General features: G+C 44.4%; 1 protein-coding gene across 1 annotated transcript; it reads left to right on the top strand.

Moving 5' to 3' along the window:
- Positions 1-56,629: 56,629 nt before the first annotated feature.
- Positions 56,630-121,791, top strand: ACTN2 (actinin alpha 2). The gene is made up of 21 exons (XM_026504029.4): positions 56,630-56,946; positions 81,896-82,010; positions 82,923-83,042; positions 83,817-83,903; positions 88,264-88,351; positions 89,994-90,072; positions 92,991-93,072; positions 97,048-97,133; positions 98,501-98,593; positions 100,371-100,601; positions 103,061-103,208; positions 104,751-104,901; positions 107,573-107,681; positions 109,472-109,612; positions 111,111-111,293; positions 113,469-113,603; positions 114,421-114,600; positions 115,207-115,353; positions 117,291-117,356; positions 118,147-118,305; positions 119,728-121,791. Exons 1-21 carry the CDS (start codon positions 56,821-56,823, stop codon positions 119,884-119,886), a joined length of 2,685 nt encoding a protein of 894 aa, XP_026359814.1. The 5' UTR covers positions 56,630-56,820; the 3' UTR covers positions 119,887-121,791.
- Positions 121,792-122,200: the final 409 nt, after the last annotated feature.

Genomic DNA, 122,200 nt, shown 5'->3' with positions numbered 1-122,200 from the left:
ATACATTTTAATAAAATTGGAATCAAAGTCTATATATTGTCCTATAACTTGCTTTTTCCATCAAACGGTATATCCTGGACACTCTTTCCAACTGTAGCCTCATATTTCCTGGTACTGAGATAACCCAATTTATTTAACAATTCCCATTATGATGGACATTTAGACTGACTCCGATTTTTAACCATCTAATATTCCTGCAACAAGCACGTTGGTGTATATATTCCCATATATATGTATTAGGTTTCCTTAGGATAGCTTCCTAAACTATTCCCAAACTTTAGGAATGCCCATAACTATTGGTTTGATCCTTTTCTCAATTAATAAATGAAGGGAAACATCTGAAAGTAATTCAGGATAAGCATTAAAAATATTATGTTTAAAAGAATATTTAATTATGTCAGAAAATGTCCCAACTATGTTAAATAAAAAGAGGTACAACAAATGTGTAACTCGAATTATTCCCATTCAGTCAACATACATATTTTATGTGCAATCACATATGCATAGAATAAGATCTTGAAAAAACGTATGCGAACATTAACATTTGCTCTGAATGATGAGCCTCTGATTTCCGTTTCTCCTTTATACCTCCTTGTGCTCTCTCGTTTCGTCCAAAGAATGTTTTCTTTTGACAACAGAAAAAAAAAATTTGTAAAGATTTGGAAGCCAATATAACCTGAAACAGTACATACTGAACATCTTTACCTGGGAATAATAGTCAATTCTAGGCATTCCTCGAAGAGAGCAATGAAACCTCAGATTAATGTGTGAGTACACTTACTGGTGGAGAAGTCAAATCGGATTTTGACTTTTTTGAAGAAAAAATGAACTTTGATAAAGAGAGAAAGGAGACCAAAGAGACAGAAAAGAGAGAAAGGAGGGAAGTAGGCTGGCCACTGGTCTGCCGGATTGGATCTCAGATTTTGGATACAGCAGGCACCAAGCCAAGGGATTTCCAAGCAGGGACTTGATGGGAGAAGGTAGATAGAGATAATCACTTTTAACATTTATATACACATACATGCATATATTTAAAAGGAATCATTTTTGAAATATCTACTGTTTTGTGAGCTGTTTTTCCCACCCCCTGGAATATTTTTCCATGCTAAAATCTCTGTTAATAGCTACATAATTTGAGAGTACTATAATTTATGTGTGTCCTAATGTATTTAAGTACTTTCCAAACATTTAGGCTGTGGGAAATATTCCATGTGTTAAAAATAAAAACCATATGCAGGAAGGGATTCTGGGTATGTGCCCCCCAAGGGAGGCTCATCTGTGACTTTACTATCCCTGCCTCACCTGGACCCGAGGGTTGTGGCAACCATGAGGAGAACTAGAACCTTTCCCCTATGCGAGGTTTAGCTGTGTTTGGGTGTCAGGTAAGAGCGAGGAGGTGAAAAGCATCAGGAAACTCCCGTGTGAAGCGTGAAAGAGAGGCTCCTGGTAGACCACGTACCACCAAAACGTACGCTCCCTCCTATGGTAGGTTGACTCTGAAAGCATGAGTGTGTCAGTGTTCCTGGCCCCAACATGTCACAAAAAAACTTAGAGCAGACTGACTCCACAGCGGCCCCACAGCCCCTGTACCAGAATTTGTGCCCTTATCCAAATCTCCTCCTTTTGATGTGAGTGAGGCCTGGGACTGGAGTCTGAGCCATGGAACATGGCAAAGGTGAAACCTGTGTGTGGCTACATTCATGCAATTGTAACAAGAGTCTTTTTTTTTTCTAATAATATTTTTTTATTGTATTATGTTAGTCACCATACAGTACATCCCTGGTTTTTGACGTAAAGTTCCATGATTCATTATTTGTGTATAACACCCAGTGTACCATGTAATACATGCCCTCCTTACTACCCATCACCAGCCTATCCCAATCCCCCAACCCCTCCCCTCTGAAGCCCTCAGTTTGTTTCTCAGAGTCCATAGTCTCTCATGCTTCATTCCCCTTTCTGATTACCCCCCTTTCTTTATCCCTTTTTTCTCCTACCGATCTTGCTAGTTCTTATGTTCCATAGATGAGAGAAATCATATGATAATTGTCTTTCTCTGCTTGACTTATTTCACTTAGCATTATCTCCTCCAGTGCCGTCCATGTTGCAGCAAATGTTGAGAATTCATTCTTTTTGATGGCTGAGTAATATTCCATTGTATATATGGACCACATCTTCTTAATCCAGTCATCTGTTGAAGGGCATCGCGGCTCCTTCCATGATTTACCTATTGTGGATAATGCTGCTATGAACATTGGGATGCATATGGCCCTTCTCTTCACTACATCTGTCTCTTTGGGGTAAATACACAGAAGTGCAATTGCTGGATCATAGGGTAGCTCAATTTTTAACTCTTTAAGGGACCTCCACACTGTTTTCCAGAGTGGCTGTACCAACTTGCATTCCCACCAACAATGTAGGAGGGATCCCCTTTCTCCACATCCTCTCCAACAATTGTTGCTTCTTGCCTTGTCAATTTTTGCCATTCTAACTGGCGTAAGGTGGTATCTCAGTGTGCTTTTGATTTGAATTTCCCTGATGGCTAATGATGTTGAACATTTTTTCATGTGTCTGTTAGCCATTTGTATGTCTTCATTGGAAAAGTGTCTGTTCATATCTTCTGCCCATTTTATGATTCGTTTATTTGTTTCTCGTGTATTGAGTTTGAGAAGTTCTTTGTAGATCTTGGATACCAGTCCTTTATCTGTAGTATCATTTGCAATTATATTCTCCCATTCTGTGGGCTGCCTCAGTTTTTTTGACTGTTTCCTCGGATGTGCAGAAGCTTTTTATCTTGATGAAGTCCCACAAGTTCATTTTATCTTTTGTTTCTCTTGCCTTTGGAGATGTATCATGAAAAAGGTTGCTGTGGCCAATGTCGTAAAGGTTGCTGCCTATGCTCTCCTCTAGGATGTTGATGGATTCCTGTCTCACATCGAGGTCTTTCATCCATTTGGAGTTTATCTTTGTGTATGGTGTGAGAGAGTGGTCAAGTTTCATTCTTTTGCATGTAGCTGTCCAATTTTCCCAGCACCATTTATTGAAGAGACTGTCTTTTTCCCACTGAATGTCTTTTCCTGCTTTACCAAAGATTAGTTGCTCAAAGAGCCGAGGGTCCATTTGTGGGTTCTCTATTCTGTTGCATTGGTCTATGTGTCTGTTTTTGTGCCAGTACCATGCTGTCTTTGTGATCACAGCTTTGTAGTACAACTTGAAATCTGGCATTGTGATGCCCCCAGCTTTGTTTTTCCCTTTTCAACACTTCCTTGGCGATTCAGGGCCTCTTCTGGTTCCACACAAATTTAAGGGCTGTTTGCACCCACAAACTACTAGAAGTTATAGAGCAATTCAGTAATGTGGCGGGATACAAAATCAATGCTCAGAAATCAGTTGCATTTCTATACATGAACAATGAGACTGAAGAAAGAGAAATTAGGGAATCCATCCCATTTACAGTCGCACCAAAAATCATACGTTATCTTGGAATTAACTTAACCAGAGACGTAAAGGATCTATATTCTAGAAACTACAAATCACTCTTGAAAGACATTGAAGAAGACACAAAAAGATGGAAAAATATTCCATGCTCATGGATCGGAAGAATTAACATAGTTAAAATGTCCATGCTACCCAGAGCAATCTACACTTTCAATGCTATTCCGATCAAAATACCAATGCCATTTTTCAAAGAACTGTAACATCAGTCTTGACAGAAGACTCTTTCTTGCTGGCTTTGAGGAAACAAGTGATTCGGGGGCAGACCCAGATGGCAAGGAACTGAGAGCAGCTGGCAGCCAACAGCTAGAATGAAACAGAGGCCCTCAGTCCAACAGCCCAGCAAGAACTGAGTGTTGCCAACAACCTGATGAGCTTGGATGCAGATCCTTCCCCAGTTGAGTTTTAGATGAGTGCCCACCCACCACCCCAGCTGACACCTTAATTGCAGGTTTATAAGATGCTGGAGTAGATGAGCCAGGCTAGCTGTGCCTGGACTCCCGACCCATGGAAAGTGTGAGGTACTTAACGTGTGTTGGTTTGAACCACTAAGTTTGCAGTAATCTTGGTACCTATCAACGAATACTAATACAAAGCTCAATGATGCCCTGAGTCTTCAGTGACCCTGAGCCTCTGAAAATAAGAAGAAAGTGAGAACAGAAAGACTGTGTGATCTGACACTGTTCACCTGCCTGTTTCACGTTGCCAACCCACTGGAATAAAGACGGCTCAACTTTTATTACATGAGGGATAGCTAACAACTTGGGCAATTCAACATCAAATCAGAGTTCTAATGAGCCGACAAAGAAAAATACATCTTATTTAAGAAGTACTAGCCAGGGGCACCGGGTGGCTCAGTCAGTTAAGCGTCTGCCTCTTGGTTTTGGCTCAGGTCATAATCTTAGGGTGCTGGGATTGAGCCCCATGTCGGGCTCCACACTCGGCATGGAGTCTGTTTAAGGCTGTCTCTCCCTCTCCCTCTACCCCTTCCTCCCCACTCGCGTACTCTCTCTCTCAATGGAAGAAAGAAAGAAAGAAAGAAAGAAAGAAAGAAAGAAAGAAAGAAAGAAAGGCTAACCAAAAAGAGGAGTACGTAAGTCAGAACTAACACAACATGTCTAGCAAAATGGAGTTGCTGAAGATGACAGACAACATCATGAATTTTAAAAAATCATAATAAAGAAGTCTCACTTTTAGTACTTAGTAGTTGGGATGGACTAATTTTTTTACAGATTAAATTTATAAAATCTTCACAAAATATGAAAAACAGTAACTTAAAGTACTAGAGAATGACCCCAAAGCAGACAAACACTGGAGAGAAGTTGACTCTTGAATGATGAGCTGTGTACCAGTAAGATCTCTCAGTATGATCTCAGCCTTTTTTCTCATTTTTTAATTCCCTGCTAGAAGTCAGCCAGGCTCTGCTGAACCTCTGTGTCTTGGTTTGTCAACGGTCTCCCATGTCCTGGCCTTTCCCTGAATCTTCTTGTCTCTGTGGACTCAGGATCTCAGTGCTCTCCACTCCCCACCAGCAAAGCCCCTGGTCCTTCAGTATGGCCCCCAGCCCTTCCCTTCCCATAGCTGTTCTTTCTTTTCCCTCAGGGCTGCGTTACGCTGTTCCTAACAACTCTCAAATTACAACCATCCGCATTATCTACACACATAGTGAACGTGGCATAGAGCATCACTATCCCAAATTAGTATAGCCTTATGTCATATTGTAGGTCAATGACCTATAAAGCCTACTCATCTTATACCTATTTGACCTCTTTCTCCAGCTATTCACTGTTTTTCTTACACAAAACTATGCTTCGACCTCAGGATCTTTGCACTGGCTGTTTCATCCGTCGTAAATGGCCTTCCCCCCAGGTAAACTTGGCTCTCTTTCTTTTTCTGATCTTTGCTCAAATGTCACCTTTTCGGTAAGCCCTTACCTAGAAATCTTGTCTAAAACGATCAACCCACTACCACTGTCATGACACTCCTTCCTCCCTTTCCTTAGCGTTAATTATATAACATGCTAGATGTCTTACTTAGCTTGCTTGCTACCCATTTCTCCATCTAAAACGTAAGTGCCATGTGTGTATGGATTGGTGTCTGGATTTTTTTTTTTCGTTTGTTTTTTCTGTAGTGTTTGGAACAGTGATTGACACATATTAAGCACTCAATAATTACTTGTTGAATTTCTCAATTTGGCTTAAGAGTTTCATTTTCTCATAGTATAATTTCTCTCACAGATTAGGGGCCTGGCACTAAATTGCAGAGGTATCTTGGGTGACCCATAACCACGGTTTTAATGTTCTAGCTCCCTTTGGCTAGAAATGGTACTTGATCCTTGGTGACTAAGACAGAAGGAAATAGAATACCCAGGACTCCCAATGCACAGAGTCATGGGTTCTAAAGTTCATGTTTAAGTCAATTGTTTGGACATCCTGAACTCTTCTTCAGAACATGATTGGGCACAGCTAGTTAACTGCAGGGAGTCTGAGAAGACTGGGAAGTGCCAGAACTTGGAACCAGATCTGACCACTGGGATGGAGCACACTCTGGAAGGACAGGAACAGGTGCACTGAACTCTGAGGGTATTCAGTGTGGCCAACAGGAGACATTGTCCCGAAGGCAAGGGCACAGGCAGCAGGTAGCATTAGAAAAGGGCCCAGAGGAATATTGTGACCCCATTGGGAAGTAGAGTTTAGCAACTGGCCATTTACGAGTAGTGATACTTAAAAAACAAGTTTAGCGAAAGACACAATTAAGGCCATGCAAAAGCAAGCCAAAGAATAGAGAAAATATTTGCAATATGTCTAGGAACTGAATATTTAAGGAACTGTTTCAATCGGAAAAGAAAGACAACCCAATAGAAAAATGGGCAAAAGACATTAATAATCACTTCAAAAAAGACAACATCTGAATGTCTAATAAACATATAAATACATTCCCAGCCTCAATTACATTAAGGCCGCGATGAGATTTTACTACACACAACCAGGAGGGCTAACACTGAAAGGACTGGCCATACCAGGTGTTGGTAATGTTGCGGAACAATGGAAATTCTCTTACACTACTGGTGGAAGTGAAAATTGGTACAAATGCTTCGTAAAATTGTTGTTTCATAATTGCAGTCCTCTCGGGTATGAGCTCAACAGCTACATCTTGTCCAAGAATGTTGGCAGCAGCATTATTTGTGATAGTTACTCTAGAAACAATCCAGATGTTGATCAACTGAGGAAGGGGCACATACATTGTGGAGTAGGCACGCCAGGACCACCGTTAAGAAACAAAAATAAAGGGGTGCTTGGGTGGCACAGTTAGCTGAGTGCCCGACTCTTGGTTTTGGCTCATGTCATGATCTCAGAGTGGGGAGATCGAGCCCCGCATCGGGCCCCATGCTCAGTGCAGAGTCTGCTTGAGATTCTCCCTCTGCCTCTGCCCTTCCTGCTCGTGCTCTCTCTCTCTCTCTCAAATAAATCTTGAAAAAAGAAAAAAAGAAATGAAAACAAACCACTGTTACACACAATATGACTGATTCCCTTATGCATGTCAAGCAGCAAGAAGCCAGATAAAAAGAATAAATATAATTCTATCTACGTAAAGTTCAAAAATAGTCAAAATTAATCTATAATAAAGGAAATAATAGTAATAGTTATCTTTGTGGAGCAGAGATAGTAACTGGGAGGGGCCCTGAGGGTTTCTGGGGTAGTGGTAATGTTCTATTTTCTGGTTTGGGTAGTAAGTGCTTTTTGTAAAATAAAGTCTTCAAGCTATACACTATACTTTTCTCTATGTATGATATATTTCAATAGAATATGTATTTAATTTTTTTAAAGAAAGAAAACACAGAGCCATCACTAGGAAACACCTTGGCACGTAGCAGGGCCCAACTCTGTGCAGGCGGTGAGGGATTAGAACCTCATTTGGATGAGGGGAACTGACGAGAGTTACAGCGCCACAACCCAGGAAGAGAGAAGCAGAGCTTTGGAATTATGCAGACAGCTTTTTTTTTTAAAGATTTATTTATTTATTTATTTGAGACAGAGAGACAGAAAGTGCAGGGAGGTCGGGGGAGAAGGAGAGGGAGAATCTCAAGCAGACTCTGAGCTCAGTGCAGAGTTCAACATGGCGCTCGATCTCAAGACCCTGAGATCATGACCTGAGCCAAAATCAGGAGTCAGACACTTAACCAAGTGTGTCACCCAGGTGCCCCTATGCAGACAGCTCTTAACCCAAACCAACCTAGGCTCCAGTGCTTGCCATGCCATTTACCACCTTGGGCCACCTAACTAACCCTTCTGGATCTCAGTTTCTTCATTTGCAAATCAGAAATAATGCAAATCTCTCAAGGTTTGCTTGGTCCTGAGAATGGGTTTAATACATGTTAGCTATTCATTATAATTGTTATTTTTACCTCAACAGGAACAAGAAAGAGATTTAGTTACCATACCTGTGACAGAGTTCAAGCTTTCAGTATTAGGAACAATGTAGAAACCCATGAATGCAAACCAGGGGTCAAAGTCAGAGCTGAACGTGCATCTAAAGGGACTCAGAGGGGTCCCTGAGTCCACACCAGAGATGCTCCGAATTCTGCAAGACCTCAGGGGAGGGAACAGGAGGGATCCAGAGAGCAGGCTGGGCCTGAGAGGGGATTTTTCCTATAAATATGGCTACTAACAATTTCTTCCATCCATGCATGCTCTTCTCACCTGTTTTTCTTCTCCTTGAATCAGTGTCAGTTCTGGGACTTGCTTTGACCAATAGAGTCAAAAAGCAGTGATGTTGTGCCTGGCAGTTTGCACTCAGCTTTTTTGAAACCCAGCAGCCATATGGTGAAGCAGTCCAGACTATTCTGCTGAAAAGAGAGGCCATGTGGAGAGGCCTTGAGGGATGACATGCCACATACAGAGAGAGGCCACGTGAAGGAGAATGGTCAGCCCAAGGCCCCGGACATATGAAAGAAGTCTTCCCTCCAGGAAAATGAGGCCACCAGCTGAATGCAGACACACAAATGAGATTTGCCCAACAACTTGGAAAGCAGAAGAATTGCTCATTCAAGCCAAAGAATGGTGAGAAATGATAAATAATTGTTGCTTTAAATCATTAGGTTTGGGGCTGTTTTGTTATGTATCAATAGGTAACTGACACAGAAATGGGTACCTGAAAATGGGGTGCTGCTACAACAAAAAACCTAACATGCGTGCTGTTGGCTATGGGGTCAGGCAGGTGGGGACCACAGGGGTGGTCAGGAGGCCACAATGGAGGCTGGAAGAGCAATGAAGTAACCACCATGGAAGTTGGAGAAAGGGCAGTGTGCACTACAGAGGCTCAGAATGTACTAAGCTAAATGTATTGTCAAACGCGCCAAAGAAATTTTCCAGTTTAATGTGGAAAGTGCCAACTGACTTATTTTTAACTGTCGGTGATAAAGAAAGGAAAGAGAGAGATGAGCTAAAGGAGGAATGGTTCGGTTTCAAGTACAAGTTAGGAGATATATTTCTTATCCAGGAATTGATGAGTTAGGAGGTGAAAATATTTCTTATTTTCAGCATGTCCAGGTGAACAAAAGATTCTTTTTTATTTAAAAAAATTCTTTGTTTGTTTAAAGAGAGAGTGCAAGCAGAGGGAGGGGAAGAGAGAGAGGGAGAGAATCTTCAAGCAGACTCCCCTCTGAGCACGGAGACCCACACAGGGCCCAATCTCATGATCCTGAGATCATAACCTGAGTTGAAATCAAGAGTCAGAAGCTCAACTGACCCAGGCACCTCCAAAGGATTCTTAAAGTAAGAACAGTCTTAGGTCAAAGATCAAATCCAGGGTACTGCTAGTTAAACATGGCCCTAGAATCAAGATAAAGAAAGGAGCCTCTACAAGACCCTTTGTTAATGTCTCATCAAGCTATAAGGCGATGCCCTCCTAGATCTTTTTGCTGAGGCTTCTGAGAACCTTAAGAACATTGCTCCACAACACCCTGACTTGTAGCCCAAAATGGAGAGGAGATTGTCTTGGAGAGAATTGTGAATGTGGTTTTTGTTTAATGAAATGGATTGTAATTTGATAAACAAAAGCCCACAAAGAGTTAGACCAGTTTAGACTGAAGGTGACAGAGACAGTTCAAAATGGAATGAGACTTTGGAGCTCCATTTTCTTTGGATGTGAAGAGGGCTGAAAGCAGAATCAGCATAAACATACTCAATCTCTGTGACACAGAGGACAGAGTCAAGAGTTCAGAGGATGGAACCAAGAACAATGGAAAATACTGGATCAGGAAGCCACATCCAGACAGCAGAATGGGGCCATAAATAAGGACCTTCTTGTGCCTTCTCAGTCCTGTACTGAAGTCAAGGGAGCTGATGATACGTGCTTGGCTAGATTTCATAATTGCTATAGACCAGTGACTTCTGTGGATCAGAGATAGCAACCATCTCTGTTTCACTATTAGATATTAAATGTAGGGGAGGTAGATAACGTATATAATTCATGGATATCTAAAGCAAGAGGAGTCACACCTGAAGGACCTCTTCTGCATCCAGACCTGAAGCAAACCACAAGGTAGTGGACTTAAGCCTTGTACTGTAATTGGATGAGACTTTGAAGAGTATCAGGGGGAAGTGAATAGTTGTGGCCAGATGGAGGACTGTGATGGATGAGTCCTGAAGATTTGTGCCAACAATTTCCCCCATCCATGTATACCACTCATCCCATCAAGAAGTAGAATCTAATCACCTTCCTTTTAATATAGGCAGATGTCGTGGAAGTGACATTCTCGGACTTCTGGTCACAGAAGGCATTGTAGGTTCTGCTTTCACCCTCTTGGGATCAAGTTGCTAAGGAGGTGATCAGTATAGACTACTAAATCATGAGAAACCACATGGAAAGTGAAAGGCCCAGCTTGTCCCCGGCCATCCCAGCTGCTGTGGCTGAGGCGTATGGTCCCTAACATATAATTGGGGAAACCATCTTTGTTCTAGTCCCAGGCAAGCCCTCAGCTGAGTGCAGCTGCATTCATGACCTCAGCCAACACCTCATGGAGTAGAGTCAAGTTGTCCCCACCAAGTCTTGCCCAAATTGCAAAATCATGAGCAAATAAATGGTGGTAGTCGTTGCAAAACACGAAGTTTTAGGATGGTTTTTATTCAGCAAGAGACAACTGAAATACCTAGCCCTAGCCAGCACACAGAAGGTCATGAAGTTTCACATTCCTTATCCCAGTGCACAAAGTCCTAAAAGATCTGTTTCCCCGCCTACTATTCTCACTTTTTCTGGTGTTACTCCCTGCGTTGGCTAGCTTGGGCTGCCATAACCAATAGCATTGGCTGAGCAGCTTAAGCAACAGAAGTTTGTTCTCTCACAGATCTGAAGTCCAAGATCAAGGTTCCAGCAGGGTTCAGTTTCTGGTGAGAACTCTCCTTCTGGGTTGCAGATGGCCGCGTGCTCACTGTGTCTTCATACTGCAGAGAGACAAAACACACAAGCTCCTGCATGTCTCTTCTTATAAGGGCACTGACCCCATCGTGAGGGCCCCAATTTCACAACCTCATATAAACCTAATTCCCTCCCAAAGGCCCCATCTCTAAATAATAGCACATTGAGAGTTAGGGCTTCCACAGATGAATTTGAGGGGGGGAACCTAATTCGGTCCATAACACTCCCTTTTCTCCAGTAACGCTAACTTCAGCTTCTGGAACATGACACACTCGTTCTTACCTGGGGCTGTGTAATTTCTGTTCCCTGTCCGGAATGTTCCCAGATGTTCACTGTTGCTTTCCTATCATTCAGTTTTTAAGCAAAAGTTGCTCATATTTCCTCAGAATGGCTTTCTCTGGCCCCTCAGTGTAACGTACGCCCCCTGGACACTCTATCTCATTCCCCTGTAGTATTTCATTCACAGAATTGAAGACTCTCTGAAACGATTGTCTTCAATTTATCTCTTTACTTGCTTATTTGCCCATCTGCCACCATGGGATATCCATGACTATAGGCACCTTGTCTATCACTTGTATGGCTATGGCTCTGTTGCCTAGAGTTGTTTCCAGAATATGGTAGGTGTAAAATTTTTTGTTCAATGAATAATCTGCAATACACCTACGTTGCAGAACTGATAAATGATATAGCATACTTTTGACTGTTCATCAAATACAGCACTTTATCACACCCTAGTTTGTTGGACATCAAAGATGGTTCGGATATGTTCTTTGGCCTTCCAAAAAATTCCTTGGGATGCACATTGTGCATGGAGGAAGATAAGGCATCAACAAACCTTTATTACAATGGGACAAATGCTCTCATAGAAGCATGTAGGAGAAGAATGGAAATTCTGGTTAGGGAGCAATAATTCTGTCTGGAGGGAAAGAGAGAAGCAGATCATGGAGACCAACAGAGAACATTTTAGTTGCTAGCAAATGCGTAAGAGGTGAGAGGAGAAGAACGAGTATCAAATGGATAAGAGGGGAGGGCAACCACTCCATACAAGGGAAAGAACATGAGCGAAGTTAGAAGTGGTGTGGTAGCTGGAACGCAGGGGTACAGGAAGAAGGGAAGCTAGATACAGTCGGGGGAAGAAGGGTGCTAGGTTATAAATGGCACAGGATCGTAATGGGATTTACGGCTTATCTTACAGGCATTGTGGAAATAGAGCAAATCCCACTGTGAGAGGGCCCTAAAGTTGGACATCAAGAACTTATGTCTCTACAGCAAGCTGGGATGGGCAGTACATGACAGGGAGACGGATTCTAGACTGTTCTATCCCAGTGACTTCTGAGGTTCAGGGTCAAGCCCTGACAGGCTCCCCCAGGAGTGGCATTGGCCTTTAGTGGAAAGAATGTCTCCCACGGGTGTGACCAAGAGAGTATAAATTAGAGAAAAGTTTGCTAGTCATTTGCTTTTTAAAAAAACATTAAAAGCTTAGAGGACATATTTCAAATTTGCTTTTAAGCCTTTTCTCCAAACTTCTAGAAAAGTTCTGTTTCTGTGCATTATTTTTCTAAAACAGCATGATAAAGATTTTGGATTGCACACTCCCCTTCTCCACCACCATCTCATTCCATTATTTTTAGAAGTAACTGTTTGAATTTAATTTTAATGAAATCAGTTTAATAATTAAAACCTTATACAGGAATAACATTAGCTAAAAGTAACCCTTGTAGGTATTTTAAAAGATTTAAAATATGAAAATGATTTGGTTATGAAACACCAGTGTTTTTTCATAGAGTTGAAACATTGAAGTACTTTCTGCCTTGGAGAAATCTCATACTTGACTATGTTCTCAGCAAAATTCAGAGGTCTTGTTCTCACTTTATTGGTAGAGTCAACAGCCAAGAAAATCCCTTCGTGTATCTGTTGACTCAGTGAATTTTCCATATTTGTGTATTCTCCCTCCTCAGATCCAGGATGAATTGGGGGGAATGGTGTGGAAAGCCAACCATTTAGCTACAAAGAATCACAAATGTGTAAACAGTGAGTTACAGCGTCTTCCTCTTGGTCCTGTCTGTAGAATTTGCTGTGGAATAGGAGGGGATTGTATACTTACCTTATAGACTCATCTGTTGAGACATTATCTATTCGGGGCACCGGGTGGCTCAGGTCGGTTAAGCATCTGCCTTTGGCTCAGGTATTGGTCTCAGGGTCCTGGGATTGAGTCCCGCATTGGGCTCCCTGCTCACTGGGGACTCTGCTTCTTCCTCTGCCCCCTCCCCCCACTCGTGCACAGTCTCTCAAATAATTAAATAAAATCTTTTAAAAAAAGACATCATTCATTCAACTATATGAGGAGCTATAAATAAGTTTATAAATAGGGTTTATTAATTTTTTTGAGCATTATGTTTCACTGTTTTGTTATACCAGCAACTAATACCTATTAAAAAGTAGGTTCTAGACCCTTGCCCTGGCTTCCAGAATTCTGGGCGTGGGGTGGAACTTCTGGAAGCATGTTCCTATGCGTCCTCCATAAAAATCACCCTACTCCATAGCAGCATTATCTACAATAGCCAAATTATGGAAACAGCCCAAATGTCCATTGATAGATCAATGGATAAAGAAGATGTGGTACATATACAATGGACGATTACTCAGCCATCAAAAAGAATGAGATCTTTCCATTTGTGACAAAATGGATGAAACTAAAAGGTATTATGCTAAGTGAAATAAGTCAGACAGAAAAAGACAAATACCATATGATTTCACTCATATGTAGAATTTAAGAAAGAAAACAAACAAGCAAAGGGGGGAAGAAAGAGAGACAGAGGCAAACCAAGAAATAGACTCTTAACTATAGAGAACACACTGATGGTTACCAGAGGGGAGGTGGGTGGGGGGATGGGGGAAATAGATGTTGGGGATCAAGGAGTGCACCTGTCATGATGAGCACTGGGTGATGTATGGAAGTGTTGAATCACTATATTGTACACCTGATTCTAATATTACTTTATATGTTAACTAACTGGAATTTAAGAAAAACTTAAAAAAATCATCCTACTCACATGTATATGATTTATTCATATATATATATATATATATATATCCTACTTACTAGAAGGTACTGGGGCCACTACTCTGAGACATTCAGCTGGAGAAATCTATATTTAAATATGTACAAGTAGAATAAATCTTTATGTGTGTGTTCTCTCCTGCTTGCTTGCAATCCTCTTTAGGGCAGGTTCCATGTCTGTCTATCCTTGGGTAATTGTCTGATTTTAACACAGTGCCTCGACCATAGGTATTAGGTATTTTTTGACCGGTATATGGTCTGTCGAACCAAGATGTTAAAAAGAACCACAAGACAGATGTGTTTGGACGTATTTCGCTAAAACATCCTCACCCTCTAAGTGCATACACTCTATTCTCTTCCAGAGCACGTTTCCCACATGGAATATTGATGGAGTTTGCAAGCTTGATTTTATTTTCTCATAACAAGTAGGCTCGCTAGACTGGACGCTTCCAGTTGGGAATAGCATACGACTCCAGAACGTTCTCTGTCCATGATGCTGTCATAAGCACCTAACCCCCCGAGTGTTTAGCTCGTGTAGTCCTGGCCGTGAATGTCAGCTGAGGTTACAAGATCACCCAGGCGTCCCGCGTCATCACTTTCCATTCCATCCAGCTTCTGGAGGCTCATTTTAGCTGTGAGGGTCACGCGGGATGGCATGTCTGTGTCACTGGTAGAGACACCGGGACCGTTTTGCCCCTCCTGTCTAGGGCGCCCCCACTCCAAAACCGAGTGTCACGTGCTGTGTGTGTGAGTTAGAAGAGGGTCCACGCAGAGCGCCTTGCCTGCAGCCAATGTTTCAAAAAGAAGGGGTGAGCAAGGCGGGTTCTCAGCGTTTGGCAGCAAATTTGGCCACAGTATCCACGCAGCTGTAACCCACATCTCATTTTCCCCAGAGTAAGTGGCCGCAGACTAAAAGTTCCCACTCCCGCGGTCTCACCCAGACCGGTGTCCCATCGGTGGTGGCAGGGATTGTAAGTAATCCATTTCTCCACACAGGAACATCTCTTCAGGACAGTTGCTTTCATGTTATTGCCCTTCAGTCCCAGACCCGTAAACGTAAAGAGGGAAATACAGAAATAGAATCAGAGGGACAAAGAAAGAAACCACTGGAACAAAATACTTTGTAAGCGCTACATGGACTCTGTGGAATTTCCTTTCTTAATAATCCCCGGGATCATCGAAAATAGGTCCCGGCTGCCCGTTGTGGCCCCGAGAAGTCCCAGGCCATGTGCCCCTTCTGACTTGAACACCAGGCTGGGCAGGTGGGGGTGCTCAGGGCAGGGGTCGGTCTAAAGCAGCTGCACAAAGGCTTTGTGAGCTGAGGTCTGCCAGTGCTCCCGAGGCTGGCTGCCAGGTTTCTGCAGTGTTAGAATAGTAAACAGTTGTTTCTCAGAAACAGAGATAGGGTTATCCACAACTTCGCCTGCTAAATTTAAATTTAATAAAGCTCTTTCCTAACAGGCTAGGTCAGTGATTTCCAACCAGGCTGGGGGAGGGGGAGGAGAGATCTGGCTCCACAGGGCGGGGGAAAGACCCAGCATGTGCACTTCGCAAAAGCTCCCCAGGGTGATTCTGCATCCCATCTGTAAAGACGGATGCCTCTTCAGAACTCCACCAGCACGCCTCAGGATGCCGACGGAGGGCCTCTCCAGCTTCTTCTGCTATTTGCCCACAGTGGTCCTGACATTTCAGAATTAACCTCTGAAGCACTTTGGGAAGATCGCATCGGGAAATATCTGATGGCCTCCTTCCCAGTGCTGCCCTGTGAACTTTCACACAGTTACAAGGAAATAGCTAGAGGATGAATGGTATAATGAGAATGAGGTGATACAATTAAATGTTGACAACAGTTGACTGGGAGTCTTAGGTTTGAGTCTTGGAGCTGCCGAAGATTTCGAGTGTGCATTTGGATGTCATCAACCATGCCTTCCGTGATCCCCGTAAAACAGGGCTAGCTGCAGAGACAGACATCAAGGGAGCCTGGAGCAAAAAGGCTGAAGGGAGAAGTAGATGCATCCTTCCACCGTCCATCATTCCACTCACTGCCGCCTCTTTCCTGAGCTGTGAGCTCAGGGATCCTTCCTTCTTGCAGATACTCCTGGAAAGAGGAGAAGCACAGACTCTGTTTGGGCCATGACTGAAAAGACTCTATGACCTTTGAAATGCAAATGCATATAATGAGCCTGTGTTTTCAAAACTGCTGGTAGTTTTCTGTTTGGTAAGAATTATAAGAAGAATTACGTGGAACTGGGGAGAATATTTCTTAGTTCTGAAACTAACACTTGAATTGGCCATTTAGTTATACAAATAGAAGACAAAGCTCAAAATTGGAAATGGGGACCAAGGCAGATACTCTTTGTTGGCTAACTCGAGGCTTCCCAATTAATAATGATCATGTCTATAACACAACTAATGAATCATCGAGCCTTACATCGGAAACCGGGGATGTACTGTATGGTCACTAACATAATATAATAAAAAATCATTAAAAAAAATAATGATCATGTCTGCACTGAACTGGTTCTCAACGTGACTCTGAAATCCTTTCCGGGGTCTGTAAGGTCAAAACCCGTTTTATAATAATCCTGGGGCAGTGTTTGCCTGTGGCACATTCATCTTCTTGCAAGGGTACATTCAAGTTTTCCCGGAACTATATGATGTGAGATAAAGAACCAGATTGTGGGAGCTGAGAAGAAAATCCATCTGTCTTCTATTAAGATACACAACAAAGAGATGGACAAAAATACAAAGCGATGCCGCTATACCCACTATTTTTTTTGGAACTAGTTACGTCTCATAAAAATATATTCTTTGTGTTTAATCTATATTCATATGCAGTGGGTTTGTTATTGTTATTTTTTTACAATTTTTACTTATTTTTTAAAAAGATTTATTTATTTATTTGAGAGATAAAGTGAGCTAGAGAGAGAGAGAGAGAGCGCGCGCGCGCGCACAAGCAGGGGAGGGGCAGTGGCAGAGGGAGGAGCAGGCTCCCTGCTGAGCAGGAGCAGGGAGACCTATGGGACTCCATCCAAGGAGCCTGAGATCATGACCTGAGCTGAAGGCAGATGCTCAACCGACTGAGCCACCCAGGCGCCCTGTTATTGTTATTTTAAAATGAATTAAGAAATACTCTTAAAATTTCTCAATTTCAATACCTAATGTGGCAAATATTAATAGATCCAAGCCAGATAAAGAAATGTTCTTCTTGATTCCTCAATTTTTAAGAGAGCATAAAGGGGTCTTGAGCCCAGAAAGCATGAGAACCCCTGCCTTACCGTGCATGGGAGCACATGGAAATGAACAGAGGATGGACTTGGGGCCAGAAAGCACCAGCCTGAGGCTCCGTCCGGCTGCCCTGACAGGCCACTATTTCTACACAGTAACTTGTGCCTTGGCACCCGTGCAAGGGAGCTCTGGAACCCGATAGCTGTTCCCAATCCCCATCCCCTTGTCTGCCTCCCACTCCAGAAACCAGGGAAAACAAGCAAACAAGCAAGCAGATACTTGCTTTCCTGGTCTCCTTTATAACCAGAAGGGTCCATGCGTCTTAGTTCTCCCCAGTGAGACATAAAAAGAAGTGGGTGGGAGTTGTTTCGGAGAAAGCATTTGCTTCCTTGCGAAAAGGTACTGGTGGGAGAGAAGGCTATGCTGGCATCAGCCCACCCTCTCCCCCTTGCCTTGAATGCCTGGGGCTGAGGCAGCCATATTGCACCTCTGAGGGGCCGAGCACGTGGCCTTCTTGGGGGGTGCAGTGGGAAAACCAGCTTAGACAGCATCATTGAGCAGCTTCCCTATCACTTTTGTCACCTTGGGCAACTAAATGCTATTTGCCTAAGTTCCTGTTAGCATGACTTTCTGTTCAATCCAAAAGCATGTCTAATGGCTATGGTTACCCAAGCTCGGAACGTACGTGGCAGGTGAAGTACGCTGCTGCAGGCTTTGCTTGCTTGAGAAAAATGTTTTATTCCCTTTTTTCCTTGCATTACTTAGAGATTACCCTGTGCCTAAAAACAGCAGCAGCAGCAACAACAACACACGGAGAGCAAATACGTACTACGGAGGAGAGTGTGTGTTGTGTTCGAGAGTTGCTGACGGGTCAGCTGGTAGGCAGGAGCTGGGGGAGCTGTCCCCCAACTCCGGCAAGAGCAGCCTCTTTTGGGATCAAGAGACAGACTGTGGGGCAGAGCAAAGGGGAGGCTCGAGGGCCATTTTCCCCTTCCCCAGGCCCCCCCTTCCCCCAGCACCTGGAAGTGGTGACCTTCCCACACAAGGCTACCTGGAGAACCAGAGCTCCTGGACCAGCGGCTCCAGGCAATCGTTCCGATCGTCCTCTCTGCTGCTTTTGCTGGGACTCGTGACTCTGGTTCCAAACGCTTAGCACTTTGTCTCCGATTCGGACTTCTCTGGATTGGTGTTCATCTCCATTTTCAACCCCTGACAGCGTGTGGAATTCAGGGTTCCTTCTGCCTCCGCCCTCCTTCCCCTTCATCTCCCGTTCAGTGTAGACAGAACTCTCTCGCTCTCAGTCCTGGCCCCTGGGAACCTTACAGCTCCTCTGGGATCCAGCCCCCTGCGAAGGGGAGGAGCAGGGGATACGGCCACTTCCAGTGAACTGAGACAATCATCCTGAAGGAATTCCGTGCGAGAGAACAATGTCTGAACACAGAGCCCCTAATCCTGTGCTTACTCTTGTCCTGAGTCCTAGTCTTTGGTGGGTGTCTTAGGGTAGAACCGATGCTGAGGAACCAACCTGCCTCATCTTCCTTCTTGTCCCACTCGCATTCCTCAGGCTGCACACTTCCTTTTGTGCCTTATTTTTGCCTTAAGAAGGACTTAACATTTCACCGGTATAAAATACGTGTGTGTGTGTGTGTGTGTGTGTATGAGAGAGAGAGAGAGTGTGAAGAGGAAGGCAGGAATGTGTGTGGGGTGGGAGGGAGATGTGATACATTCAGTGACTTTCCCCAGACCCCGTTCCTCAAGTGTGGAGAGTCTCCCCATTGTCAGACGCCACCTTGGGGCCCAGGACAGACACACTGCACGGGGCGTGAGGAGGGACACAGAAGACGTGATAGAGTGTAGGGAGCTCTTTCCGAATCCACACTCATCCTCTCTGTCTCCTCTTTCAAACAGTCTCTAATTGCCTGGTTCTCTCTTTCAGATACAACTGGCATAATAGGAACTCACCACATTCCCCGTGTTTTCTGAAAAACGTAGTCTCTGGCTTTTATTCCTAGACGTAGCTGCGTGCTGAGCAGTCAGGTTGGGACCCCTTCGCAGACCAGGGGAATACAGACAATGAGACTGTGGACTTGCTATTATTAAGTCCTCCATCTCTCTCTTTCACGGCTTTTCGTGGAGGGTGACTCTTGCTCCCTGCATGAGACCCTCAAGGAGGGGCAGAAGGTATGCCTATCCCGTCCATGCAGACTGTTTCAAATACCGTATCTTTGCCAATTCCAGCGACGCATCTGAGGGAAGACAGCCGCCCCTTGGTGCCTTTACCCTCCCTTCACCCAGGTGGCTGACCCGTTCAGTGTGCACGCTTGGTTCCCTTTCCCAGTATGCATCCTGGGCACAAGGTGGATCTGGGTTCGAAGTGTGGAAGAGAAGGATTCTGACTGGTTTACATGGGAATCTAACATGGAATGATGGCCCAACCACAGAGCTTTGCCATCTCTTTCTCACCACCAGCTTCTTCGTGTGGTCATCTGTCGAAATCCCTGGGACCCCGGATCCTTAGTGGGGGCCTGTGTCTCAAGGCCGGCTAGGTCGTGACAACACAGCATCAAGGAAGGCCATTCACTTCAGGGCACCACGAGCTGACCTGCTGATGACGACTTTTCCTGGCTTATGGCTGCAAAGAATCCCAAGGAAGAGGATCTCTTTTCTAAATTACACAAAAAGTCTCCCTGTATACGAACCATAGGGTCCTGGGGACAAGCCCTCCAGAGGAAAAGAAGGCTCCACTGAATTTCACAACACTCTGGCACCCGTGTTCCAGTCTGGCAGGGCCTTTCTGAATCCAAATCGGAGATTTATCTTGACCCAAGGTACAACTGTCTTTTGCGTGTAATTTGGTATTGGAGAAAGGAAATATTACAGAAAGAAAGAAGACCTTCTTATTGTCAGTGCACCCAATTTAGCGGCCTCGTGGTGTATTTCTTTTCTGGAAATATCTTATCTCTCCAACTAAATTTCAGCCTGATGGGGAGGAAATTACATTTTTGGCCTGTCTGGATCTCCAACACTGAGCACAGTCTCTGTGAGTAAGGCATGTCCAATCGATAGGGGATTGTCCCCAGCACAGCGATGTACAGCCTCCCCCTCCACTTCCCGACGTGTCCACGTTTGAACAACAAATTTTCTGGTCGCCCCATGAAAAAGAACCATGGATGCGAACGATGGTAGAGAAGTTTTCTCCATGCTGCACATTATCTGGCTACTTTTTTTCATGCTCCCTTCCTTTAGCAAATGTTGCAGCCAGATTTTTTTTATGTTTGTTTATGAAAACAACGAAACCCACACATTAGTGGTTCTTTCACATAAAAATATAGAATGCAATTTTTGTTTCAACTACAGCAGTATGTTAGGACGAGATCATCATCTCCTGAAAAGCTGTATGCAAAATATCTTTCTTCTCCTTCTGGCTCCTCAGCTCCCAGAGGCAAGGACAGAGTCTGGTTGGCACAGAGATGACACGGAACAGTTACAACATTCTTCCGGTAGCCTCAGCTAAGCCTTTGGGCCTGAATGGAAGAGCAGTTTAAAATCAGCAGGTGACACAATGAGATAGCAATTTGGTTACCTGATATTCTAACCATCATTATAATGAGTTGCATAAGGAAGACATGTTTTCAGGTATCAATTATCATTGGTATCAAAGAGATTAAGAAACTAAAATTTTACTTACCCCCTAAGAACCAATGAAGATGTGATCCCCCAAATCCATGTGATTTTAGGACTTAGATTCTTGTTTCGATTCTTTTGAAGATAGCAGGTACAACCTTGGTTTGACTTGAACATGGCTAACTTCCTCTGCCTCCCATCTGACAGCAAACGTTCATTTTCCAGCTTTCCCAACACATTAAACCTTTCTCTGGGAGAACTGGAAGGCAGAATTTGCTTTTATTCTCTCAGGAGCTGAACACAAGCCAAACCTTTGGTTTTCTCTAATACTCTGTCCAACGGTGGCAACAGGCAATGGGCACAATTCGTAAGAATTCTCCCTTTGGGAGGGATGTGGGCCATCTTCTCTCCTGTGTGTAGAGACCTGTCTTTGAGATTAGAAGCTGTTATCACCTAAAAACCTTTAATGGAAGAAAAGCGCTGACTTGGAGGAGACAAAACTGTTACAGGACAGGATGATTCAGAATTGACCCTTGTGGCCAGATTTCCCTTTCTGGAGTCTGTTCATCTTTGACACAAGTGATGCTGTTAGTGGTCAGTGCACCTAGACGCCTTCTGAAAAGCATGAAATTTCAGAGGTGAGTGGTGTGTTCAACTATCCTTCTGCTATAGAATAGAAGCCAGCTCGTGGATGGAACCTAAGTAATATCTTGTTGGCTTGGGTGATCCATCTTACCCAAGTACAGGCGTACTGATACAGTTTTTAATCCTCTTATGACTTGGTTTGATTGAATTTTGATTCTGGCTTCTATTTTTGGTCCCTTCCTCTGGAAAGCGTCTTATCTTCTCCACAAATATCACGTAGAACTTACCTCCTGAAGTGGTTCTCAGTCTCTGCTCCTGCCAAAACCCTGTTGCTCCACATGCTGAATTTAGGTGTCATGCTGGAAAATTCAGAGAAGAGTCACTGCTTTTTAACTTTCAGAAAATGGTAATTTAGCGGATAGAATTTTCTCAACTTTAGTTTTTTAGAATTTTCTTTAAACCGAAGAACTCGGTGGGGCACCTGGCTGGGTCAGCATGCAACTCTCGATCTCAGAGTTGTGGGTTCGCTCCCCACTCTGGGTGTGGAGGTTGCTTAAAAATAAAATCTTAAGAGAAAAAAACCAACTTAAGAACTTGGATCGACCAAAACCAAAACAAATAAAAATTTAGCAAATAGAGAAAAACAAGAAACTATGCTAAGATAAGTTTTCCGCTTGCCTTTGTTATGTTCACGTTGTTATAATTTTATATTGTACCTGTTAAATAAAATGATCTTTCCTTTTATTCAAATTGCCTTGGTTTTGATAAAGGAACTGAATATAACAGCAGGTATTAAAGCTTAGCACAGTGCAGTGCTCAGTAAATGCGTGTTGAATGTTTGATTAATGGGTGAATACATCATGGTCTTCTCAGAGAGCATAGCATTCTGCAAAAGAGTATCCTGCCTCCTGGAGAAGTTGGCAAATCACCAACCAACCAGGAGAGATGAAGAAAAGCTAGACAATTTCTGCCTTTCCAAGAACTGATGATCTTTGGCAGGTATGGCGGGTAAAGTACAGCAGGAACACGGATCTCTGTACTACCATACAGAGAAGAGCGTCAAGAGAGGTGTTTCTCAACGGCAGGAGGAATAATTATATCTGATTGGTGATGATCAGGACAGACTCCATGTGGTTCCAGCACTTCATCTGAGCTCTGACGGACAAACCGGATGTTGGCGAGCGCGGGTGAGCTGTGTGCAGCCAATCGCAGGAGCAAGAACAACAAGTAGAAAAGCATCGGACCTGACCCAGCAAATCTTGAGTTCTGTTTGGTGTGTGTGAGTTGCAGCCAACTGTGGCTCTTCTGTGTGAAAAGTACTACAGCGCAAAGCGTTGTGGTTAATTAGGCAAACGATGGCAACGCAGGACGGTTTGGAATGAAGTGATGTGGTGCTGCTCTTTGGGAAGGTCAGTCTGGGTGGCACTGTTTGTTCTGCACAGGAAGTAGGTAGGATCCCACAGTCATCCTGAGAGGAGGTAATGATTTTTTTTTTAAGATTTTATTTTCGAGAAAGAGAGACAGAGAACACCTGCAAACGACAGAGAGGGGAGTGGAGAGAGCATGAGTAGGGGGAGGGAGAGGGGGAAGGGGAAGGGCAGAGGGAGAAGCAGACTCCTCACTGAGCAGGGACCTGGAGTCGGGACTCGATCCCAGGACTCCAGGATCATGAACTGAGCCAAAGGCAGACACTTAACTGACTGAGGCACTCAGGCATCCCCGCGGAAGTAATGATTAACAGTGATTCTATGTTCTTTTGAGTCCTTATTCCACAGCCATACACAGGTCAACATGCAATAAATATTAATCCTTGACAATGAGCTGTTGATGCCACCTGCAAGGAGAAAGTAGTTAAAGGTACATCTGTTGAAATCCCTGGGACCCCGGATCCTTAGTGGGGGCCGGTGTCTAAAGGCCAGCTAGGTCATGGCAGCACGGCTCCAAGGAGGGCCATTGACTTCAGGGCACCACGAGCTGACCTGCCGATGACTACTTTTCCTGGCTTATGGTTGTGAAATATCCCCAGGAAGAGGATCTCTTTTCTAATTACACAAAAAGTCTCCCTGTATATGAACCATGGGGTCCTGGGGACAAGTCCTACAGAGGAAAAGAACTAGTTGGTATTTTTAGAGTGTCTTCTCCATGTTAGGTGAAGGCTAACTAGTCCCTTCATTTCTAGTCTGCTAACATCTCATCTCTCCAGTCACCCCTCACTACAACTAGTATCTCAGCACTGGCTGAATCACTCGCTTCTTGGTAGGTGTGTTCACATGTCCCTTGGCTACCACTTTGAGACAAGAATCTGTCTCAGACAGTCTGATAAAATCTCAGTGTAGGCCATGGCTCTTCCTGTTTCCCCTTCTTTTTGTGTTCTTGATGAAACATGTCCAGTTTGTGTGTTTTTATTAGTTAGATGCCAGTTATCCTAGGGAAGCAAAATAAACGGAGTTTTGGCTTTATACTTCCCTACACTGCTGACGTGCACAGCTACAGGACTATATAAAACCCAAATACTATTACCAGCTCTGACCAAAAGGAACGCAAGTCAAGAAGTATGCCAGTGTGGGAAATCCCATCCTAAAAAAAGAAGTGGGTGTCTTCATTTTGCTTCCCTAGCTCTGACTCTGCTAACAGTTGGCTTGGTTGTATAGTTGGTTTCACTTGGGTGAGCTTTTAGTTTAGGCCCCTAAAGGATTTCTCCTCTTATCAGTGAGATCATGTGGCAGCCCAGTCTGAGAGACAGGCTGGGTCGACAGTGCTCTGCATGCTGTGATTCAAAGGGTGAAGTCCTCTATTCTCAAAAAAAATGTATATTTACATATTTTAATAATATGTAGTATTATATTATAACAATATTTAATAATTTTGCTTTCTCTCTGGAGGTGTTCTTCTGCACACAGACATTCCTGCTAGAGGCTGTGAGTGCCTTTATGCCTGGGGGACTGAGGAAAACCCAGCTTACTGGGTGTGCAGAGAAGAAGGAGCAAAAGAACAGAAGCCTAAGAGAAGAAGGATGACACTGGACCTCACCTTGACCAGTTTTGCATGAGCCCGAGGGCTTGCCTGCTAGCCTCTGCTAGGTGGGTTAGCAGACTGGCAAAATACCTGTAACTAAAAGAACAATTTCTATTTATTTATTTACTTATTTATTTGAGAGAGAGAGAGAGAGAGAGCAGTCTCGTGCATGAACAGGGGGAGGGGCAGAGGGAGAGGCAGAAGTAGACTCCCCACAGAGCAGGGAGCCCAACACAAGGCTCTGTTCCAGGGCCCTGAGATCATGAATTGAGCCGAAGGCAGATGCTTAACCAACTGAACCACCCAGGCGCCCCTAAAAGAACAATTTCTAAATAAGCTTGTTTCATTGGGTGTAGAAACAGCTTAAAAGTTCTTGGTAGTGACTTTCCAAAATGACTTTTGTTCATTCAACCAAAGTTTGTTTGTAAAACCCAAACTGTGAACGCAACCAGCTACAGAATTTATGGGACCCAATGCAAAATGAGAATGCAGAGCCTCTTGTTCAAAAATGTAGAATTTCAAGTGGGTGGTGACAGCAGGACGTTAAGCAAGCATGAGACCCTTCCGAGGGGAGGCAGGAGGCTGGGGGGACTGCACAGATGCCCACGAAGCAGCCCAGACTACCCGTAAGCTTTATTCACCAACCCTCCTTTGGCCAGAGTTTTCTCAACTTCCACCAGCTAGCAGTTCTCAAGCGTGAGGTTCCCTGGAGAGCAGCATCAGCAAATTCTGGGAATTTGTTAGCAATGCCTAATCTGGGGCTCCTATCTGTGTTTCAGCAGACGCTCCGGGTGATTCCGTCTCTTGCACAAGTTTGAGAACCACTGCCGTGTTTTGGGTCGCGATGACTGAAATGACGGATTTTGGAACGGACCCCATGGTGGGTCCATTGGTCCTGGTCATGTGGCTAACCATCTCACGGTATGAGGAAATCAAGGGCAGGGTGAAGGGGAAAAGTTCACCTGTTCGTCCGCGGAGTAATTTATAGAGCACCAAGTGGTCTATTTCATTAATTACTCATAGTCATCTTCCCAGTAAAGCCAGCTCATATCCCAATTTTAAAGATGAGGAAATCGAAATGCCAAAAGTGTTCAATGAGTCGACAAGTGGAGCTGGGATCAAAACCCAGAGCTCTTAAATCCCCTATCCGTGGCCTTTTACTTGGCCTTCGGGTAATACGATCCAGCTGACAGGTGAGCTAAGCTGCTCTCCACCCTCCCATGGCATCAGAAACCAGCGCGAACCAGCACAGTGTGATCGGCCCAGGAAACGTGCAGTTCAAAGTGGTTCGTTCTGGTGTAATGACAAAGATGGAGGGAGGGCTGTGTTATCTTTCAGAAGCTGATATTTATGAGACCCAGTGTACGGACTCGTGGATCTCAGCACCACCACTGACGGAGGCTCGGAGGCTCATGGTTTACTGTCCTTGTCTAAGCGGCCAGCCCGAGAGCGGGATGCCACCAAAGTCCCCCGCACTCGAAGGTTCTTTGGGAGACCCGGACCACGCTCTTCTGTATAGTCAGTTCTGCCCCTTGCATTCCTGTCATTAAGTCACTTTCAAAGCCTTGGCCCCAGCTTATCATTTTTTCCATTCTTAAGCCAAGGCTATTTGTAGTTTCCCCACCTGTCACCATGTGTGTTAGGCTGCAAAGGGCAAGGGCAGCTTCATTAATAGCATGGTACCAGCTCGAGCTCACTTAGAGCACCATGCTTTCTCTGAATGTTCCATTTGAGGGACCGTTCTGAATCCTCACAGCTTTTCAGCTGTGTACTTTCACTTGGGTTGGGTAATACATCATGAGTTAGATATATACTAAGTTAGTTTCTTTGAGGACCTGACTTATTTGCCAGTTGTAGATGAGGAATCTTACTAATTGCATTATATGCTCATGATTAAAGAAGTCACTGCATGAGTCCAAACAATACAGATGTTATAAAAGGATTATTGTAGGAAAAACATCTATGGAAAGGGATGAGGAAAACATGTGGAATAGAAAGTAAGAGGAAAACCTAATTTTCAGAGTGTACTTTAGAGTGTAAAATGGAGAATAGTCAGCAATGCAATAATTAAAATGGGAACCTGTGGAAAGTAGTAGTAATAATAATAATAATAATAATAATAAAACAGATAGCATCATAGACCTAAATGTACAATGCAAATGTGTGATATTGCTAGAAGATAGCAAGAGAAAATCTACATGACCTTGGGTCTGGTGATAAGTTTTTAAATACAACACCAAAAGTCAATCTGTGAAAAAAAAAAGATAAATAAGACCTCATTCAAGTCAAAAAAATTTCTGAGAATGAAAGGACAAGCTGGGAGAAAATGTTTGCAAAAGATATATCTGAGAAAAGACTTCTATCCGAAGTGTACAAAGAACTCTTAAAACTCAACAATAAGAAAAGCAATTTAAAAATGAGCAAAATATCTGAACAGACACCTCAAGAAAGTAGGTACACATGGCAAATAAGCAGGTAAAAAGATGTTTTATGTCCTATGTCATTAGGGAATTGCAAATTAAAATAATAATGAGATACCGCTGCCTATCTGTTAACATGGCTAAAATCCAAAGCACTGACAATGCCAAATGCTGACAAAGATCTGGAATGGGAACTCTCATTCGTTTTTGGTGGGAAGGCAAAATGGCGCAGGCACTTTGGAAGGCTACAAAACTAAACACACTCTTACCATATGACCCAACAGCGGTGTTTGGTATTTACCCAAATGATTTAAAAACTTAGGTCCACATGAAAACTTACTTATGAATATTGTTGGCTGTTTTATTCATATTTGCCCAAACCTGGAAGCAAGTCAGATGTCCTTTGGTTGGCTAGTGGATAAAGAAATGGTGGTACATCCAGGTGGTGGAATGTTATTTAGGGATGAAAAGCAAAGAGCTGTCAAGTCATGAAAAGACATGGAGAAATCTTAAATGCATATTGCTTAGTGAACGAAGCCACTGTGAAAAGGCAGCTTACTGTACGACTCTGAGTATATGGCATTCTGGAAAAGGCAAAAAGATTGAGACAGCATAGAGATCAGTGCCTGGCAGGTGTTTGTGGAGAGAGAGGGACAAATAGGTGGAACACGGGGCATTTTTAGGACAGTGAAAGTATTTAGCATGATACTGTAATGATGACTACATGTCATCATCCACTCGTCAAAACCCATGGAATATACAATACCAATTGTGAACCCTAATGTAAATTATGGATTTTACTTAATAATCATGTATTAATATTGGTGCATCAATTGTAACAAATGAACCACACTAATGCAAGGTGTTTATAATAGGGGTATCTGGGAGAAGATGTTTGGAAATTATATATCCAATAAAGGGTTAATATCCAAAATATATATGAAGAACTGGTATAACTCAATATCCAAAACACAAATAACCCAGTTAAAAAATAGGCAGAAGACATGACCAGACATTTCTTTAAAGAAGACCTACAGATGGCCAACAGACACATGACGGGATGCTCAACATCACTGATCGTCAGGGAAATGCAAATCAAAACCTCAATGAGACATCACTCACACCTGTCAGAGGGCTAATACCCACAACACAAGAAACAGCAAGTGTTAGTGAGGATGTGGATAAGGGAGAACCCTCGTGTTATACGCAACTGGTGAATCACTGAACTCCACCTCTGGAACGAATAATACACTCTATGTTGATTAATTGACTTTAAATTAAAAAATCAAATTAAAAAAAAATAAAGGATTACAGTAATAAAAAAAAAAAAAGAGAAAGAGGAACCCTTGTGCACTGTTGGTGGGAATGCAAACTGGTGCTGCCACTCTGGAAAATAGTATGGAGGGTCCGCAAAAACTTAAAAATAGAGGTACTTTACAATCCAATAATCACACTACTGGGTATTTACCCAAACAATACAAAAACACTAACTCAAAGGGATACATGCACCTCTATGTTTATGGCAGCATTATTTACAAAATAGCTAAGTTATGGAAGCAGCCCCGGTATCCACTGATAGATGCATGGATAAAGATGTGGCGCGCGCGCGCACACACACACACACACACACACACACACACACACTGGACTATTACTCAGCCATAAAGAGAATGGAATCTTGCCATTTGCAACAACATGGATGGAGCTAGAGAGAATTATGCTCAGTGAAATAAGTCAGTCAGAGAAAGACAAATACCGTATGATTTCACTCATATGTGGAATTAAACAAAACACAGGAGCAAAGGAAAAAAAGAGAGGGGGGACACACAAACCAAGAAACAGACTCTTTACTACAGAGAACACACTGATGGTCACCAGAGGGCGGTGGGTGGGGGGAAGGGGGATATAGATGTTGGGGATTAAAGAGTATACTTAGCATACTGAAAACATAAGATAAAGTGATAAAAACAAACGAACGAATAATAGGGGTAACTGTTAGGGGCTTAGGTGAGGGAATAGAGGGGAACACTCTGTACTTTCAGCCCAAATTTTCTGTAAACCTAGAAGTCCACAAAAATAAGTCTATTACTTAAAAAATTATATAAACTTACAGTAGAATAAAGGAGTAACAAAGAATAAAGGATCCTACCTCCACATTTCTTGTGATGTGGAATATGCATTTTCCTTATTGTTCAAACAACTTCTAGTCAAATTTCCTATTACTTGCAGCGAGAGTGTCCTGACATTAAACTGTTCTTCTGTTTGTTTTTGGTGGTGGTGGTTTTTAGAACCACAGCCTTGCCTCCCTCTGTATCACTTTTACACATGCGTTGTCAGTGAAGAGGTGAAAACACTGTACCCTTTTTATAAAGAGAGCACAGATGCACATACAATCTATAAACAGATACACAGGGGCTTCTGGGTGGTTCAGTCGGCTGAGCGTCGGACTCTTGATTTTGTTTCGAGTCATGATCTCAGGGTTGTGAGATCGAGGCCCGTGTCATCAGGGCTCCGTGCTCAGCAGGCAGTTTGCTTGAGATTCTCCCTCTCCTTCTCCATCTGCCCCTCCCCCTGCTTGCCCGTGAGCACTCGCAAATAAAATAAATAAAATAAACAGATATACACATTATCTCTGGTATTTCAATGTCAACGGAAGAGAAAAGACTAAAAAGGGCTCTGGATGGGGGTTAATAATGAAAAACTGGTTCAGAAACACTGCTTTCATATAAAAGATGTGAAATTTAGATAACAGCATGATGTACTAAAGAGAATATTTGATTTGTGTCAAAAGACCAGCTACATGACCTTGGTTTAAAGTCACCCAACCCTGCTTAGCAGAGAGTAGGGGGATGAGGGGCTGGGTGAGATCGGCGAAGGGCATTAAGAGTACACTTATGATGAGCACTGACTAATGCATAGAATTGTTGACTCGTTATCATGTGCACCAAAAACTAATGTAATGCTGTGCAATAATTATACTGAAATTCAAAAATGAAGAAAAAATTAAAATAAATAAAGTCACCAAAATCCCTTGGCTACATTTTCTTTGTCCCTAAAATTCGGGGATTATACTGTTGATCTCTACAGGTGTATTCAGGTTCTAATGGTCTGAAATTTTGTTTTTTATTTTACAAATATGAGATTTTCTAACATTAGAACACAGTGCTATTGAGAGCAATCACAGGACCAATAACTCCATTTAACTCGATAGTGAGGGAAACAATATAAAAATAGAATAATGTTGCCCACAAGGGAAGTGACAGATATTGGCCTTTAGGAGCTCTTCAAGACCATGCCCTAGAAAACTTCACTTGATTTATCCTGCCCATGGAGATAAAGTTCTGAGAGCTAATGCAACTGGTCCCAGAGGTGATTCATGTGTGACAGGGCATTTTTAGCAAATTTGGTTGGCTTTTCCCAGGGTATATGACAACTCAACTCTGTCCCCACCTCCATCCCCCTCCTCCACCCACCCACCCACCCCCACACACACATAATAGACACAATCGTGCACACATCAGTTTGCCTCAACTAATATGCAACCAGACATTGTGTTTTGTAATGGAGGTGGACAAAAGAGGCTGTGGTTGGGGAGGGAGCATGAAAGAAAGAGGACAGAAAGAATGGATGGGCTGTTTATAAACTCAGGCTGGTGAAGGCGTTTTGAGCGGGAGTGTGAAGCCCAGAAGTTGAAAGAACTCTTCAAGAACAGAGACTCTAGGTTCGAGCAGAGCCCATCTCCTGTCTTCCGCACAGGCTCTGACAATACCCTGACGTCCCAAGTCCTGGTAGCACTGGGGCTCGAGGGTTGGTGCCCTACTATTGGGCAATCACCGAAAACAGCTTCCCGGGCCCTTCCATAGACAAGTGGCAAGGAAGGCCGGGCCTGGCACCGCGGGGAAGGGAACAAATTGCTTTGTGAGCACATGAGGATTACTCCCTAAAATTTTCTAGAAATGACTGTGGGACCCTTCCAGGGGGCCTAAGATGCTGTTGTTATGCACCTGCTGCTGCTGAGCCAGTCAATGTATGGTTAAGAACAACATCCCATTTAATCAGGTTTAATGGGTAGAGAGCTTCCGTTTGGGAGGATGAAAGAATTCTGGAGCTGGATAGTGGTGACAGTTATATAGCTGTGCAAATATACATAATGTCATCGAACTGCACACTCAAAAATGGTGAAAATGGTAAATTTTACTTTAAGTTTACAGGCAATAAGAAAAATCCTGCAGAAATGCTCATGGCTTGTCATCTTGTGCTACCGCAGTCTTCTTTGTAAATAAAATTAATAAAGCAGAGGTCTGGGGAAGGGAATTGGATGAATACTTCTGGGACTTTCTCATCTGTAAGCATGCTCTCCAATTTCCCCTAAGCTCTCCGATACCGAGCTTCCATAATGCTACGACTTCATTCCACAGGGATATTTGCAAAGTAGGAAGGTTGGATGGCTCATGTTTCCCATTTTATCATTTTGAGTCAGGCTCAGCTGTAATTGTGTCTCTGTGATCTGGAAGCAGCCCTCTAGGAAAGGAAGCTCAAATATGAAAGAGTGTGTTTGTTTCTGGTTCCATTTTTATTATTTCTGCCCTTCCTGGGCAACATTTTTTTTAAACGATTTTCTTTATTCATTTGTTTGAGAGAGAGAAAGAGCTCGAGTGAGGAGGGGGCAGAAGGGGAGGGAGAGGAAGAGGGACAGAATCCCAAGCAGACTCCACGCTGAGCAGAGCCCACTGTGGGGCTCAATCTCATGACCCTGAGATCATGACCCAAGTTGAAACCAAGAGTCAGACATGTAACTGCCTGAGGCACCAGGCACCTTTGGGCAGAACTTCTGGGCCCTCTTGCACCCCCCACCCTTCCTCTTACTCTGGGCTGATGTCCTTGCTTCCTTTACTTCACTGGAGACTCCAAGAGCCAACAGATGTGAGTGCCTCCACCTCCAGGGACCAAGCCCAGAAGCCAACCTGCATCTGTGCACGCCTTCTCCCTGGTCCCTCCTCCTTAGTGGACCCCTGTCCCCTCCATGTGTGCTTGGGCACCCCCCGCCACCCCCCAGAGACCCTGCCGCCTGTTTCCCATTCCTCCTTGGAATCATTGCTCTTCTCTTCCCCCCTGCATTCTTTCCGTCAACATTCAAATTTGCTTTAATGTGTTCCATTTTTCTACTTCCCTCCCTTTTTTTCTTACCTCTTTATGGATAAAGTATATTTTCCATCAATCCAATTTTTCCCCTTTACAACCCTGGAAGTTATACATTGTTTTTCTACTTTTTATGGTAACTACATGCAAATTACAACATGACATAGAAGTTAACAGCTCCTCGGGGCGCCTGGGTGGCTCAGTGGGTTAAGCGTTGGAGTCTTGATTTCAGCTTAGGTCATGATCTCATGGTCGTGAGATCGAGCCCAGGACGGGCTCTGCATTCTGTGGGGAATCTGATTGCCCCTCTCCCTTTGCTTCTCCCCTGCCCAGCTCACCCTCTCTCTCTCAAATAAATAAACAAAAATAAGTTAACAGCTTCTAGAGTTATACAACATCCTTATCTTCCTCCTGGAGGATGCAAGGAACTTAGTCCCTGCGGTACCGAGCTCCTGTTTCTGACTCGTGCACTATTGTTGTCATGCCTCTAGGTTCCATCTTGACTTTTTTTATTGTGGTAAAATAAACATGACATAAAATGTACCATTTGACCATTTTTAAGTGTACAGTTCAGTGGCATTCGGTACTTTCATATCACTGTGTAGCTATCACCACCATCCGTCTCTGGGGTCTTTCGATCTTGCAAAGTTAAACTCTGTACCCAGTAAACACTCACTCCTCATTGCCTTCTCCCCCCAGCCCCTGGCCACCACCATTCTATTTTCCGTCTCTGTGAATTTGACTAATCTAGGTACTTCATATAAATGGAATCATACAGTATTTGTTCTTTGTCTCTGGCTTATTATACCTTCCATAACATCCTCAAGTGAACTATGTTGTAGTATGTGTCAGAATTGCTTCCCATTTTAAGGATGAATGATATTCCTTCCTTTTTAAGGATTAATACAATTCCATAATATATATTTATATTATGGAATTTTGCTTATCCATTCATCCTTGGATGGACCTCTTGGCTATTGTGAATAATACTGCTATAAACATAGGTATAATGAGTATCTCTTTGAGTCTCTGCTTTCAATTATTTTGGGTATATACCAAATCATATGGTAATTTTACATTGCTTGATAATACAGTAATTCCATATTTAATTTTTGAAGACCCACCATACTGTTTGCCACAGCAGCTGCACCATTTTATATTTCCATCAACAGTGCCTGGGGGTTCCAATTTCTCCACATTCTTGCCAACACTTGTTATCTTCTGTGTGCGGTTTGTTTGGTTTTGGGTTTTGGGTTTTTTTGTTTGTTTTTGCTTTGCTTTTGTTTCTGTTTTTGTTTTTGTTTCTGTTTTGTATAGTAGCCATCCTAATAGGTAAAGGGTGGCAGATTTGGTTTGCTTTCAGTCAACATGACATTTCCACATTCAAATTTTGTAAAATGTCAATGATGGGACAACGTGGTTGATACTGAAGTCCCCATTTCTCTCTGGAATTTTTCCAGAAACAGGGCTGTGTGTTCACGCAAGTAGTCCAAGTGCTCTGGCACTGATTTCTCTTGTGACGTTGGGGCTTTATACGATCAAGTGACTTTGGGGTTATAAAGGGAAAATGAAATAGTGTTCCAGGTACTTCTGTGCTTTTTTTAGGGCAGAGGTTGGCAAATGTTTTCTGTGAAAGGCTGGATAGTAAATATTTTTAGGTTTTGTTGGCTACGTATGGTCTCTGTTGCAACTACTCAACTTACTGTACTTAATATAATTATTATTATTATACTTTGTACAGATATTCCATTGTACGTATATTATATCTTGATTTTTTAACCATCAAGACACTACTATTTTTGTTTTGTAGTGTTTTTCTTTTGAATTCTCTTTTGCCCTGTCTATATGCAGTAGGGGGAAGAGGCAGAGGAAGAGGGAGAATCTTAAGCCCCAATACGGGGCTCAATCTCACGACCTTGAGATTTTGACAAGAGTTGGACACTTAACCGACTGAGCCTCCCAGGCACCCCTCATAATTTTTTTTAGAGATTACCTACATATTTGCTACGTTTTGGGGTGTGCTCTCTTGTTTCTCAAGAGTTGCCTTTCCTTTAGTCTGACATACATTCTTTAGACTATCCTTCAGTGAGGGTCTAATGATAATAAATTCTCTCAGAATTTTGCTTTCCCTAAAATGTCCTCAATTTACTTTAGTTGTTTAAAGCCAGTTTTGTTGAATATGATTTATGTTGATGGTAATTTTCTTATAATGCTATAAAGTGTTGTGGGTTCAACTCTTTACCACCCTTTTCTCCTGTCTTCTGTTGCTGCTGTTAAGAAGTCATTGTGAGCCTAATTGTTGACTGTTTGTGGTAGTCTGTCTGAGTTTTCTAATTGACTTCTCTTAAGATCTCTTTCTCTTTGTGATCTAGGATTTAACCACATGTCTACATATGAATTTCATTTCTTTTATCCTGCGGATATCTGTGGAGTACGATCTTTCATCAGTTGGGACAAGCTTATGTAATTATTTCTTTGAATATTGCCTCTTTCCCATTCTCTATTTTGTCCTACAAATCCTACTGGTAATACTTAGACTGCCTCACACTCTCTTCCATATTTTTAAAATTTTCTTTCATATTTTCTGGCTCTTTCTCTTTGTGCTACATTCCAATTTTTTTTTCATGTCGATCTCTGGTGATTTATTTTCTTTTAAGAATATCTATATTAGTTTTCTCTTTCTTCCATAGCAAAATGTCACAATTTAGTGGCTTTGAACAATACAATTTATTATTTCACCAATCAGTGGGTGAGAAATTCATTGAGCTTGGCAGTTTTTCTCTGCCCACCTCTCGCAAGACTGAAATCAGGGTGTCAGCTGGACTGTGTTCCTTTCTGGAGACTCTAGGGGAGATTCTGTTTCCAGCTTATTCACATTATGGGTAGAACTGAGCTCCCTATGGCTATAGGACTGAGGTTCCCACTTTCTTGCTGGCTGGTAATTAAGGATTGTTCTCAGCTTCTAGAAACTCCCCTCAGTTCTTGGTTCATGGGCCCTTTCCTCTGTCTTCAAAGCCAAGAACAGTGGGTCAAGTCTCTCTGACACTCTTAATGTCTCCCTTGCCTCTCTCCTGCTACAGTTAACTGGTGGGGATTTTTTGACACCAGTGTTTAAGGTGTGTGATCCTGTGGACAGTGTTTGGGTTTATTTCCACCAGGTGGCTGTGGACACTAGTCATTGATGACCATTTTTTGGTTTTGTTTTATTTAAAAACTTTATTGAAGCACAATTAACATAAACATGTACGCAACATGTGATAAATTTGCATATGCATATACCTGTAAAACTATCACCACAATTAAGAAAATGAATTTATCTATCACCTCCAAAAGTTTTCTGGTGCTCCTTCATAATACCTCATCAATATCTGCCCTTCTCCATCCCCCAGACAAACACTGATCTGCTCTCTGTAACCATATGCATTTTCTAGAACTTTATATAGATGGAATCATGCAGCATGTACTCTTTATTGCCTGGCTGCTTTCACTTTGCATAATTATTTTGAGATTCAGCCATACTGCTTTGGGCAGATCATGTGTTCGTCCCTTTTTTTACTGAAAAACATTCTTTTGTATGTATATTAGTTTCCTGGGACTTCTTTAAAGCCAGTTAGTGGCTTTAAACAACAGAAATTTGTTCTCTCTACAGTTCTGGAGGCTAGAAGACTGAAATCCAGCGAAACAACCCTTGCCAGGCTCTCGGGGAGAAATTGTCTGTTGCCTTTCCAGCTCCCGTGGCTGTCTACATTGCTTTCCTTGTTGACTACATCACTGCAGTCTGCCTGTGTGGTCACATGGGCTGCTTGTCTTCTGGTTGCCTTCTCTGCATGTCTCTCTTATTAGGTCACTTATGATGGTATTTAAGGCTCATCTCAATAATCCAGGATTATCTCTTCACTGCAGGATCCTTAGCTTAATCCTATATATAAAGATCCTTTTTCCCAAGTAAGGTAAAAGTTAATCCAGGCAACAGGATGTCTTTGGGGGGCAATTTTTCACTATAGATATACCACAATTACTTTATCCATTCACCTATCGACAGACATTTATTATTAGTTTATTTTCAGTTTTTGGCTATTACAACTATGGAACTTCATGCATAAATCTTTGTATGGACATATGCTTTCATATCTCTTGGGCAGATATCTAAGAGTGGATTGATTGGAACATATGGTAGGCATATATTTAACTTTTTTAGAAACTGTCAAACCATTTTCTATCAGCAGTGTCTGAGTTCCAGTTTTTCTGCATCCTGTCCAATACTCGATATATTAAGACATTTTTCATTTTAGCTGTTCAGATAGGTATGTGCTGTTATCTCATTGTGCTTTTTGTGTGCATTTCCCTGATAACTCTTGAGGTTGTGCATCTTTTTCTGTGCTTATTTGCCATCCCTGTATTTTCACTGATGAAGTGTCTTTCAAATATATTGCCCACTTTTCAGTTGGATTGGCCGTTTTCTTATCATTGAGTTTTGGGACATCTTTACATATTCTAGATATAGTTATTGCACTAAATACGACTTGCAAATATTTTCCCTCAGACTGCAGTTGTCTTTTTATTCCCTTAACAGTGTCTTTTGAAAGACAGAATTTCCTATTTTTGTGAAACACAATTTATCCACTGTTTTTCCTTTTGTGGGCAATGCTTTTGGTATTATATCTAAGAAAACTTTGTCTAACCAAAGGGCAGATTATCTTCTGGGTCTTCTTTCAGAGCCTCTACAGTTCTGTGTTTTACATTTAGGTCTATGATCCACTTTGAGTTAATTTTTGTGTGTGATGTAAGGTATAGTTCCAAGTTTATTTTTTCATATTGCTTATTTTTTAAACTTTCCTTTGGTTATTTTTATATGATTATTTGATTGTTACAGCACCATTTTTTGAAAAGGCTGTCCTTTCTCCATTGCATACCTTTGCAACTTTGTCAAAAATCAGTTGCTCATATATATGTGGGTCTATTTTTGGAAGTTTCTACCCTGTCCCATTGATCTATTTGTCTATCATTATGTCAATACTACATTGTTTTGTTTACTGTAGCCTTATAAAAATTCTTGAAATTAGGTCGTGCTCTCCAACTTTTTTCTTCTTCAAATTTATTTTGGCCACTATAGATTCTTTACATTTTTATGAAACTTTTGAAACGAGTTTTTCAACTTTTACAAAAAACCTGTTATGATTTTGACCAGGATTGCAATGAATCTATAAATCAGTTTAGGGAGAAAGTACATCTTAACAATATTGAATTTTCTGACCTGTGAGCACAGTATATCAATCCTTTTATTTAGGTCTTTTTAAATAAACTTATAATTTTCAGTTTATAGATCTTACATATCTTTTGTCAGATTTATCCCTTAGTTCATAGTTTTGATGCTTTCTTTAATGCCATTATTTTTAAATTACATTTTCTAATTGTTCACTAATGGTATATAGAAATATAATAGATTTTTGTACATCAGTCTTGTATCCTGCAACTTATAAAATCCATTGGTGGAATTTATCAGTTAAGCCATCTGGGTCTGGAATTTTCTTTGTGGAAAATTACAATTTCAATTTCTTCAATCAGGTTATTTAAGACACCTACTTTTTATTGAGTGAGTTTTAGCAAATTACATCTTTCAAGGAATCCATCCATTTTTACCTAAGTTGATGGTGGGGGAGGCACAGTTGTTCATAATATTTCTTTATTATTGTGAGATAATATGAAATATATGTATTGATCTCTCCCTCTGGTTCCTGGCACAGAGCTCCTGAAACCCTTGCAATTTCCTAAGTGGTAAGAACACTAGAAGCATAGCTTGTTCTAATATTTGTCTTTAACCCCATTCCTGACACAGGCCTTTTAAAACCCTTATAAATTCCTAAGTGATAAGAGCACTAGGAGCATCCTTTGTTCTAATGAGGCAACTCTGGGTGGGCCCCTGGGTGGGGGCTGGTCACCAGAAAGACCAAGCCATGATTAGAATCTTATAATTTCATCCTCACCCTCCATCCTCCAGAGAGAGAAAGGAGATTAAGATTGGCGTTAATAATTAATCCTGCGTCCAAGAGGAAGGCTCCAGAAAATCCCAGTAGTACAGGGTTTGGAAAGCTTCTAGATTACTAAGTATATCCACACTGGGAGGGTGATGCACCCCAACTCCATGGGTTAGAAGCTCCTGTGCTTGGGACCCTCCCAGATCCCCCATATATGTAACGCTTCGTCTGGCTTTTCATCTGTATCCTTTTTATATCCTTTAATAAATTGGTAAACCTAAGTGTTTCCCTGAGCCACGCTAGCAAATTAATCAAACCCAGAGAGGGGGTCATTGAAACCTCCAATCTATAGTTGGTTGGTCAGAAGCACGGGTGATAACCTGGGCTTGTGACTGGCATCTGAAGCGTGTGTGTGGGATGCGGGCAGTCTTGTGGGACTGAGACCTTAGTCTGTGGGATCTGATACTATCTCCAGGAGGATAGTGTCAGCGTGCAGTTCAGTTGGAGGACACCCAGTTGGTTTTGGAGACTTCCTTATTGTTAAGGAAAACTGCCACATAATTGGTGACCAGAAGTGTCAAAAGTGCAGTGCTTTGTGTCAGAGGTAAGGAAGCACACAGGAAAGAAAGACGCAAAAGCAAAGATCTGGATTTTTCTTTATACAGAAGGAGGAAAACTTTTTTTAAAATTTCTTTTTGAGTATTTTTCTTATATTTGCAGAATCTGGTATTTGAGACTCAGAAAACAGATGTGAAAATGGTGATACTCTGGTTACTTTATTGTTGTGAGTAATAAAATACTTAATCTCTGACCCAGTGGTCTCTTGTCTTCTGCCGGCATCCATGAAACTGAAACAGGCTGGATTATTAACTTGCAAATAGGGTAAAAATCGGAGATCCTTTAGTTCCTGACATCCATCCCTTACTTTTAACCTTTTTGTGATTTCTCATTTAAAGTGAATTTCCTCCATCTTAACAAAAGGAAAAGGCAACCTATGCATGGGAGAAAATATTTTTAAATCATGAAACTGATAAGGGATTAATATCCAAAGTATATAAAGAATTTATACAACTCAAAAGCCAAGAAAACTTTTTTTTAATTAAAAAATGAGCAGAGGAAAGACATTTCCCCCCCAAATATACAGATGGTCAACATGGAAAGGTGCTCAACATCACTTTTTATCAGAGAAATGCAAATTAAAAACCACAGCAAGATATCACCTCACACCGGTCAGAATGGCCAGTATCAGAAAGACAAGAAATAACAAGTATTGGCAAGAATATGGAGAAAAGGGAACACTCGTGCACTCTTGGTAGGAATGTAAACTGGTGCAGCCACTATGGAAAACAGTATGAGGATCCTCAAAAAATTTTAAGTAGAACTACCATATGATCCAGTAATTCATTTGCTGATCATATGGCCCTTTGGAGTTCAACTTTTCAAGGAAGAGTCTTGCATTTGACTTTCTCTACTGAGTATGTCCTAGCCTTTTGTGTTCTGTGCTTCGTGCCCTGCATGACTGTGAAATCCCACTTTTTTCTTCTTTTTTTAGCAAAAGCCCTTAGGAAGAAATTTGCCTTTAGATATTAGAACTACTTCTCATAGCTCTTACTTTCAGTTAGTTTTGCCTTCTGGACATGTCTTACCTTACTGCCAATTCATCAATGTGTATACAAAGATGTTTTTAAATATTTCATCCAGCCTACTAATTAATTTATTTTATTGAACTTCTTTCAATCTCCAGCCCTCATTAGGCAAATTTTGATATTTCCCAGAGGGGAGAATGAGGTGGATGGAAGGGGCCTTCCCATTGCCTCATAAGCTTCACTATGCAGGTAGTTACCTCTCTCTATAAACTAAACCCATCCTAGCAACTTCTCAAAAGTACTTTGTTCTATTCTCAGTGGTGCCTTCTCTATGAGGCTAAACATTCATAAAGGTTTTTTTCTGCGTATATTATGTCATTTGTTCTTTGTAATACTCCAATACTCCTGGTAAAGTGTGCAAGGCAGGGATTATTCACATTTTACAGCTAGGGAAGCCGAAGCCTGGAGGATAATGTGTCCAGCATCACACAAGGGATACGTGATAATGCTGGCCTTGCCTCCAGATTCTCAAGCCCTGGTAATGTGAGATGTGAGTGTGTTCCTTACAGGAAGAAATTTGTATACACCCCCAGTTTATTTATTTTTAGTTTAAACACATTCACTGGTTGCTATAATTAAAGGGTTAATGATCAATACTATAGCACAGAATGTTCACACACAGTGCTTTTCAAACTGTATTGTGCACACACACCAGTGGTGGGTCCTGTGAAACGCAGATTCTGATTTGTGAGGTCCCGTCTGCTTGGGGTTGGGGCTGAGGCTCTCCAGCGTAAGATGTCCCCAGGGGAGATGTGGCTGCTGCTTAACAAAGGACAGTCCACTCTCTGAGTAGCGGGTTCAGCAATGTTTGCAAAAGAATAAGAAGTGAAGTGGTGTGAGGGACAGGAGTGGTTGAAAATGTCCTGGACTAGCGGCCAGGTAACATTGCCTGTGATCTTAAAAGAGGCAGTTGTCTGGGTGCCTGGGTCATTCAGTCGGTGAAGCATCGCCTTCGGCTCAGGTCAAGATCCTCGGGATACTGGGATTGAGCCCCATGTCGGGTTCCCTGCTCAGAGGGGAGTCTGCTTCTCTTTCTGTCCCTCCCCCTGCTTGTGCTCTCTCTCTCTCTTTTTTCAAATAAATACATAAAATCTTTAAAATAAAATGAAATACAAAAACCAATAAAACCAACCAACTAGCAGAAGAGCACGTGCAGGATGCTAGAGCTTGAAATGACCATGGAGACTTTTTAACCCAGCTTCTTCATTTTCTGTGTGTATTGAAACCTGGCTCAGAGAAGAGACGAAAGTTGCATGAGGTCTTACAGCAGAACCGGAACCTGGATCCGTGGGATGTAATACGAGCTCTCTTCTGCCCTGGCCCCCTGCCTCTCCAGACAGCAGTGCTGTTTAGAGCAGGGGCAGGCCCCTTCATCTCTCCGCCTCAGTATCCTTCTCTGTGAAGTGCCAGAGCTGGACATGATCTCTAGATTCCACTATTGCTGATACTCTCCAGCTTCTATCTCCTTTATTTCCCATATCGGAAGAGAAGGAAAAGTGGGTCCCCCTTCTACAGAACTTGAGGCCAAAGGCACGTAAGCCAAGCACAAAGTGGTTGGCTTCAAGTGGGAATGTACTCATCCTGCTCTTAGAAGTGAGTTTCTGATTCTAAGACCCGTCAAGTGAGAAGATTGTATTGCCTCTAGCCTCCTAACACTGTCTATTTTCAGCTGAGTTGCCTTAAGGACTACGTTACAGGGGGGAATTGGAACTTGGCTTACTTTCTGTGACTGAGGAAACAACAAAAACTCATCACCCTATCCCTTATTCTAGCCCAATCTCCCAGGAGGAAACTTTAATAGCTCCTCAGTTGTGGTCTTTCTGTATCTCCTCCGCTGCTCACTTTTTATTTTGTTCAGACTCTCGGGGGCCGTTATGAGGGACTGAGAAAGAGACACAGTTTAATGGGTCTTTAAAAAGATGCATTTGAAGATTTCTTTTTGTTAAAGGAGGTAAAAATTCCTAGGGATTTTATGATTTTTCAAGAAAGCAAGCATTTTTGTATGAATACTCAGAAAGAAGAATACTCAGCATCACATGCACAATAAAGAAAAAGACAAAAGAAGAGGAAAATTTCAGGCTTTCTGCCAAAGAGAACAACTAACCTTTTGGTATATTCAGTAAATCCATACATCCTGATGAAATAAACTAACAATAGCTATTCTGAATCTCCACTAGTGAAAGTTGGTCCAATGCATGGAATCTCCCCCGGGAAACACGCTGCAGCGGGACATTATCCATGGGCCATCCATGCCAGCGCTGATGCTTCCCAAATCCTTCCTCACCGGATCTCTCTTCTGTGCTCCAGATCACAACTCTTGGACGTGACCAAATGACTTCACCATGCTCCCCCCTCCTTCTCCGTGCCCGCTACTGCTCTTCGTCTGTCATCTCAAGGACCAAGTCAGGGACTAGGAGGAAGCCCCCATTCCTCTCCCTTCCTCTGCCTCCATCTAATCTATGAAAATATCTTCTTCTACTTGCCAAATGTGTCCCAGAGCCATCCCAATTGCCATTGTCCTAGCTCCCTCCGTATCCTTTGCTGCTGGGATGATCTTTCTAACATGGTGATCCAATGATGAGCCCCTGAGTACATTGTCTGGTGGCTTCTTCTGACTGAGAGAACAAGTCTGCACTGTCCAGCGTGGTATACAAGGCTCCTCCCCAGGTTTGCACCAGCCTGTGGGCCTGTGTGTCCCACCCTGCGACCTCACGTTGGACTCTCGTGCGCGGGGCTCTCTGATGGGCCTCTCTACCTCTGTAAGTATTGTTCCTTCTTCCTAACGCCAACCTCAGCTTCCATGCCTGGGAAACTCCTGCCCATCTGTCACATCTCAGGTCAAACCCCACCTCTGAAAAGTCGGCCTTGTCTCACCCAAGCAGACTGGAGTCCTGTCTTCCTGTACACGAGCATGTTTGTACACATTTCCATTACAACTTCTAATTGTCGTACTGTGTGAGCCTCTCCCCTTTAGTCTGTGAGCTCCTTGTAAGACAGCAATCTGCTTTCTTCTTAGTATCACAAGCACCTACTATGGTCCTTGGTACTTAGAACATGTGCAAAAGTATTTGCTGAGTAAAGACATGATCTTTTTGACCTGCCCTGTCCAAATTGTCTGGCTAGGGTAGAGCCGATTCAGAGATAATTCTAGAAATTCCTCTCTTATTATATTGGGGTGTTCTTAAATTGGAGTGGCCCAGGGAGGTGAGTCGTTCAAAAACAAGAGTTGAACCTACTTTCCCCAAGCACACGTTTGGCAAATTCTTTGGCCTGGGGTTTCCTTACACTCTCTTGGGGAGGATCACTAGACTAAATTCAAGAATTGCATCAGAGGCTATTTGACCAGCCTGGATCAGGATCAACCAGCTAAAATGAGATAGACTGAGAGAAGACTTTGAGAGAAGCAGTATAACACAGTGGCTAAGAAGTTTGAAATCAGGCATAGGTTTGAATCCTAACTGCAGCATTTACTACTTGTGGGCTGATTTACTCTGACTTGACAATCATTCTTTTTAATGGTCTACTATGTGCCAGAGTCTATTCTAGATTCTGGGAATAATGAGATCTCATTTTTGTGACACACTTTGCACATGCTTAGTACATGCCTACATCTACACCCTGCATGCCCTTGACACGTGGTAGATGTTATTGTTACAATCCCATACTAGTTCTGACATCTAAAATTCAGGCACTGACACCCTGAGGGACTCAAAACATGTCAATATGGCATTTTAATGTGGTATGAATGAGTTTTTAAGGAATTATTCCAGCCACCACCCAAGTTCCATCAAAATTACAAAACATGCAAGAGTCTCGACCTACCTCTCTTACTTCCTCCTTGTTCTCTTCTAGGACTGTGCTCTGCCCTTCATCTAACATCCTACACCCCACCCACTGAGTGTTCTCATTAACCAGAAGTTCAAATGACATCAGATTACCTAGAACCTAAATTCAAGTTCACCAAGTCCGCCTTGAACATTGCCTGGATAAAATAACTGGTGCAAACGGATGCCTGCAAATCGTCCAGCAACCCTGTATGTCGCTCAACCTCTCAACCCCCACCAGTGTTCGAGAATGCTCTCCTGGGGCTAGGATGGATTGAATGGATCCTGAAGGGCAAGTCTGGCAGTGAGAGGGCCTTTTCCAGAGAGATTTGAATTTGCCAAAATGGACAATAGGGAGAGTGGAGTCAGATGGAAGGGAGGGAGTTCAAAGGCATTACCCAAACAAGGGCAATGGACTGAGGAAGATTACTAAGAGATGGAGGAACAGTCCAGGGTGTGGGGGAGCCATGGACTTGAGACGAGAGCCTGGTGCACTGAGTGAACGGAAGGGGACCTCCAGGAACGCCCGAGACAGGGCTGCCACCACCCAGGTGCATTCTGGGCTGTGATGTGAAGGTAACCTGCAGAAACAACATCTACAACCTAAATGAAGAGTCTATCCATCTAAATGGCTCTCCAGTCAGTGGAGTATTTGGTACATACATTTTTGAGCAGGTGGACTTCCAATATTCCTTGCCTTCTGAAATTTCAGGAGGACACATATCCTTCCTCTCTCTACCCTCCCCACATACACGCAAAGACTGATGGTCAAGAGGTTAAATAGACATTTTTGAGACAGTACTGCCTTTAGGAAGAATGATCTGCATGAAAGATATAGAAAGATATGCAAGATCCAATGTTACGGTCTTAACAAAAAAGAAGTTGCATACCAGTTAATATAGTTTAAAAAATAATACTCGTGTGAATATGCATACAAAACTCTGAAAGGATCCACAAGGATCTGTCAACACCAATTGTCTGTAGGGTTAGGGAAAAGCATCACATTTATACATGTACTTTTATTAAAAAAAAAAAACAAATTGAAATATCCCAAAGGCTTGTCAAATAGCTGTATCCGCACACCACCCACCTGTCCTTGTTCACTTCCTTGAGGGACTCCGAACCCCAGGCAACTCAAGAAAACTGTAAACATCATCAACAGAAAAAGAGGATGTGGGTTGGTGCACGAACAAATGTTGGAAATGCCAAGGTTTCCTGTTTTCTTAAGTCTGTTCTCAACAATAACAATAATTGGAATGGATTTTTTATCTCTTGCAATTTTACCCACGCCGCTTTCGGGTTCTGTGAAAAAGACCTAGGTGTCTTAACTGACGGCAAGTTCAATAGAAACCAGCTGTAGGCGGACAAAGCATCAAATGCAGAGTTAAGCGGGACTAATGGATGTGATGTTCAGTTCTTGGTGATGTATTGTTCTCTGAGCTGCTGAGAGCACAGCTGGAGCAATAAAAGCTATCATTTATTATAAATGTAACATGTACTCGTTGTAAAAAAACAAATAGTACGAAACTATGAGAAATAAATAGTTGAAGTGCCGGCAACTCTCCACCCTACTACCTGTTCCCCGTGGTTCTCTGATAGGAACGGTTTGGAGTGTTTTCTTCTCAACGCAAAACATTTTATAGACATATGTAATTTTCTTCCACAAAAGAAATCACTTTTGAAAATTGCTTTTCGTTTCTAAATCACAGACATCAAAATTTAGAGGTGTTCCTTCATCAGCTGCCTCCACGGGGACATTTGTCCATGTCTTTAGGGTTGATCCACAAAAACACTATTTCTGGGTCAAAGGGTACATTAACAATTTTTGATAAGTAGTAACAAATCCTTTCCAAAATAGGTGGCACGGAATTCACACTTTAGAACCTAACACGCATACACACACATACAGGCAGGGGTGTGTTCAGAAGAAGTAATATGATATAGCTGTTGAATGCATGGGTTTTGTAATAATCCGCTTCATGTTTGAGCTGTATGACCTTGGACATGTTATACAACCTCTTCAAATCTCACACTCTTCATTCTTAAAAATGGGAATCATAGCTCCTCCCTCCTGGGTAAATGTGTAGATTTAAAAGAGATGGTTTATGTAACAACGTTGCCACAGAGTTTATCATATAAAGAGCCCTTAGTAGATACTATTAATCTGGAAAAATCTGGAAAACAAGGATCATGAGATGATAGAAACAAATTTTCTGCATCTTGCTGATTGCCTTAAAATATTTGAAAGTTGATTGTGTGGAATCAGATTAGATGTCTTCTCTGGAGCTCCAGAAGACAGATGGAGCTACTAATGGGTAGAGGCTACCTCACTTTTTCCAAAAATAAGATGAGGTGGGCCTTACTTAAGAAAAAAGAACACAAAATTATGAACTTAATATTTGGTACAAAGTTTTCAAAAGGGTCATACAAAGAAAGATCTCTGAAATGTACGATTCAGTGACTCTACCTCCAAATACTTTTGAAGTACTATGTCCTTTAGGACTAGAAATTATCTTTGGGTCATCCGAGCCATCCCACAGGTCTAAAAAACATTTTTTATGGTGTTCTTCAGCTGATTTCTATAGTGGTTGGAAGTTGGACTAGCTAACACCTAATAGATCTGAAACTCCTCAGTTTCCATGAATCTAAAAGTTATTAACACATATCAGAATGGCCTCAATATATGTATTCAAAAAAGAAAGAATAAGTAATTCACAATGTTAGTTATTATCTTATACAATCAATACAAAATCAATTTAAAGGGTGCCTGGGTGGCTCAGTCAGTTGAGTGTCTCACTCTTGGTTTTGGCTCAGATCATGATCTCAGGGTCCTGGGATTGAGCCCCGTGTAGAGCTCCATGCTCAGCAGGGAGTCTTCTTGGGATTCTCTCTCTCTCCTTTACCCTCTCCTGCTCCAGTTCCTGCTCTCTCTTTTTCCGTAAAAAAAAAAAATCTTAAAAAAATAAATTTAAGTTTCTTTGGGGAGCAAGGATTGTGTGATTACAGTGCAGCAGGAAATTGGAAAGGGGGTTGGGAGGGCCCAAGAAAAGATGATACGAGGGCTTGAATATTAATCCAGTGGAAGGAGGAAGCCAGCAGGGAAGCAAATAGCCAAGGTTGGACTATCCTTGGCAGGTTATTTGGGTTCTTATGCATGTCAAGGACATTCTGGAGATAAGGAGAGAGACTGACTCTTGAGCCATGGATTTTTCATTAGCCTGAGGTGAGAGAATGGCTGGGCGAGGGTTCAGGCAGTTGACCTCAAAGAAGGCCTGACAAGGAGCTGGTGAGAATGGAGCCATGCCCTCTAACTGGGGCTCTGTCACTAATTAGTTGACTTCAAACAGGTCCCCTAATCACCTAGTAGTGGTTAACAACAGTCCTGGGTTCAACTTCTGGTTTTATCAACTATTAGTCATACCATCTTGGGCAAATCACTTAATTTCTCTAAGCCACAGCTTTCTCCTGTGTGAACGGGGTGATTATACTTGCTTCAGACATAAGGTTTTTGTGAGATTTTAATTAGGTACCACTCAAAACATTCTCCATAGTTCCTGGCACAAAGCAATTAAAAGTGTCGACTCTATTTTTTAGTTTTTTAAAAATTATAGACACCTACCAGATACTACTATCTTTTTTTTTTTACATCAGGTGTAATTGGTATTCCAAATTGTATAAGACTTCTAGGAGTATATAATCCAGTGAAATTATATATAGTTATTTATGATTCAAGGCAGTATTTGTTACCTACATATCTCATGGTTATTTAAAATGCAGAGGTGAGTCATTTTGGGCTGCAATTAGCAAGTGTTGTTTTAGAGGAGAAGACATCCTATTTTATTTTTTTTTTTAAAGATTTTGTTAATTTGAGAGAGAGAGAGAGAGAAAGAGTATGAGCAGGGGGAGGGGCAGAGGGAGAAGCAGACTCCCTGCTGAGCAGGGAGCCCGATGCGGGGCTCTATCGAGAACCCCTGAGATCATGACCTGAGCTGAAGGCAGATGTTTAACTGACCGAGCCACGCAGGGGCCCCTCGAGCAAAAAGGCATGTTGGATGGGCCTCCAAACACAGGCAGAATTTTAATATCAGAACTTGTGAGATATTGAAAGAACTACCATCAGCAGATGCTAAACCAGTACCAGACTGTTGAGACAACAGAGAAATACACAGTCAATTTTGAAAACAGCTTTATTGAGATACAATTAGCATTAGATAAACTATGCATATTTAAAATGTACAATCTGATAAGTTTCGATATATACGTACACCCATGACACTATCATCGCAGTCTAGGTGATGAACGTCAAACACGCATGAAGTTTTCTTAAGCCCCTTGGTAATTCTCCCTTCCCACCCTAACTTGCATTTTCTAGAAGTTTATACAAAGGTGCAAAGGCTCTTTTATAAGCACTTTTATGTCTGCTTTTTTACATTCAGCATAATTATTTTGAGAGAGTTCTTTCTTTTTATTGCTGAATAGAATCCTATTTAGGAATTTACCGCAATTGTTTATCCATTTTCCATGGATGCACATTGGGGCTATTTTCGGTTTTGGGCTGCTGCAAATAAAGCTGCCATGAACATTTGTGTCCAAGTGTTGGTATGGACTCATGCTTTCTTTGCTCTTGAATAAAACACCTTGAGTGGAATGGCTGAGTCATATGTAGGCATATGTTTAACTTTTTAAGAAATTGCCAAACTGTTTTCGAAAGTGATTGTAACATTTGTTATTCCCACCAACAGTGTTTGAGAATTCAAATTTCTCCATATCCCTGCCAACACTTGACATGTTCAGACTTCTTAATTTTAGATAGTTTTATAGGTGGGTCGTGGTGTCTCATCATGGTTTTAATTTGCATCTTTCTAATGACCACTGATGTTGGGCATCCTTCCCTGCCCTTTTGCCATTAGTCTATCCTATTTGATGAATTATCTGTTCAAGGCTTTTGTCCATCTTTCCACTGAATTGCTCTCACTTTCTTACTGTGGCAGAGAGTTTTTAACATACTTTTGGATATAAGTTTGTGGTTGGATATATGATTTGTGAAAGCTTTTACTCTTTTTTCCACACTACTGAGTTGAATTTGCTAATATTTTGTTGAGGAGTTTTGCATCTGTGTTAATTAGGGAAATTGGTATGTAATTTTCTTTCTCTTTTTCTTTTTTCTTTTTTTGCTTTGTTTTGTTTTGTTTTGTTTTGCCTGGATTTGGTAGTAAGGTAATGCTGGCTTCATAAGATGAACTGAGAAATGTTCCTTCCTCTTCCATTTTCTGGAAGAGATTGTGTAAGATTGGAGTTATTTCTTTTTTAAATTTTGTTAGAATTTTCCAATAAAGCCAGCTGGGCCTGGAGATTTTTTTTAAAAGATTTTTATTTATTTAATTGACAGAGAGAGACAGCCAGCGAGAGAGGGAACACAAGCAGGGGGAGTGGGAGAGGAAGAAGCAGGCTCATAGCGGAGGAGCCTGATGTGGGGCTCGATCCCATAACGCTGGGATCACGCCCTGAGCCAAAGGCAGACGCTCAACGACTGCACCACCCAGGCGCCCCTGGGCCTGGATATTTTTGAATACAATTTATTTTTGCACATCAATCTTGTATCCTGCAACACTGATTAATTCAGTTATTGGTCTAGTAGCTTTTTTGAAAAACCCACTGAATTTTCTACATAGATGATTATTGGGAATAAACAGTTTTACTTCTTTTCCGATCTGGATGACTTTGTTGTTTCTCGACTGAGTGCCCTGGCTAGAATTACTAGTGCAATGTTGGATAGAAGTTGTGATGGCAGGCATAACTGTTTTGTCGTTTTTTATTTTAGGGGGGAAAGCATTCAATTTTTTAACAGTAAGTATGATGCTAGCTATGGTTGTTTTGCTTTTTTGTTTTTGGTTTTAGATGCCCTTTAATGGGTTGAGGAGGCTCCTTTATAATTCATTTTGCTTAGAATTTTATTGGTAATGGATGTTGGACTTTGTCAAATGATTTTTCATATCTATTGAGGTTTCTCTTTTTGAGTCTAAGATGGTAAATTAAATCGATCAATTTTTGAATTAAAAATAGAAATACCAGGGGCACCTGGGTGGCTCAGTGGGTTAAGCGTCTGCTTTCAGCTCAGGTCATGATCTCAGGGTCCTGGGCTCAAGCCCCATATCAGGCTCCCTGCTCAGTGAGAGGTCTGCTTCTCCCTCTCCCTCTGCCTCTCCCCACCACTCCTGTGCTCTCTCTCTCTCTTTCAAATAAACAAACAAAGTCTTTAAAAAAGATAAATAGCATACAATCCAGCAATTCCACCTTTGGATATTTATCTGAAGAAAACGAAAACACTGATTTAAAAAGACATACGCACCCCTGTGTTCATTGCAACACTGTTGACAATAGTCAAGATATGGAAGCCACCTAAGTGTCCATTGATAGATGAATGGATATAGAAGATGTATATATATATACATATGTATATATATATATATATATATTTAGTTGTATATGTATAAAGGATATATATAATGGATATTACACAACCACAGAAAGGATGCAATCTTGCCAATCATGACAACATGGATGGACCTAGTGGGTATTAGGTGAAATGAAATAAGTCAGACAGAGAAAGACAAATACCATATGATTTTACTTACATGTGGAATCTAAAATCAAAACAAAATAGAGACAAGAGTCAAAAATATAGAAAACAAACTGGTGGTTGCCAGAACAGAATGGGGTGGGGTATAGGTGAAATAGGTAAAGGGAATTAAGAGGCACAAACTTCAGTTTTCTTTTTTTAAATGTCTTTCATTTATTTATTATTTATTTATTCATTTATTTATTTTAAAGATTTATCTATTTGAGAGAGAGAGAGAGCAAGTGGGAGGAGGAGCAGAAGGAGAGGGAGAGAATCCCAAGCAGACTCTTCCCTGAGCACAGAGCTGGATATGGGGCTCAATCGCATGACCCTGAGATCATGACCTGAGCTGAAACCAAGAGTTGGACGCTCAACTGATTGAGCCGCCCAGGTGCCCCAATTTTTTTTTTTAATTTTATTTATTTATTTGACAGAGCGAGAGAGAGATAGCCAGCGAGAGAGGGAACACAAGCAGGGGGAGTGGGAGAGGAAGAAGCACTCTCCGAGTGGAGCAGGGAGCCGGATGCAGGGATCAATCCCAGGGACCTGGGATCACGCCCTGAACCGAAGGCAGACACTTAACGACTGAGCCACCCAGGCGTTCCCCCAATTTTTTAAAAAGTAGACTCTATATCAATGTGGGGCCTGAACTCATGACCCCAACATCAAGGATTGCATGCTCCACTGACTGAGCTAGACAGGTGCCCCCAAACTTCAGTTTTAAAATAAATAAGTCAAAGGATATAAAGGATAGTATAGGCAACATAGTCAATAATATTGCAATGACTTCGTATGTTGACACATGGACAACTACGCTTACCGCGATGATCATTTCGTAATGTATATAAATGTTGAATCACAATGTTGTACACCTGAAACTAATATAGTATGTTGACTACGATTAAAAAATTAATAAATCGGGGCGCCTGGGTGGCTCAGCCATTAAGCATCTGCCTTCGGCTCAGGTCATGATCCCAGCTTTCTGGGACTGAGTCTCCCTGCTCAGTGGGAAGCCTGCTGCTTCCTCTCCCACTCCCCCTGCTTGTGTTCCTCTCTTGCTGCCTCTCTCTCTGCCAAATAAATAAATAAAATCTTTAAAAAAAAAAAGAGGAAAGAAAGAAAAAGAAAAAAATTAATAAATAAAAATTGATAAATTTGAATAATGAAGCCAATCCTGAATTTCCTGGAATAAATTCTACTTGATTACCATGGGTCCAATTTGCTAAATTTTTTTGAGAAGTTTTGCATTATTTTCATGAGAGATATTGATCTGTAGCTTTCTTGTAACGTTTTTATCTATCTTCGATACCAGACTAATACTGGTCTTACAGCACAAGTTGGAAAGAAGTCCTTTCTCTTCGATTTCCTCGTTGTGTATAACTGGTATTCTTTCTTAAATGTTTGATAAAATTTACCATGGAAGGCGAGTTGGCCCTAGGAGATTTTATATGTGTTGGGGGTGGGGTGGGGTGGGAGAAGTTTTAAACTACCAACTGAGTTTCTTTAATAGATATGGAGCTATTCAGAATTTTTGTGCCTTCTTGACTGAGCTTTGGTAGTTTGTGTCATTAAAGGAATTTGTTGACTTCCTCTAAGCTGTTGAATTTACTGGCATATGCTTGTTAATAATATTCACCTATTATTCCTTTAATATCTCTAGAATCTATAATGAGGTCGTCTCTCATTCTTGATATAGATCACTTGTGTTTTGTTTTTTTTTTTACAGTGAGTGTGGCTTTAAATGTATCAATTTTATTGATCCCCTTAAAGAGAGTTTTGGTGTAGGTTTACTGATTTTATTGATTTTCCTCTACTTGGTTTCTATTTTACATATTTCTCGATTTCTCCTTTGATCTTTAGTATTTCTTTCTTTTGCATACTTTGGATTTACTCTGTTTTTTCTCTAGTTTTTTTAAGGTGGAAGCTTGAGGTCATTAATGTAAGATCATTCTTTTTTAACATAGGCACTTAATACTATAAAATTTCCCTTAAGTACTGATTCAGTGTCGCCCCGCAACTTCTGATCTATTGTGTTTTCATTTCCATTCAGTTAAAAAAAAATACTTGCTAATTTCTCCTTTTAATTTCTCCTTTGATTATGGGGTTATCTAGATGTTATTGAATTTCCAAATATCTGGGGATTTTCTAGACATCGTTTGGTTACTGATTTCTAATTTAATTCTATTGTGGCCTGAAAGCATACTTTGTAAGATTTGTATCCTTTTAACTTTATTGAGAGTTCTTTTATGGCCCTGACTATGATCTGCCTTGCTGCCCCTGTGGTTTTCTATAATCGCCTAGTTTCACGGGGATGCAAAGGGCCCATCATGGAAGCCTGCTCACACAGTGGGTTTCATTAGAAGACAGGAACACTGAACTTGGGGACTTATAATTTTAATAGCAAGCAGCAGCAACACTGCTCTTTGTTTAGCTCCTCTGTCAAGGTTGCTCATTGCAGATACAATCTTGAGCAATGGCCCAGGTAAATTGCTGCCAGGGTCTTGCAATTTTGGGCATATCAGCAAGAACACATAGGCATCCTCCGAACCCATGGTGAATCACCCCTCCAATGACGTCACTGAGGCTCTTTTCATTCTTTTGGATTACTTTTTTCTGCCTGTGTTTTGGAGAGTTTCTATTTCCATGCTTTCAAATTCACTAATCTTTTCTTCTGCAATGTCTAATCTGCACTTAATCCCATGCAGTGTATTCTTCCTTCCAGATATGGTAGTTTTAATCTCCAAAACTTTCATTCAGGTCTTTAAAAAATATCTTCCATGTTTCTATTTAACTTTCTGAATCTACAGGACACAGGTGTAATAACTGTTTTAATGTCCCTTATCTGGTAACCAACTTCTCTGTCAACCCGGGGTCAGTTTTGATCGCTTATTATTCTCATTATCATGGGTTATGTTTTTCTGCCTGTTTCATGTGTAGGAATCTTTTTTTTTTAAATAAGATTTTATTTATTTATTTATTTGATGGAGAGGGAGAGAGAGAGAGCAGGAGCATGGGGAGTGGGAGGCAGAGGCAGAGGGAGAAGCAGGCTCCCGGCTGAGAATGGAGCCCGACAGGGGTCTCAGTCTCAGGACCCTGAGATCATGACCTGAGCAGAAGGCAGCTGCCCAGCTGACTGAGCCACCCAGGTGCCCCTGTGTGAGGATCTTTAATCGCCTGCTAGATTATATGGTTTTTACATTGTTGGGTGCTGGATATTTTTGTATTCCTATAAATCTTCTTGAGCCTTTGTTCTGTGACGTAGTTCCGTTTCCTGGAAACAGGTCACCTGGAAACAAGTTACTTGGAAACATTTTTATCCTTTTGGGTCCTGCTTTTGTGACTCTCTGATTGTTTTATGATTTACGAGGTTGGGTTAGAGCCATACTCATCCTAGGAGTAACCCAGGAATAATTAATTCCACGCTGCTGACCTTCCTACTCTACCCAGTACTCTGTGGACTATGAGTTTTTTGCGGTCCTGTGGTTGGTGCAGACACACACCTGGCCCTGCGTGCCTGCTGGGTGCCGTTCCCCTACTCCTTTCAGAGAGCTGTCTCCCTGGACTTGGGTGGTTTCCTCACAGTCATGCTCTGCTCCAAGCTCTGACAAATACTCAGTGGGACACTGAAGGTCTCCAGAGTTCACTCTCTGCAGTGCTCCCCCCTCTTAAACCCGTTCTGTGAATACCAGCTGTACTTCTGCCCAGACTGAGACTCAACTCCTCAGCTCTGGGGGTCCCCTAGACCCTACCTCAATGTTCTGGCCTACAAGCTCTCTTAAGGCTATAACTGAGGCCATTTGCAGACTCTCCTCATTCATTTCCCATCTCTTCGGATTCCTGTACTTCATTGTCTGATGTCCAGTGTCTTGAAAACAATTGTTTCATATCTTTTGTCTTTTTTTTTTTTTTTTTCGGAAGAGGTGATCCCAGTCCTCATTTACTCCATCTGAGCCAGAAGTAGAAGCCTTCTTATTAATATCTTGACTTAAGCTATTATTTCTTCAAATATTTTTTTCTGTCCTCCCACTTCAGGAACTCCAATTACACAGATAGTAGGCGGCTTCAAGTTTTCCCACACTTCACTGATTTTCTACTTATTTTTTAAAAGGCTTTTCCTCTTTGGGTTTCATATTGGATTATTTCTATTGCTATGTTTTCAAGTTCATCCATCTTTTCTTAGGCAATGTTTACCCCATAATTAAACCCATTCAGTAATTTTTATTTTTTAATTTTTAATTTTTTTCCCATTTGGTGTATTTTTAAGCTCAGGTATTATATTTTACATCCTTAGATATTCAATTTAGATCTTTTTTTAAAAAAATATCTTCCACATCTCTACTTAACATGTTAAATTTTTCCTCTAGCTACTTGACTATATGGAATACAGTGATAATTACTTTAATGTTCTTTCCTACTCGTGTGTCAATTCTGGGTCAGTTTTGAGTGATCTCCTCATTATGGATCTTTCCTGCTTCTTTGCGTAACTGGTAATCTTTGATAGGTGCCAGAAATTGCAAATTTTACTTTGGTTTAAGTGTTGAATGTTTTTGTATTCCTATAGACATTTTTTAAAAAGATTTATTTATTTGAGAGAGAGAGTGGGAGGAGGGGCAGAGGGAGAGAAAGAATCCCAAGCAGATACCCTGCTGAGCAGGGAGCCAGTTGTGGGGCTCGATCTCATCATCCTGAGATCATGACCTGAGCCAAAATTAAGAGTCAGACACTTAACCCACTGAGCCACCCAGGCGCCCCTCCTATAGATGTTTTTGAGTATTGTTCTGGACATGGTTAAATGACTTGGAAACAAACCATTTGGTCCTTTTGGATCTTTCTTTCCAGCTTTTTCAGGTAGATCCAGCAAAAGATGTAATTGAATGATATAATTCAGTTTAGGGGTAATGTCCCTGCACTTCTGAATTCTCCATCTGACGCTCCATGAATTATGAGGTTTTCCACACTGGCTAATGGAAACAGGAGCTATTCTAGGCCTGGAGGGGTTCCAAGGACCATTCCTTCTAGTTCTTTTGGGTGCTTCTTTCCTAGGCTGCAGGTACTTTTCTCCCATGCATTCGTCGATGGGGCAATGAATGACTGGGGCAATCTCAGTGCTCATGTTGTTTATTTCTTTCCACCATCATCCTTTGCCTGATGACCAATGTCTCGAAAATTTTTGTTTCGTATATATTCGTTCCCCAGATTTCGGTTATTTCAGGAAGGAAGGTAAATCTAGTTCCTTTTATGTTACTTCTTCTGCAACCTGAAGTCCCCACAGTTAATTTTGAAGACTGAGATTCACAGTTTTGATCATTGTTGATACAGTTTCTAATAGTTAAGGTAGTGATAAACTTCTTCAGAGAGTATAATTTTAATACAAAATATAAACTTAAAATCTTAAATTTAATCCAGGCAAATGAGCTCAATCACTATTTCCAGAGGGCTTATTCCTTCAACAAATACTCGAGCACCTACTATGTAGTAGACAGCCTTCTAGTTACTGGGGGTTACAGCTATGAACAAGACGAAATCCCTGCTTTCGTGGAGTTCATGTTCTAGTATGTTTTTCAAAATGTGAATGTAGCATATATGCTAATTTGTCAACGTCTTTTTGCAAAAAGCTCAAAACAATAAAACTAAGTGATGTGAAAATTCTAAGGAACAATGATAAATCCAGGCATAGTTTCAGCTTGAAACACGTCAACAAATTGAAAGCTCTTGAACCGTGAAAGTTGCATAGCATCTGTAGGCAACTTTTATTCAGTTTGGACTCAAACTTCAGAAGGCATGCGCTCTTGTCTATCAGTTTGCCTCTGGATGCCCGGTGACTAACAGTGTATGGATTACAGTACGTGTTTAATAAACAATGTGATGAAAAGATTTCACCCCACTGGTCCTTAAGGACCAGGCTTCGGTTCCTTCCAGGCGTAACTGACAGGGAGCCGCTGAGCAGAGCCACGGGGATGAAAATGCTTCTGTACAACACGGTCTGGCGGGATGGACGTGTGACATGAGGCCGGCTGCCTGTCCACCATTGTCGGCTCTTTTAAATTTATGACCGGCAGCTGAGAGCTGACACTTCCCGCCTTTGCTTTGGTTCCTGACATTTTAATATGGCTGATCCAAGTCTGTTGCCTTGATTTCCCCAGGTGAGGGAGGGGAGAAGAAGAAGGGATTCTGTAGCTTTTAAACTTTACTTTCCAGGGGTGTAGGTGCATGACAGTTCTGGAAATATGTGGAAAACGCGAATATGCAAACGATACGCGTTGGAGGTGGAGGCCTCCCCTGGCCCGCGCACACCGGTTCCCCCCACCCCCGTAACCGCCCCAGGCGCCGGCAAGCCGAGGCCACGGCGAGCCAGAGGGGCAAGTGGGCGGCGTGGGCGGGTGTAAGCGGGCTCAGCTCGCGACCAGAGAGGTTTGCTGCGGCGGCGCGAGTGGGGACTCCCACAGCCGCCCGGCGCCCCGGCCCGCCCGCACGTGCTCGCCGCGGCTGGGGCGGGGGCGCGCGGAGGGCGGGGCGGGGGCGCGGCCCGGCGGCCACGTGACCGGCGGCGCGGGTATTAAGCGGCGCGGCAGCCGCTCGCAGCCCGAGCTGGTGCTTCGCCCGCGACCCAGCGTCTAGGCGTGCCGCCCCGAGAGGAGCCGCGCGAAGGTCACCCCGCGCCCGCCAGTCCGCCGCTGCGCCTCCGCCGAGCTCCGCGAGCCCCGCCGCGTCTCCGCCCGCCGGTCCGTCTGTCCGAGCCCCTCGCGCCCCGCCGCAGCCCCGGCCCCCCGAGCGCCATGAACCAGATAGAGCCCGGCGTGCAGTACAACTACGTCTACGAGGATGACGAGTACATGATCCAGGAGGAGGAGTGGGACCGCGACCTGCTCCTCGACCCGGCCTGGGAGAAGCAGCAGAGGAAGGTCAGCAAGGGTCCGTGCCCGCCGTCTGCGGGCTCGGCCCGGTGTCTGTGTGTCCCGGCCCGCCCGCGGGCGGGCCGAGAGCGCGCGGTGGAGGTGTTGTGCTGTCCTGTGTCCGCGTAGCCCGGGTGCCCCGGTGGGAAGGAGAGCACGTCCGGGGACAGGCACGCAACCGGGCGTCCAGTGTGTGCGCGCGCGCGAGGGTGCGTGTGTGCGCGCGTGGAAGTCACGTAAGAGCCACAGAACGACAGATGTGGAAAGAGGACCAGTGCTCCGTGCGTGTGTTTCTGCTCTAATCAACCTTAGAGCAGAGTGTGGGAGAGTCTCAGGGCCGCCCCTGACCCCCTGAGTCTGTGACCTTGGCCACAGGAGCTAGACTTGACTTGCCCACCGTGCTCATTTGCCCCTAGCCTGTGTCTCCCCAAATGAAAGACGTCAGGTGAACATCAGTGCCGTTCGGATTTCCACAGGGCTGCCCAAAGGGGAACTGCAGATCACTTCTTAAATGTTGGAGCTCCTAAGGGAACCCCACTCTCTGTTCACCACACTCTGTGTGAACACCAGACACTCACAAATAAAGTAATAATTATTTCACACTCTATTTATGGTTCCTTGAGGTAAGCACCCAGGGACGAGGGAGTCCGCCAGCTCCGAAAGCTCCCTGCCCTTCTTGGTTGGCACTGTCTGGGGGCCCAGTGGAACATTCCACTATTTCACGGTTTCTTCTTGATCCCCTTGGCTAGAACAAGTGGGGAATGCTCCCCAGGAGGCTAAATCCCACCTCCTGTTTGACCGGGCAGAGTCAGACATGCCAACACAGACCTGCTAACCCAACTTTATGATGACAGTGGCAGGACAAAAGCAAAATGCCCTACACGTTCCCCCCTCTTTTTCTGGGGGTGGGGCAAAGTAGATTTCCCTGCTAAGGCCCACTTTTAAGTGGCTAACCTCTGTTGACCATAATGCGTGCGTGGCAAGTGCTCTGTGTGGCTGCCCCTGTGAGCAAGTGTGCTGTGCGACGTGGTAAATTAGTGTGTGACTGTGAGCAACACATGCATCCCATCCTTCTCTCCCAATGAACAGCGTTAGCTGGGAGGGTCTCTCCCTAGTTGGGTAATTCTCCAGTCACGGCGCATTATTTTCGTATTGGGATTTCTTTTTTGTTGTCTACTCTCTGTGGTCAAATACCATTTACTATTATTATTTTAAAACCCTAATTTGGCTACATTTCCCTCTCCGCCTTCCTTTCCTAAGACTTCCACCATCCTCACCTTCTTGAAACAAGAGAATGGAAGTGATAAATAGAAGTTGAGTCCATAAAGAAAAACAACATTTCAAGCCTTCTACAGTTTTTTAAATGACGTTGTGAGAGAAACACATGGCCTGAGAATTATTAATGTGTCATCTGGACTCGCATTATCAGTCAGCAAGAAGTTAAAAAGTGACTCTAACTTGATTCAGCATGAGTGTTTTTCTTTAAAAGGTTTTCCCACAGTTTTGATTATTACATTGTCCACTTTTTTTTTAAACTCCTAAGTCTTAGTTTCAAAGGTTGCCTTTTTTTCTTAGGAGAAACAGTAAAATAGCTAAGAGATTGGACAGGTAGTCTGCTCATCATTTCTAGGATAATAGTCTAATCACAATGGTTCCTGTTGTTTTTGTTTTTTCTTACAATACAATAGCAGGATGGAGCTAATGCAGTTTCCAAAAGCCACAATGACATACATCTCCTGTCTTATCTTTTTAACGTATTCACAGTATTTTTGGATAGAATTGCATCATTGTAATTTTTTTTTTTTTTAGTTTTGGAATCCCTGTGTGAATATATTATTGTAATAGTATAGCACTTGACATGTATTATTAAAAAGTGCATATACTTCCCAATCCCAGTTCAAAAGAGTGGTAGAAAGCTTAAAGTGAGAATTTATTTTTCTCCCCCTTTGGATAGATGGAGTGTTGTAGATGCTTGGGGGAAAAAACCCACTGCATTAGATCTGATCTAGATCCGAACAGATCTGGAAGATACTCTATGTCTGCTTTTGGTATAGAACTTACTCAAGTCAATAAAATCATATTGAACTGTGAGTTCAGGGTAAGAGCCATGGCCTCTATTTATGTCCTATGAGACAAACTGTTGGAACAGGACAAGGATAAAATACCATTGTTTCTATTGTGGGCTACCTTCTCCACACTCCATTTCAGTGATATGCTGGGTATGAGATCTGTCAACAGATGCTGGTAACACATGATGACGTCTGTAGCGTTTTAATGGATGTGGTGCCTAATTATATCCACAGTTCAGAGAGTCTCATAGGCTGGGGTAATCCTTGCTCTCTGGTGTGGAATTCCTTGCTACAGAAAGACTTAGTGGAAGTATAGTGCTTTTTTTTTCTTTGATGATGATTTTTAAAATTTTGGTAAAATACATGTAACAAAAGATTTACCATCTTAACCATTTTTAGGTGTGCAGTTCATTGGCGTTAAGTACATGCACGTTGCTGTGTTATGCAAACAATCTCCAGAACTCTTTTCATCTTGCACAACTAAACTCTGTATACCCATTAAAGAGTAACTTTATATTCTCCCCTCTCCCCAGGCCCTGGCAACCACCATGCTACTTTCTGTCTCTGTGAATTTGACTCCTCTAGGGACTTCATATAAGTGAAATCCTACAGTATTTGTCCTTTTGTGTCTGGCTTACTTCACTTAGCATAATGTTTTCAAGGTCCATCCATGTATAGCCTGGGTCCGAATTCCCTTCCGTTTTAAGGCTGAGTGATACTCCACCGTGTGTACGTACCACATTTTGTTTATCTCTTTATCCGTACATGGACACTTGGGTTGCTTTTGTCTATTATGAATAATGTTGGTGTAAGTATGGGTGTACAAATACCTTTTCATGACCCTGCTTTCAATTTTTTTGATTTCATACTCAGAAATGAAATTTCTGAGTCATCTGGTAACTCCAGTTTTCAGTTTCTTGAGGAAGTGTAGTGCTTTTTCCAAAAGGAGGCAATTCAGAAGACATTGAACTTAGCATAAGTATGTACAGGTGTTTCAAAGTGCTCCCCTTGTCTTTCAGAGGTGTTTAGTCAACAGGGGTAGGGATATTTATGTTCATGTAAATTAGGCTGTCTTCAGTGGACTTTTGAAACTTCTAGAACTTTGGTATTTAGAAGCAAGCTCCTCTTGGAACCGAGGAAACATTCAAGCTTCAGTTCAGCTGAAGCCTAATCAGGAGGTGACTTGTCGGAACAGCAATGCTGAGTATGTGAGCTATCTCTGTGGGCACGGGGCGCTGTCCTTCCCTGCTCTGGGAGGCTAGCACAGGCCTTTTAAGGAAATGACTGTGTGTTTTGAGACATAAAGGGTCCTTACATCCTTAATTTGTATATGGCTAGATGATCGATACACTTTTTTACCCGTTGTTGGGAGAATAAGAGAGTGGTTCGTTTAGTCCCCATTTGGAGTTCTCACTGGTTTTAACCATTCCTGGAGAAAGTCAAGTTCTGCCTAGCCATCATTGGGATGGACCGATTCACCATTCACCTCAGAGTACCTCCCGTTCATCCTGTCACCCAGGCTAAACTGTCGCCGAGTGGGGTCAGGCAGCGTGCAAGGGCATGTGTGGGAGCAGCTGCCCATAGGTCCAGGTCAAACAGAGAGCCGGGGAGCCTGAGGGTCGCCCCTTCCCGTGTTCTGTGGACAGCAGCTGCTGATGAAGGGTGCAGAGTGAAGTCTCTTCTCCCCTGCGCCATGACATCTGTCATTGTGTGAGTTTTCTCTGGGAGAAAAAGCACTACGTGTTTCCACAAGGTGAATAGTTTTGGAAGAGCGCGTGAACTTGTTCAGATTCGTGAAACCCAGAGGAATCTCAGCACTCCCTGGTACTCTCTAACCATGGTCGAGTCACTAAAGCTTCGAGGGTCCGTTTATGTAGAAAGGAAAGACAGTGGTACCTTTCTCACCGCATCTAACCATGGTCGAGTCACTAAAGCTTCGAGGGTCCGTTTATGTAGAAAGGAAAGACAGTGGTACCTTTCTCACCGCATCGTGTTTTCCAGGATCAAATGGTTAAACTCATTTATTTGGGAGGGCTCCATACACTCTAAATGTTCAGATGTTATCCTTGTGCAGCAACTATTTTTATTAGCTGGGGAAATAGTAGTCATCTCCACACCTGGACCGGGGAGGGATGATGGAGCACGAGTTTGTTCCTTAGTGACTTTGCTGTGTTGTTTCGTGTGTGTGGTAACATATACATCACGTAAAATTTTCCATTCTAACCATTCTTAGGCGTACGATTCAGTGACACTAATATATTCACAATATCGTGCGATCACCACCATCCTTCTTCTCAACTTTTCCATTGCCTCAAACTGAAACTCCGTGTCCGTTCAAACACTAACTTCCCATCATCCTGAGGTCCTTGTAAAGAGAGGATTTGCACACTTGAACACTTAGAATAATACATGGCTTAATATTAAGTGCCAGGTGCTTGTTGTGTAAAGAACAGAAGTTATAAGTCAAATTGGGAAAGCTATCGAGGGTGAGAACAATGAGGAAGTAGCTTGTGAGCTAGTAGAACTCAGGCCAGACCTTAATGTGAGTAGAGAGGAGAGGAAAGTTGTATTCCTGGCTGGAAAAATGGAGTGAAGAGACTGTTGTGTTTCGGGGGGAGGGTGATAAGTGGGATGTCACTATAATAAGTGTTTATGTCACCCTTTAGTGCTGTGAAAGCACCCTCACCCCCTTTCTTTCTCAGGCCCCCCTCACCACTGTCTGATAAAGGGCTGAGGGGACAAGCTCAGAGAGGGAGAGTCTAAAGGGAGGAAGTAGCCAAGGTGGCCGGGCTAGGACGCCCAGCTCTGTGTTCTTGGAGATGTCTGCTGCTTGTGATGCGCTTGAGGGAGCATGAGGAGGGGAGAGGCTGCGCTGAAGCGCATGGTGCAGATTGGGATGCAGAGAGAAGGGAGAGCAGCCAGGTTTAGGGGATGGGGGTGAGGGTGGAGCCCTGCAGGTGTTGGAGCTCCAGAGGGCCGTGCTGAAAGAAGCAGACTGCAGAACGAATTGGATGCCTGGGACCTGAGGCTGGGAGACCCGGGCAGGAGCCCAAGATAGGACCCACTGGGCAGAGTGGTGAGGATTAGAACCAGGGGCTGGTAGGCGCAATGGTGAGGAAGGCATCAATTTGAGAGTGGTCAGGAGGGATTGTAAAAGTATTAGATGGCCCCGTGCTGTTCCACGGCAGGCTGCTGAATCAGTCCAGTTAAGTGGACGTGATCCTACCGTGAGAGCTCCTGGACTAGAAACTCAAGACGGTGGGGTTGACGAGAAAGGAGCAAAGTGATGAGGAGAGTCTCTTTACCCGCGGGGAGAGAGAAAGTGATGCATTTATGGGATATGTCATCCAGCGCAGGGGGGCGCGCTCCAGGGCGGAGGGGAGGGCGGTGTGTCCCTGTGGCCACTGCTGGAAGGGAGGGCTGGAGCTCCAAGGAGGCTTCAATGTCCAGGGAAGGATGTTGGTGGGTAGGTGTGGAAAGGCAGAATCTGGTAGGAGCCCGAAGCAACCTCTGCCCCCGTAGGGACTATTGTTCTCAATGCACTTGGTTTGCTGTAGATGATCACAGATGCACGGGTCCTGTCGTGAGCCAGAAAAGTCACTCTTTGTCTTCGGACCCTCCCCAAGGCGCTGGGAGAGGTCTTGGAGCGTGCCTCCCCCTTCAGCCAAGTTCACCGCAGAACAAACTTGAACTCCAAAGAAGATTCTCCAAGAGTGTGGGAGGACGAATCCAAGTCTTAGCAGGGAAGCATAGTTAACGCGGCTTCAGAACGCTGTGAGCACGCGCTGCAGTCAGTTGCTGCAGGGAGACACCTACGGAAAAGGCGCAGGACCCGCGTGGGAGGGGGAGCCGCCGTGATGAGCAGAGGAGTTGGTAAGGAATACGTTGGAGGACAGTCAGAATTGTACCGCTGTTTCCCTGGGAACGGTACTAATTCTTCCAGAAAGAACAGAAAGCAAAGATTAGGGGGAACGTTTGCTAACTGCCGTGCTAGACAAATTCCAAAGGCAGGAGAATCTTGAGTGCAAGGAATTGGTCTTTCTAACAGAGTCTGAGGAACACTTTTTATACAAACAAGGTATCTGAGCACAGGCAGGCATGCGGGGGGCACACACACCCCTCCTCCTCCGCACAGTTTTCCATGCCAGAAACCACAAGGTGTTTTGAGCAGCAACCCTACTGAAGAGCAAGATATAAATGGGGCACAGGCATGGTCATTCATTCTTTTATTCGTTTGACATTTATTATGGGCCTACTAGGGGCCGGGGGTAGAGAATGGATTTGACACCACCTTAAGCCTTAAGGAGCATATAGCCTGGTTCAAGAGACAGGAATGTCAGTGCAAAGCTTGGAGGAGGGCCCCTCAATTCCACTAGGCTGGCGAAGGAAAGGAGAGGGTATTTCCAAAATGCTCCTCCCGCGTGGTTTGCTGTCTCGGTAGATGGAAACATCTTCCTCCCTGGCACCCAAGTAGGATCTTGGGAGTTATCCTTGGTGCCTCCCTCTGTCCCAACTCTGGTGGAGCCCACTGCTAAAGTCCTCTGGACCCTGCCCCTTCCTCCCGTTATGTGCTTTAAGGTCTTCAGAGTTTCCGTGTTTCCTGCCTGGATTAGGATGGTGGCCTCCTGCTTTGTCCCCCTTCTGTGGTTCATGCTTCTCTTCAGGCTTTCCTCCGTGATGCAGGCAGGAGTGATCTTTATGGCACACAAGGCTGGTCATGGTATTTCCTGCTTAAAGGCCCTCTGTGGTTCTTTATTGCCTTCAGAAGAGAGTTCAAGCTCCTGCAGTGGTCTGTGAGGCCAGGTCTGAGCTAGCCTCTGTTTGCTATTCCATTTTCCCCCCAACAGGTTCAAGGTCCAACCCACAGAGTGGCCCTCACCATGTTTGACTCACCTCTTTGCCTTATACCCAGCCTCGACCTCCTCCGTCCATTCTGGAGTCTCTCCTCCAGGAGCCTTCTAGAACATAGGTCACCTGGTGCTGTCATGGTCCCTCTTCGAGGACTAGGAGCAGACGCTCTTCTCTGTTCCCTGGGCCCAGCATTGAGCCTAGACTCTACTCATTTGTGGAATGACAATATTATGAGTCCTGTTTCTGAAAAGCATTTAGTACAATTAAAAATTTTAAAGGTAATAATTAGGAAACTTTTTTTTTTTTTTACAGTCTTTGTAACTCCTTGAGCTACATAAGTATAAACTCCAATTCATGCTTGTTCTGTAGTGGTTTTCCAAAAATGTTTTCTTGAAGTGTTTTTCTCAAGTCCTCAAAATGAATGGAGTTATCTGACTTAATTGTTATTCTAAAAGTGAGCCTTCAAAGACAAGCTGCTTAATTTAAAAAAAAATTGGAATTTTGAGATTTTTGGAATTAAAAATTCATACATGCAGATTTATTTAAATTATAATATGTCAGCATATTAATGAACAAAATTTCTGGTCACCTAAGTTTGATTTGAAATGACTGTTTTTTTCCCAGATTAAAAATCTTTAACTGCTTAATAAAGAAAAATTATATTAATGATTCACAGAAGTATAAATTTAAATTGTGATTTTTCAGTGTGGAGTTCCCTTAAAAAGTTAGAAATTGAGCTACCCTGTGACCCAGCCATTGCACTACTGGGTATTTACCCCAAAGATACAAAGGTAGTGAAGACAAGGGCCATATGCACCCCAGTGTTCATAGCAGCACTGTCCGCAATAGCTAAATTGTGGAAGGAGCCGAGATGCCCTTCAACAGATGACTGGATTAAGAAGATGTGGTCCATATATACAATGAAATATTACTCAGCCATCAGAAAGAATGATTTCACAACATTTGCAGCAACATGGACGGCACTGGAGGAGATAATGCTAAGTGAAATAAGTCAAGCAGAGAAAGACAACTATCATATGGTTTCACTCATTTATGGAACATAAGAAATAGCAGGAAGATCGCTAGGAGAAGGAAGGGAAGAATGAAGGGGGGGTAATCAGAAGGGGGAATGAACCATGAGAGACTGTGAACTCTGGGAAACAAACTGAGGGCTTCAGAGGGGAGGGGGTGGGAGAATGGGATAGGCTGGTGATGGGTAGTAAGGAGGGCACGTGTTGCATGGTGCACTGGGTGTTATACGCAAACAATGAATCATGGAACACGACATCAAAAACTAATGATGTAGTGTATGGTGACTAACGTGACATAATAAAAATTATTATTAAATGTGTGGTTTTTGTATACAAAATATGGCAAAACAGTTTTTTTTTTTTTTTGGAAAACATGCTGCACTTCACAGTAGTAGAATTAAAAATAAAGAATAGACATGGGTAATTTGGAAAGTGTGTGTGTTCCTGGAAAGGAGTCAACCTGAGTGCCAAGTCCAAGACTAAGAAGTTAGCATGACTCTGAGTTGTCTTGCTTTGTTTTTGCAAGGAGGTAAAGGTGTTAGTTATAATCCCTACGAATAATTATACATTGAAAATAGATTCTTAGTAGTAGTATCTGTGACAACCTTTTCACTAAAAGACATGCAATCTTGGGGGAAAAAACTCTCCTTTTTTAGTGATTGTGAGGACCAAATGGACAAGTAGGTGAACATGAGGTTGTTTGGGGGAAATGAGAACTGTATTTAGTATGAACCTGTGATTGAGTCTTAGGTAGACAGTTATATTGAGATTGGCAAATCAAGAAGTCCCATCTTTTAGAGTCGTAAGGAAGGAGTCTTTATTTCATGATAGTCAAATAGGATGTGAAAATAATAATCATTTAGAAGTTAGGTAATGTCCGTGGTCTTTATTAGAATTTTGAGGAGTTTTATATTACATTGAACCATGTGAAACTCTCGACATTGGCCATTTTTATCTCCAAAAATTGTGGTTTCTTACGTTCAACCCAATAAAACTATGCTATTCTATGTCCCACTATGTTTGAGATCCTTGACCAATACCAGTGAGAGAGCCAAACCATACAACTGAATTCTGATCATTGCTAGCCTTATCTGTAACGCCTTTGGTGTTCATTTAGGAAAGGAAGGGGGTCGTTGGGTTTTGTACTAGTTAAAAATGTGAGGTTTGGATTGAGGGCTTGATATGCAATGGAAATACCAAGAAGAAAGGTCGAGCTGGAGGTTCAGGCATAGAAGCTGTCTGCTCCTACGCAGTTGAAACTATGGGGAGGGGAGCGTGGAAGAAGGTCTAACAGGACAGGACTTCTCAGGAAGCAGTGGTATTACCTGCGCACGGATGCATTGCTTCTCTGTGTGAAGATGTGCGTGCCTCAGGCAACTTGGGAGCACCCGATGTGTTGAGATGTCTTTGATTTTCTTCCTGCAGAAATCTCACCTTGGAATTCCACTGGAGCTTTGCCAGTCTGAATCTCGCATTTGAAGTGGTGTAGCTGCTGGAAGAGAAACCCAGGGATTTGGCTCCGGGGAATGGGCTATCTCTCAGCCGATGCGATAAGTCATGCTTTCAAAGGCAGTGAAAAGCTGCGAGAAATTATTTATGGTGGTGTGCTCAGGTCTGGGGCATAAAACCCTTCTGCAGTTGAAATGGCCAGTGATAGACTTTTTTGAGGAAGACAATATGGAAAATTCGTAAGGGTTACTGAGAACAGAATTTGTTTCATTGTACCCTAAGTGTAGAATTTAATTCCAAGATAGGTTTCCTTTTTTTCCCTATTTTATTTATAAAATTAAGGAAATGAAACAAATTATTGCCCTCATTTAGATGTTTTGTTTTAAGGTTTTTAGAAAAAATGATTGGTATTTTGGGTGTTGGAGAGCATCAGTCATGGAAATGATAGAAGACATACACAGAATTGTAATCAGTCGAGAGATTCCCACAGAGGGTAATATTTTTCTGTTTTGAGACAAACACATTTTTGAGGGGAGGCAAGGGTGAGAGTGAGCTTGGGCTGTGATGTGGGGGAGAGAGACATTAGTTGGAAAAATGCAAACCATGCGTTTTATATCTTGCAAACTATAATTTCTGTTCTGTTATTGGAATTTTATTAAACAGGAGGTGGCTGATTATTTTATTGCATATTTTGATCTCTTTTGTTAAATTCTAAAACAGAAGGATACTTAAAAAACTTCGGTATAACACCAAAACGAAAAAAATTCCAACAGGACAGTAAAAGTGATATTTTACTAAGTGAATTTTTGCTAGCGGATTAAGAAAAAGAGGGGGAGGGGGTTTGGCATGTTATTCTTAGCATCCCAAACTATTCACTGTGATGGGGCAGAGCAGCTATTTATTGAGAATTACCAGGCACTGTTTTAAGCATAGATGCTGTTTTATTCACTCTTCACAACAAGTCTTGAGAGCTGAGTAGTATTATCCTCCCTTTTTAGCCGGGGAGGTTAAGGAATTTGTCTCGTTGAGGGCGGGGAAGGGTAGCTGGCACAGAATTCTACACTACAAAGATGGGGCTCTCTCTCAAGGGGAACTTCATAAATGTGGGGGGCTCATATTCTATTGCGTCCTCTGGCCCACAAGTGGCAGAGCTGAATTTTGGAGCCATGTTCCTTAACCCTGAAGGCCGTGCTTTTCACTACTAAACATTTTCTGGTTTTAGTCGTTGTTTTCTGCTCAGACTTAGAACCTACAACTCGGAGCAGAAGCGCAGGATTCAGTGTTCCTAATTTCTCACTTACCCTCACCAGCTGCCTTTGTGGGAGAGTACGTGCGTGTGCGTTTTTCGTTCCTAAATGGTACACTGGGGGCATCCGATGACATGAGAGAACCCAAGTCGGAGGTTTTCTGTAGGTCAGGCTGTAGCAGTTGGTGTGCTCAACAGAAATGCCAAGGGAGGAGAAAAGGGACCGCAGGAAAAGCTAACTAAACGTCTCAACGGAGTTGAGTAGGACGTGCCATTAGGGGCGTACCTTTGGGATTAACTGCTGGTCTGGGTGACCCAGCTCCAAAAGAAGCCAGAGTTAGGGTGCCTGCGTCCTTGAGTCAACTCTCTGTGGGAAGCAGCAAATGAGACTCCAGGAGGCAAGAGCACAGGTTAGAGTTCGCCTCCTGCAGCCGTGATGTGTTAGCGGACAGCAGCGTTCTCTGAGGTTTGGGGTCACAGAGATTCAGCCTAAACACTGACGCGGCAGTACCAAGGACTCTCTCTACTTTAAAAAAATTCCCGCTTTTCTTTTCTTTAACTTCCTATGACGGAAAGTTTCAGACGTAACCCAGGAGCCGAGAGAATATAGAACACAGACTCCTTCGGAACCCAGCTGGCCAAGGAAAACCCAAGTTTCATGGACAGGGAATGTCCGATTCGCTCCTGCCCCAGGTTTAGCGAGGTGTAATTGACAAATAATAAGTTGTATCTATTTCAAGCGTACAGAATGTTTTGATACGTGCGTACATCGTGGAGTAGCCACCAGGGGTGTCCACTTCTAAGAGGAAAAACACAGTTTTTCCACAATTTTGGAAGAAATCAGGATGAAGCACAGGATGAAGTGTGCGAAACGCTTTGGGCAGAGGCAAAGCCCCTTCACATCCTGTGAAAACGTGAATGGTTCACTGCTGGGACTTCGTGCCCATTATAAAGTCAGTACTGATAGGGTATCTCTCTCCTCCTGCTGCAAACTGATCTGATAAAATGACCCTATAACCTCTTTCGGGGTTATTGGTCTAGTTCTCTCTCCATTCCTGTCACTGCTTTGGAGGGAGAGCTTGGATTTGAGACAGGAGGTGGGAAAAATGTCTGAGGATGCTGAATTTGATACTCGTACATCTTCGTTTCCTCCACCACCCCCAGAGTACAGCCGGAGGAAGGAGAGAACAGACATTTAAAGGGTTCTTGGGGAAAGGTTATTTTTAGGGGCGGTCTTGCCAAGACTGCTTCCGGGGATTTTATTTAGACACAGATCGGGCCCCTGCCTGCTTACATGTGTGCATTTCTAGGGTAGCCCTGGAAGTGGTGGGGGGCCACATGCACGCTGCAGCTCCAGGCCATCTCATTCCTTGCAAAAATTCTTTTGTTTATTTTATATTCCCCCCAGCTTTATTGAGATATAATTGTCATACAACATTATGTAGATTTAAGGTGTGCATTGTGTTGTTCATTTCTCAGGACCTCTGTTCTTTGTGAAAGGATATGAGGAGGTGGGGTGAGAGGTGGTGACTGTGCGTCCAGGCTGGCCCAGGGTGGTCCCAGTTGTGGCTGGAAATTAGAAACTGTCTCTGGGGCGCCTGGGTGGCACAGCGGTTAAGTGTCTGCCTTCGGCTCAGGGCGTGATCCCGGGGTTCTGGGTTCGAGCCCCACATCAGGCTCCTCCGCTATGAGCCTGCTTCTTCCTCTCCCACTCCCCCTGCTTGTGTTCCCTCTCTCGCTGGCTGTCTCTATCTCTGTTAAATAAATAAATAAAACCTTAAAAAAAAGAAAAAAGAAACCGTGTCTCCTTCTACTCGCAGAAGTAGTCCAGTTTAGACACTAACTCTGTGATTACTCTGTTCTGAGGACATACCCATGTTGAGCTCAGAGAATGGTAAAATAATGTTGAGACCCAAATAATTTATATATAGGATAGTAGTTCCTTTTCTCAAAGTACTTGCCTATTTCTGAACTTTAAAAAATGCAGATATTGGTGAAGTGAGATTTCTTATACTTTGGCAGATTTAAATACCAGAGTCTAGTTAGTAATTTCTGAATCTCTTAATTCACAAATCCTTTAGAAGACCAAGCTTGCAGGGAGCTGTGGGAGTGAGCCCTGTGTGTGGAGGGACATGGGGCCACCAACCCCGCGGGTGGGCCGGGTTCCCCTCTGAAATGCATGCTGCCATATGCTTTTGGTATGTGATGTGCTATCTATATGGCTTTATAAGTACTGTATAGACTTCTCCTTCAGATGGTTTGATATTAACATGTGCTGTGCTTCAAGCACGCTTATTTTGCATGTCTGAAAAATGAAGGGTTAACGTTATTTAAATACATGGACCAGTCACCAAAGTCAAATCTCTGGCTTTGTTCTTCAGGCAGTTTAAGTGTGTGTGTGTGTGTATATATATATATATATATATATATATATATTTTTTTTTTTTTCCGTTTGTGTGTTCAGACCCTTGAAAATCTGGGAGTGAAATGGTGATAAATATATTTACTGTGCGATAAATTCATGTTTACTGTAAAGATTGCCCTTGTTTCTATACTCAGACACAGGTGGGGCCGTCACGGTCGGAGTCCTTTAAGGACTTGGTAAGGAAGCAGGAAAAAGCCTGTCAGAAATACCTGGTGTGTGACGGTGGGTTCTATTGCCGTCACTGGTATCTGGGTAACTGGATGTTACGGACTCCAGAGGACTTCTATTCTGCGGTCCTGGAACTTGGACAGTGTGTACCTTCTCCATTAGGGTTTTGAAATGCGATGTCGAAATCGGGATTTTAATGTGAAACTTCAAAAGATCCCTAAGCAGCACTTCATCGATTAACTTCAGAAATCTAGGGTTGCTTAATTATATACAATTTAAGTAGTTTTTCTTTTTTCAGGGAGAAATGTGTTGGATTAATGAAGTAAAACTGGCTAACATAATTACAGATAACCACGAAGACCAAAGAATTTAGACTAACAAATTGTATAGACTTTCCCGAGTTATTTTTTTAAGATACATTTTACATCCGTCATACACATTCCTTACGGAAAATATGGATAAGAAAATTTTAAAAGTCACAATCCATAGAAGTCTTGTGTTAACATCTGGCCATATTGTCTACTATAGTATGGAAGCATACGTTTATTCATTTTATACTATAATATGTAATTATCTGAGTTGTCTCAGGACACGAAGACTTCATTCTATATCTTTGTGACTGCTCTCCACTCAGCACGAGGCCTAGGGAAGAACTTTGTGGAGGAGGAAATCTCAGCCCGGCTTCCTCCCATGTGGAGTGAGCAGGAACTTTGGGAATGCCCAGCTTCCCTGTTTTTACCCCTTCTGTGAACCAGTTTTCCCATATGGAGAGGAACCCTGTAGACGTACCTGGCAGGGGCTATTCCTGATTTAGAATCGTGCTCTGGTCCAAAATACCAGTGCAGAGAGTGTGGTGTAGTACAGGGATCTGTTTCGTTCTACATGAATGCTTTAATCCCTCTGTGTAGGCAGCCATTTATTTGGGTCCCTGAAAATAGTAACGGTATGGTGAACTTGAATTAAAGAATATTTATTTTGCTGTCTGTGTCGTACAAGCTGCTTCCCCGGTTGCCGGGATGGGCCGAGGAGGGAAACATCAGTTTGCTTTTCTAAAGAAAAGCTTGACTTTCTCCTCAAGAAGAGAATAATCAACGTTGCTGTTGCCTAAAACCTAGCAACGGTTGGGTCTGCCCTGTCACAGAGCCACATCTTGCTCAGAACTACCCAGGCTCCAAGGGAACAAGTTATTTTGGGAAGCATAGCTCAGGATCAGTCGTATGTAGGCCTGTTTGTTGGGAGCCTGCAATGCTTGCTTACCAGAAAGTCCTCAAAGGAATTCTCCACGTGGCTTGTGCCAGCCTGGGGGAGGCAGGTGTGACCGCACAGAGCTCCCAGCCTGTGGTACGTCAGGCTCATGGCCTGCAGATTGCTCTGAGCTTGGAGGACCAAGCGCCCCGAGCTTTCATGGGGCTCTTTGAGCTTAGCACTTTTTTTTTTTAAACCTTTTAGAACAAAAATGACTGAGACTTTGATTCTGAAGATATTTGATTTGGTTAGTTTAACATACGCTTCCAGCCCTGAAGTCATTTGGGAAGAACCTACATATTTCTAACCTGCTCTTTTTTCCACATAACAGTTAAAATGGGGAGTTTCATCAAGGTCGTTTGCGAAGTGTCCTTTAGAAGAGAGGATGCTAGAACTTTTTTTAAATAAAAGGTTTTTAAAATAAGCCTTACAAATTTCTATATAAAAATTTTGTTTCGAGAATTTTTTTAAAGATTCATCCATTTATTTGAGAGAGAGAGCAGCACGGGTGGGGGGAGGGACTGAGGGGGAGAAGCTTTAAGCAGACTCCCCGCTGAGCGCAGAGCCCCTTGGCTCCATCCCACAACCCGACCCATGAGATCATGACGGGAGCTGCCACCAAGAGTCAGACATCCAACTGACCGAGCCACCCAGGCGCCCCTGTTCCAGGAGTTTTAAAACACCCCTTGGAATGAAAGTTGTGGTAGTTTGAGTGGCTGGTAACACTGAGAATCAGGGGCTCAGAGAAGTGTTCGATGTCCTCGCTGTGTTGTCTCACGTGCCTTGCCGACAGTAGAGACGAAGAGATGAGTAATTGCAGCTGAGAAGTCAGATTCAGGAGTGTGGGTAATAAGAACTCCTGTAAGTGGTGATAAAAATGTTTGTGGGAAATTTTCTTGAGCAGGGAGGAAATTAACAGATGGAAATACTTTAGCTTCTCGATAAATGTAAGATCTTTATGAAACAGAGAAAAGTGCTAAATAATTCAGCCCAAATCCAAGATCATTTATGGTGATTCATGTAAGAGGGAACATGGGGACACGCATTCGACTTTAAATGGAGGCTTTGACATAGAAGAGGAATCCAGTAAGCCGAGACTTACGACAGTTGTCACTTTCACAGGACGGGGGAAGCAGGCTGTAACTTAAGACCAGCAGACGATAGACTTTGGTTAGTTCCATGTACCATTCCCGAGCATCGGTTACTGTTTGTCTTCACTGAAATCAGTAACATTTAGGTGGGAATAAGGACGACTTCAGCACATTCGAATGTTGACCTCCCTTTAGAGAAAAGGCCCTAAGGTATTAAAAGACAGTTCTTACATAAAGGTAAAAATCATGACTCTCACAAATATAAAAAATGAACCCATGCTAAAGATGTTATTTAACTCACCAGCCAAGGAAAAACTGGAGAGGAGTTATAAGCAGTTTTAAAAAATCCAAACAATAGGCACATTTATAGATTAGGAAGAGCAAAATGAATGTCCCTCTGGAGGCAGGACTGTCCCTGTGCTGAACAGAATGCAATCTTTAGGCAAGAGTTCCTTGCACTGCTCTCCTTTACGACTTACAAGTTTTGGAATAGCCTAGAAGGCGTGCCGTACACAGTGAGCAGGTTTCCCACTGAAGCCCAGACTCCCGATATAAAGTAGCCTTACTAAGGGTCGTGACACCTTTCCTAATTCCCTGACCTCAATTGTCCCGTCCTTTCTGGAAGTTACGGAGGACGTTCCACGTACCAGGGAGGCCATACCTCAAGCCGGAATCAGTCTGCACTGGATTTGGCTTTGTTCAAAAACCTGAAAAGCGTTTGTTTTTTCTCCTGTTAGGAGCCTCAGAGCTTTTAGCGCCTTTCTTTATGTATTCTTAACAGCCCAGGACCTGAACGGTAGTCAGTCTTAGGAGCCTGGTGACTGACGCCTGAAACTCAGGGTTCAGAATTCCTGATGAGAACCAGACACGGAGAGAACTCTTCAAGTGCTGGGAGAGCCATCTCTAACCTACCCACTTAAAGAATCATCCATTAGCCTGATTCTATTCTTAGATGCCCTCAGCTGTGAGGTTGTCTTTTATTTTTCACAAGGGTTTTTTTTTTTTTTTTTTTTTTTGGCAAGATTACAGAGTCTCTTTTAACATTTAAGGATTCTGTAGTTGAGTTTGACATGATAATAATTTTTAAAAACCTGGAACTTGAGCAGATACAGATTTTTTTTTTTTTAGCAGATACAGATTTTAAGCTCCTCAATCTTTTTTATATTTTCAAAAAAAAAATCTGATTGCTATCTTTTTTGCTCTGCCCCAGAAAGTCTGACACATCAGTTCCTATGCAACAAAGAGGTGCTGAGCGCCACTGTGTTCTGGGCACTGTGTGGAGCACAAGGCGAAGACCCCTGCTTACGTCTGTGTCACTGACACCAGCATTTTTAGGGTTGGCAGGTGGTGTCACGCAGCAGGTGTTTCTGACAGCATTGTTTCCCACTCTCCTACCGAGTCCTTACAGGACTCTGACGGTGGCAGCTCCCGTTGAGTTGTTCCTGGGCTCTCCTGCCCCACAATTTGAGATTGTTAGGTACCCTAGCTTTGGGTGGAAAGAGACCCCGAGCCCCGCATGCTGGCAGAACTTGTTGGGCGTGAATCAATGGCAGAAGGCTGCCTCTTTTCTTCCCCTCTTACTTTGTCTCGGAGTAATTAAATTTGTACTTCTGAGAATCCCTGGAACTCAAGTGAAAAGCAGTATTTTAGGGGCTCCTGGGTGACGCAGTCGGTTAAGCGTCTGACTCTTGATTTCAGCTCAGGTCATGATGTCAGGACCGAGGGATCGAGCCCCGAGTCTGGCTGTGTGCACCGAACGGAGTCTGCTTGTCCGTCTCCCTCTCCTCCACCCCTGCCTCTCTCAATCTCTCTCTCTCTCAAATAAATAAACAAACAAACAAATAAAATCTTTTTTAAAAAAGCAGTATTGTGGTTTATTTATGACTGAAACTGTCACCGTTGAAAGTATCGAGGCTTTGAATGGGTACGAGATCTCTGTGTGTGGACACAGGTATGCCTGCTGGTGACAGAAAGGTGAGCAAGACAGGATCAGAGGCTGCTGTGGTCATTTTGTTTTTTCGACTCATAATATGTACGCTTTCAGGCCTGTGAGCGCCTGAGAAACCAGTTGTGGGCCTGCCATTTGCAGTGGAATGTACTGGGATTTGCTTTTTTTACAAGAGTTAGTTTTGAGGCTCTCTATACTTAGTGTATTCTGAACCAAGTCCTGATTCAAGCCCTTTATATTTATGGTCTTGTGGAAATAAGTTTTTTAAAAAACGTGGGGACAAAATATATTTGCTGCCATGGGCGAAAACTAATGCTTTGAACACCTTGTTTCTTGAAGTTAAGAAATGCTTATGATGCTCTTTGTTCTCTGAACAGTGGTGTGAGTACTTGGGGGAAATCAGGACAGACAGACGAAGACCTGGCATCTTTCTGGATTCGTGGATCCCAGACCTTCTTCTCTCCTTTTTCTGTCTGAACAGAGCAACAGTTTATGAAATGTGCAGGGCAACAGCATGTCGGTGCTTAGTTTTCGGAGGTGGAATATCTCTCGTGCTCAAGTAGCCTTCAGTCGTGACTGTCGGCTCTCTATTTTTTTCTGTGCCATGGTTTAATTCCCTTTTAATTTAAACCCCGGAGCACCTCAGGTTCCTTTGAATTGCCACCACCGACTGCTGTTCTTTTGTGTTTCTGTCGCATCTGTATTTGCGAAGTAGTTCGCATTCTCTTTCCTTCATCTATTCACGGTCAACTCGTTGACGGAGGTGCACGGCGCACTCCCTGGGGAAACAACAAGTCGCAGGCGAGAGAGGCTGACTTGCCCACACCAGACACTCAGTGGGTCACAGAGCCAGGAGTCAGACTTGAGGGCCGCTGTGTTTCAGGGGGTGCTAAGCTGAGCGGTCACCTGCTGTGCGACCTAGCAGGAGCTTGGCGACTCAGCAGAGATTTGTGGGCAGAGAACAAAAGGGCTGCCCACCATGTAGTTAGATGCCTGGTTACGCAACTCAGGAGAACGCGGGGCTCCAGATGGACTTCCAAGACGTCTTATAATTGTCGTAACACATGCAGGACCCTGACACTTTCATGCTTACGGACTTCTCTCTCTGGTTGAATTTTTAAAATGTCACGTGAGTAGTCGAAAGTTCCCCTGGGCACTTGGCAAGCTTGAAGGTTTGGAATTTTTTCCAGATCAGATGATGAGGCTGACCCGTCATCACCGTGAGTGACTTCTGGGTCCAGAGAACTTCCTTAAAGGTTTTACAACACGGTTACGTGTCTGAATATTTAAATTTAAGGCCATGCTGCTATGGCCTCATTGTATGGACCACACAGTGCGTGTCCTCACCTGGCGTGTAGACCGGGGTCTCTCGGCTGAGGGGATTGTGAAGCTTTGTAGTGGACAAGAAAGTTCTGCCAGCCGCGTGGGGCAGGAATTTCTGCTGTCTCTGCAGTGGGCTCCCTGCTCTTGGTGAGGGCAGTGTCTCCTTTTTAAACACGAAAGCGGAAATCACACTTAGTTCAGAGGAACCACTCTGACCTCCTCTCCGGCTTTAACCAGAGAGTTTAGAGATGGGTGCAGCTGTCTGGAGGCTCCCCACCTCCTTGCTTTTCCAATATTTCAAAAAACCCAGGAAAGTGATTAGAAGGAATTTTGCCAGATTGGGAGTCTATGAGGTGGAAAATAATACACCCTTAAAGTGGTTATTGTAAATAGAAAAATAAATGGAGCATTTTTAGAAAATCAACTTACAGCGCAGAGTGGTTTCTGCTAGCTGTACGTGAGGGTGTTCAGAACCAACGTGATAGGTAGTGCTGGCCGGCCAGCTTTTGTAGTTCTTCTCCTCCTGATAACCTTTTGAACTGTTTCATAGAGTTGATCATAACAAATATTATGCCCCCCTTTTTTTCTGTGGTGGGAAAGTGTCAGGACTTGAAGGACAAATAATTGCATGGTGTCAGAGTCAGAAATAGAATCTGAGTTCTGAGCCAGGACTGCAGGCTGGACCGGGCTTGGCCTCCCCCCCACCGTCCCCCTCTCGGGGGGTCCACTCATCCCACCCCACGGGATGCAGGCCAGGATCCACACGGCGAGCCTCCTGATGCCTTCACTCACTGAGGAAAGCAAGCTATAGGGGATCTCAAAATCACAGAACACTTTGAAGGTGCCCCAGACAGTTTTGCACCCAACACACAATGCTGCGTTCTAATTGGTGGGCTTGAAAGCCGAGAGCTTCTTCACGCCTTCCTACCCCCCGAGCTTCATGCTGTGCGCTCTGCCCGAAAGTCCCGGCCCTCAGCAGGCCCCATTCTCTTCCTTTCAGAAAAAACCCGCGAGCTTTTCTGAGTAGCCGTTTTGGGAAATGGGATCTGAAATTAGTATTTTATGTCATTATTATCAGAGGAAAAGCTCATTTATGGAACATAAGAAGTAGGAAGATTGGTAAGAGAAGAAAGGGAAGAAGAAAGGGGGGATGAACCATGAGAGACTATGGACTCTGAGAAACAAACTGAGGGCCTCAGAGGGAGGGGGTGGGGGAATGGGATAGGCTGGTGATGGGTAGTAAGGAGGGCACGTATTGCATGGTGCACTGGGTGTTATACGCAACTAATGATTATCATCGAACTTTACATCAGAAACCAGGGATGTACTGTATGGTGACTAACATAATAAAAAATATTATTACAGATAAAAAAAATAAAAGGAAATTTATAGAGGTCTTGCCGTATTTTTGGTTTGAAGAAAATAGAATAGTAAGTTGAACACCTCATCTTAGAGGAGGCAGACCCGGCCTAGAAACTTCTTGCTGAAAGGATTAATAATTATCTGATAGCATGAAATGAACTTGTGTTCAGACAACTGTGTCAGACTCAAGATTGATTTTTCGTTTGTCTTTATCTGGGTAATAATCTCTTCCAGGTAGAGATATGAACTTGTGTTACGTGGATAATGACCGTTAGTAATCATTTTGATTAAAAGACCTTTTCTCGCTTCTCTCCGCGGAAAAGTCTACCATGTAGGCTGTTCTGTCTATAGGCTTAGTTAACTTAAAAAGAAAGCAAATGCAAATGTACATCATTCAGTAACAGGCGTATCTCAACAAGTTAGTATAGACAGTACTTTTTTTGCCATTAAGCATGCTGTGCTGAGTGTTGTAGAATTTAACTTTGAGAAAGACAATAGGCTTACTATTGGACTAGGGACTTTGCCAGTAAGTTCTTCAGGAAAGAAGGAATGGCCTCACCTGCTGGTGAACAGGACTAACACTTCTTGCTAACGATACTCCCGGGAAACTCCTTCCACTGGTAGGTGTTTGCCACCGCCATGTTTTGGGTGTTGAGGAACGTTTTGGGGGCCTCTCGATTATGTTCAGAAATATAACGGAGGAGGGACTGAGGATAGTTGGAGTATCCTTCAGACTCCCTGCATGAAAACATAATACTGTGAGCCATGGGGACACAGCCTTAACCTCTGGGCCCTTCTCCTTTGCACCCTATTGCTTGCCGAGATTTTGTGCTATGGCCAAGGTGGGCCTATAGGGGCCCAGAGACCCGTCTGCGCCCATAGGACCAGCCATCCTGGCCAGTGCCTCACGCGTTGTGATTCCTCACATTTTAGGAAAAGATGCTGATATTTGCTCCTGTTGTCTGAGGAATATATGTGTGGAGACAGTGCCTTCCACTGCCTCTCCATCTTTTCTCCATGTGTCTTGAACACCCTTTCCCTTCGTTTTCTCGTGAGCTTCTTCGGAAGGTGATAAGAACTACAGATATCAGCCTTTCTCTTCTGGAGATACACATCTTCCTTAACTGACCTTGGGGTTATACCTGGATAACCCCATGGTGAAGTCAAAAACACAGTCATTGCACGGATCCTACTGAACGTCATAGCCCAGCCCAGCCGACCTTAACCGTGCTCAGAACATTTACGTTAGGCTACAGCTGGGCAAGAGCATCCAACGCAAAGCCTGTTTTATAATGAAGTCTTGACTGTCTCATGATTGAATATTGTACCCAAAATGAAAACCAAAAGGCCTGCGTACGGGTGCAGAATGTTGGTGTAAGTGTGTTGGTTGTTGACCTTGGGATCCCGTGGCTGCCTAGGAGCTGCTGCCCCCACCCAGCATCCCAGGAGAGGATTGTACCACGCAGCTTAGCCTGGGAAAAGATAAACATTCCAAATTCTAAGTATGGTCTCTACTGAATGCGAATGGCTTTCACACCACTGTGCAGTCCAACCATGGTAAGTCAGGAACACCTGAGGGTGGGTCCGTGGTATCCCATCTTGGTTCTCTTTGTATGGCTCTGAGAGGTTGTTATATGGGACTATTTTTGAGCTGCAGAAAGCACTGGGTTTTATCCCTCGGTGCAGAGGAGCAGGGAATGAGATGGTTCCCCAGGAGAGAGGTAGAGGAAGCAGGAGAGGGGGTTGGAGGACCTCTCGTGACCGAGCAGCTCCTGGGTTGACACTGTGGCCTTTTTCCTTGGTGGCCGTGTCTGGTTCATAGAGCACCATTTCCCTTAAGAAAGGACATCTGGCTTGTTTGTCTGGTTTGACCCAAGGAGCCTGCCTCTGAAACCATGTGGACCTGCCTCCCTGCCACGAGAGTCCTCCAAGGTTTAGTTCCCATGGACTTTAAGGATGCGCGTTGCTCTTGAGTAGCAAGACCAGCCACAAAGAAGCCTTCAGGTAAATGTGTGGGGTTTTGCTCTTGCTGTCATGGCTTGTCTCCTCCACAATCAGCAGGCTTTTCACAGAAACCCGGGAGGACTGGAAATGCATAAGAACAGTGTCTATAAGCCATGGTAATTAAAACTGTAAATAGAATGAAAATGAAACATTCTAACTAAGCTTAAAATTCTTTTTCAGAGCGCACTGGCCTCTTTGCAAAGTTACTATCCCAGAGCCGTGGGGGTCCTTTTCACATTTAAGTTGGTTAGTCCCCGCCTGGATTGGCTCTTAGGACTGCTCGTTAAAGACAGGGACACTTCATGGGACTTAGCGAAATAAATTGACCTTTTGATTGGATTCATTCTCCGGATTTGCACAAAGGAATAATTACCTATGGTAAATTACCTTCATCGTGTGTGTACCTATAAAGAGGTGATATCAGACAGACTTCCCCAGTGTTTCATAGCGGGGTCCGGAAGCTCGCGGCTTTGGGGTTGTATTCAGAAGTGTTTCTGACACTTTGATTATGGAGGGACTTAGGTAACATGGTAACAAGATAAGGTAATTTGCAGCAGCGGTCGTTGCTCCTTTTTAAGAAGAATCTAAAGGCAACTCTATAAATAATTTATATCATTGTATTTTTCTGTCAATTCCATTTTTTAACAATCACAACCTGTTCTCTTGCACCTTTTCCAAAAGGTTAGGTATACGATTAGTCTCAGTATTGTCAGTTAAAAAAAACAACAAAACCCAAACATGTTTGAAGGCATTTTGCTTGCTGAAACGGGACCTAGGATGTGTTTTACTGAAAGGTGGCTGTCTGGAAACAACCTAAATGTCCGTGCACAGGGAGCTGGTGACATAAAGTATGGCTTGTGCCCTACAGTGGAATATGTGGCCATAAAAAGGAGTGATCTGTACTGATATGGAATGACCGCTAGGTTGTGTTGAGTAAAAAAAAAAAAAAAAAAAAAAAAAATGCAGGTGCAGAACAATGTCTATAGTCGGACATGGGTTAAAGGACAAAATAAAAAGGTGTGTGCATCTGTGTGCTTACACATGCATCAAAGATCCTTGAGATACATGCAAAACTGAAGGTTTGTTCCCTCTGGGGAACGGAACTGGGTGCCCAGGAACAGGCAGAGAGGGACGCTTTCCACTTTCTCCCCTCTTTGTGGCACTTGAATGTTGAGCCAGGGAAATGCATCGCCTATTTGAAAAGTCAATAGATCGATTTAATGTTGAAATAAATAAATGATAGATTCTTCGTAACAGTCTTAGCTTCAAACTCCAAAGTGTGGTTATCGAGAGCAGCACTGTCCTGTCGAGCTTTCGGTGATGCTGGAATGCTCAGTGTGGGCGCCGTCCAGCTCCACGTGCACCAGCCACACGCGGCTTTGGAGCACTTGAAAGGTGACATATGCAACCGAGGAACTCAAGTTCTTAATTTCCTTTCATTTTTTAAGTAGCCACCGTGGCTGGGCTGCCTTACCGACTGGGGATAGTTCCAGAGTATATGGTTTCCAGTATCTCTTCTGTTTTGAGCTCACTGAAGTTTAGAGGTGTTTTAGGAGGAATAATTATTCCTTTAAGCTCTCAGGGTAAAATGAATTATTGTAAGTCCAAGAAAATGCCTGCCTTCTCTTTTTTGCCCTCGAACTTAATGCCATTGCATATTTGTTGAAATAAGTGACTGTCAGATTTGCAGATCTTCTTTATTACCCAGGGAGATCGTTTTTATGGAAACAGTATCTTCCTGTGGGCTCGCGTGGAAGCTGTGTATGTTTTGGGGTTCATCTTCTCTTCTGTCACGCAGACCCTATTGCGTGCCTACCCCCAGAGTGACGTGCCAGGCACTTTGTTCTTGAGCCCCACAGCTGTTGTGACACGAGGGGACGGTTTGCATTCCTAGCCAGCAGCTGCCAGAAGGGCTTCTAAAATGGTTTTGGCAGGAAATAGTGCACAAGTGGAAACCAAGTTAAAAGCAGCTTGAAAAACAAACAGAATGACTTTGGATGCCACTTACTATATAGTCCGTCTTTCCACTGAAGATTGTCTTCGTGATTTGTGAACGTGGCTACACTCTGACCCCGTCCGTGGCCAGGCTGCATCTAATTGTCTTTGAAATCCAGGGTCTAGCCCAGGGCCTGGCATACGCCAGGAGGAGGTCATTATTTCTATTATTATCATCATTATTTTTAATGATCGACTATACTGCAAATTTGTTTAATTGATTTAGTTACTAGCTTACCACTGTTGTGCATTCAGGATAAACTAAGATGTAGATAATTAGTGGTTTTGGGTCCCTCCTCTCTTCTATCTACGACACAATACTGCCCACCCTCTGCTCTAGAGGAAGATATTATGAACATTATCTAAACATTATTTCTTCATCCTTTCTGCAAGCAAGGTTACTTTTGTTGCATGCAGGGAATGAGCACGCTCTCATTTAGTCTGAATCTCCTACAAAGTAGGAGACATAGGTGTGAACATGGTACCTTTTGAAGCTGAAGTCACACATCCCTCAGGCTGTTATATCAAATAAATGATTTTTTTTTTTTGGTCCCTAAAGGGGAAACTACTAAAATCTTACTTCAGGCCTGAAGTCATTCATTCCACCAAATTCTGTCTGCTTGCTCTAGGAGGCCCCAGGAGCTCCAGCCTCTTGGACTCCCCAGAGCGTGTAGGATGTCAGGTGTTGTCTGCATGCAGGGGGGCTGACTGCTGCAGGGCTGTGGAAAGCAGTGCTCTGTTCTCGTTGCAGACCTTCACTGCATGGTGTAATTCCCACCTAAGGAAAGCTGGCACCCAGATTGAGAACATCGAGGAAGACTTCAGGAATGGCCTTAAGCTCATGCTGCTTTTGGAAGTCATCTCAGGTTGGTGTTAGACGTTGCATAGGTGTCCTACCCCACCCCGCGCGTCTGTGCGTAAGCTCTAGCTTGCATCTATTTAGAGATGACTGCATTGGAAGTTCCCTTCAAACCTGGCTGGGCCAGAACATGGTATTACTGGCAGAGAACACCTTTCCAAAGAGCAGTCTGCCTGGAGTTATTGTTCTGCTCTGAAAAAGGAGTAAATTCTGTTTAAAATTGACGTATTAAAATAATGTTTTCACCATCCGCCTTGAAACAAAATGAGAGAAGAAAAAGTGACACTTATGTGACTCCCCACCACGCTCCCCTCTCTTCTCTAAGCCCAGCGAGTGCGTCTCCCAGACACGGTGTTCCATGCAGAAAGCCAAGGACATGTTGGCATAACTCTGAAAACATGAGCTCAGATCCCAGAGGGGTTATGTTTTGCCCTGAATTTCAGTTGGCTGTTTTAGACTTTGGATGCGAGAAGGGATCACCCTTGAAGAAGTGTGAGTGGGAGAACGATAGCAGGTCTGCCCTGATCCATATATCTTTATAATCAGGTGTCTGCAATGAGCCCTGGCAGCCACCGCTGTGATTTGGACCAGGCTATCCTGACTTCCTCTAATAGCTAGTCAGCAACTCCAAAGCTGGATACCAACCAGCCTTTCTCTATACTCCTTTGTCAGTTGGCCGGTAGACCAAACCGGACTCTCCCAGCAGATCTGAAAAACATATGGCTCCACCCTGGTCCATTGGTCTCGAAAGTGATTTTGGTTCATGGTTCCCCCGTACTGTGGTTTACAGACACCAGAGACCCATCAGAAACAGTCACATAACTATTTCCGTTTACGGAAACATGGACTCGGAATTTTGGCATCTCAATTCTGTGTGATTACTTTCTCTGTGTCTACGCTGTTGTTTCTTCATCCACAGGGGAAAGGCTGCCCAAACCTGACCGAGGAAAAATGCGGTTCCACAAAATTGCTAATGTCAACAAGGCCTTGGATTACATAGCCAGCAAAGGCGTGAAACTGGTGTCCATTGGGGCTGAAGGTAGGGTTGACCCCGCCTGCTGCTCTGACCTCCCAGCGGAGGGTGGGTGGGCCTGCACCTGGACGGGCTCCTCCCACCGCCCTCCCACCACTTACGGTGCTTGCTTCATGTCAGGGTGTCCGGTAGGCTCTGGGGTACAGAGATGAGAGCAAAGGTACCATGAATGGCAAACCAGGCTCTAGGATTATTTGTAAAGAATAGAGTCAAATATAATGCCATCTTCTTCAACGTGATTATCGGGCTGAGAAAGAGCTTAACCTTCCCGGTGACTCTTAAGAACGAATTAATAGGAGGCAAGCGTCCTCTTCATTCTCTGGGAGATTGGGAGCCCTGGTGAGTTTGGCAGGAGCTGAGACGACTCTGATTCTTACTGTATACAGCTGAGTACTTTGAACTTGCCCCACCTGGGGAGCTCTGGAACTACCGTGGTGATGGTGAGCCTGTGTTCTCTGAACTTGATTACTTAGAACCTTGGTGCATCTAGTCTTTAAGCTTTGGAGACTCTTGGGTTGTTTTCAGTGATTATGCATTTGCAAGATATGTGCTTATTATGAACTCAGAACTCATTTAAACCAGAGACATTTGGTTATGAATATTGTATAACTAGACACACAGTGACACTTACAAAACATGAACTGGTCTTTCCGTGTATATATATTTTTTCCAATAGCTCTCAAGTCAAAACTTATGGGAAACGTACAAGCTATAGGGAAAATTTATGCACTGATTACTTTATCTTAACACGAATTTGTGGTTGTTTTTTCTTTCCTAAAGAAATTGTGGATGGCAACGTGAAGATGACGCTGGGTATGATCTGGACCATCATCCTTCGTTTCGCTATTCAGGATATTTCAGTTGAAGGTAAAAGACATGGTTGAAAATCTGGTTGTATTAGGCTAGAGTAATTGTAAATTGAGTTTATAAAGTAAAATTTAAATAGGGTTTTGTAAAATTGAACAGTCATTTACATGATTTAATGGAAGATAAGGGAGTTGGGTTTTCACAGGTTTTATATTTGTGTGGGAAAGACCCCATTCATGGGGGTGGAATCATTTTGGAAAAGATGAGCACATGTTCAGAACAGAAGTCGCTTTTTAAAATGAGCATTTTTTGAGTTTTTAATTGCGTATTATACTCGTAGGTTCGCAACTATAACAGTTCTGTAGACTTGCAGTTGAAACGTGTTTTTTTTCAGGTGCAAAAAAACAATCTGTTGAAATCTGAGTGTATTCATTCACCCTCCCTCCCTACCTTCCTCCTCTGTCTCTTTCTTTCTGTTAACAAAATCTCCCTTGTTACTGCAGCTTTTGGCCTGACAACTGTTCCGTCACTATAATAGAACCGTAGTCCTTGGCACTGCCACCCAAGATGAAAATCTTTAGTCTTTTACGCCCACAGTACTCCTAAATATTTTGATGAATTCAGCACTGTTGAAAAGTGTCAAATTGACATTCTTACAATTAGAACTTTGCCTATTTAGCCCTCAAATCACAGAATGTGTAGCTGCAGAACACATTTGAAGGTAGTCTGAATTGTCGGGCCAGTCAGCGTCCTGCACCTTGGTCACCTAATGGGTAACCAGGTACCGGAACGGTGAGGGGAGGGGCGTTGTTTGTAATTCCGCCCGGGACTGAGTACCCTCCGATGCGGGTCTTCTTAGGTGATGTTAGTTACTAATCCACCAACAAACATTAAAAACCAATAATGTCCCTGCTTCTGTGCCGGATGGCATGAAGCCGACAATATTTACCCTTGAGGAATTTTTGACCCACTTAGATTATTCCCTTCTGGCATGGAAGCCCCGTTCGTGTCACCTAAAAATCTAAGTAAGATACTCTCAATAATTCAGGCTCGAAAATGACAGCCAGCTAGAATTAATAAATAGTCTGAATTTGAAAATTTTCATACAGTGTGTTTTATTAAAGTACATTCATTTCATTCCAGTGAAAATAATAAGATGCTTCTTAAAAGTTCTTGTTTTATTAAAAAACAGTAATTTGTAATAATTTTACCAATTTTGTATACTTCCAAATTTTAATATGTAAACAGTTGATCCCACCTTAAAGAACAAATACTGTTTTTAAAAATCATGTTCACACAATTGCATTTGCTAGAGTAGCAAATCCTTTTCCCACAAATACTACAGAGGTTATTACAGGTTTTTTTCTGATTGGTTACAAATTTCAAATTAGTTGATAATACTAATTTAGAACTTGCTTCTAGTTCAAGTGTAGCTATGAGTGGTATTATCCATTATTCATTTTCCCTAACGTGATTATTAATGTGCCCCAAATAAGATAAACAAGTCACAATATTTTGTGAAATATGACAATTAAAAAATGCATTAATCTGCTTTTCCAAAGACTAAGAAATGAAACACCCAAAAGTGGGAATTTGATTAGCAAAGTGCCTAGATCTCTTCCAAGTAGGTATCTTTCAGAGGTAGTTGGCTGACTTACATTTTTATTTTATTTACTGTTTTACTTTTTCGGAGTCATTTCTTAACAACCTCGCTAATTTGTGGAGGTCTATAGAAAGATGATCTTAGTTCATTTTAATGATGTGTAGCATGTGCAAAAAGACATTGTTATTATGACTGAATCCTTTGAGGAGCCAGTCTCCTTCCACAGAATGCTGGATTTCTTCCAGGAAATAAAATGAGAGATCAATACACCTGCTAATGAAGGAGGTCCCAGTGCACACGGATGGGGTTGCTTGGTGCATCTTGTGGTATTTTGTTATGGAATGATAAATGGCCCTACCTATTTATAATGTGCTTTTCTCATCCACGATTTTGTGTATGCCAAATGGCCGTGCTTCGGTGTAAGCTGTCCTTGCAGGGAGCCGGGACATAATAGGCACCACCTTGTAGCCTGGTCAGGAGAACCTAACAATGGTCTTGAGGGTGGGAGAGAGAGTCCATTTGATTAGATTAGCCAATGAACTAAGGAGAGAACTTTGACGTTCATCGCCTAAGAGTGTTCAGACATATTCAGACAGAAATTAGGTGAAACTCCATGACTGGCAAATTTTAACTTCAGTAGCAGTTATGAGATTGTATTGATCTGCTTTACCTCTGTTTACTTTTCTAGCCTAAATTTCATTTCAACTTTGTAAAATACAGTGCGTTATTCCCTCCTGATGATGTACTTTTTCTTATTAGTTACATTGGTCGGGTAACATTTGCAGCAACATGGACGGCACTGGAGGAGATAATGCTAAGTGAAATAAGTCAAGCAGAGAAAGACAATTATCATATGGTTTCACTCATTTATGGAACATAAGAAATAGGAAGATCAGTAGGGGAAGGAGGGAAGAATGAAGGGGGGGTAAACAGAAGGGGGAATGAGCAATGAGAGACTATGGACTCTGGGAAACAAACCGAGGGCTTCAGAGGGGAGGGGGTGGGAGAATGGGATAGGCTGGTGATGGGTAGTAAGGAGGGCACGTACTGCATGGTGCACTGGGTGTTATACGCAAATAATGAATCATGGAACTTTATATCAAAAACTAGGGATGTACTGTATGGTGACTAATGTAACATAATAAAAAATTATTATAAAAAAAAAGAAAAAAAATTAGTTACATTGGTCGGGACCCCAAAGGCAGGCAGTATGGAGTTCCATTTTTCAATGTTTTTACCAGTTAATATTTGAGTAAAGTCTTAGGACTTTCCGTTGTTTCTCTTAATAAGATTTTCTAGAGAAGAGACATGAATAAGAGTCATTCAGATGATTCCTATAGCACATGAAATTTTGGGAGTGTGTTTATTTCAGCTGGGTTATGGGTCACAGGAAAGTCTGAACTAGAATGGACAATGGAGATAAATAATTACAGAATACTTTTTACAGAAAAAAAAAATCAACTGAGTCCTAACTGAAACAGAAGGCCAGGGCCCAATGTTAGTCAAGAGTCCCCATCTTTACAGGGGTTTTCTAAATTGTTAGCACTTGAATACAGGCAGAATCCTAGATTTTGGGAGTGGTTTTGAGGAGCTGTTTGGATGCATGTAACTTTGGGTCCTCCAAAATGCCAGAGCCCGGTGGGTATTAGCTTGGGCTATCATAACAAAATACCATAGACTGAGTGTCCTGACAAACAGAAATTTATTTTCTCATGGTTCTAGAGGCTGGGAGTCCTCGATCAGTGCCAGCATGGTCCGTGTTTGCTAAGGACCTTCATTTTGGCTTGTAGATGGTCACCTTCTTGCAATCTCCTTCATGGCAGAGGGAGAGGAAGAGCTCTCTTCTCAGAAGGACACTAATCCCGTCATGGGAGCCCCACCCTCATGACCTCATCTAACCCTAATTGCCTCCCAAAGCCTCCATCTCTAAATAAGTCAGGGCTTTAACATAGGAGTTTGGGGGGATACAAACATTCAGTCCAGAACAGACGTGCCGGAGCTATGTTGCGGGAAATGCATATGAAGAACCAGAAATGGCCGAGAGAGCCATCAGGCCAGTGCACCTGGCCAACCCCTGTGCTGGAGAAGAAGGGAGGGCTGCAGGGAGAAGGGTCTTCACAGCAGTAGGGCCACAGGCCTGTTCAGCCAGGCTGATGGGAGCCCTTCAGCGTCTGTCGCTCTGAGGAGCTGCGCGGGCACAGGAGTGGCCCGGGCCCAGGGCCCCTCCTCCCTCCCTCAGCACCGGGCTGGAGCGGCAGGAGGAGCTATGGCCTCCGGGGAACGCCGGGGTGGCTTCCGCGCAGCCCCTCAGCGGCCTGCCGTGCGCTACCACGGGGGCCTGTCGTTGTTTCTACTTGATCACAACTCAAGTGGCCCAAGCTGGAACATACTAATACAAGCCTTTTGGTATTGTAAAAGTCAGCGGGGGAGGGCGTCAATCTGAGACGCCGCGGCCTCTGTGAATCCCGTTGACCTAAAACCGTAAGTGAGTCGAACGACTGGTTAGCGAAGTCCTAGACTAGTGAGTAGTGGTAGTTTTTAAGTGAAACTTCGAAAATATGATTAGTTGCCAATATCCCTGCGGTCTGCTTTTCTATGATGTCACACCTTGTCGTTGCTCCTGTGTCGGCCTGTTCAGGTCCCTTCGGTGACGTCAGAAGTCCGTCCCCGGGAGCAGGGTCCCGGCAGAGATCGTGAGACACGATGATGCGTTGGGTGGTTGCCCCCCGGGAGGCCGCTTTGTCAAGGGCCTAGGCGCTGGGTGCATTAAGCAGTGAGTATCTCCGTGTGGACACTTTTTCTTGGCTGTCATTACAGAAACCTCGGCCAAAGAAGGCCTGCTGCTTTGGTGTCAGAGGAAAACCGCTCCTTATAGAAACGTGAACATTCAGAACTTCCACACCAGGTGAGCAAGCAGGGCCCTGGGCTGCTTGCATTCTCACTGGAGTCCTCAGTGGCCGAGAGGGCCCTGGTTACGTGTGCGAGCGTCTTCGGGCTCCTGTCTGAGACATGTTTTACGTCTGCAGTGGACCTGAGGCTGCAGCCTCTGTGATGCTTACTATCTCTCAGGGGAACACGTCTGATTAGGGTTTGAGGTGCTGGGAAAACAGCACGGTACTGCTAGGCACCCCAGTGGGCCTTACAGTTTGGGGGTGTAGGCATGCCCCTCACTGTGGCCTTCCCCGGCTGCTGGGGGAGGTGGCAGGCGTGGCTTCTCAGCAAGGACACCAAGGCCGAGTCTGCGTGTCCCCCTGATGTACTGTCTCCACCCCGATGCCTCCCTCTGGGCTACACGGAAAGACACTTCCTCGGCCAGCTGTGGATGCTGGGGCTCGAGAGCAGGAGGAAACTCATGTTTGTAAAATGACAGGAACCTGTGTGAATGAAACCTGAATGTAATCTCAGAGCGTGGGGTCTCTCCTCACGCGGGTCTTCCACCATTATCATTTGTGAGTAGAAGAGTTGTCTGTATTTTCACCGTTTACATGGTGGGTTACCCGGGAATAGAAACGGATCCCCAGCCACCATGGATAATCAGAGAAATGAAGGGAGGAAATATGGGGGAGGTTCTCCCGGGTAGACAAATATGAGAGTGTCTACCAGGCGTCAGGCACTGAGCCAGGCCTTGAGCATACAAAGGTGGGGAAGAGGACTTCTCTGTCCCCCCAACACGCTGTCTCAAGGATAGGAGAAGCCATGAAGTAGAAGGCAGGCCTTCTGCCAGTGTGAAAGTCAACTTGCTTCTCGATGACCTTCTCACCTTTCCTCCTTGGGCCCAAGATTGGCCCCAAGCACTTCAGCTGTGTAGCCCCTGGGGTTTCTTTCTTCCCCTGACACTCTGAGGAACAGAACTACCACTCCCAGCCCTCGGTGAACCCCTGGTCACCACCGGCAAGCTCAAAGCCCGGGGTTGTCTAGAGAACAGTTAGCACGAGCATCTCTGGGGAAACAGACCAGGAATCCAGGTCCTCTTTGCTGAGTTCTTGGGGCGCTAATGTGTCTTTGCCTTTTTGAAAACAAGTAAAGAACATTGTGAAGACAGAGGAGTCCCTGGGAGCTGAGTGTACTAAGGATCTTGGGGGGAAGTGCAGACATCCTTGTGTGTGGTTATTGGGCAGACCCTGCAGGAGGGCCGACGTGGGAGACTGAGAGGAGAGAGGGAGGACGGATCAGGACCCGAGGGCACTGACCGGGGAGGAGGGCAGAGGTGGAGCAGAGGGCCGTTTCAGGTTCTTGCAGCCCAGAACCAGCCTGGGCCGGGAGACAGGGAGGAGGCAAGGGTGGGCCTGGAGCTGTAAATGAAGAGGAGCCCAGCAGACCCCAGAAGGACCCCAGGAAGAAGCCTGGTGTTCAAGGAAGGGACCACAAGGTCACTGGGTCAAGTAGGGAGGGAGGAACAGGGGGCCTTGTGTGCATTCAGTCAGACAGAAGGACATGAGGGGCCGTGCATCCCACCATTTCCAGCCTGAGTCTGACCAAGGGCAGAGAGCCTTGCTGCTGCTTTCTCTCCGCTAACACATGTTCCTGTTCTTCCGACCATGGTGCAGCTGGAAGGATGGCCTCGGACTCTGTGCGCTCATCCACAGACACCGGCCCGACCTCATTGACTACTCAAAGCTTAACAAGGTCATTTTGGGCGCCTGGCATGCCGTGTCCGCTCTGCCCCTCAGCATGTCGTCCTCCAAGTGAGCACATCAGCACTGAACTCGCATAAGAACACGCAGGCTGTCGCCAGCCGTCTCCCTGCTAGCCTTGCACGCAATGCAGACGGGACAGGCAGCCAGGAAAATACTTTGATTGATAATTATTTAATTACTGTTAAATAGGGTGGGACAAGACCCAAAGCCAAGTCACCCTTTTGGCTCAAATTAAGATGTTTTTTAGAGATTTTACATTCCCAGATTGTAAATATGAGAAGGGAAGCATATATGGGCTTTTTTGAGGGGGGAGTTGAAATGTTCAAATACTCTAAGCCTTCTTTTTAAATTCCCTTTACCTTTTCCGAAGGATTTAGTTGCAGACATTTTTACTCAGAACTGATTAACTTCTCACACGAGGGGCATTTGATCATTATCTTGCAATCGAGAGAAGGTATTCGTTGTGGCTTTAGAGAAGAGTGTTTGGGGGCACCTGGCTGGCTCAGTCAGAAGAGTGTGCGACTCTTGGTCTCGGGATTGTGAGTTCGAGCCGCACGTTAGGCGAAGAGATTACTTAAAAATAAAATCTTAAAAAAAAATTTTTTTTAAAGAAAACTGTTTTCGTTATTAATTTTAGTTTTGCTCTCTTTAGAAAATTCAGCTGATGACATTTTAATTCTCTCTCTAAGCTTAAGCTTTAGTGTACTTAAGTTTCAAATAGTCTCAGAACTCTTTCTTCAGAAAAGTAGTTTAGAAATATAATCTGTGATGGAAGCCTTGTGGCAGGCAGTGCACTGCCCTGGACATGATGACATGTACAGATTTAGGACTACAGGCTGCCTGCCCCGAACAGGTCGCCGCGAGTCCCTCTGGTTGCTGGTGTGCTCTGCCGGCCGCTCGCTTGAGTTGCCGTGTTGTGGTGTGGAGTCTGTCCCCGCATGCCGCCCCTACCTGTGTGCCATGCATGGTCGTTGGAAAGGTCACTTCTGCCCCCTCATTCGTTGTTACTTGCTCATTGCTCACTGCGGGCCTGTCTCCGATGACTGCGGGGGAGCTCGTGAAGAATTGACTTGCAGGGAAAGATGAACCCTACAATTCCGTGACAGAGGGTTGCCGGAGGTCCTTAACTTTTCAAAGCCCATATTCTCCTATTCTGGAGTTATTTTGAGACGTTTCAAACATGGAGATGGTGTATGTTTTTTTCAATGAATCTCTGTCTCATTTGCAGAATGAAGGGATTGTTCTAGATCGAACTAGATTCGTTAGCGCATTAGAATGGTCGATTTTTATTACGAATGGTCAACAGACCTGGGGTAATTGGCTGTCTAAGATGAGTGAAAAATGATAGTCATGAGCAATAGCAGTTCATACTTACATAGCTCTAGATTAGACTCCGTTGTTAATAAGTACATATGTTACATATGTATATATTCATATGTGTGGGACACATACCACACATATTATGTATGTTAATGCTCGTTCTACTGTGTATGTTACATATACATGCACATTCCTTCAGGCTTCACAGTGCACAGTGAGATATAATGCATCCGTACTGTTATCATCCCAGTTTTACAGATGAAGGGGTATGGAATTCAGCAGTCTGCCCAAGGTCACGTGGCCAGTCGCTGAGCCAAGAAAATACTGCACTGTCACGTTTTATCTCTCTCAGTTACAGTATAAATGAGACAGTGTTCACAGAGTCTCAGAATCCATCTATTTTTAATGCTGAAATTTTTCTTATATATTTAAAACAAAAAATCTTCCTCAGCAATTTGGCTTTATAAACATATGCATAAAATATGCAGGTAAGGCTCACATTATGACATGGCTGCTTTAATGAAATGCTTATATGCTTTGTTAAAACATTTACTCAAAAAAAATGTTTTGCCTGAAATGTCTACTCGGTGAGTCCCGGAAGCTTACTTGGGTTTCTTCATTGACCCTCGTGCATGTGTTTTTAAAGTCCGCCCTTTTACAATTGCTTCAGCCTCTTCAGATGGACTCGTTGCAGAGCACTGCAGTGTCCAGAATGTTCAAAGGGCTTTGATGTCAAAATTCATTAAAGCCATCCCTGGACTAACAGTACTTTTCAGTTCAATTTTCTATCTTAACTACCCCTATCCCATTTCATGTTCATAATGACATCCTAAGTGGATCAAAACAAGAATGTTAAATGAGTCTTTAAATTTTTCGGTGTTTTGGTTATACACCTCTGGTTAAATTTATTGTATTATATACGTATGCAAATATAAATATGCATATTTAACCAATTTCACAGTGAAGATAAACGTAATCTTAAGAACAAAAATTTCCTCACAGTTTTCATGTACAATTTCAGTCTTTTGCATCCTAGAAGATAATTTTTGCTCTTTGTAGCCATCTTGTGACCTTCTTTGGGAATCCAGAAGTTTCACCAGCTGGCATGTTTCCCTCTCTTTACCCCTCAGCTTTCTTATATTTAAAGCAAAAGCACTGTACTAAATGTTCTCCGGGATCACCTTCGAGATCTGGGAATTGTCTGTTTCATGATTTCTTCTGGAATCATTGAAAGGTTGTTATCAATAGAGTTGAAAATGAGTTCGGAGGTATTCTGAGTGTTCTTTCCAGCCCATGAGGACATATCTGACAGCTTTTCTCCTGTCTGCAAAGCGGTTGTGCTCTGAAACCTTGGGCTCACGTTCTATGATTTGGAATGTGCATGTGTTGTGTGGGCTTCGTATCAGTTTTGGTGTTTCTCTAAGTGTTTGGAGCAACTGGAAAAAGATAAGAAGGAAAACTACTTACACTCTTACAGTTCTGTGCATGGAAAGGTCTCCTCCTAAAAATGAGGTGTGTGAAACACATTATTCATAAGTGCTGTTCAAAAGCTATTTTCAAACAGTGGTTGTGCTGTTTTTCATGCAGGATGACCCAATAGGAAATATTAACCTGGCCATGGAAATTGCAGAGAAGCACCTGGATATTCCCAAAATGCTGGATGCTGAAGGTGAGAGGAAAATTGTGTTTACTGACTAAAGTCTGTGGCCTCGTCGTGCCGTGGCCGTGTGCGGGTTTGTAAAACTCTGTAGCCAAGTTACATCTGACGAACTTAGGAATCTGAAGACGTTCCTGTCATTGGCCACGGGAGTGTGAGGAGCATTTTTAGCTCGTTCATGAGTTCTTTTTGAAACTCCTGCTCAGAGCCACGCCAGCAAAACTAGAGTGAAAGAGTTTGGTAAAAGGTTCAGGTTTGGCAAAGAAACGGAATGCTTTGGTTTGCGATCTGCAAAGACAAACTTACTTTTTTTATTTTTGTAACAACACACTTATTTTTCTTACCACATGGAGACAAGCTTAGCAAATACGTCTTCTTGTGAAGTGCTCAGGACTCCACAAGGAAAAACATCCTTCCTTCCAACCAGAAGTTAGAAGAAATAGAGAACATGGGACATTTGGCCGTCCGCGTACCTCTCGAACTTCCACGTTCGATTTTGGGTCTAAGTTAAATTTAGTTTAGTTAGATCTGGGAGAACGTCTAACCATTTTACAGCTGAGCATCGTGCTTGCTGGGGACTCGTTCCAGGTAACCTGTGTGCCCTCTCTGTGATACGTTTGCGTGCGGTGTCCCTACGGCACACCATAGAAAGCACAGGTACGGGGAGACCATCTGTTCATTTCCCTTGTCAGGGTTCACTCACCACTCAACAGACACAGATTGAGTGCCTGCCAGGAGCGAGACCCTCTGCGAGGTACTTGGGGAGAGAATGAGATGTGTAAGGTGGGGCCCTGCCCTCAGGGAACTCATGTTGCTGCGTTTGTTGTTAATACTGTTACTCCGTAATGGTCCATTTCTTCCCCTAATTGGCATTATTGACGAAAAGCAAAGAACTTGATTATAGTCAGTTGTCAGTCTTCTGTTCCTCCTCATTTTTGGTGATTGCATTATAAATTATCATAAACTAGGTGGCTTGAAGCAGCAGGAATTTGTAGGCTGTAAGTCTGAAACCAAGCTGTTGGCAGGGCCGTGCTTCCTCCAAAGCCTGTAAAGCAGGTTCCTTCCTCGTCTCTTCCAGCTGCAGAAAGCCCTGTGCACTCCTTGGCTTCTGGTAGCATCACTCTTCCCTCTCTGTCTGTATGTCTCTTTCCCTCTCTCCTGTAAGGACATCAGTCATGTTAGATTAAGGATCCTCCCTACCCCAGCAGGACCTCGTCTTAACTTGATTCTCTCTACAACAGCCTACTTGCGAATGAGGTCCCATTCACAGGTACCAGGGGTGGGGGATAGGACTTCAACATGTCCTTTTAGGGACACATAACAGTGACCTTCAAAGCAGGATTCTGATTTTACCCATTCATTAATTTAACCATTTTAACAAACACCTGTATTACTGGGCATTAACCCTTTAATACACTCCTCCGAATCTGTTGATGGTTTTCCAACACTCTTCAAAGGGAGAGAGTCAGTCAAGTAATGAAGCAACAACATAGAAAAAATAGTTCCTTTTTCTAAGCTAAGTCTACATTTGCGTGGCATCTCCTTCGACCTTTCCATAGAGTAAGTAACTACGCAGGGTTCACCCACTCGAATTAATAGCTAGGATACTAAAGGGAGGAGAAAACAGATGACATTTAGTAAGTTAATGCCTCCCTAATACACTGCAGTCGAGGGTGAGTTCAGGGTCACCATTACTCCTCTGGGCTGCTGACGTGCTTCTTAGTCGGTACATTTTCCCTTAGCCTCTGAGTCCCAGTCCGGGCGTGTGTCCACCCTGTGAATCCTCCCAGGCCGATGAGATGCGCTGGTACGCCTTCATTTCCTCCTCCGTTGTGACACGTTTTCATCTATTTTCTTTTCCTTTCAAGTGTTCAGAAAAATGCTTACATACTATAATATTTTCTGTGTAATTTCTCACAGGAATCTTCTAGCAGTCATGAACTTGACTGACTTGGGTGTGGGGCTCACTGACTGACAGGACTACCCAGCAGGTCCCCCGCGCGTGACCCTCTCTGTATCCTCGCTACACCTGCCATTGGACTTATCACCCCCACGGTGTGGTGGTAGCGTGCCCTTGTTTCAGCGGCGTCCCCGAGCTGGCCGCCTCCTGTCAGAACGCTCGTCCCTCCGGAGCAGCCTTGCCTTCCCGCCTGCTGCTCTTCACCTCACTTCCTGTCCTTGTGTTGGGGCCTGAACCCTAAGTGGGGATTTCCGAGGTACTCCTTGGGCCCCTCTCCCGTGGACTGTTGCCCGTAGCAAACACTGGAGAAATTTGTCCTCCTCTTAAGCATCTGATGTGCTTTGAAAAGGGTCTGGAAGTTGTTTCTCTATTTTCCTCCACAAACTTTTCCCTCAGGTGAGCTCCGGGCTTAGGTTCCTGCGTGTGCAGGTTCTGTGTGGACTCGCAGAGGGGATCTCTGTCGACCCCCGGCCGTCCGTGTGTGCAGCGGGAGACCGTCTCGGGGGATGCTCTGTGCTGTGCATCCTGGGGGCTCCCGGAGCGCCGATCCTGGCCGCGGGTGTGACCTCCTTGCCCGTTGAGGGCTCTTTCTGGGCTACCGTGTCCTTCTCTGGCAGTCCTCAAAAGTGCACAGAGAGGAAGGACTTCATAGGTCCGAATTCTTTGACGGGAGCCAACGTTTTAACCGCAAAGTGTGGGAGGGGTGCGGGGGAGAGATGCGAGGCTGTGACTCTTCTCCGAGGCAGCACTTGGCCGAAGCCGCGGGTGCTAGAACATCCGGCAGTTAACCTTCTTTTCTCCACACAGATTTAGTATACACTGCCAGACCCGATGAGAGAGCCATAATGACTTATGTTTCCTGTTACTATCATGCTTTTGCTGGTGCACAGAAGGTGAGGATGTAAAACATGAATCACCACTCACCCTTCACCTTCTGTGTCTTAATTTTTTTTCCCCAATTGTTTTTCTCTTTTCCCCTCTCCTCCGAGTAAGGAGACCTGTCTGGTTTGAGGAGGCAGTCATTTGTCTTTTTTAGTCTAGTTTTCTTTGAAACTTACTTTCTGTCCATGCAATAGTATGCCGTTCATGTTTGTTTTCCAGAAGATTCCATGCCGTGACACAACCCCACATCCTTTCTAGGCATACCCTCTGAAAACCCGGTGACTAGGTTTCCCCCTTTAGGGAATTACAAGGTCTCTTTTTAACTGCATTCTATCCAGTGACAGAACCGAGTTTAGTTAAAAAGCAATTCAGCAAACAATGGTGTCGCCAGAGTGGAAGTAGAAAGGTTGTGTGTTCGCACTGTCCTGCTTTCTCTTCCTGCTGGTGGTCTCGGCAGCTAATACAAATGGTAGCAACAGTCACAACACATGCAAGCCGTGTCTATCCTTCTCTCTAGAGGTTTTGTTACCCTTGGTGATTTCTGTAAATGGCAAGGTAAGTAGGCACAGAAGGGGTTAGAAGCCACGTTCTCTCCAGTGAATCTTGTCCCCCTAGGAGCCAGGGCCGCTCACGGAGCCAGAAAGCTGATGGTTAGGAAGGTGGGGTGGGGTGGGGTGGGGAAGGGGCAGCAGAGATGGGGCCATGGGGCACTGCCAGTGTTCCCAGCATCTTGCAAGGGGACACGTGTTGCTCAGAGCAGCAGTGACAGATGACCTGATACGGTCAGCAGACAAGCAGACGTGGGCCTCACGAGTCATTAGGGTGTGATAACAAGCCCTGATCACGGTCCCCATATTCATGCCTTGACTGCGCTTTGAGAAGTTCATCACGGGGCGGGGGAGGCAGAAAGCTTTAGCTTGATTTTATTAAAAAAACAAAACCATGCTGGTTCCCATCATTCGAGTCCTTCTGCTCACAAACCATGTCCGTGCCAGAGAGCCTTCCCGAGCTTTAGCGTCGTGGGCCCCAGACACACGCACAAAATGGATCGGTGTAAACCAATCTGTTCTTCCCTTTGTTCACCCTGGTTTCTACTCTTCATCTGTGTGTGTGTTTGTTTTCTGTGTTATTTTCCCTCCCTTCAGACATTGTGAACACTCCCAAACCCGACGAGAGAGCTATCATGACTTACGTGTCCTGCTTCTACCATGCGTTTGCGGGCGCGGAGCAGGTATTCAGCACGTGTGGATCGGGGCTGCCGGGCGGCTCTCCTGCACCGGTTTTACTTGTGTGTGCGTGTGTGCGTGCGCGTACCTGGGTGTGTGTCCGTGCGCTTCACATCTTACCTTGGAATCTAAGTGTGTTGTGACGACCTAATACGCCAAGTTCCAAACTGTGAATCCTTTGTGTTTTTTAACAGCTTTAACTTTAGACCGTTCCTAAAATGTTGTTGTTTTTAACCTTTCCTTCCTTCTAAGATACTGCTTTGATTTCGTTAGTTAATTATGGGAAACATTGGTGCTTTAGGAAAAAAAAGTGCCGTGAGAATGGCGCCACAGTCATTGAACAGTGATAGGGAGATTTGACCAAGGACAAGTGAGCGCCTTCCTGGTGCCCCTGGTTCTACTCCGCCTAGAAACCGCCTTCGCTGTTCAGTGATTTGTTCTAACATCTTTGAAGATCACTCTTAATTTAATTGAAATAGTGGAGGGATGACTCAGAAGAATTCACATTTCTTAAGACACACATTGTGGGTGAATGTCCCTCAGGTTTCTCCTTATTCACCTGTCTCTTGCCCCTTCACGTAATCTACTTGGAGAAAACGGATGGACCGGGGGGCGGAGGGGACACAGTATGTGTCATTTCTATGACCGTCACCAGCAAATGATGCTAATTGCAAACGGGGCTTTAGGGGCAAGGCTTTGGGACGGGCTGGAGGCCAGGAGGGGCAGCTTGCCCTTCCTGATTCATCACGTGGTCGTGGTTCAGGGCACTGTGCCACTCCTGGCCCTCCATGAAATGACGACCGAGAATTCTGCATACCTCGATGACTTCTTGTGGAGGTCAGACAAATCTTAAAGCAAGTTTAACTCTGTGGAAAGGTCCCATCTAGCAAGTTCTGCGTATTCATTTCAGGACAAGAGGGCTTCAGCGAACTCGGTGCAATGACAATGTATATTCAGGACCCCGCTATTTTTTTTGCTCTGATTCCCAAAGGCTAAGGTTATCTAGAGGGTTCTGGCCCCAGAGTCAGGACGTCAGTAGAGTGCTCAGGTGGACATTCAGGGACGGGGAATTTCGGCTTCCTTGACCCACATATTTCTGTCACTAACTTGCTTGATGTTTTACGAAGCTTGTGTTTTAGACTAATGGTATCTCCCCATTATTCCCCACAGTACACTCAGCCTGCCGTGTAAGTCTGTGTAAAAAAGGTGTGAAATGACTCAGTGTTCAACAGCCATACCCTCAGTCTTCCTCCACCCTAACCCTGAATCAGCACGCCATCTCCTCATTTCCTCTCCTGCCCCACCACGTTCCGTTCTGTGCATGCATGTCCCTGTCGACGGAGCTGTCCTGTTTACCTATTGTGTTTTACAGGCCGAGACAGCGGCTAACAGGATATGTAAGGTTCTTGCTGTGAATCAAGAGAATGAGAGGCTGATGGAAGAATATGAGAGGCTAGCAAGTGAGGTAAAGGAAGCGGGTGCCTGGCAGTCCTGTCCATTCCCACCCAGAGGGAGAGGCACGGAGGGGGACACACCGACTGTCAGTGTTTTCTTCCTTTGCATTTTTCATCTCGGACAGAAACAAAGTGGAAAAATGCACTTGATCTCAGAGGTTGCCCATCTTGTAGCAACATACTGATTGGCACAAAAGTCATCATGATGGGCTCCCCAACCGCCCCAAAGCATAGAGGTAGTTTGCACGTTTGCAGAAGTGGGATGTGATCCCATGCTCAGCTCTACACCGATGGGGTTGGACGCCCCCAGAGGACACCGCATTACTTTTTTCCCCCTGCTTCATTGGTTACTGACCTCACCCAGCATGCCCTCCATTACTCAGCCCCCCTGCTCCACGCAGCGACTGAGCGTCCCAGGAACTGGCCCAGCCTGTTGTGAGACGCGGCTCAGCTTTGCGTGTGTGTCTGTGAATATCTAGAGGGAGATATGGGGAAGACAGAACCCCCCATCCAAGGCGTTTGAGCATGAATTTCAATGATGCCGTCTCCAGCTCTTCAGCCAGATTCTTGGTTAGAATAGCACTTTCCATGTTGCTCTTCCTTTTTTCTGATTAGAGCATAAATAGCAACGAACCAGTCTTGTCACTGCTGCTGCGTTGCTTTCCCATACGAGGGGTGGGCTGAGTGAGGGGCACAGCCACACCCTGTCTGGCTGGAACTCAACCATAGTGACACACAGCAGTGACCAAATGATTTTTGCTCTGACTTGATTTAGTGGGTACTTGGTCTGTCCTGGGAAAAGCATAGGGATACTTGGAGTAAATCTTCCAAAGGAGTGGTTAATAGTAATGCAATCTGATGATACTGACTTTTTGTGTTCATACTGCTACTGTGGGAATATTCAATTTGGCAGCATTGTTTGCCCCAGGGACCAATGCCAGGGTAGAGGCATGACTGGGACCAAAGGACAGGCAGTCCTCAGTAATTCTGTCCTTCCTTTTCTTCCCTGGTCCTTCATTTATCCTCCTCAAACCCTTTGACTATGGGTGTGTCACCATTGTAGCAGATTTTTATTCTTACCCGCTGTCGTTTTCCAAGTAATCCTGAGTGTCAGTTATTAGTAGCTTTTCAACTTGCTCATAATTTGAGAAAAGGGAGCATATATACTTCATCCTTAGGAATTCACTACCATTTTCCCTTCTATCATGTGGATTTCCTCGAAAGCTAGATGATAAATGAAAATATACTTTGGCATTGAGTCAGTCCCAGATTTACAGTACATCTTTCTGGTCAATAGATTCATGAGATTTGAAGCTTATTTAAAATATAATTACATTTTTTAAAAATATAATTACATTTTAAGTTAAACCCAATTCTTTGCTGATTTCCATCCCATGTCAGGTTTTTGTTTTTCATTGGAAAGCTCCATCTGGCATTTGTCTGCTAATGTCTGGTCCCCGAGTTTCCTGTAAATGTCACATGCTTGTGAAACATGACTTGTGCTGACTTTCAGTTTTGACCTGTGTGCGGGACCGTGGGGGTGATCACCAGTGGCCGTGGGGTGGGGTTGGGGGGACACGGAAGTTTTCATTCATGCCTCAGTGCATGTGCGTAGAGATGCTGTTTTATCCTGTCCCCTCAGTCCGGAGTATTCTATTCCTACTCTGTCATTTTAGGAACATTCGGTGGAATCCATTCCAATTGTCAGGTGCTTCTGTTTTTTTACCTGGGGGTGGGGGGCCAGGGTTTGCTGGCGTCTCCAGCGGTGTTTTTGTGTTTTGGGAGCAGCTGTTGGAATGGATTCGCCGCACGATCCCGTGGCTGGAGAACCGGACCCCCGAGAAGACCATGCAGGCCATGCAGAAGAAGCTGGAGGACTTCCGGGACTACCGGCGCAAGCACAAGCCGCCCAAGGTGCAGGAGAAGTGCCAGCTGGAGATCAACTTCAACACGCTGCAGACCAAGCTGCGGATCAGCAACCGGCCCGCCTTCATGCCCTCCGAGGGCAAGATGGTGTCGGTGAGCGCCCACCCCGTACCTGTCTGTTCCCGAAGCCTGTCCCCTCGTGGGCCGCCCCGAAGGCCACGCCGGCTTCTCCAGGTCCTTTCAGTGAACGGATAGGGTGTGGGTCCTGTAACGCATCCTTCGGGATGTTTTTTCCCCACCCGCGTGCGGTTCTTGGCCCCGCCGCTCCTGGTGTGGTGCCTTTACTGCACTTAGCGCGCGGCCCTCCGCCTCCCCTGCCGTCCTGCAGCCTGGCCGCGTCTTCCCACCGGGCCTCCGGGCACCTGCATCACGTGCGTGCTTTCACCTGCACGTAGGACCTGGTCACCTCTCCGTGGGCCTCCCTCCCCGCACAGTTGGCTTCCCCGCTCTCCAGAGTCACGCGCACCTGCACCCGGGACTCGAGAATCGCCCACATTGCCACCTCCTCTGCTCCCCGTAGCGCAGTCCCGGCCCTTGCTGCCCTTCACAGCAGATCATCCCGAAGGCGTCACCGGTGGTGGCCCTTCTCAGCTGCTCCCTGCACCTGTAGTCCTTTTCCTCTTCACCCTGCTGCCCCCCGCCCCGGCTTGTCCCCTCTGGAGACCGGAAGACCATTCCCATTCGACTCAGGGGCCCCCCATGGTGACATTCCCGCTGTCTCTTTCATTTCCATATTCTCCGTCACTCTGACCCCATTAACCACGCCGCCACCTTGAAACTCCTTCCGCTCTTGACCTTTCTGTTTTCTTCTGACCCCACGGAGTCCTTCCATGCCCGGCTCAGAGCTTTGCCCCCCACCCCCACCCCAGGCCATGGGAGGACCTCTTCCAGGCCTAGCGCTGACCCTCTTCTCCACCCTGTACCTCCCAGGGGATCTCCCCTGGGCCCGTGGCTTCCCTCACCGTCTGAAGGCCAGTGCCCACCCCCAGCCATACGTCTCCAGCTCTGACTTCTTCCCGAGTTCCAGGACGTCTCAGCATTTCAGACCCTACCTATCCCCGAGCCCCACTGTGGCATGCTTGCCTTAGCAAATGGCAGCACCACCCTAAGTTATGGACGCCCAAGCCCAGGTGGCATCCCAGGTTCTTCCTTTCCGTCACCTTCTTGCGTGGCTTCCTCAGTGGGCCTGTTGGCTCTGTGTCCAGGTTCTGTCTCGAATCTGTGCCCTACTTTCCAGCAGATGGCCAAGGCTGTCTGCTGAGCCACCTCTCTCTCTCTCTCCCCCTCCCTCCCCCCTGCCCCGGGCCCCGCAGTGCCCCTCTCACTGGCCCCTAAAATTCACTCTGTCCACAGCAGCAGCTGGGCTCTTTTAAAAATGGAAGCCAGAGTGTGTCTCCCCTTCTCAAAACCCTCCGGTGACTTCCCAGAGTACTTAGACCAAGGTCCAGATTCATGAACCTGGCCTAGAGGATCCCATGTGATCTGACCCCTGCCACCCTTGCGGATGGTCTCAGCTGCTGCGCCCCACACACAGGGCCAGCCCCCACCCAAGTTTCGGCGCTCACTCCCACCTCTGCATGGAACTGGGTTTTCTGTTACTGAGGTACTTGGCTCAGATGCCGCCTCAGATGTGTCTTCTCCAAGGGACCTACCTGAAGGAGCCCCCACACTGGGCTCTCAGCGTCACCTGACCCTGTTTTGTTTTCACCTCAGAGCTGATCACTGTCTGCAGTGACCTTGTTTAATTACAGTCGACCCTCAAACAACACGAATTTGACTTGCACATGTCCACGTACACATGGATTTTTTTCGATAAATACAGGCCAGTAGTGTAAATGTATTTTCCTTTTGATTTTCTTCATAACATCTTCTTTAGTGTAAGAATACAGTATATAGCACATACAACGTACAAAATATATGTTAGTCAACTGTTCATGTTACCCATAAAGCCACTGGTCAACAGTAGGCTGTTAGTAGTTAAGTTTTGGGGGGTCAAAGTTGACACGTTGACTGCCACCTGTGTGGGAGATTGGCGCTCCTAACCCCTGTGTTGTTCAAGGGTCAACTGTACTTATTTCTTCTTCCTCCCCCGACAATCACACAAGCTCTCAGGGGCAGGGAACCTTGTAGGTGTCATTCATGCTTCTATGAAAGTCTCTCGCTCATGCCCAGCACATTGCACAGCGTCCAGGAAATGGTTGTTGATGGCGGGCTGGCTGGATAGTTGAGCCCAGTCACTGATTTGAACTGTCCCTTGGATGCATCATCTTTTTTGAGCTGGAGAATTTAAGCCCTGTAAGCCTCTGTCCACATCTGGACAAGTATCAGGTATTTACTGGCTGACGAGAGCAACCACATTAGTTTTAAAAAGGCCCTGGTGATAAGTAAGATCTTCCAAAGCCGAACAGTGGAGTGGTTATTTGGGGGTGGAGCAGGGGGGAAGCAAGGAGAAGAAAACACAAAAGAAAACCTGTCAGACTCATGGCATTCGTAGAAAAGCCGGAGGCCAGAGGGTAACAAACTGGCCTTCGCTTGTCCTTGAACGCCCCCAGGACATTGCTGGCGCCTGGCAGCGGCTGGAGCAGGCGGAGAAGGGCTACGAGGAGTGGCTGCTGAACGAGATCCGGAGGCTGGAGCGTGTGGAGCACTTGGCAGAGAAGTTCCGGCAGAAGGCTTCCACGCACGAAACGTGGGCTTACGGCAAGTGCACTGGCCTGGGGTTGGGTTCCTGGAGAATCAGAGTTGAGCTGTGGCGGCCACGCTCCCTGCCAGTGACCCTGTGGGCAGGTGTCCCCACCCATCCCTGCGCTGCTGTCCCAGTACTAAATTTCCTCAGGAGGTGGGTGGGGAGACTTCCAGTGGAGCACATAATGTACTTTTTCACAAAATGGTGCTCAAAATGTATCCTTCCCACACTTTCATAAGCCCTGGCCTCCCTTTGTCTTCCCCCACGTCTGTTCCATTCGATCCACAAGTGTCTGTTTATTCCCTGTCGGTCACACAGCCTTGGCCCTGAGGCCAGCTTCTGCTGCTAGAATGTTTATTAAACACCACGAAGCAACAGAAGTTCCCATGTAGAAAATCTGCTTGGAAGGAGGAGTGCAAGGGATTGTCTTCTACAGTCTCAGCTTCCTTACTTCACTTACGTTCATCCTCTTCTTTCAGTCCTTGCAAGCATAGCTCTTTCCGTAGCCATGATACTATGATCGTATGTATATCTGCATATGATTTTTTTTTTTTTTTTTGGCTGTCTGCTGTTTGCCGAGGTGGAGGAACATAACTTTCTCCCCATCACATCATCTGTTTTCAGAAAGGTCAGGGAGGTTCCCCTCATCCTTTGGTTCCCTTTTGCTTTGGTGTCGATCGTTGGTACTGCCCAGCAAGAGGCTGAGAGGCATGGGCCTGGAGCCAGGCGGGTTGCGGTCCCAGCTCTGACACGTGTGGCTGTGGGCTTCGGATGAGCTCCTAATGTCTCAGTGCCTCGGTGTCCTCGTCATGGTGGAATATGGCCGTAATACCTCCAATATAGGCTTTTGATGAAGATTTAATGAGTTCACAATATAAAGTATTTAAATCCATATCTGGCATATAGGAAGTGCTGTGTTGTCGTGGTTAGATGTATGAACGTTTGCTTTCATTTCTAGCTTTATAGCATTAAGTTCTTAAAGGTCATCAACCAGGGAATAAACGTGAGTCCATTTACAACCACAGCAGTTGCTTGGTTTAAGAAATATTTGTGGGGAAATAGGTGGAGGTTCAGAGAGAGAAACTTCTAGTCTTGTCAGGAAAGAAACCACAGGCTGTGTTTAACCACAGAAAATAAAGCTTTCCAACAAAAAGATTTGGGGTCAAGGTTGCACTGAGGGCAGTCTGGTTAGAGTGCAAGTGTCTTGTCTAACTACCCCAGGTAATTCTTGTAAACTAACAATTACTAACTTAACCGAACATCACACACTGGAAAGTCAGACACTTGTTACTCGGGAGTATGAGGAATGGGAATCTGTTATTTCTCCTGGACTCAGCATGCTTCCCTGCCTTGTGTGCCAACACGAGCTTTTAGAGCACAGAGGGACTCGGTCAGCGTTCGCACAGGTACAGCCCGGACACCGATGATAACAGCGCCACTGGCTTCCCCCGTTCTCTTGGTTCTTGGGGGTCATAAGCATCACCAAGAACTTTGCAGTTGCCAAGAAGCTGACGTGGGACGTCAGAGGATTCATACCCCTTCTGCAACGCTTGCAGGCAAAGAACAGATCCTGCTGCAGAAGGACTACGAGTCAGCTTCTCTGACTGAGGTCCGGGCCCTGCTGCGGAAACACGAGGCCTTCGAGAGCGACCTGGCAGCGCACCAGGACCGGGTGGAGCAGATTGCGGCCATCGCGCAGGAGCTCAAGTACGTGCCGTTCTGTTCACGGGCGCAGCTGCTCCCACGCGGCCGTGCGGCTCTGCCCGCCGGACCCACGGGCCATGGGTACAATGGAAGGATTCCCCGGAGAGCGTCCCTGGAGCGTTTCCAGGGCAGAGCAAAGCTGCCCTGCCTTTCCTTCCCTGTACTCAGTTTAGGGAAAACCAAGCTGGAGGCCTCTGTGTTTCTAAGTGGCTCGACAGCCTTCAGCTTTGCGTCTCTGGATGGGCTAGAATCCCCTTGCCCCCATCCACAAGCACCCCCCCAGCCACACCGCGGGCAGCTTTGCTTCCAAGAGGGTGAGCAATGAGCCTGGAGGGCTGGGGTCCAGCTTGGAAAGGCCACCTCCCCCAGGCTGGGGTGCAGGACATCCACATACCAAGTTCCTTGGGAGAGGAGACACCACGGCCCCACTTTTTCTGTGTCACCAAATATGTGCTATTTCATTTGCATGTTTTTTATTTTACGGAGGGACCAGCATGGATTGAGTCTAGGCTGGTGTAATCCCGAGGGGGAGTTCTCAGGTCCCACTTGTTGTGGGGTGCAGCCCCTGGCTGTGGCCCCCCTCTGGGGAAACACCTCCCTGCAGTCTTTCGACGCCTTTTCTAAAGACCCTTGCCCCCTTTGGATAAGTGCCAGATTTCATCTCCAGCCCCCTTCCCCTCATTGTCATCACAGACGCACCTGCAGAAGTTTCAGAGCCAGAATTACATACAGATAACTGTCACAAAATAAGTTTTGAAAACATAAACATTTACTTTCCTATGTTAGATTTTAAAGCTTTCATGTTGCTCACTTTTGACTAGAGCAAACTCGTGAACTAACAGATACGGCCTCTTTTAAGAGTATCCTGTTATTTTTTAGTCTTGGTAAATAAGCTCGTGTTTGTGGTCTTCATAATCCAGCTTGTGCACTAGGTTTGTGGTCTTGACAGGAGCGTGCTTCTTGAATGCTGGGTGTGTGGCTCCTGTTAACAATTATAATTACAGTTAAAATAAGGGATGAAAGAAACTCAAGCTATTTAATGCTCTGTAACTGCTCCCGTAATTTGGAATGGTTTTAAGTGTTGCCCATAAAATTTAAGGAGTAATTTTGTATTACTCTTCCTGGTAGCCCCCGTGTCTGTTTCTTCCCCATCCAAAAGGCACCACATACAAACTTAAATCTACGTTCATCTCAGTGTATCTCTTCCTTGTCCCTTTTACCTTTCCTGAGATAAAATCACAGTGCTTGTGTGGCTCAATGTGCACAGTTTTGCAAACCCTCACTCCTTGAGAGCAGGTATTTGTAGAACTCTTTGTGTGAACTTTGCATGAATTAGAAAAATGAGAAATGGATATCCCCCTAAAGGTTGTGATGGGAAACTGAGTGTTGGTGTCTGCGTTGTGGAGCCATGGAAGGATCTCAGGTGGTGGTTTTTAATTCCTGAAGTCTTTCTTCTCCATAATATTTGCGTTTTGAAGAGCCACAGCCGTTTTGACTTTGTACTCAAGGCTGTGCAAATTGCTGGTATGTTTTGTTTTGGGGGGTATAGCAAGGAGCACGAGAAGCTAAGTGCGTCTCAGTCCCGTGAAGGGTTATGTGAATATAGAAAGCTGCTCATAAGCTGGACGGGCTTCACTCGCTGTAAGAACCCTCAGCTCACAGCCGCAGAGGGCGTCCTTTATTTGGTAGCAGAAGCAATGACATTCAGGACCGGACAAGTTAATATGCTTTAAGAGGAAAAGAAAAGCACGTGGTGAACAACCGTTGCCTTAATTTAAAGTCAAAAGAAGAAAAAAATAAGCTTAAGCCTCAGGGAAATGGATTTGGTAGGATGGGCAGGGGGGAGTTTCCTTAAAGTTTGCTCTGTCTCGGACTGTGTGTGAAGAAGTCTCTCCCAAAGGTGTCTTTAAACCTCCGCGAGTCTCGTTTGCATCTTAACTTTTTATCCCCGGAGAAAGGAGGTGAACCTTCTAGTTGGGAGTTTGTTTGAATGCGGAGTTCACCTCACAAAGACCCCACTGGGATGCAGAGACGGGGCTGCTGGGGAAGAAGGGGAGTTCCGCAGTCAGAAATCATGTTCTGGCCACCACACCAGTGGCACTAGAGAAGTCACAGGTTCCCTCCAGAAGAGGGAGGGCTCTGGTCTGCTAGTTTTCCAAGGTCCCTGCTGTGCTGGATGAAGCCAAGGCGCCCCCTCTGGACGCGGCTCTCCGGCCCAGCCCCGAAGCCCAGTGCCCTTTGAGGGGAGCCAAGGACACAATGGGGTGCAGGCTGATATGTCCCTCCCCCTGACTCACTCTGCTGTTCCAGTCGCCGTGGCTTCGGGCGCCCACAGGACTGCCCTCCAGGTCAGATGGTTGGCTTTGCTTACAGGTTCACTGCCGCTTAAAAATAATACTCTGGGGCCTGGCCAGAGTGAAGTTAGCTCAGGGCACCGAGGACACAGCATTTCTGTCTGTGTAGAAAATGGTTACACCAGCAAGCGTTTTACTCATTCTTCCTGGAATCTGTCAAAGACTAATGACCATGTTTGCAGTGGTGACAAATAACAAAACCCTGAAACACTCTGCCATTTTTCTGTCAGATCTTTTTTTTAAAATCTGTTTATTTTGAGCCTGTGTCCATTTTCCTCTTAACATCAGGGAAAGCTCATCCTCATTTTCGCTTCCCCCAGTGAGCTGGACTATCACGACGCCGTGAACATCAACGATCGGTGTCAGAAGATCTGTGACCAGTGGGACAGACTGGGGACGCTTACTCAGAAGAGGAGGGAGGCCCTGGAGGTGAAGCTGCCTGCTGACATGAGATCTTTTCACACAGGCTCTTGAATCAAGTGTCTGTTACTAATTTTCTGTTTTTCTGTGCCATGCTGTGTCTAAAACAAAACAGGTTGTCTCGTGAAAAGACCTCCACAGAGAATATGAAAAATAGGAGAAAGAGGGAAATGCAAATTTGGTAGCTTTGTCCCATAATTTATCTGTAGAGCGGGGAAGCATACTTTTTTTTCAGTGAAGCATGCTTTTGAATTAAAAAAAAAAAATCCAGAACTAATAAGATTATGTTATAAACCCATTTTGTATCAGGTAGTGATTACAGTGAATTTCCAAAGGGCCTTCTATAAAGAGTAAACTGACTTAGTCGGGACTCAGAAAGAACTTTACGTGTGGCGGGCAAAGGCAGAGTGGCAGCAAACGTTGAAAGAAAAGGGATATGAAACAGATCCAGGATGAACTTGGCCTTAGTCAAGTATAAGACTTGGGTAAACAGCAGAAAGTGGCTGGTGTTTAGCTGTGCTCAGTTGTGTCTTAGCGTGGAAGACTCATATAAGATGAAGGAAGGAGGCAATGGCCAGTGTTCTGAGTCTTTTCACTTTTAAAATACATGATATCAAGCTTCCTAGATGCCAAATTGGCTGTTACATATCCACCTAAAGAAAGGAAGGTTGTGGGCCGCCTGGGTGACTCAGTCGTTAAGCATCTGCCTTCGGCTCAGGTCATGATCCCAGGGTCCTGGGATGGAGCCCCATATTGTGCTCCCTGCTCAGCGGGGAGTCTGCTTCTGCCTCTCCCACTCGCCCTGCTTGTGTTCCCTCTCTCACTGTGTCTCTCTCTCTCTGTCAAAAAAATAAATAAAATCTTAAAAAAAAAAAAAAAGAGGGAGGGGCGCCTGGGTGGCGCAGTCGTTAAGCGTCTGCCTTCGGCTCAGGGCGTGATCCTGGCGTTCCGGGATCGAGTCCCACATCAGGCTCCTCGGCTGGGAGCCTGCTTCTTCCTCTCCCACTCCCCCTGCTTGTGTTCCCTCTCTCGCTGGCTGTCTCTCTGTCACATAAATAAATAAAATCTTTAAAAAAAAAAAAAAAAGAGGGAAAGAAAGGAAGGTTGAGAGAAGGACCAGGCATGAAAGAGAGACACACCCCACACCACAAATATTTTAGAACGTGAGAAAAAAATGAATAAGGATGGAAGACTTATAGATAGGAGGTGCTTTCCCTGTCTGCCCCCAGCATCTCTGCCCCGTGAAACGAGTGCAGTGTTTATGGCTGGAAAGCCCAGAAAGGCCGAGAGGATCTCTGTGCTAGATCCTGATGAGGATTGGAGAACATTAAGCTGTAGTTCCTGTGTCTTCACTTAGGTAGGTGACTTCTGGGGAAGGCGAGCATCTTCCCTGCACACTGTTGTCTATAAAACGAGGAAGGTGTGTTGAGTGTTGTTACCTAGCGTGGTTAGGGAATCAGAGCTGACCTTAAAGGTACTATGTTAGCCGAAAGCAAGTTACTATATCCCCCCACGGAGTCTCAGTTTTCAGAAAAGTGGCATGGAGCAGAGTACTCTCCTTTGAAAACAAAGCTACTCTGGGTGGTATCAAATCCTTTATTGATTCGGAAACCACTTGAGGGACCTGTAGGGCTCGGTCTGAACATGGAACGCTGGCTAATCTGTGAACACGTGCTAGCGATGAGCACATGGCGATTAACATGTCAGGTCATAGTTCATTGTTTGGGATGCATGTGGACGTCTTCGGAGAGAATTTTCTTACTCATCTATGTTAATGCTTCTATTTAACTTACCTCCAGAGAACTGAGAAATTGCTGGAAACCATCGATCAGCTGCACTTGGAGTTTGCCAAGAGAGCAGCTCCTTTCAACAATTGGATGGAAGGCGCCATGGAAGACCTCCAAGACATGTTCATCGTCCACAGCATTGAGGAGATCCAGGTAACCGAACCCCCAGCACCATACTGCTCTAGAGACGAATCGTAGCTTCAAAAACTTAGAATTCTTGTTTCCTTTTTTTTCCTAAGAAAAATGTACCTAGGAAGCCCAAATTACCCTTTGACCCTTAGCTTAAAAAAGTGTGTACTGCTCTTTGCTGCAACTGAAAAATTAACATGCATCAGAAATGGTGAAGGGCCTGTTGTTTAAAAAATACTGTGGAATCATTGAGCAACATAGACATCTATGCTCTTGGGAGATATTCGTGGAAAGGTATTAATTTATTGGCTGCTGAGTTAAGTACTTTGCAAATACATGCATATTACTCTTTGTTAAAATCTGTGTAGTTTTGCTGGGTCCTAAAGCATAGGAAACCACAAAGCAGCACCTCCTGTCTCGCACAAACCAAAATGTTCTGCTTCTGATTTCTTCTGGAACTTCAAAGTTGTGAGTAAGACTTCTAAGTAGTCACGTTAGGGAAGAGAGTTACTCTCAAAGAGCCAGGACCCAGTCTATTGAGACACCAGTGTACCGCGAATTTGAGGTACAATGGAATATTGAGGGAAAAGACTCTTAAATTCCTCTTTCTGGAAAATAGATAAGTCATCAAAAAGAATCCAAATATAAAGGAATGCTGAAGGTTGGAATTTGAACCCAATCCTTCCTGCCAAGGAACATTCTAGAAGGGTTTGCACCTGGGTGTAGGGGGAGAGAAATTATTTTGTTGAACATTGCATTTTTTTTTTTTTTTGCATGCATTCTTAAGCAGAGATTAGCAACCTAAAATCATTTATTTTTGGAATAAGTGAGACTTCTAAGTTTGCCATGGAAGCCATACCTGATGCATGATGTAGTTTTTTTGTTTGGTGAACAGTCAATCTCTCTATTGCAGCCGATCTCTTGTAGTGTCTAAAGTGACTGTTGACTTGGCACTGGAGGGTGGTTCCCATGGCAGCTACATACAGCAGAACTAAGGGGCTGCTGTCTTAGACATTAGGGCCAAAGGGTAGGTTTGATAAGTGGAGGTTTTTAAAGCCTTCGGGGGAGAGAGTTGCTTTTTGTGGCCTTTTCTTTCTGAGAACTAGGGGTGTATTTCCTGGTGGTCCGTAAGTAAAGGCAACAAATGTTAGGTTCTTTTGTTGGACTACAAAGGTAAGACGGGCAGCTAAGTTCTGTTTGTCAGTGGAGAAGTAAGACCAAAACAGTAGCTGAGGATCAAAAATTATGAAAGCAAAGAATTTTTTTTAAAAAAGAAAACTGTTATTTTTTTTTGAAGACTTTGGATTCAGAGCCATCAATTAGTCATCATGGTATCTTTTTTTCCATTTTCAAGGAACCTGACTTTTGTGCACAAAATAGCCTTACAAAACCTCCAGAATTTGTTTTCCGTGCAGAGATTCCTACAATTATAAAAGGCATTCACATGTGTGCAGAAGGGAACATCGAAACCTATAAAAGTCACACTACAGTTAAGTTCTCCCCACTTCTGTCTCCGGGTTAGAGTCTGATCACTGCCCACGAGCAGTTCAAGGCGACGTTGCCCGAGGCGGATGGCGAGCGGCAGTCCATCATGGCCATCCAGAACGAGGTGGAGAAGGTCATTCAGAGTTACAACATCAGGATCAGCTCCAGCAATCCCTACAGCACTGTCACCATGGACGAGCTCCGGGCCAAGTGGGACAAGGTGGGTGACTGAGGCCGAGGTCAGTACTTGGGGAACTGGAGTGACTGATTTCATGATGATTGGAGTTTTTGCTCCAGATTTCACAGTGTTTGAATCATGCAGACATCCCGTCTAGCACATAGGAAAGCGCTCTGAGGCGCTGTACAAAAATGAAAGACTTTTATGGGCAGAGGGGAGCGGGAACAGGAAGTTCTACCAGGCAAAAACAAGCCATTTGGTTATTGTGAGGCTGCTTTCCTTCAGGGGACGGCAGGGGTCGTCGCGGGCAGATGACCTAACTAATGCTGGCCAGGTGACTGTTTAAGATTCCATTCGCGGGCAAACTGGAACTGTAACTGAGTCTTGGGTTGGTGACGTGGGGCTTAGCCTAAGCGACTCCATTTTGGGCCTGTTGTCTTGTTTTTAACAGATGAAATATGGTAGACTCTTAAATGCCATTGGGCAGCCTCTGATTTGTAAGGAGGGAAAGTAGAAATGCTTTTCCTTAAGAAGATCTTATAAAATGTTGGCAAAATCAGTATAGGTTATGAGACTAATACCATAAGGGAAACTATTTTTAAAACCCCCACTGAAAATTTGTTTTCACTCAAGCCTGCCTATAGTACGTATTTCATTAAAGAATTTTTAGAATATGGGATAGACACTTCCCAAATGTGTGTGAATTTTAAATGCAGAAAAATCACCTAGAAAACTGAGGAACTCAAGTACTCCTGCTGACTTGCTGCCTTTTAGATTTTGGGAAACTGTCCACAGATTTAATTATAGTCCACATGGGATATTTGAGCCTTTTTGTCTCATTCTTAAGAAGAATTATTTTCATGGTGTAAATTATAGCACAGTTATCTCCATATGCTGCCGCAGAGTCTCTCAAGAATAAGTCCACCAGGTGGATTTGAGGTGGCTTGTTATAAAAACACCCCTGCAGCAATTGTTCAGTCACCAACAGTGTAAAAGAGGAGACGACCAGGTATGGGGAGGAGAGAGGGTGCCTGAGAGGACGGACTGCCTGCATTTGAGCTTCAGAGCGCTCAGGCCTTCTGACAGCCGTCGTGGAAAGGGAACCATGTTGAGCTAAGTCGTCCTCCTGAAGGAGAGAAAAATATGTCCTTTCTTAAAGTGGGACAAACATTTCTCCCAGCACGAAGTTAAAGGGCAAAGTGGGCACGTGGATTTTTGTGAGAGGGACATTACGAACAGTGACGTTTGTAGGAGCAGTTTTGCAGAAAACGCCAAAAAGACTTTTGAAATAGTTCCTTTGTCTGTGGATTCCAAGAGAACTCAGGTAGGCATGAGAGTGTAAATCCCAGGGTACAAATGGAACGAGAAAGACGTAGGCTGGCACAACACTTTCCTGCGATCCCATGTTAGATAGCAGTTGGACTCGAGAACCTAGCAGGGTCCTTACCCGTTTGGTGTCTTGGATGCCTCTGGCGGTCTGGGGCTGCCTGCGGATCCCTTCAGATCACTGTAGCTGTAAATTCATAAAAACATTTAAGGTGGCAACAGAAACAAATGATGTTAAATCATTAAAAAAATTTTAATGTTTTTTTTAAAGTTGCCGTATGATAATAGATGTGCTGCCGCACAGACACATTTAAAACTGGGTCTAACAGCAGGTCTGGTCATCTTGAAGCACGGTGACTGTGCGTGCTATTTTGAGAGGCAGGCAGTAACTAACGTTATGTGAGACTGTGATTTCTACCGTGACCCAGTCACAGCACGGCTAAACATGACTGTGGATTTGCTGCCCACGTTCGTAATCGAAGAAAGCGCTAACTTTCAGTCAGAGATCATGAAAATAAAGATGTCAGCTTTCCCTCATTCAAGTTCACAAATCCTCTGTGCTGTGGACCGGGCCCCTGAAACACCTCCCCATTCCCCCCACCCCACCCCTGCCCCTGGCTGCAGGGATGTCCCTGTCCCTAATGCAGACACACCCAGTCTTTCCACTGGGAGGCTGCCAGGGCTAGACACAGCTCTCCTTTAGTTCCTGTAGTAGGGGCACCCTCTCCCCCCTCCTCTCCCTACTTCCCCTGCCCTCTCCCCCATGTTCCCCTCCTCCCCTTCCTCCCCACCCTCCCTCTGTTCCCACCCCTACACTTTGGACTTTTGGCACCTATCTTGGTATTGGGTGCAAGCTGGTCTCTAATCCCTGTTGCCCTTGGTCCCTGACAGGTGAAGCAGCTCGTGCCCGTCCGGGATCAGTCCCTGCAGGAGGAGCTGGCCCGCCAGCACGCCAATGAGCGTCTGCGACGCCAGTTTGCTGCTCAGGCCAATGCCATTGGGCCATGGATCCAGAACAAGATGGAGGTAGGGCGGTGCCCTTCCAAAGAGCTTCTTGCAACCCTCGAAATTACTCCCTGTGCTGAGCTCGTGTAGCCTTGGGCATCGGTGCAGTACATGGGGGGCCCAGTAAAATGGGGGACGAGGCTGTTCTTGATGCCATCCATTCATTTTGTTATTTAAAAGGATGTTGGGGCTGTTTCTTGGTGTTTAGCCTCTGTAGGCCCCATATTTTAAACCCTCCGTCCCTAAGGAGGACATGTGAAGAGTCACAAATGCTTTGCATTTTCAGAACATTTAAGGAAAAGTGCTCTTGGGATGACACTGATTTCTGGGTTCATTTTATCACTGAGAACAGCCAAGAGACATATATTGGCCTTCTTGTGTTTCTTCCAACCTCCCTTTCGGTGATAAAATGTTACCTTTTTTCTTAAAGGGAGAACCTGTAAAAATATAAGAAACTCTTGTGACCCTCCAGGGGTCTTCAGTCTGTCGGGTAGCTTCTTTCCTGCAGACCTGCCCCCAGCCTCCCCCAGAACAGGGCAGCTCTGACCCAGGGAAGCTTCCCTCTTCATCCAAAGAAGAAATAACTCTTCTCTTGCCCCTCTTCTTGCTTTGCTGATTCGGATCTCGGTTGATTTCCCCCCAGCCCCTAGGTGAACTAGAAGTAGAGGTGCTGTCCTGCCGTGGGACTGCCGTTTCCCAGCTCTCCTGAGAAGCTCAGGGGACCGCGGCCGCACCGAGCGCCAGTGCAGCGTCTGAGCAGAATCGGGACTCGGGACGCACACACGGTGGCCCTGGAGGCCAACCTGCCCGTTGACCCCCCTCTTGTTGCTTCCGTCAGGAGATTGCGCGGAGCTCCATCCAGATCACGGGCGCCCTGGAAGACCAGATGAACCAGCTGAAGCAGTACGAGCACAACATCATCAACTACAAGAACAACATCGACAAGCTGGAGGGAGACCATCAGCTCATCCAGGAGGCCCTGGTCTTTGACAACAAGCACACCAATTACACCATGGAGGTACGGGGCCAGACAGGCTGGGCGTGGCTCCCGGTTGTGACCCTTTCACCTCCTCTCGGCGTGTCTCCATTCCTGGGAGGGTCTACACCGTGCAAGTGAGGGATCTTCACGCCTTCCCTGTGCCTGCCCGTGAACAAGCTCTGTGAACTCTATCAGAGCCATAGAAGTGTTAGTTTTCACCATCATCATCCTCATCATCAGCACAGTGAATTCCCTGCGCTGCTCGGAGAGTAACGAACGGTTCACGTTTCTACCAGTTTGGCCCCGTTTGCTCCCCCTGGGAGCCGGCGGGTGTAACCCAGGGCCCATCCCGCTACTTGGTAAATGGAAAGATATGTCGAGCGACAAGTAGACTCTCCCTTGACCATTTTATTTACAAAGGGCCGGTTGCCACTGTTAGAACCCCACTCTCTCACTTCTGAGCACTTCCCACCACAGAATCTTAGAAAGAGTAAAAAATTAGAATGAAAGAAATATAAATAATAAAAGAGTCAGGTGAGCCCTACTTCTGTCCCTCTGGGTCAGCCCCCGGGTTAGGAAAACGAGGAGGGCAAGGTTGATGGGCTGGGAGGACCCGGAGCTGACCACTTCTTTGTCCTCTGGTAGCACATCCGCGTCGGGTGGGAGGTGCTGCTGACGACCATCGCCAGAACCATCAACGAGGTGGAGACCCAGATCCTGACGAGAGACGCGAAGGGCATCACCCAGGAGCAGATGAATGAGTTCAGGGCCTCCTTCAACCACTTCGACAGGGTACGTCTCCCTCGACTTGCTCGAAAGGCAGCACGTGGGATGTGAAGTAATATTCGTGCTCTTAGTTAAGTTTTAACGCCCTATGAACACCACAGGGAAGCAGGATGATTAAGGCTGAAGGAAAACAGCCACCAGAAAGGCAGTGCTAGGCTCTGACGTTGCGCACGGGGACGCCACGTGGAGGTTCGTGGGCAGCTTTCTGCAGGTGGCCCAATGGATGCCTTTGCAGTCGATGGCAAAGTGAGATTTGTCGAAGAAAAGTGTGTCCCTGCTGTGGTGTGGTTGTTGGACTTAGATCTTTTCTAAAGACTTAACTACAAAGGTACTTTGAGGTACTTTTCCCAAGTAACTATGTGGGTGAAGCACCTAGTGAAAACTTAACCTACTGTTTTGACATTCAAAAGTTATTTTTTTAATTAATAAAATGGACTCATGACATGTTTTAAGGAAAATGTACCAACAGAATGATGACCATTTTCATGATAAAGTCTTATAAAAAGTTATGTGCTGCTTTTAAAATATCACCTGGGATTTTGATTTGAATCATATTAAGTAAAACCAATTCTTTGTAAGAAAATTCCCAGTTTGCTTATTGTATGGCTAAAAGTAAGGCCGCATACCGTTTGCTAAAGATCCCTAAAAGAGGATATCCCATTACTCTGTACAGGACGCTGTGTGTGGTTTACAGTTATCAGTAAACAGTTCTCAGAATGCCTCTGGGCGGGGGCGCCTGGGAGGCTCCATCGGCTGAGCGGCTGACTCTTGATTTCAGCTCAGGTCACGACCTCGGGTTGTGAGATCGAGCGGTGTCAGGCTTGCGCTGGGCGTGAAGCCTGCTTGAGATTCTCTCTCTCCCCCTCCTCACCCCTGCCCCCAAAATGTCTCTGGGCTACGCAGCCAGCTTCACACGTGTTAGAGAGTTCAGACTGTAGACCTCTGAGGGGGGCCTGAGACGTAATAAAGAACGGGCACATCTATTCGAATCCAGGATAATGAGATTGGCTTTTGCAACTCAAGCCCAAAGGAGGCCAAGTTAAAAACTGGGTTCAAATATAAGGAGTATAGGTTCTGGGGAAAGGACATTTGCTTGAGGTCGTGGGGAGAGGTGTCCGGGACGCAAACCCACTCTGCTTCACGTTCTCATTAAACAGTGGGGGCGGGGACGGCAGAGGGCACAGCACACGTGCCCTGAAGGGCTCTGACTGCAGCTCTTAGAGCGAAGGCGTCCCATGCGTGTGGCTGTGCTTCAGGAAATGTGCCCGGCCCTCGGCCAGCACAGACTGGGGATCGGAGGCAGGGAGAGAAAGCGAGCGGAGGGTCTCAGCACCGCGTGCACTTCATGTTACGTCTTGGGCGTTGTGTCGCCCTCGTGGTGTCCGGAGAGTTGGGGTCGCCCTTCGTCCTGACCTGGCCTTTTCTCAGCTGTGATAGCGGTGGTCTGTGTGGGCCTCCCTGCTCAGTGCTCTGTGCAGACCCCCGTGGGGAGGCTGGGTGATGCCTGGAGGGGCCACGCCATCCTGGCCCACGAGCCTGAGAGTGCTTGTGGGGTCCCTGGGCCTGAGTTCCAGGAGTGCTGTTGTTTTGGGGGAGCTCCCAATTTCTCGGGACACTTGGGCTCTGTCAGCAGTACGTGGCGGTAGTGAGATCCTGACTGGGTCATTCTCGTGGCTCTGGGTGGTTTTTTTTCTGCTGCTTTCATGAACGTGTAGTCTCCTGTCATGTTTGCCTGGTGGTTATCCCCCTTTCTTCCTTTTTCCTTTTCAAGAAACTATTTTGTAACATCCCTGAGTTGGCTCCATCCCCTTATAAGTCAAGGGTGACCCTTCCTGTCTCCTTGGCAGGGCTCCACGGGGCCCTTCTCTTACGGCGTCTGTTCTGTTCGCTCGTTTGCCTTGTCCCCAATTCTCAGCGTCTCTGTTCTTTTTGTTTGTCGGCAGAGGAAGAACGGCCTGATGGATCACGAGGATTTCAGAGCCTGCTTGATTTCCATGGGCTATGATTTGGTAAGACAGAAGCTAAAATTTTACAAGGATTGGCTATTTTCTTGAGTTTGGGCGTACGTTACTGGAAGTGAGCAGCTTACAGTATGACAGCACATTTGGGATTGGTTCCCTTTCATTGTATAGGACGATCTTTTTGAGGGTTTGCCTGCTGTTGTATAAAGATCGTTTCATAGAACCAGAACACATACTGTTACTCAGTAATTGCTCAGATTTTCTTTTCCTAGTGAAGGAAGAAAACATGAACTTTTCAAAACAGCTTTCTTGCGATACAGTTCCCCCACATAAAGTGTATATAGTTCAATGGCTTTTAGTAGCCTGGTGATTTTCAAAGTGCTTTTCCCTCTAATACTAATTTGTATTTTGAACACGAGCTTCTTTGATTATTTTCAGACCCTTAAAAATCATGGGAGCCATGTTCTGAACTGCCCTCTACTCAGCAATGTTACTCTTGTTAGTCGTAGTCTGAGGAAAGGCCCATCTCCCTCGCTGTCTGCCAGTTCCTCTTCCAGAAGCACATTCAGGTCTGAAGGCTCCGTGGGTCAGAGCGAGGAAGGAATTAGAACATTCGGGAACTTCTAGCTTGATGTTACAGCAACTTGTAACATATTTGATGGCAATAAACTTAAGTCACCCTTCTGGGGAATGTGTTCCAAAGACTGAAGAAAATGCAGGGAAAACAGAAGTTTTCAGACCGTTAGGAATTTGTACGTCAGGCATGAAAGGAAGGGGAATGGCTCAGTTGAGGACTGTGTCCTGCTGAATTACGTGTGTCTTTGCAACCTTGCTTCAGGGCGAAGCTGAATTTGCCCGCATCATGACCCTGGTGGATCCCAACGCACAAGGCACCGTCACCTTCCAGTCCTTCATCGACTTCATGACGCGAGAGACGGCCGACACCGACACGGCCGAGCAGGTCATCGCCTCCTTCCGGATCCTGGCTTCTGATAAGGTCTGCACTGACAGACTTCCTTCTGCTTTTGTGGGAGCTCATGGCATTGTTCTAGGAAAGCAGGAAACAGTATTGCCAAGGAAAAACCATTTCGATGTTAGTGTATTTTGTACCACATCAGCACTGAATTCAGAAAGCCACAAGTAAACCTAACAGTGGCCCACACAGAACAGAGAAAATGCAGACACTCTGTTCCTGGCACTTGTGTGTGGGCCTCCCAGGGAGTTGGACAGAAGGAACCCAGCGCACATTTTGTAGAGTTTTTTGTGTGTGTTTCACTGGTTTAACTTCATTTTACATTCTGGGTTGGGAGATACGACTCAGAAAGAAGAAACTGCACAATTCAGATACTGTGGAACCGGGAACCTTTTCTTAAGGATCAGTGACCCTGACTTTGGGCCTGACCATGGAAGCAAAGTTAAATATAGCCATTCAGTCATTTAAAATATTGGCAAGCTTTGCATTACGTGTAGCCTAGAAATTAAGTAGGAGTTTAACTGCAAGTTCAGAATTTTCGAGTCTCATTCCCCAAACAATAACAACATCTTAGTAGGGTCAGTGTGCAGTAGGGTTCTTTTACTCTGTGTTCTGAGAGGGAAGAGGAATTCAGCGTCAGACACCAACAGAGCTATGTTTATTACCTTACAACGTCAGACAAGGTAAACTAGCCTGACAACAATGTTTATCTTAAAATTGATCCCGTATCACGAGGGTGGGGTACAAGGAGAGGGCCCATCTGATCAGGGGGTCATAAACCAAAGCTCATCTAACCTACCCATCCCCCCAAAAAACCCTACTATAAGTTAAGCATATTTGATATTTATTTACTTTGACTCTTAGCAACTGGTCTGTTTTACCAGAATTATCCTGTTTCCTGTTGGACATTTGACAGTTTAAAAAATACATACATTCCATTATTAAATGTCGATTTCATTTTGCTTTACTAAGTGGTTTTCTCCAGTAGCAAAATTAGCTTTTTAATCCACTGAGTAGAAAAATGACTCCATTTTCTAAAAACACATATCACATATATTAAAAAAAAGAAAATGTTGATCATCTTAACTGTCCCTATATTCTCATCAGCATCTGATATAAACCAAGTATCCCTTTATCTTTCCAGTATGAGTCTTAGGTCATAGTATTTTTTGCTTGCACGATGGCTCGGTTTGAGAAATGCTGGTGATCGCCCTCCCTCTGCCGTTATGAAACATATTAAATTTCCTGTCGGCCCCGACAGATCACCTTGCAGACTGGCTCTCAGCAGTGAAACCCGGCCTTGTTGGTCGTCTGCTGCCGTGCCCCTTAGACCCCCTGCCTCTCATCCTTTATTAAACAAATACAAGCCCTGTGTCAGGATGACAACCGTTTGCGTGCTGTGTGTCCTGTGACGGAGCTCACTACCCTCGTGTGTGTTTTCTGCAGCCGTACATCCTGGCCGAGGAGCTGCGACGCGAGCTGCCCCCGGATCAGGCCCAGTACTGCATCAAGAGGATGCCCGCCTACTCGGGCCCGGGCAGCGTGCCCGGCGCCCTGGATTACACCGCGTTCTCCTCCGCCCTGTACGGGGAGAGCGATCTGTGATGCTGGGGCTCTGTAATCACTGATCCCATCAGAACGCAATAAAAGCTGAAGTCACAGTTGGTTTCCTGGAACCTTTGACAAGCTTTATTAAGTTAAGAGAGAGAAAAAAGAGTGTGCAGCTCAGTAGTTGGCCAGTGGCGTGACACGGCTGAAATGAAGTCTCTGTGGTTAGCGAGGTAGCGTGTGTCATCAGTAGCTGTCTTTATTTCTGGATTTGTAGGTGAATGCAATGAGATGGTCAGGTTTTTGTTTCTTTGATAAAACAGCAGATGGCTCAAGTAGTGTGAAGTCAGGAGGCTCTAGGGACGGGAGAAAAGTGAAAAATGGGAAATTGCAAAATACCCAAGATTTAAGATTAGGAAAAAAATTACAAATTAGGTAAACGTTTGATAAACATGAAATATTCTTCATGTTTAATATGTTTATGTGATTATCCCTAGCGCAATATGTTTGGGATATTAGTGTTTTACTTTCTTGCTTATCCAAAGAGTAGGTATATTTGAATTTAATATTGTCCAGGAAATGAAAACCAACTACTGGAAAGATCTTTAGTCCCGAAAACTAGCAACTCTTTATCATTTAGGATTGTGTAGTCAGTTAGTGGGTTTCAATGCCTTATTTTTCCTCCAAAGTAGGGACCTCCTCAGGAAATACGAAAGTCAGTTTAATCGCCAGTGAGGAAGATACCAGCACTAGATAAAATGAGGGGTTTTTAGGATTATTTATTGATTCCGGGTCTCTGTGCTTTTTCTAGAACTTGTTAGCACAGGTTCTCCGTATAGAAGTGCTCTGTTTTTAAATAAACAAGTGTTCATAGTAGCAGTTCTAGGAGGGGACAGGTCAGAAACTGGGACCCTCATAGTTCTCCAGGAAGAACTTCTTTATGCCTGTGGTTTCCTGACCTGGCAAGGAGGAGTTTGTAGGAAACAGTAGGAAAGGCTTAATTCTCCACAGGCAGAGGTAAGTTCTTTCCTAATTCATTTCTGGACTCATTTCATGCAGTAGGAATTACTAGAGGTTTTTGCTAGCATGTGGGGTGCGTTTGCCGCCGTGACTGGCCGGTGCATCCCGACAAGTCCGGGTGTGGCTCTGTCCGCATCGGAAGCCTCACACGGTACACCCCACGTGCTCCCCACATCTCTCGATCTTGTCAGTGCTCATTCGCTTTTCTGCGCCTGCTGCCGTATGCTGTAACGGTCCCCTCTGCTCCTCCACCTTGTTGACAGCTTGTAGAGAATAGAGCAGGAATTCTTTTTATATCTTAGCCCTTAATCATGATCAGGAAAGGAATTCAAAACAAACAAAAATGGTTGCGAACAGCAATTTAAGTGTTACTAGAAAAGGCAGTAATGTGGTTATTACCTACAGTCTGTGTCCTCGGATTTTTATAGACTTCCAGCAACAGAAACATAATATTTTCCATTCATAACTGGTTTTACTACATTGGCCCATTTAGAACCTTCAACCTTTTTAAGTTTCATTCAATGTGCTTCGTTTTATTAAGTAGATGGTAGTTTGCGAATTCCTGAAATATCCGAGTCCGTGAGTTTGATGCCAAACACTTGTGGGGTCATGTTTAGGGTGAACTCTGACTCCCTATTTTATTTCAAGCAGGTGCTATATTCCAGCCATAAACATTACGGAAACACTAGAAAGTTGTTCTGCCTTTGAGGCGACTGGGGGATTTGTGGTGGTTTAGGGCAGGGGTAGGTAGCTCATCTACCTAAAATTTTAATTTCTTTACAACATTCAGGCAGGAGAATGGATCAGCGCTCTATGCAAATAAATGAAGAAAAGAAGCAAACTCTGCAAAACACTTAATAAACATGTTTATACTCTCATTTTAGAAGTTATTTTTATTCTTGGAGCTGAACTATCAATTAAACTTTATTTGTAAAAGAAAAAGGAAAGAATTCCTGTTTTTTATTATTCCAAACAATAACCGGTTTCTTCAGTTAACCACAATCTTCATCACTTAAGATTTCCATCATATTTTAAAAACTCTCATGGGAGTTAGGATTTGCCTGCCTTGAAGAACCAGAGACGGGCTTGTGGGGTGGAGGGTGAATCTGAGATGAGGAATTAAGGTTGACCCAGTTAGAGGTGAGTGATGAATGGACCGGGAAACTAAATGGATTAGGAAGGGATTTTTACCTAGGAGTTCATTTCAGAAAGCACAAGAGGTAGTTTTTAAATGTGTGCATATCCAGCCCTCAGGGTTAAGACCTGGACATCTGAATTTTTTTAAAAGCTCCATGAAGGATTCTAATAGCACATAGTTGAAAACTACTGGATTAGGGGCTCCTGGCTGGCT

Source organism: Ursus arctos, unplaced genomic scaffold, assembly GCF_023065955.2.
Source record: "Ursus arctos isolate Adak ecotype North America unplaced genomic scaffold, UrsArc2.0 scaffold_7, whole genome shotgun sequence".
NCBI classification, from domain to species: Eukaryota; Metazoa; Chordata; class Mammalia; order Carnivora; family Ursidae; genus Ursus; species Ursus arctos.
Note: the sequence above shows the minus strand (reverse complement) of the source record. Positions and strands in the feature narration are given on the sequence as shown.

Bases quoted from the DNA above. Each gene is read 5' to 3' on its own strand.
- ACTN2 (XM_026504029.4), top strand. From the start codon at position 56,821: ATGAACCAGATAGAGCCCGGCGTGCAGTACAACTACGTCTACGAGGAT. The intron at 113,604-114,420 runs GTAGGGCGGTGC...TGCTTCCGTCAG, and splicing joins GGATCCAGAACAAGATGGAG to GAGATTGCGCGGAGCTCCAT. The intron at 118,306-119,727 runs GTCTGCACTGAC...TGTTTTCTGCAG, and splicing joins GGATCCTGGCTTCTGATAAG to CCGTACATCCTGGCCGAGGA.